General features: G+C 39.8%; 1 protein-coding gene across 3 annotated transcripts; it reads left to right on the top strand.

The window, feature by feature from the left end:
* Positions 1-50,835: 50,835 nt before the first annotated feature.
* Positions 50,836-114,365, top strand: Far1 (fatty acyl-CoA reductase 1). 3 transcript variants are annotated; one of them, XM_085841390.1, is made up of 13 exons: positions 50,836-50,936; positions 63,676-63,726; positions 75,932-76,125; positions 77,195-77,370; positions 84,092-84,271; positions 86,661-86,838; positions 87,917-87,961; positions 88,079-88,197; positions 88,780-88,847; positions 90,493-90,664; positions 98,334-98,463; positions 109,290-109,417; positions 110,960-114,365. In XM_085841390.1, exons 3-13 carry the CDS (start codon positions 75,937-75,939, stop codon positions 111,120-111,122), a joined length of 1,548 nt encoding a protein of 515 aa, XP_085697516.1. In that variant the 5' UTR covers positions 50,836-50,936; positions 63,676-63,726; positions 75,932-75,936; the 3' UTR covers positions 111,123-114,365. The 3 variants fall into 3 exon arrangements, with proteins under 3 accessions (XP_085697516.1, XP_085697517.1, XP_085697515.1); XM_085841391.1 differs by lacking the exon at positions 50,836-50,936 and adding an exon at positions 51,354-51,372; XM_085841389.1 differs by lacking the exons at positions 50,836-50,936; positions 90,493-90,664 and adding an exon at positions 90,970-91,141.
* The last annotated feature ends 29,814 nt before the right edge of the window (positions 114,366-144,179 follow it).

Here is a 144,179-nt window from a genome sequence, read left to right as displayed (position 1 = left end):
TCTTCACTTAGGATGTTTGTCACCAGTATTTCACACACTGTCTAGAAGCTAACTAATACAATGGCAGAGAAAAAAAAGCATAGTTTAACAGGAACCGAAGCATTGCTCAGAGGCTGAGGAACCTGGAAGGTACATTATAACATCAGTCAATTGCCACATGCTTTTTGAGCTCACTGAGAAGCTAGGGGTCAGGACTGAAGGCCTTCCCAAGGCCCACCAGCACTGATCCTGTTCCTTTATCAGTCCCCCTACCCCATTCCACCCCCATCAGGGACTCTGGCTTGATGTAAATCTACCCATATTTGCCTCCAGGTGATATTGTGCAGCCCCCCTTATTTGGCTTTTTTTCTTTGTATCTGTATTTACTTGTTTTAACACCTTACACATTGTTCTAAATAATTTCAGTCTGCCAAAGGCTCTTGTACTTTACAAAGGACATGGCCCAACATGGAACTCACTAAAGCCACTAAGGCTCCAGCCCTGTCTGAAGGTCCCTGATAAATGTACCTCTTTATTTCCCCTTATACCTTGCTAATTTTAAGAAACAGCAAGAGAGAATTTCTGTCTCATTTTCTCTTATGTAAGGAAATACCCACTGAACGACCATCTTGGCTTTATATGCATTGCCTACTATACTTAGCAATGGCCATGTAACTCTGTATCCGTCTGCTGACACTCTCTTGTACTACGTAGGGACAGGTAGCCATAATAGCCTTTCCCTCATGGACTTCCCACCCAGACTTTCCCTCTCAGTAGAGGATTCAACCTTGGATGCATGTCTCATGCACCTATTGCAGTGTCTGTGGAACTGCTGACATAACCAAAAAACAAATAAACAAACAAACAGACAACTCCCAGAAACCAAACCAAATAAAGCAAAAAAAAAAAAAAAAAAAAAGCAAAAAACCAAACAAACAAAAAAACCAAAACCAACCACTCTCTTAGAGAATATAGAGAAAGATAGCTACATCAGGACCATCAACCCCCAGCCTCTCAGATGCTCCACCTGCAGGCTGCTTGGCCTCAGTTTCTTGCCTTATTACCCATAATCAGAATCACTCTCCCCAGCTCCTCTTTAGTTCTCTCTCTGTCCAGGTTTCTGGCTCTAGTTATGTTGTATGACATCATTCCTGGGGAGACATGAATAAATGTCTACTCATCCCAGGCAGGAGAGTAACAACAGACCAAAGTATGGATACCACAAAAACCTAACATGGAGAACCAATATGTTTTATTGGGATTACTTAAGGAATATGGGCAAGAGGTTACTGACCAGAACAGAAAAAACTCTCAGCTTGTATGAGAGTGTCTGTCAGCAGTCCTTGCTGCTTCGGGAGAAAGGGACCTAGTGAGTGTGGTCAGTTTGGGGGACTTCATGAAACCTTTGTGCTGTTAACTTCCTACACTTAGGGAGCTTCCCTGCAGGATGGCGCGTGTCCTCTCTCCTTAGAGTACCCTGTTGTTTTACATCCCTTCAGAACACCCTATGTCCTAAGGCACTTCCCTCCAAGAAGGTGGTTTTATCTTAGAGGAAACTGACAGGCACCAACCTCTCCCTTTGAATATCACAATGTTGAAACAATGAGTGCTCAGGAAATTGGAATTTCTCCAGGAATCTTACACAGTGGGAATGAAAAGGTCTAGTGTCAACCAGCAGGGCAAACCCCTCTGCAAAAAGAGGTCACACACAGTTCTGACAATTGCCAGATCAACTTTCAAGGGAGAGTGGAACCAAAAAAATGATGATGGGCGGGAGCTCACTTTGACAGGAGCTACTTAGTAATCCCCACCTTTCCCCTTCTATGTTAAACCTCATGCCAGGATCCTAAGGATGATGGCTTGTTTCTCCTCCCAACGTTTTCACCTTGTAGAAATCTTCATTTGTTGATTTCCACTATTAACTTGTTTGTTTAATTGGCCTATTGAGGATGGGTAACCGAGAGTACCTTATTGGGATGCCGGAATTCACTTTCTGGACATGGTTATCTGGTTCCACCATGGGTTTAAAAGTAGTGGGTCCAGAATTGTACTCAAGAACCCAAACCCATGAGGTAACATATGTCCCCCTTAAAGCTTAATTACCTTTAATACTTCATTATAGTGATGGAAACCTTACAAAGTTACTATGCCACAGGAAAATGAATTAGACTCAACTTTAATAGATAATGCTGGGTCCTTTTCCAAAATACTTATACAACGTATGTTCTGCCCCCCAAGCCATGGCATATTGTAGCTGGAGAACTTTTAACTTGATGTTTTTGATATTCATGATTGTTATTTGATTTCTAAACGATGTAGCAGTCCTATAAAAGAGGATTAAGTTCTTTGAAGACAATGAAAGATTAGGAATGAAGATGTTATTATTGAATAGCGGTGTGTGAGTCTTGCTGGAATTATTCAACTTCTCTCAGCTCAGTTTCCTTACAGAACTACTTTTATGATTATGTGAGCTCATATAAAAAGCACTATAATTACCCCTAGTATATGGTTAATGCTTTGCCTAATCATATCTACTAAAGTATGGCTGTGGTCAAGGTCATTATCATCATTTTATGAGCCCCTGTAATGGTAGGTGAGTATGCTAAGACTAGCTTGGGATTGTTGCTGACATGGATATTACACTCAGGCTTCAACTTACCTTGGAGGAGTCCAGGAATACCTGAGCTTACAGATTCTGAGGAGTCTGACTGCCTCTAGGTGGAGTGAGGAGGCTGGATGTTTTCTTTTCTTTGGTGTGTGTGTGTGTGTGTCTGTGTGTCAGTCAGTCAGTCTGTCAGTCTGTCTGTCTGTGTCTGGCTCTGTGCGTGTGTGTGTGTATGTTTGTGTGTCATCTGTATCTCTGTTTGCATGTGTGTCTATGTGTGTCTGTCTGGCTCTGTGTGTGTGCCAGTCTGTCAGCCTGTCTGTCTGTCTGTGTTTCATTGTCTCTGTGTGTCTGTATCTGTTTGTCTCTCTGTGTGTCTCTGTGAGTGTGTCTGTCAGTCTGTCTCTCTGTGTCTGGCTCTATGTGTGTGTTTGTGTGTCTCTCTGTGTGTCTGTGTGTCTGCGTGTCTGTCTCTTTCTCTGCATGTGTGTGTGTGTTTGGGTACACATATGTGTCGTGCACATGTATTCAGAGGCTATAGGTCAACCTCAGATGTCATTCTTCAAGAAGCTGCTCACCTTGTGTTTTGAGACAGGGTCTCTCACTGGACTGGAACCCCCTGACTTGGTGAGGTCACCTGGTCAACAAGCTTCAGGGATCCTTATGTTCTGTGTCTGGGTATTGCAACCATGAGACAACACGTGACATTTTTTTACCTGGGTTTGGGAATTAAACTCAGGTCCTCATGCTTGTGCAGCTGTCACTATTTGACTAAGATAGCGTCCCGTACTCTTTAAATGAAGTGAAACTCTACATGGTGTGTTCATCCATAAGACCTGAGAAACAAATGTCTTTAATGAAGATGTAGAAGGGATTCACTTGGCCTCTCCTTGACCCAAGAAGATAAAGAGACTAGCAGATTAGTAAGGAGCTAACAGTTTTTCATTGGTTCATATATGCTAAATGGTATCTTTAAAATTTAACATTTGTTTGTTTTTTTTTTCAGTTCTGCGTATGAAGGGCATACTCAGTCCATTTTACTGAAACACAGAGAAGTAATTTTCCCAAGGTTACTTATCCATTTTGGTATGAAGTTCCACCTTAAATCAAGTCCAACTCATCCAGAATCTTTATCTTAATTATTCGTTGATAGTATTTCTCTTGCTCTCTTCCTCTACAAACAACCACCGATTACTCAGACACACACTTGCTTGCAGTGCCCATGGAGAAAGGGGATTTGGATCCCCGGAAGCCAGAATTCAGGTGGTTGGGAGCTTCCTAATATGGGTGCTGCGAACTTTACCCAGGTCCTCTGGAAGAGTAGTGCATGCTCTTAACCACTGAGTAGCCCCTCCTGTCCCCATTCTTGGTATTTTAAAGCTCTTTCACATCTGCACATCTAAGTTAAGTTGTCATTTCACTAATGTGACTTATCAAATATATCAAACATTGATAAAAATTGATATATATACACATATATCAATTGATATATGATACATATATACATATGTGTATATATATATATATATATATATATATATATATATATATATATATATATATATGTTCCGGAGATAGAGTTACAGGATTTGTGGACCACCTCATGTGGCTACTGGGAATGATATGTATATATATATGCATATATATATATGCATATATACATATATAAAATCAAACAGCAGAAACTTAAGAATCATTTTCACGTATCTGCTGCTTTGTGTCTCTTTTTCTATTATCAGTTTACTTCCTCAATTTTGTTCCTTTTTTAGTTCACAGTTTCTGAGTATCAGACTTACAGTGACTTTAACACACTTGCAGAGAGAAAACACTTCTGAATCTTCTTAAGTGCTAAGAATTAGACATAAAAATAAACTGATAGGCGGAAAGTATGCACATTTTATTAATACTTTCAAATATACATAAGTGAGCTTTTCTAATCAGTTCGGAGGCTTGGTCTCCTTTCCTATCTTGGCAGGCTATTTATAGGATTTGTATGAGTTATTTGTTTACATCACACTTGTAAATGATCTTTTTGGCTGTAAATAAGTTTTATACACTGATTAAATTAGTTTAAATGATTAAATTGTCATGCATGTGTTTAAATGATCTCACAGTGTGGCTTAGACTGGCCTTCCTTGTGCTTTCCATCTTCCTGCTTTTTATATATAAAATCAATTGTGTGTCTGAGCATATGCATGCACACGTGAGTGCCTCTAGGTGTGGCTATGTGAATCTATGAGTACAAAAGGGGATCAGACGTTCCGGAGATAGAGTTACAGGATTTGTGGACCACCTCATGTGGCTACTGGGAATGATATTTAACTCTTCTACAAGAGCAATATGTACTCCTTAAAAAATCCCAATGGATTTTATGTGTACATGTGCTGTGGCTGCATGTCTATGCATGTCTGTACCCAAGAAGACCAGAAGAGTTCATCAGATCCCCTGAGATTGGCGTTATGGCCAGTTGTGAGCTGGGAATTGAACCTATGTCCATTGGAAAAACAGCCAACTCTCCTAACTACTGAGCCATCTTTCCTGGCCCTCAGTACTCACTCTTAAGCACTGAGATATCTCTCTAGCCTCTAGAGCTGCTTCTGACTCTGCATAAACTGAGTACTACATTGTGGCTTTGGATCCTTTTCTGAGTTTTCATAGGCATTCCCATACGAATGAGTCTTGTGTTTTGGTTTCTGTAAGTGTCCATACTCCAGTTATTCCCTGTAACTTGGATGATTTTGGTTTTTGCACCATCCCCAACCACCCCCCACACACACAAAAAGGAAAAAGCTGATGAAAATTTCCAAGGATCAAAGCACTTTTTGTTGGCTTACTTACTTTGGTGTGTTTTAAAAGTAATTATTAACAAGTCCCTCCCTCATATAGGTTTCTTGAGTGGTATTTGGTTTTACTGAATGCTTTTTTTTTTTTTTTTTTTTTTAAATTTTGAAATCAAGACAGCAGTGCTACATAATCTTGTCTAGTCTGGTCTTGAATACACCAGAAGAACCTTGAACTCCTACTGCCTCAGACTTCCAATGCTGTGCTACAATCATTTGCCACCACACTTGCCACCACACTTGGATTTATTGTATATTCTTGTATTTTCTGTCCGCTTTCTCCTAGGGCACTTTCTGTGTGGGAAGGGAGGGCTCACAATACACCTATTTACTTTCTCAGTTAATGTTTTAGCTTGGTGTGGCTCAGAGGAACAGTTCAAACAGGGGCAATATATGGGCCCTCAGATATAATTTACATATCATAAAGTTTACCTTTTAAGGAGGTGACCATGACTATATTCATAAGTCTGTACAACCACCGATATTGTTGTAGAACATTGTGTTCTCTGAGCAGAGACTTCTCACCTTTATCTGAGAGGCTGTTACTTGCAAGAGACTCCCAAGGTCAGAAAGAATGCTGACATTCTCTCATAGAAGGAGAAAGTGGAGAGGGTCACTGGACCCTCATCTCAGATTCCAGCCACTCCTTTCTGCAGATCCCAGTCATTTGTATGTAATTCTGCTCTAATTTCCCATGGTGTAGCCTCACAGTGTGTAGTCTGGTGGTCTTGGGAGGTGCCTGGGTGTACAGACTGTGAAAGGTTAAACTCCATCTGCCAAGCTATGGGGAAGTCATCCATGGTAGGGTGACACTTTGCAGCTGTGCAGGCTGCTTTCGGGTCACCCATGCTCCTGTAAGTCACCTCTCATCTGTGCCGTGTAAGTAGATTCCATATTTTCATTGTTTCTCCAAGTTGGAGTTTGGTGGAATTATACCGACACCGTCATGGTGGCTATAATGTCAGTTTTAGGGCATCTAAAGCTTTCTTCTGGCTTACCTGGGCACCAGGCTTGTACATTATGCACAGATGTGTATGCAGGTAGAACACTCATACATATAAAATAAAATAATTTTAAAATGTGTTATCTTCAGCAGAATTTTATTCTTTTCAGAATTGTTTTTGGCATCCTTCACCTCATGTTACTTTGTGTGCATTTGAGTGTCACTTGCCAGTTTCTGCCAAAGGAGAGCAGCTGGCGTTCTGATGGTGGCGTTCTGATGGTGACGTTCTGATGGGAGTCCACTCAACATGTTGAAGATGCAGACCAATCTGAGGAGTAACGCCATCTTAGTACTGTTACATCTCCGATCTATAGACAGAAGATCTTATTTGGCTCCATCTTTACTTTCCATTGAGATTTTGTTGTTTTTCAAGACAGGGTTTTTACTACGTAGCTCTGGCTGTCCTGGAACTCACTAGGTGAGTGGGCTGACCTCAAACTCACAGAGACCCCTTGTCTCTGCCTCCCCAAGTGCTAGGAGTAAAGGTGTGTGCCACTGTAGATGGATCCATTAAACTTGTTCTTTTCAGTTATATGTATTTCCTAGAGCATAAATTACACACTGGTAACACATTACACCACACTACCTCTGCTATAATCCATCATACTGAAAGGAGGCCTTAGATCCATGTTCAGCTAATGTTTTGGCAGGGGATTAATAGCATATGGCATCGTCACTGTGCTTGCTTCTTTTTTTTAATTTTTAATATTTTTATTACATATTTTCCTCAATTACATTTCCAATGCTATCCCAAAAGTCCCCCATAGCACCCCCCACTTCCCTACCCACCCATTCCCATTCTTTTGGCCCTGGCATTGCCCTATATTGGGGCATATAAAGTTTGCAAGTCCAATGGGCCTCTCTTTCCAGTGATGGCCAACTAGGCCATCTTTCCATACATATGCAGCTAGAGACAAGAGCTCCGGGGTTCTGGTTAGTACATCATGTGTTCCAACAATAGGGTTGCAGATCCCTTTGGCTCCTTGGGTACTTTCTCTAGCTTCTCCATTGGGAGCCCTGTGATACATCCAATAGCTGACTGTGAGCATCCACTCCTGTGTTTGCTAGGCCCCGGCATCGTCTCACAAGAGACAGCTATATTTGGGTCCTTTCAGCAAAATCTTGCTAGTGTATGCAATGGTGTCAGCGTTTAGAAGCTGCTTATGGGATGGATCCCTGGATACGGCAGTCTCTAAATGGTCCATTCTTTCATCACAGCTACGAACTTTGTCTCTGTAACTCCTTCCCTGGGTGTTTTGTTCCCAAATCTAAGAAGGGGCACAGTGTCCACACTTTGGTCTTCATTCTTCTTGAGTTTAGCAAATTGTATCTTATATCTTGGGTATCCTAAGGTTTGGGCTAATATCCACTTATCAGTGAATACATATTGTGTGAGTTCTTTTGTGATTGTGTTACCTCACTCAAGATGATGCCCTCCAGGTCCATCCATTTGGCTAGGAATTTCATAAATTCATTCTTTTTTAATAGCTGAGTAGTACTCCATTGTGTAAATGTACCATAATTTCTGCATCCATTCCTCTGTTGAGGGACATCTGGGTTCTTTCCAGCTTCTGGCTATTATAAATAGGGCTGCTCTGAACATAGTGGAGCATGTGTCATTTTTACCGGTTGGGACATCTTCTGGATATATGCCCAGGAGAGGTATTGCTGGATCCTCCAGTAGTACTATGTCCAATTTTCTGAGGAAACGCCAGACTGATTTCCAGAGTGGTTGTACAAGCTTGCAATCCCACCAACAATGGAGGAGTGTTCCTCTTTCTCCACATCCTCACCAGCATCTGCTGTCACCTGAATTTTTGATCTTAGCCATTCTGACTGGTGTGAGGTGGAATCTCAGGGTTGTTTTGAGTTGCATTTCCCTGATGATTAAGGATGTTGAACATTTTTTCAGGTGCTTCTCTGCCATTCGGTATTCCTCAGGTGAGAATTCTTTGTTCAGTTCTGAGCCCCATTTTTTAATGGGGTTATTTGACTTTCTGGAGTCCACCTTCTTGAGTTCTTTATATATATTGGATATTAGTCCCTTATCTGATTTAGGATAGGTGAAGATCCTTTCCCAATCTGTTGGTGGCTTTTTTTGTCTTATTGATGGTGTCTTTTGCCTTGCAGAAGCTTTGCAGTTTCATGAGGTCCAACTTGTCAATTCTCGATCTTACAGAGCAAGCCATTGCTGTTCTATTCAAGAATTTTTCCCCGCGCAGGGTCAGCTGACACTCGCCAGCTACCCACAACACCCGCCACAGGATCTTAAGACTTCTGGAGAGTGGAACACAGCTTCTGCTCCAATCCAATTGCTCGCGGGACCTGAGACTGCATTAGTTAGGGAAGCAGAAACCAGCCTGAGTAGGGCCACAGGCCTCATCCGGCCGGATCAGCGCCGGGGTAGCTGGAGCGCAGGGTTGCCTGACACCCGCCAGCTACCTACGACCCCCGCCGCAGGATTTTGGGACTGCTGGTGAGTGGAACACAGCTTCTGCTCCAGTCCAATCACGTGGGACCTGAGACTGCTCTGGTTGGGGAGAGAGAAATCCGGCCTGAGTAGGGCCACAAGCCTCTTCCGGTCAGAAAAGCACCGGGGCAACTGGGGTGCAGGGTCAGCTGACACTCGCCAGCTACCCACAACACCCGCCACAGGATCTTAAGACTTCTGGTGAGTGGAGCACAGCTTCTGCTCCAATCCAATTGCACGCGGGACCAGAGACTGCATTAGTTAGAGAAGCAGAAAACCGGCCTGAGTAGGACCACAGGCCTCTTCCGGCTGAACCAGCACCGGGGTACCGTCAGCTACCCACGACCCCCGCCGCAGGATTTTGAGACTGCTGGTGAGTGGAACACAGCTTCTGCTCCAATCTTTAAACAGTGACAACGACAACAACTAACCCCAGAGATTACCAGATGGCGAAAGGTAAACTTAATAATCTTACTAACAGAAACCAAGACCACTCACCATCATCAGAACCCAGCACCCCCACTTCGCCCAGCCCAGGGTACCCCAACACACCGGAAAAGCTAGACACGGATCTAAAAGCATATCTCCTGATGATGGTAGACGACTTCAAGAAGGACTTTAATAACACACTTAAAGAAATACAGGAGAACAATGCTAAACAGGCAGAAGACACTAAAGAGGAAGCACAAAAATCCCTTAAAGAATTGCAGGAGAACACTGCTAAAGAGTTACAAATCCTTAAAGAAAAACAGGATAACATAATCAAACAGGTAGAAGTCCTTACAGAAAAACAGGAAAACACATCCAAACAGATGATGGAAATGAACAAAACCATACTAGACCTAAAAAGGGAAGTAGACACAATAAAGAAAACCCAAAATGAGGCAACACTGGAGATAGAAACCCTAGGAAAGAAATCTGGAACCATAGATACGAGCATCAGCAACAGAATACAAGAGATGGAAGAGAGAATCTCAGGTGCAGAAGATTCCATAGAGAACATCGGCACAACAATCAAGGAAAATGTAAAATGCAAAAAGATCCTAACTCAAAACATTCAAGAAATACAGGACACAATGAGAAGACCAAACCTACGGATAATAGGAGTGGATGAGAATGAAGATTTTCAACTCAAAGGACCAGCAAACATCTTCAACAAAATTATAGAAGAAAACTTCCCAAATCTAAAGAAAGAGATGCCCATGAACATACAAGAAGCCTACAGAACTCCAAATAGACTGGACCAGAAAAGAAATACCTCCCGACACATAATAATCAGAACAACAAATGCTCTAAATAAAGATAGAATACTAAAAGCAGTAAGAGAAAAAGGCCAAGTAATATATAAAGGCAAGCCTATCAGAATTACACCAGATTTTTCACCAGAGACTATGAAAGCCAGAATATCCTGGACGGATGTTATACAGACACTAAAAGAACACAAATTCCAGCCCAGGCTACTATACCCAGCCAAACTCTCAATTAACATAGATGGAGAAACCAAAGTATTCCACGACAAAACCAAATTCACACATTATCTCTCCACGAATCCAGCCCTTCAAAGGATAATAACAGAAAAAAACCAATACAAGGACAGGAACCACGCCCTAGAAACAACAAGAAGGTAATCCCTCAACAAACCTAAAAGAAGACAGCCACAAGAACAGAATGCCAACTTTAACAAAAAAAAAAACAGGAAACAACAATTACTTTTCCTTAATATCTCTTAATATCAATGGACTCAACTCCCCGATAAAAAGACATAGACTAACAAACTGGCTACACAAACAAGACCCAACATTTTGCTGCTTACAGAAAACTCATCTCAGAGAAAAGGATAGACACTACCTCAGAATGAAAGGCTGGAAAACAATTTTCCAAGCAAATGGCATGAAGAAACAAGCTGGAGTAGCCATTCTAATATCTGATAAGATTGACTTCCAACCCAAAGTCATTAAAAAAGACAGGGAGGGACACTTCATACTCATCAAAGGTAAAATCCTCCAAGAGGAACTATCAATCCTGAATATCTATGCTCCAAATACAAAGGCAGCCACATTCATTAAAGAAACTTTAGTAAATCTCAAAGCACACATTGCACCTCATACAATAATAGTGGGAGACTTCAACACACCACTTTCACCAATGGACAGATCATGGAAACAGAAACTAAACAGGGAAACAGAGAAACTAAGAGAAATTATGAATCAAATGGATCTGGCAGATATCTACAGAACATTCTATCCTAAAACAAAAGGATATACCTTCTTCTCAGAACCTCATGGTACCTTCTCCAAAATTGACCACATAATTGGTCACAAAACAGGCCTCAACAGATACAAAAATATTGAAATTGTCCCATGCATCCTATCAGATCACCATGGACAAAGGCTGATCTTCAATAACAAAATAAATAACAGAAATCCAACCTTCACGTGGAAACTGAACAACACACTTCTCAATGATACCTTGGTCAAGGAAGGAATAAAGAAAGAAATTAAGGACTTTTTAGAGTTCAATGAAAATGAAGCCACAACATACCCAAACTTATGGGACGCAATGAAAGCATTTCTAAGAGGAAAACTCATAGCTCTGAGTGCCTCCAAAAGGAAACTAGAGAGAGCACACATTAGCAGCTTGACAACATACCTAAAAGCACTAGAACAAAAGGAAGCAAATTCACCCAAGAGGAGTAGATGGCAGGAAATAATCAAACTCAGGGGTGAAATCAACCAAGTGGAAACAAGAAAAACTATTCAAAGAATCAACCAATCAAGGAGCTGGTTCTTTGAGAAAATCAACAAGATAGATAAACCCTTAGCCAGACTCACTAGAGGGCACAGGGAAAGCATCCTAATTAACAAAATCAGAAATGAAAAAGGAGACATAACAACAGATCCTGAAGACATCCAAAACACCATCAGATCCTTCTACCAAAGGCTATACTCAACAAAACTGGAGAACCTGGATGAAATGGAGAAGTTCCTAGACAGATACCAGGTACCAAAGTTGAATCAAGATCAGGTTAATGATCTAAACAGCCCTATATCCCCCAAAGAAATAGAAGCAGTCATTAATAGTCTCCCAACTAAAAAAAGCCCAGGACCAGATGGGTTTAGTGCAGAGTTCTATCAGACCTTCAAAGAAGATCTAATCCCAGTTCTTCACAAACTATTCCACAAAATAGAAACAGAAGGTACTCTACCCAACTCATTCTATGAAGCCACAATTACTCTGATACCTAAACCACAAAAAGACCCAACAAAGATAGAAAACTTCAGACCAATATCCCTTATGAATATTGATGCAAAAATCCTCAATAAAGTTCTTGCTAACCGAATCCAAGAACACATCAAAACAATCATCCATCCTGACCAAGTAGGTTTCATCCCAGGGATGCAGGGATGGTTCAATATACGGAAATCCATCAACGCAATCCAGTATATAAACAAACTCAAAGACAAAAACCACATGGTCATCTCGTTAGATGCGGAAAAAACATTTGACAAGATCCAACACCCATTCATGATAAAAGTCTTGGAAAGATCAGGAATTCAAGGCCCATACCTAAACATGATAAAAGCAATCTACAGCAAACCAGTAGCCAACATCAAAGTAAATGGTCAGAAGCTTGAAGCAATCCCTCTAAAATCAGGGACTAGACAAGGCTGTCCACTTTCTCCATACCTATTCAACATTGTACTTGAAGTCCTAGCCAGAGCAATTCGACAACAAAAGGAGATCAAAGGGATACAAATCGGAAAAGATGAAGTCAAAATATCACTTTTTGCAGATGATATGATAGTATATATAAGTGACCCTAAAAAGTCCACCAGAGAACTCCTAAGCCTGATAAACAGCTTCGGTGAAGTAGCTGGATATAAAATTAACTCAAACAAATCAATGGCCTTTCTCTACACAAAGAATAAACAGGCTGAGAAAGAAATTAGGGAAACAACACCCTTCTCAATAGTCACAAATAATATAAAATATCTTGGCGTGACTCTAACTAAGGAAGTGAAAGATCTGTATAATAAAAACTTCAAGTCTCTGAAGAAAGAAATGAAAGAAGATCTCAGAAGATGGAAAGATCTCCCATGCTCATGGATTGGCAGGATCAACATTGTAAAAATGGCTATCTTGCCAAAAGCAATCTACAGATTTAATGCAATCCCCATCAAAATTCCAAATCAATTCTTCAACGAATTAGAAAGTGCAATCTGCAAATTCATCTGGAATAACAAAAAACCTAGGAGTGGGAGTGCTGGGTTCTGATGATGGTGAGTGGTCTTGGTTTCTGTTAGTAAGATTATTACGTTTACCTTTCGCCATCTGGTAATCTCTGGGGTTAGTTGTTGTCGTTGTCACTGTTTAAAGATTGGAGGAGAAGCTGTGTTCCACTCACCAGAAGTCTCAAAATCCTGTGGCGGGGGTCGTGGGTAGCTGGCGGGTGTCAGCTGACCCTGCGCTCTAGCTACCCAGGTGCTGTTCAGGCTTGAAGACGCCTGTGGCCCTACTCAGGCCGGTTTTCTGCTTCCCTAACTAATGCAGTCTCAGGTCCCGCGTGGAATTGGATTGGAGCAGAAGCTGTGTTCCACTCACCAGAAGTCTTAAGATCCTGTGGAGTGTGTTGTGGGTAGCTGGTGAGTGTCAGCCGACCCTGCGCCCTAGCTACCCCAGTGCTTTTCTGACCGGAAGAGGCTTGTGGCCCTACTCAGGCCGGATTTCTGCCTCCCCAACCAAAGCAGTCTCAGGTCCCGCGTGATTGGACTGGAGCAGAAGTTGTGTTCCACTCACCAGCAGTCTCAAAATCCTGTGGCGAGGGTCGTGGGTAGCTGGCGGGTGTCAGCCAACCCTGCGCTCTAGCTACCCTGGTGCTGGTCTGGCCGGAAGAGGCCTGTGGCCCTACTCAGGCAGGTTTTCTGCTTCCCTAACTAATGCAGTCTCAGGTCCCGCGAGCAATTGGATTGGAGCAGAAGCTGTGTTCCACTCACCAGAAGTCTTAAGATCCAGTGGCGGGTGTTGTGGGTAGCTGGCGAGTGTCAGCCGACCCTGCGCCCTAGCTACCCCGGTGCTTTTCTGACCGGAAGAGCCTGTGCTTGCTTCTTGATGAGTCTGGGGGAGACTATTTGAAATAAATTGATAATTGAAATAAGGTTCATGGAGTCAAAAAAGGAACAAGATTAAAATACTCACATGCACATAATGGATAGAACTGGAGTATATAATGCTGCCTAAATAAGCCACGTGGGTAAATGCACATGTGGTATGGCACCCCTTGTATGTGAGATACAAAGAATCTGTATCATGAAACATGCAAGTAGAATAGTAGTTCTCAGATGCTGAGGGAGAAATAACAATCTGCAAGGGAAGGCTTTATAACTGGGTACAGAATGAATGTCTGAGATGATAAACAAGCCAGTCACTTCGTTATGATCATTATGCAAGACACTCATGTATACAAAGTTCATACCAAACCCCATAGATATGTATAATCATATAAGGATGAAGAACATTTACATTTCCTCTTTTATTCAATTCTCTCTTTCAAAGAGAGGTCATTCAATCAAAAGAAAATGGAATTAAGATAATTTTGGGGGGAAAACCTGTTACAAATCTTTGTCTATAAAATTTCACTCAGAGATGACATAGAGGCTTGTGTGTGTGCATGTGTGATGTAATGAACATATGCTGTATTTCAACATTGGTAATGGATATAAAATTCTTTACCAAAAATGTCCTGGGAAGTATGCATTTAAATGCTGAATTTGACATGAATTATACCTCAATAAGAATGTCAAAAAAATGAAAGAACAAGTATATGAAAGAATTCTTAGGAAAGTCATTGCCAATAAATCTTCCTTGAAATATGTTTTGACAGTTTATGTTTATGCAGTGGAAAAATGATGTAGACAAGAAATTTGGTACCAGCTAAAGAAAGAAGATATGTAAGAATGGACAAATACGGTTGATTTTTCATAGTTTATGTAAAAAATGCTTGCATGGGGCAGCAGTGATAACAGTCTAATGTTTGTAGCTTGTTGATACGTGAAATAAGCGTCAAGAGCATCCAATAGGATGGAGCAATTAGAAATGTTGCCTTCATTAAATGAAGGATGGTGCCACTTGGTGGATATAGAATTTCTGAAAATATTTCACAAAGATCTCAAAGAAAACAATAGATGATTATAAGGTACAAAATATAAGCAACTTATAAAAATAGATTATAGGTTGAGAAGTCAGGTCACAGGGGTGTGTTTGCTTGGCAAGTAGATGTCTTTTTTTTAGTTCTTCCTCTTCTTCTCTTATATACAAAACTTACAGTTTATTCTTAAGAAAGGGGGAGGGGAAACCTGCTCATTCTTTTTCTTTTGTTTTTTTTTTCCAATGTAATATTTTTATTGATTCTTCAGAGATTTCACATCATCTTCCACCCTTGTGACCTCCCCTTTAATAGAAAAAAAAAAGCCCAATTTATGTTATCTATATGCTCATTGGAGAATGAACAAACCCTCAGTGGCCTGCTCCTTAAATAGAGCTGAGTCCTTTCCCTCTCTCACTCCTGCTGGAAGCCATCTATTTGGAGAGCAACACTTCAGCACCCTATCACAGTATTTTAAAAAAATTATTATTATTATTGTATATTTTCTTTATATACATTTCAAATGTTATCCCCTCTCCAGGTCTCCCCTCTGGAAACCACCTATACCATTCTCCTCCCCCCCTGCCTCTATGAGGGTGCTCCCCCACCCACCTGCCCACTCTTGCTTTCTTGCCCTGGCATTCCCCTACACTGGGGCATCAAACCCCCATAAGACCAAAGGCCGCTCCTCTACCTGATGTTCAACAAGATCATCCTCTGCAACACACTTAGCCAGAGCCGTGGGTCCCTCCATGTGTACTCTTTGGTTGATGGTCCAGTCCCCGGGAGCTCCAGGGGGTCTGGCTGGTTGACACAGTTGCTCCCCCCACACATACCCCCCCATGGAGCTGCAAGCTCTCTCAGCTCCTTCAGTCCTTTCTCTGACTCCTCCATTGGGGATCCTGCGCTCAGTCCAATGATTGGCTGAGAGCATCTGCCTCTGAATTTGCCAGACTCTGGCAGAGCCTCTCAGGAGACAGTCATATCAGGCTTTCATCAGCAAGCACTTCCCAAGAGCGGCTGCGTTTGGTGACTGTATATGGGATGGATCCCCAGATGGGACAGTGTCTGTATGGCCTTTCCTTAGGTCTCTTCTCCACAATTTGTCACCATACTTCCTCCTGTGAGTATTTTGTTCCCCCTTATAAGAAGCACTGAAGCATTCACACTTTGGTCTTCCTTTTTATTGAGCTTCATATGGTCTGTGAATTTTATCTTGGATATTCCGAGCTTTTAGGCTAATATCCACTTATCAGTGAGTACATACCATGTATGTTCTTTTTGACTGAGTTACCTCACTCAGGATGATATTTTCAAGTTCCATCCATTTGCTTGCGAATTTCATGAAGTAATTATTTTTAATAGCTGAGTAGTAGTCCATTGTGTAAATGTACCACATTTTCTGTATCTATTCCTTTTCTATCAGTTTTTAAGAGTACTTTTCCATGGCTTCCCATTTAGGCTGTCACTATTTTGGCAAGGGGGGTTGGGGTGGAGGTAAGGATTGTCAAAAAGCCTTCCATGTCTCTCTTCATCAACTGTGTATTTGTAGTCATCAATATCACTGCCAAGTCGAGACTGGGCTCACGGTCCTCAGCACAGCACCTGGCAGTCTAGGTGCTAGATTAGTGTTGTGGAGGTTTGAGGTGTGAGTTGTAATGACAGATCATTTCAGTTTTGTTTGTTTGTTTTATTTTGTTTTTATTTTATCAACTGAGAAGGTTACAAGGATTTCTGTCCTTTGTTTCTTTTGTTTTTAATGGGACTAATGGTTTTTCAAAGAATTTATTTTGTAGTTACTACAAGTGTACTAAGAAAGACAGCATTTGTGTGTTTTGTGTTGTTTGGTTTTTGTTTTCCTTTTTAACTTTACAAAAATGTATAGGCCATAGGTCAGTAGAACATCTAAACTCTGAACTACATAACCACAGTCGGTCTGGACAGCATTGTTTAAAGGGTCATGTGTCTTTTTGTTTTCTCGTTAGACTGTTAATTAACATATTAGGGAAGAAAATGGAATTCCATGTGGATGTTTTCTGAAATTTAGTATTTGTTGTCCAGATTTTAGATTCTTAGAATAAATGTTTTTTTTTCTCTCTCTTGTGCTTCCTATCATGATACTCTTAGTTTTGTCCAGAGTTCCTTGACATCATCGGATGCTTCTGCAGACTTAGGACTTCCACACTGCTTTTGAGATGCTCATCTTGCTTACCAGGCTCTACTCTTCTATTTTGTTGATGTTTCCTGGCTTTTCTTGTTACTTCACAGAGGTGTCCTGTTGTCTTTAGATTGTTGAAATACAGCTTAGGGACCTCCCTGAACAGCTTCTGGAGCCCAAGGAAGGGAGTGGATGTCCTCTGGGCCAGAAAGGCTCCACCAATCACTGGTACTCTCCTTTCAGGGCATTCCTGCCTTTGTCAGGTAGCTGCACCCATGATGGGAATGGCCTGAGTCTCCTGAACTAAGGGAAGGGTAGAGGACCACAGCACCACCAGGCCAGGGAATCCTCTCCATTGAAGTTTTAATAATAAAGTCTTTCTAAGTGTTTTAGTCTGGGTGTTATTACAAACACACTGTTCTCATTGTTCCATTTTCAGACCATCTGTTACTGATATATAGAAATATAATTGGTACTTGTGTACTTACCTAATATCTAGCATCCTTGGCAAATTAATTAATTATTTTTAGTGGTTTTAAAAAGCATTGCTTGGGATTTTCCACAGAGAAGATTGTTATTAACAGAGTTAGTTTTATTTGTTCTTGTTAATCTGTATGTCACTTATATATGTTTCTTGCTTATTTGTCCTGACTATACTTTCAGGATAATGTAAGTTGCAGAAGACAGCTATTTATCCTTGTTTGGCATTTAAAGGGACATCTTAAAGTCTTTCAGTAAGTATGATAGTCACTGTAGTTTTTCTTATAGGTGCTCTTTATTAAATTCGGAGAATTTCCTTAAATTCCTAATTCATTGAGTGCTTTTATCAGAAACACTGAGATGAACATAATTTCTTAACTTTCCTACATCAATACTTTATTGAATTGCTTCATTTTAGTATATTGAACCAACCTTGTGTTCATGTAACAAATCCACAAGTATAAGTATATAAGTATACAAGTCCACAGAGTATAATTCGTGTATGAACTGCTGTATTAGATATTCCATGACATTCAGTTAAGCCTCAGGTGAGAATTTCTGTGACTTTATTATGAAGAGTGTTGGTCTGGAGCTTTCACTCTTGTGATGCCCTCATCTAGTTTTGATATCAGGTTAGTACCAGCTTCCTAGAACAAATTAAAAAGTCTTTCCTCGCCTTGCATTTTTTTCAAATATTTGAAAAAAAACTTTAGAATTATTACTAAAGCTGTGAAAATTAGATATTCAACTTTTTGTTGAGTAATTTCAGTTGTCTAGAAATCGCTGTGTGTATATGAAAGTGTTGTGAGGTATGGTGTCCAAGGCCAATCCTAGTACTCAGGAGGCTGATGCATGGCACTTTAAGTTCAAAGCTTGCTTAGCCTGCATAGTGAGGCTCTGTCTCAAAAAAATTATATAGAAAGGTAAAAATTATTCTATACAAAGTTCTTATGGGAAAAGACACTACATATTTAAGAGACACAAATCAAGCAAAGAGGCTGAGGAGATAGGGTTTTTTTTTTTTTTTTTTTTTTTTTTTTTTTGTGGAGAAAAGTGCCCACTATGTAAGTATAAGAACATGAGTTCCAATACCAAGCACCCAAAGAAGTGGAGTGTACATGTGCATATCTGTGACCCCAGAACGACAAGTGTGAGGGTGGAGACAGGAATTCTGTAGCTTGCTAACTGTCTTAGTTAGGGTTTTAATTCTGTGAACGGACATCATGACCAAGGCAACTCTTATAAGAACAACATTTAATTGGGGTTGGCTTCCAGATTCAGAGATTCAGTCCATTATCTTTAAAGTGGGAGTATGGCAGTATCCAGGAAGGCATGGTATAGGAGGAGCTGAGAGTTCTACATCTTCTTTCGAAGACAACCAGAAGACTGGCTTCCAGGGAGCTAGGATGAGGGTCTTAAAGCCCATGCTCACAATGACACACTTCCTCCAACAAGGCCACACCTACTCCAATGAGGCCACACCTTCCAAATAGTGCCACTCCCTGGGCCAAGCATATTCAAACTATTACACTAACCTAGCTGAAAACAGTGAGCTTCATATTCAGTGAGAGACCCTGCCTCAAAGGGATAGTAAGAGCAGTAGAAGAAGTTACCTAACATTCTCTGGCTATTCTTTCACACACATGCATGCATGCATTCATGCACATACTTACATGTAAATGTAACTTTTATTCACCTGATGTAATTGTCATCTTAGAGATTTACTGTTGAATAAGGTCCCCCTTTCTAGTTCTTTCTAAGCTCTGGCTGGCTGGTTCAACGCAGTTATTCTGGCTCAAACTTCTCTCCTATCTGACTGATTTGATCTGGCTTCTCTCAGCTTCTCACTGAATTTTTCTGCTTGGTCTTAAACTCTGCTCGAGTCTTCTGGCTCCTTATTCTCTAGCTTCAACTGCCTCAACTCTACTGCATGCTACTTATTGCCCTGACTCCCAACTGACTCACTCTCTCTCCCTGTGGTGATTTTTTAAAAAAAAGATCTATCTATCTATCTATCTATCTATCTATCTATCTATCTATCTATCTATTTTATGTATTTGCGTACATTGTAGCTGTACAGATGGTTGTGAACCTTCATGTGGTTGTTGGGAATTTAATTTTTAGGATCTCTGTGGAGTGAGGGCTATTATGGTTGGAAAGGCTAAATGGAAGGAAGCCTTTAGAGTTGCCCCTGCCAAAGAAAATAGTGAATCAAAACCAGTATCTTATTCCTGGAGGAATTGCAGAAATTACTGCCACTATCAAGGACTTGAAAGATGCAGGGGTGGTGGTTCCCACCACATCTCCCTTTAACTCTCCTATCTGGCCAGTGCAGAAGACAGATGGATCATGGAGAATGACAGTTGACTATCGAAAACTAAATCAGGTAGTAGCTCAAATTAAAGCTGCTGTACCAGATGTAGTTTTGTTACTTGAACAAATTAACACATCTCCTGCCACCTGGTATGCAGCTATTGATCTGGCAAATGCCTTCCTTTCAGTATCTGTTCATAAGGACCGCCAGAAGCAATTTGCTTTCAGTTGGCAAGGCCAGCAGTATACCTTCACAGTTTTGCCTCAAATATATATCCTGCCCTGTGTCATAACTAGGTTAGAATGGATCTTGATTATTTGTCTCTTCCACAAACTACCACATTGGTACACTATATTCTCACATCACTCAGATCGGCCCTGCTCACTCAGTCCCTGCTTGCTCTGGCCCAAAGATTTATTTATTATTATACATAACTACACTGTAGCTGACTTCAGACATACCAGAAGAGGGCATCAGATCTCATTACGGGTGGTTGTGAGCCACCATGTGGTTGCTGGGATTTGAACTCAGGATTGTCCGGAGGGCAGTCAGTGCTCTTATCTGCTGACTTATCTCACCAGCCCCCCTGTGGTGCTCTTAAATAGCTTCTCTTTTCTGTGCTGTTCATGTGAGAGTTAGGCATATCCTATCGCTGACTCATTCTGTCAAATCTTTCTCTGATTCATCCCTTTGTCTGCCCCTCAATTAGACTTTACTTTCAAACATGGTTGCTTCCTTCTACAAACTCACCTTACATTGTTTGAGATTAAAGGTATGTACTAAGGGCATGTCTGTATTCCAAGCAGAAGGGTTGTGCTGTGTCTATATTCTAGCTGGATCCCACAGAGCTAGAAGGTGATGTGATTACTTTCCAGAACAGCCATGAAGAATATTTTTTATCCTCAAAATTTACCATAATTTGGTCTCATCTCTATACAATCCACTTTTTTCTGGAATAAGACTGAGCCTTTACACATTGCACCTCACACAATAATAGTGGGAGACTTCAACACACCACTTTCATCAATGGACAGATCGTGGAAACAGAAACTAAACAGGGACACAGTGAAACTAACAGAAGTTATGAAACAAATAGACTTAACAGATATCTACAGAACATTTTATCCTAAAACAAAAGGATATACCTTCTTCTCAGCACCTCACGGGACATTCTCCAAAATTGACCATATAATTGGTCACAAAACAGGCCTCAACAGATACAAAAATATTGAAATTGTCCCATGCATCCTATCAGACCACCATGGACTAAGGCTGATCTTCAATAACAACATAAATAATGGAAAGCCAACATTCACGTGGAAACTGAACAACACTCTTCTCAATGATACCTTGGTCAAGGAAGGGATAAAGAAAGAAATTAAAGACTTTTTAAGAGTTTAATGAAACCGGTAAGAAGGACACATGCTCCACTATGTTCATAGCAGCCTTATTTATAATAGCCAGAAGCTGGAAAGAACCCAGATGCCCCTCAACAGAGGAATGGATACAGAAAATGTGGTACATTTACACAATGGAGTACTACTCAGCTATTAAAAGGAATGAATTTATGAAATTCCTAGGCAAATGGATGGATCTGGAGGGCATCATCCTGAGTGAGGTAACATATTCACAAAGGAACTCACACAATATGTACTCACTGATAAGTGGATATTAGCCCAAAAACTTAGGATACCCAAGATATAAGATACAAATTGTTAAACGCATGAAACTCAAGAAGAACGAAGACCAAAGTGTGGACACTGTGCCCCTTCTTGGAATTGGGAACAAAACACCCATGGAAAGAGTTACAGAGATAAAGTTTGGAGCTGTGAAGAAAGGATGGACCATCTAAAGACTGCCATATCCAGGGATCCATCACATAATCAGCTTCCAAATGCTGACACCATTGCATACACTAGCAAGATTTTGCTGAAAGGACCCAGATATAGCTGTCTCTTGTGAGACAATGCCGGGGCCTAGCAAACACAGAAGTGGATGCTCACAGTCAGCTATTGGATGGATCACAGGGCCCCCAATGGAGGAGCTAGAGAAAGTACCCAAGGAGCTAAAGGGAACTGCAACCCCATAGGTGGATCATTATTATGAACTAACCAGTACCCCAGAGCTCTTGACTCTAGCTGCATTTGTATCAAAAGATGGCCTAGTCGGCCTTTACTGGAAAGAGAGGCCCATTGGACTTGCCAACTTTATATGCCCCAGTACAGGCGAATGCCAGGGCCAAGGGGTGGGGGTGGGTGGGTGGGGGACTGGGGGGGGAGTGTATTGGGGACTTTTTGGATAGCATTGGAAATGTAATTGAGGAAAATACCTAATTAAAAAAAATGATTTTGCTGGGTGAAATTTGCTTCAAATTAAAAAGAAAAAAAAATCTTCAGGATTCTGCAATTCCTCCAGGAATAAGATACTGGTTTTGATTCACTATTTTCTTTGGCAGGGGCAACTCTAAAGGCTTATGAGAAAAAAAAAAGAGTTTAATGAAAATAAAGCCACAACATACCCAAACCTATGGGACACAATGAAAGCATTTCTAAGAGGGAAACTCATAGCTCTGAGTGACTCCAAAAAGAAACTGGAGAGAGCACACACTAGCAGCTTGACAACACACCTAAAAGCTCTAGAAAAAAAGGAAGAAAATTCACCCAAGAGGAGTAGACAGCAGGAAATAATCAAACTCAGGGGTGAAATCAACCAAGTGAAAACAAGAAGAACTATTCAAAGAATTAACCAAACGAGGAGTTGGTTCTTTGAGAAAATCAACAAGATAGATAAACCCTTAGCTAGACAAACTAGAGGGCACAGGGACAACATCCTAATTAACAAAATCAGAAATGAAAAGGGAGACATAACAACAGATCCTGAAGAAATCCAAAACACCATCAGATCCTTCTACAAAAGGCTCTACTCAACAAAACTGGAAAACCTGGATGAAATGGACAAATTTCTAGACAGATACCAGGTACCAACGTTAAATCAGGATCAAGTTAACGATCTAAACAGTCCCATATCCCCTAAAGAAATAGAAGCAGTCATTAATAGTCTCCCAGCCAAAAAAAGCTCAGGACCAGATGGGTTTAGTGCAGAGTTCTACCAGACCTTCAAAGAAGATCTAATTCCAGTTCTGCACAAACTATTCCACAAAATAGAAGTAGAAGGAACTCTACCCAACTCATTCTATGAAGCCACAATTACTCTGATACCTAAACCACAGAAAGATCCAACAAAGATAGAGAACTTCAAACCAATTTCCCTTATGAATATACATGCAAAAATCCTCAATAAAATTCTTGCTAACCGAATCCAAGTACACATTAAAGCAATCATCCATCCTGACCATGTAGGTTTTATTCCAGGGATGCAGGGATGGTTTAATATACGGAAATCCATCAACGTAATCCAATATATAAACAAACTCAAAGACAAAAACCACATGATCATCTCGTTAGATGCGGAAAAAGCATTTGACAAGATCCAACCCCATTCATGATAAAATTCTTGGAAAGATCAGGAATTCAAGGCCCATACCTAACCATGATAAAAGCAATCTACAGCAAACCAGTAGCCAACATCAAAGTAAATGGTGAGAAGCTTGAAGCAATCCCACTAAAATGAGGGACTAGACAAGGCTGTCCACTCTCTCCCTACCTATTCAACATAGTACTTGAAGTCCTAGCCAGAGCAATTCGACAACAAAAGGAGATCAAGGGGATACAAATTGGAAAAGATGAAGTCAAAATATCACTTTTTGCAGATGATATGGTAGTATATATAAGTGACCCTAAAAATTCCACCAGAGAACTCCTAAACCTGATAAACAGCTTTAGTGAAGTGGCTGGATATAAAATTAACTCAAACAAGTCAATGGCCTTTCTCTACACAAAGAATAAACAGGCTGAGAAAGAAATTAGGGAAACAACACCCTTCTCAATAGTCACAAATAATATAAAATATCTTGGCGTGACTCTAACTAAGGAAGTGAAAGATCTGTATGATAAAAACTTCAAGTCTCTGAAGAAAGAAATTATAGAAGATCTCAGAAGATGGAAAGATCTCCCATGCTCATGGATTGGCAGGATCAACATTGTAAAAATGGCTATCTTGCCAAAAGCAATCTACAGATTCAATGCAATTCCTATCAAAATTCCAACTCAATTCTTCAACGAATTAGAAAGAGCAATCTGCAAATTCATCTGGAATAACAAAAAACCTAGGCTAGCAAAAACTCTTCTCAAAGATAAAAGAACCTCTGGTGGAATCACCATGCCTGACCTAAAGCTTTACTACAGAGCAATTGTGATAAAAACTGCATGGTACTGGTATAGTGACAGTCAAGTAGACCAATGGAATAGAATTGAAGACCCAGAAATGAACCCATACACCTATGGATTCTTGATCTTCGACAAGGGAGCTAAAACCATCCAGTGGAAGAAAGACAGCATTTTCAACAAATGGTGCTGGCACAACTGGTTGTTATCATGTAGAAGAATGTGAATCGATCCATTCCTATCTCCTTGTACTAAGGTCAAATCTAAGTGGATCAGAGACACTGAAACTTATAGAGGAGAAAGTGGGGAAAAGCCTTGAAGATATGGGCACAGTGGAAAAATTCCTGAATAGAACAGCAATGGCTTGCTCTGTAAGATCGAGAATTGACAAGTGGGACCTCATGAAACTGCAAAGCTTCTGCAAGGCTAAAGACACCATCAATAAGACAAAAAGACCACCAACAGATTGGGAAAGAATCTTTACCTATCCTAAATCAGATAGGGGACTAATATCCAATATATATAAAGAACTCAAGAAGGTGGACTCCAGAAAGTCAAATAACCCCATTAAAAAATGGGGCTCAGAACTGAACAAAGAATTCTCACCTGAGGAATACCGAATGGCAGAGAAACACCTGAAAAAATGTTCAACATCCTTAATCATCAGGGAAATGCAACTCAAAACAACCCTGAGATTCCACCTCACACCAGTCAGAATGGCTAAGATCAAAAATTCAGGTGACAGCAGATGCTGGTGAGGATGTGGAGAAAGAGGAACACTCCTCCATTGTTGGTGGGATTTCAAGCTTGTACAACCACTCTGGAAATCAGTCTGGCGTTTCCTTAGAAAATTGGACATAGTACTACCGGAGGATCCAGCAATACCTCTCCTGGGCATATATCCAGAATATGTCCCAACTGTTAAGGACACATGCTCCACTATGTTCATAGCAGCCTTATTTATAATAGCCAGAAGCTGGAAAGAACCTAAATGCCCCTCAATAGAGGTATGGATAGAGAAAATGTGGTACATTTACACAATGGAGTACTACTCAGCTATTAAAAAGAATGAATTTATGAAATTCCTAGCCAAATGGATGGACCTGGAGGGTCCTCTATTTTTTAAAGTTTGTTCTTTCAAGGAAATAGCTAATCTTATGTTCCATGCTTGTCCTAATTCTAATTGTTTTAACTCTGTGTTATTTTTTGGTCACTATAATTTTACAAATCTCATTTCATGACTAGGATTATACTCAAATGATAGAGTGCTTACCTAGAATGCACGATACCCTGTGTATTAGTAACTTTTATATTGCTGTAATGATTCACCCTGACGAAGGCAACTTAGAGAAGGAAGAGTTTATTTGAGCCTATGATTCCAGAAGTGTAAGAGTCAATCATGGCAGGAAGTGGCAAACATGGCAGCAGGCATGATGGCTAGAGTAGCAAGATGAGAGCTGACAGCCTGATCTTCAAGCAAGAAGCAGAGATACAACTAGGAGTGCCAGTCTTTAAACTCTCAAAGGCCATCTTCCTTCACTAAGGTCACTCTTTTAAAGACATTGCATTGTCGTCCCCCTCCTCCCCAGAGTATAATTCTTGTATGAGCATTACCACCTGGGGACCGAGTATTCAAATGCCCCACACTATGGGGTGTTGAAATCACCACACCCTGGGTTCTGTTCCCTCATGGACCATGCCTGTAAGTAACCTCCTGCATTTAGAAGGCTGAGATGAGCAAAGGATAACCACGAGTATACGGTCAGTCTGGGCTATGTAGGGAGTTCTAGGCTAGCCTATGCTACATCACGAGACCCTTTCTTAAATAATCAACACCCCTTCCAAAAAAAAGAAGGAAAAAAGAAGGAAGGAAGGTAGGAAGGGAGGGAGGGAGGGAGGGAGGCAGGGAGGGAGGCAGGGAGGGAAGAAGGAAGGAAGGAAGGAAGGAAGGAAGGAAGGAAGGAAGGAAGGAAGGAAGGAAGGAAGGAAGGAAGGAGCAAGGAAAGAAGAAGGGAGGGAGGGAGGGAGGACTCTCTTACTTCAGTTGTGCTATCCTGTTCTTGTCTCCGAGTATGCTAGAAGATAGTTGACAGTTGGTCCTCTGATTGTTTTCTTAACTCTATGTTCTCTTTTCTCCCCATCTACTGATGTTGTTTTACTTGGTATCTAAGAACTTGTATTGATAAATTACTATAACTTAATTTTCCTTATGCAAAAAGCATCTGTGTGCATTTTCTTCAGTTCTTCAATACTGACTATGCATAGTATTTTGCAGAGGTAACTGGGTTTATTTTAAATGCTCTAAAATTCTCTAAACTTGTACCACTTGGGCATGGCATGGGAAGAAGAAAACATTTAAAAATACACATAAATAAGATAAAACCTTTGTTTTGTTTTGTTTTTTTAAACAGCGAAGACAGTCTTAGAAGACATACTTAGTTAGCAGGTATAGTTAGTTTCAAGGCTGACTGAGCAATTTGCCTACATCATCAAGAACCCGGGCTCTTCTCATCGTTCTCCTCTCTTATACTTTAGATTGAAGAATCAGGAACCATAGCAGCTGAGCCGAGTTGCTGCAGTGTCTGCTGGTTCTTCATCAGTCTGCCTTGAGGACCATATGCCCTTGCCTCATGCAGGTACTTCAAGAAGATTCCAAAGAAACACGGCTTTAAGGGTAGTGGGGTTCCAGTATATCTAAAGAGCTGGCTACACCGTCTGCATCCCAGCTCCAGAGCAATTCCTTTGGTGGTCCAGCCCAGTCCACGTAGCAGCTGCCAGCTCGAGCTTTATTGTCCTGAGAAGCAGCATGGACTTCATTCAACTCGGCGATTACTTCCTCCCATTTCGCTGGGCTCTCAATGAACCGGTAATCTGATAAATAACTGAGCTCTTCCTTGGGGATCAATAGCATTGACTTGTCCTAGCTGCTGCCAATAAACCAGATTCACCATTGAAAAAGGGCGTCAAGTCCATCCTGAAGCAGCTCTGGCAGCAAGGCAGTGACCAGGACGACCTTGTCCCTTTCAGCCTTCAGTTTTGAAGAAGGACGTATCTTCAGAGTATTTCTTTTTACAGCTGCATAGTCCAGTGTTTATATAACAACCTCAGTGTTTCTAGAGCTGGATTCTAGGTCACTGATAAAGAAAAACTGGGCTGTTCTGACTCTTTCATGATGGGAATTTTACTTGGGAATAGCAACTTGGCCTAACAAGGGGGAATTTTACAGCATCTGGCAATGCCTTTGGTCATTAAACTTGTGAGCAGCTGAAGCATTTACTGACATCTATTGGGATCATTTCCTAGAGCTCCAAAGGCAATGTGGACCTACTGATGCCCTTGTAGACTTGACCTCTAGAACCATTAAAACATGTGTACTGTTTTAGGTCATTAAGCTACTGTTTATCTGTGACAGGAAAAACAGAGCATCAAGGCACAGACTAACACCGAGTCAGAAGAGAACGAGTCACAGAAGGATGCTTACCCAACTTGAATAATGCAAGGGCACAAGGGATGGGAACCAGATCCAAACAGAGGTCAGACCTAGCCAGGGATCACTATGAGACCTAGTCAGGGATCACTATGACCTGAACTCCTGCTTGGTTTCCGGACTCTCTGGTGCACCAGCATTAAATCGTGACACTGTCAGGAAGTGTTGGAGCCATGAGGACTGCACCAACAATGTGCACATGGGGACCAGAGCTTCAGAAAGGGCCTGCTGGGTAGGTAAGTCCTTTTTTGTCCTCCTTCCAGTGTGTGCCATGTGGGGACATAGTAACAAAGTGTCAAATGTGTCAACCAAATACAGTGCCATCTCCATCTCTCACTTCCTATTCAGAGAGCAGGGAGAAATAAAGCCACATTATTATAAGTCTTCCCATCTCAGGCACTTTGTTGTATAAGCATGAGTAGGCTAAGATAAGCTGGAAAAAGAGGAGATAGTACCATTTCCCACACTAAGATAGGAACCAGACTTTAAAAATAGGTGTATTTATTTTATGAATCTTTTTTTTTTTGTCTGCATGTATTGTCTGTGCATGACTGGAGGTAAGTCTGTGCCCATGGAGGCCGGAAGATGGTACTAGATCTCCTGAAACCAGAGTTATAAACAGTTGTGAGCTTCCATATGGGTGCCAAGAATGGAACCCCCATCCTCTGCAAGCGTAGCCAGTACTCTTAACTGCTGAGCCATCTCTCCAGTCCCAGGAACCTGGCATTTTTAGGGAATTTGCTATGCATGCGTTACACTTGGACGTGTACATTAGTCAGAGTTCATTGAGGGAAAGAAAATGAGCAGACTTTCTCTCTCTCTCTCTCTCTCTCTCTCTCTCTCTCTCTCTCTGTGTGTGTGTGTGTGTGTGTGTGTGTGTGTGTGTGTGTGAGAGAGAGAGAGAGAGAGAGAGAGAGAGAGAGAGAGAGAGAGAGAGAGAGCTATTCAGTTGATACATGGCAGTGACCAGCCATGTATCAAGATGCTTTCTGGCTTCCTGGAAATTAGCAAACAAGCCACACAGAATCCTGAGCACATGAGTACACATTTAATGTTTTATGTGTGTATGTTTTTATCGTGCTATTGCCTACGTGTAGGTGTAGGTCAGAGGGCAATTTGTGGGAGTCACTTCTCCCTTTCCCCTCTGTGACTCCTGGTGACCAGGTTCATGTCATCAGTCTAACAGCAAGTGTCTTTACCCTCTGAGTCATCGCACACTTCCAACAGCTGTGATGTCTTAGTGACTGAATTAACTAAAGGGACATAGGAAACTGGATTTTAAGAACAATTTCAGACTCTAAGGGAAATTCATAAGGGAATTTCTAGGACAATGGGACTATTCTGCATGATAGAACTGTCCTACTAAAGACATGTGACTTAGACATTTGTCAAAATTCAGACGTGTACAGTATCACAAATGGTGAATGTTTCTGCACACAGTTTTTAGGAAAACACGCTGGAATGCCTAGGGATCCCAAGATGCACCACAGACAGCAACACATGAATCCATTAATCCATTTATCACAGATCTATGAAATACCCTCCGAAGAGAAGGTGGGGTGGAAGGAGACATCTGAGTAACTTTGGAGAAACTTTTTTTTTTTATTTTTTCTTTTATTGGATATTTTCTTTATTTACATTTCAAATGTTAACCCCTTTCCAGGTCTCCCCTCTGGAAACCCCCTATCCTGTCCCCTCTCCCCCTGCCTCTATGAGGGTGCTCTTCCACCCACTCACCCACTTCTGCCTTCCCTCCCTGGCATTCCCCTACACTGGGGCATAGAATCCCCTCACGCCCAAGGGCTGCTCCTCCCACTGATGTCCAACAAGGTCATCCTCTACCACATATGCAGCCAGAGCCCTGAGTCCCTTGGAGAACCGTTTTAATTGAATGTTTTGAAGACACTAAAAAAACAGTATTTATGGACACCATCCTTCACATGGGGTAGCAAATCTGAACTTGGAGCCAAGTTTCTGTCAGAGTAAGAAGTTTTAAATATATTGCTGGGGAATGATAGAATAATTCTTTGGGCAACATTGGAGCCATGCATGCACATGCAAACATGCATTTGCTAGCTCTTTGCACTGACTAAACAGGTCCATCAAAGTGAATATTCAGCACTCAAACCTAACTTACTGAACACATTGCTGCAAGGAGAAGCCACAGGAACTGACTCAGAAGCACTCTCAATGGTCAACTCTAGAATAAGTCTAGTGCCAAAATATTTAAGGATACTATTGTTTCAAATAAAATAATAAATATGCATTGTATAAAATGCAATTTTATACAATTGATTACAAAGAATAGAACAAATAAACAGATATTGCTAAGGCCCAGGTAACTGTTACCTGTGTAGCCTGCCATTTTGTGCTGTTACCTATGTTATAAGAAAACTTTCTCATAAGTTATTACTGCTGAGACTAAGAAACTTTCTCGTGCCCAAGGTGATTGCATATTGTGTTAGGTTCTGTGCCCTTGGAAACCAATCACTACAGAAGTCAGTTAGAACTGCTTTGTATAGTTAGCCACAATAAGCTTGGACCCAAATCAAGCACCCAGAAGCACTTCCTGCACCTGTGTGTGAGCTTTTATGGCATTTGGCTTTATAAGATGCTCCTGGGATGGAACCCAACAGGTATGTAAGGAAATGGAGCAGAAATTCCTTACAGAACATTTAAAATCATATAAGTAGAGCTTACATTTTTTCTCCTCTGAGCTTAGGCTGGCCTAGCGACTTGCTTTAAAGTACAGAATATGGGGAGGAAAAAATGATGTCACAGTGGAAAAGCCAGGCAAGCACCACCGTAACCAGGAGGTAAGGTCACCACCATCGTGGCCAAGCCATATGGACAATGTATGTGCTCTAACAGCAGCTACAGACAAAACTGCACTCAGCCTTGGTGACTGTCCTCAAAGCTCATATTGATTGTAGAACTATGGGCAAAATACCAGAAAGAAACAAACTGAAGAGTAGCCTACCCATTACCGACTAATACTCCCCAGACTACCAAAATCATAAAAGCAAGACTTAGAAACTGTCAAAGACATGAAAACATAGTGACTTAAACACACATGGGATCATAGAATGGCTTCTAGATCAGAAAAAGACTGTTAGTGGAAAAACGGACTAAATCTAGATCATGCCCTCAATTAGTTGCATTAAACTATGTAATTTTCTTATGATTTGTGTGTGCACAGTGAGTGTATAGGCCAGAGTATGGCCTCAGGTGTCATCCCCCAAGTGTCATCTGCCTGTTTTTTTAAGACAGTGTATTGCAGTGACCTGACCTGGAGCTTGCTAAGTAGGCGAGGCTGGCTAGGTTGTGACCCCAGAGATAAGCTGTTTCCACCCCAGCGGCCCTGGGATTACACACATGTGACATCTGGCACTTTTTGTGTGGGTTCCTGGGATCAAATCGAAGTCCTCAGCTGAGTTCCTTTCCTACCCCTAACTTCTTTGTTTCTACAACGACTGTCAGTTGTCACAATGTTGATTGATTGTGTGGGGTGTAAATTTATAGGATATTGGGTAAAAAGTATAGAGCAACTTACTACATTTGCAACTTTACAGTTGATCTAAACTTACTCTAAAAATAATTTAAACATTTTAAGCGTGTTCAGAAAAGCAATTTGGCCAGTGTTGTGTAAGGAAATATTTTTCTATGGGTCATGGGCACCTCCCTGAACCTTACTATCAGTAACTGGAAATACCTGGAGTCTAATTTTTCCCCCCTCAGAAGTAATTCCCAGCTTACCCAGCAACCTTTGGCATTCAACTTTTAAAGTATGGTTTTGGTATTAGGAGATCCTTGAAGGGGGCCCCTGAGCATCCTCTTTCTGCGAAGAAATATTCTCTAACTGTAAATCAAATCAGCCGGCATTGGGCCAGTTGCAGCAACCTCAAGTTTTGAGATAGTGCATTTTTCACCAAGAACTGGATTATCCTAGGGCCCAAAGTCAACCCTCTAGGCCAAGGCTCAAAATGAGATCTGTGTCTCCTAGCCCCATTCTGTCACCCTTTCCCTCCCCACTGTTGCTTTAGTCCATTGGTCTTCTAGGCCACCAGCTCTTCCACAAGGACCTCCAGCCACACCAGGCCTGCTGGAGACAACATAGCCGACTTATGATATGTTGGTACCACTATTACTTTTTAAAAAATAATTTTATCTATTTTCACCATTTTGAAAGGACACCCCTTTGATGTTTTCATTAAATAAAAGTCATGGCGTATTCTCAAAATCATAAATATATAAAGCACGACGCTGACTCCGGAATCTCAGCCTGACCAGTCCTTTAACACAGTAACAGAAGTCTCCATCCTATATGACTAATTGTTCTTCAAGCTCCGTTTGTTTTCCTGACCTTTCCCTTATCAGTTGGTAGCTTAAAGCCTGGTAGAACCCGAATTGCTACTTTCCATAGGCAAAACAAGAAGTATGTATTGTGTTTGTATTTCAACTCTTGGATCCTTCTGATATCTAACTTTATTTTTATTTTGACTTTCTGCTGAGCTTCAAGTTCCTTTGGCCAACATGACTCTAAACTGGTAATCAATTTCTTTCAGTAACTAACTGTCACTGGGAAGTTTACCACACAAAAGTACAAGTCCTCTGCTGACAGCTATAGTATATAGCCAGAATAAGAGTTAAGACTGATAAATGCATACTCTGTCTCCTTCAAAGCCTTTTGGTGGTTACTATAGTAACCATATAAAGTAACTATAGCAACTTTCATTTTAAAGAGATTGACTGTCAAAGTAACAGGATGTTTATTAGTAAAGACATGCTTACACTAATAAATATCTGACTTTTTTTTCTATTTCTCTTCCTGGACTGGGTAGAGAGTGGAGAATTCCTTCCTTTTACATTGTACATGGCCACTTAACCCCTCCTCAAAATGCTCTCTGGAAGCTGTTGTCTCTACCAGGGCCTTAGCTCAGTTTCCCTAACCATTTTGGTCCTTTTCTGGGTTTGCTCAAGATAGGAAAGGCGAGGGAGAAACTAAGCCAGAGGGGCTGGAGATGTGACTCAGCCATTAAGAACATTTATGCTCTTGCAGAAGAGTTGGGTGTGTTTCCCAATATCCCCATGGCAGCCCCCACACATCTATAATTCTTGTTCCAGGTCATCTGATCCGTTGTCTGGCTTCTGCAAACACAAGGCATGCCCATGGTGTATGTGTGTGTAAATATATGTAGGTAAACATTCAAACACATTCAAGAAAAAAAAATTTAAAACGAATAAAGAAAGCCCAATGGAAAAGCAAAGGACCATACTGCAGATGCCGCAGTATTATTCCACAGTGCTCTTCACCTAACCCACTTCATGCCTCCTAACTTCTGCATTACCACTATGGTCCAAAAGGATGGCTAAAGCTAGGGATGTAGTTCAGTTAGCACAGTGCTTTCCCATCTTGCTTGAGACCCTAGTTGTGTCCTCAACAACCCCGGAAATGTGGCGTCATATTGTATACCTGTAATCCTAGTACTTGGGAGAAATTATGGAAAGACAGAAAAGTCAAGCGTTCACAGTCATCCACACCTACATAGTGAGTTTGAGGTCAAACTATGACAGTAATAAAAGAGAAAAAGAAAGAAAGAATGAATGAAAGGATGGAAGGAAGGGGAGAGAAGAAAAGGGTGGAAACTAGACTACAGGCATTTTTCATTTACCTGGTAGTGAGGCTTGGGGATATACCCATGATGCACCTTTTCTTTTAGTTGAGATAATATGAAAAGAAAGGTGAGGGAGGAAAACTCACTCCAAGATTTCTGACCCAAATCCAGCAATTTCAGGTTATCGTCCTTTCTTTGCAGCCCTTTCTCTTCTGCAAGAGCATCAATGTTCTTTGTCTCACCCACTTTATGCCTTGTGGTTCTGCCTCTGGCCACACTCAACCACTCCACACCCATCCTGTTCTCTCTTGTACTAGTTCTAGTGGCTTGACTTTGGGTGAGTCACACTGTCATCATTAGTGAAGGAACAAAATTCTATTTGCAAGAGAATGGCATTAAGGAAAGGCACGTTTTAACCCCGCAAGCTATAATTCTGTCATTTATCTTGATGGTACTAAAATAGGCATGCACTTGATGTATCTTTTTGGTTTTTGTTTTCTTAGGCAGAGTCTTACTGTATAGACTAGGCTGGCCTTAAATTCATAAAGATCTGCCTGCCTCTGCCTCCCCGAGTGCTGGGATTGAAGGCAGGAGATACCACGCCTGGACTTGATCCGTGTTTTATTTGTAAATTATTCACATGCTTCTTATTCACGCTACCTCTTCAATATATTCCAGAGTGAAGATATTTAGGCAAAGTTCAAGGAGAAGATAATCCTGAATATTTAAATTTTGGAGTTGGCAGAATTTATTTGAGATATATATTGAATGGCACTGCCAGTGCTATGATTTAACTCTCTCTTCTCTCTTCTTTATGGATACCTCCCACTGTTGCACTGGGACTTCTGTTTGCTAGGCAAACATCCTATAACTGAACTACAGCCCTGTCATTCCTATATTTTGAATATTAAACACCCGTCAAAGGTCTATGTGTTAAAAGACTTGATCCAGGGCAAGCAGAATATTATAAAATTATATGCCTGTGAAAACCTGACAACCTTAACTTGACCTTTGGAACCCACAGTAAAATAGATCCAACTCCTAAAAGTTGTCCTTTCACTTACACATGTGTCTATGGTATGCATGTGCTCAAACACACACACACACACACGTCTGGATTTCCAGCCTGTAGTGATTCTGGGAGGTGGGACACCTTACACAAACTGAGGCTTAGTAGAAAGATGGTCACTGGGGACATGACCTTGAAAGGGGACACTGGGACCATGGATCTGCCGTGCCTTTTGCTTTTCTGTCATCATGATACACAAGGCCTCCTCTGCCGTCTATTCAAACCCTTATGCACTGCCTCACCACCAAAGTAATCATGAACTGCAACTTCCACAGCCATGAGCTAAAATAAGCCCTTTCTCTCTTAAATAACTTTTATGTGTGAAACTCAGGGCTTCACCAATGCTGGGCTAGTGCTATACCACCGAGCTATAACCTAGGCTACCCTTTTAAAAGTTAACTTTTTAGGTGTTTTGTATAACTGGTGTCACTTAAAGCTCAATTTCATTTCTACTTAATGATAAAACATTTTTTTTAAAAAAAATAAAAACTGAGAAATCAGAAACTCTCACAGCTTTCTTCCCATGCATGACCTGTAGTGATAGACTCTTTACATAGCAGAGTCTGGAGATACAGAAGATCAACGGCTGAGTCTGTCGATGCACGTCTTCAGCTTTGCAGCAGACTGCCATGTTGCTCTGCAGAGTGCAATTAGAGCCTTTGCAAAGAGCAGTTTATGAAAGAGTTCCTGTTTCGTCACCCTTCCGGAACCTTGTCTACACTGGAGACTTCTCCCCTCAGCAGTCAGGTCTTTACTTTAACTGTTAGATGAGAAACCCTAACACACCTCACAGTACAGAGCTTTGATTCCTTTCACCAATTGACCAATAATTAGGTATGATTTAACTGCAATAATTAGGTATGCATTTAATTGCAATAATTAGTATGTATTTAACTGCTTTTTCCCCTGATCCCTAGTCAGTGGTTTAACCAAATAAAGTCAAAACACTGTCACTGAGACCCCATTTAGCTCTAATATACAAGTACAGTACCTTAGATATAATAGAAGTGAGCCCACAGTAAGTATTTGCTTGGTGATCAGAAGGAAGTTGGCACTGTGTGGTCATATCACCTAGCAGAAATACAACCTAGTGTGCCTCTTAGTCTCCCACCCCTCTGTGTGTCTCTCTGTCTCTATGTGTGTCTGTCTCTGTGTCTCTGTGTCTCTGTCTCTCTCTCTCTCTCTCTGTGTCTCTCTCTGTCTCTCTCTCTCCTCTTCCATCAGTTCTCACTGTCTTAGCTTTACTATCCTTGGCCTCCTGGCATTGCCATTACCACTGTTACCAAATCATTTATGGCCATCTAAATCTCTGCCCTGGTTTCCCACCTCCTACTCCACATCTTATGATTCAGCTCAACATCTATGTGGAGTGTAAGTCCTTTTTATTTAAAAAACACCAACAGTGTGTGACCCACATGGTTTTCCACAGTCCTGTTTCAACTCACTTTTCCAAATCTAACTCTTAATCTCACCAACATTCCTGTCCTCTGTCTCACCTCAAGAAAACCAGCTATTCATCATCTTTAATTTTCTGGCTACTCCTTCCATTTTATGCTACATTCTACTGGCCAGAAAACACAGCTCTGAGAGCAGTATCCTTACTCAGCCTTGACAGTCAGGTCAAATGCTAATCCCTCCGGAAACCCCCCCCCCCCCCCCCCCCCCCCGCTCACACTGCCCCTCCTCCACACTCCCCCTGGGTTTCTAAGGACTCTTCTTACAGTTATGGTTTACTGGATTTGTCTCCTGCCACTGACCAAGCTGTTCAGAAATACAAAGCAAGCCATTTATAATTTCAATTTTTCTAATAGACACATTAAAAAAAGATGAAGACAATTTAACGTTTAATTGACTCAATATTATGAATTGAATGTAAAACTAATATAACTTTTTTTTTGATTTTTAATATTTTTATTACATATTTTCCTCAATTACATTTCCAATGCTATCCCAAAAGTCCCCCATAGCGCCCCCCACTTCCCTACCCACCCATTCCCATTCTTTTGGCCCTGGCATTGCCCTATATTGGGGCATATAAAGTTTGCAAGTCCAATGGGCCTCTCTTTCCAGTGATGGCCGACTAGGCCATCTTTCGATACATATGCAGCTAGAGACAAGAGCTCCGGGGTTCTGGTTAGTACATCATGTTGTTCCAACAATAGGGTTGCAGATCCCTTTAGCTCCTTGGGTACTTTCTCTAGCTTCTCCATTGGGAGCCCTGTGATACATCCAATACCTGACTGTGAACATCCACTCCTGTGTTTGCTAGGCCCCGGCATCGTCTCACAAGAGACAGCTATATTTGGGTCCTTTCAGCAAAATCTTGCTAGTGTATGCAATGGTGTCAGCGTTTAGAAGCTGATTATGGGATGGATCCCTGGATACGGCAGTCTCTAAATGGTCCATCCTTTCATCACAGCTACGAACTTTGTCTCTGTAACTCCTTCCCTGGGTGTTTTGTTCCCAATTCTAAGAAGGGGCACAGTGTCCACACTTTGGTCCTCATTCTTCTTGAGTTTCATGCGTTTATCAAATTGTATCTTATATCTTGGGTATCCTAAGTTTTGGGCTAATATCCACTTATCAATGAATACATATTGTGTGAGTTCTTTTGTGATTGTGTTACTTCACTCAAGATGATGCCCTCCAGGTCCATCCATTTGGCTAGGAATTTCATAAATTCATTCTTTTTAATAGCTGAGTAGTACTCCATTGTGTAAATGTACCATAATTTCTGTATCCATTCCTCTGTTGAGGGACATCTGGGTTCTTTCCAGCTTCTGGCTATTATAAATAGGGCTGCTATGAACATAGTGGAGCATGTGTCCTTTTTACCGGTTGGGACATCTTCTGGATATATGCCCAGGAGAGGTATTGCTGGATCCTCCGGTAGTACTATGTCCAATTTTCTGAGGAACCGCCAGACTGATTTCCAGAGTGGTTGTACAAGCTTGCAATCCCACCAACAATGGAGGAGTGTTCCTCTTTCTCCACATCCTCACCAGCATCTGCTGTCACCTGAATTTTTGATCTTAGCCATTCTGACTGGTGTGAGGTGGAATCTCAGGGTTGTTTTGATTTGCATTTCTCTGATGATTAAGGATGTTGAACATTTTTTCAGGTGTTTCTCTGCCATTCGGTATTCCTCAGGTGAGAATTCTTTGTTCAGTTCTGAGCCCCATTTTTTAATGGGGTTATTTGACTTTCTGGAGTCCACCTTCTTGAGTTCTTTATATATATTGGATATTAGTCCCTTATCTGATTTAGGATAGGTGAAGATCCTTTCCCAATCTGTTGGTGGTTTTTTTGTCTTATTGATGGTGTCTTTAGCCTTGCAGAAGCTTTGTAGTTTCATGAGGTCCCACTTGTCAATTCTCGATCTTACAGCACAAGCCATTACTGTTCTATTCAGGAATTTTTCCCCTGTGCCCATATCTTCAAGGCTTTTCCCCACTTTCTCCTCTATAAGTTTCAGTGTCTCTGGTTTTATGTGAAGTTCCTTGATCCACTTAGACTTGACCTTAGTACAAGGAGATAGGAATGGATCGATTCGCATTCTTCTACATGTTAACAACCAGTTGTGCCAGCACCATTTGTTGAAAATGCTGTCTTTCTTCCACTGGATGTTTTTAGCTCCGTTGTCGAAGATCAAGTGACCATAGGTGTGTGGGTTCATTTCTGGGTCTTCAATTCTATTCCATTGGTCTATTTGTCTGTCACTATACCAGTACCATGCAGTTTTTATCACAATTGCTCTGTAGTAGAGCTTTAGGTCCGGCATGGTGATTCCACCAGAGGTTCTTTTATCCTTGAGAAGAGTTTTTGCTATCCTAGGTTTTTTGTTATTCCAGATGAATTTGCAGATTGCACTTTCTAATTCGTTGAAGAATTCATTTGGAATTTTGATGGGGATTGCATTGAATCTGTAGATTGCTTTTGGCAAGATAGCCATTTTTACAATGTTGATCCTGCCAATCCATGAGCATGGGAGATCTTTCCACTAATATAACTTTTAATGAGATATTTCACTTTAAATTTTTTTGTAAGACTCCTCCCCCCCCCCCATATTTAAAGAAATACAGAATAAGCCGGACGTGGTGGTGCACGCCTTTAATTTCAGCACTTAGGAGGCAGGCAGATTTCTGAGTTCGAGGCCAGCCTGGTCTACAAAGTGAGTTCCAGGACAGCCAGGGCTACACAGAGAAACCCTGTCTCAAAAAACAAAACAAAACAAAAAAACCCCAACAATAAAAAAGAAATACAGAAGATTCTGGACCAGCCTTGGGGGAAGCACTTAGTAGCTCTCATTGTGCAGAGCTAGTGTGAGCTTCAGGAGGAATCAGATCTCGATTACTTTTGTATTTCCCAGGCGCTGGCATTGCGACACATCTGAGTGCTGGTTAAATACTGTCTGAGCAGTGATAAAAACAGCTAGCTAGCATTGATTGATGACTACTACAGGAAACGCTCTGTGAGGAGGAATAGAGGTGTTTATTCCTTTCCTTCTCATCACTTGATTGGCTGGTATTCAATGGTTACTAAGTAGCTTGTTAGGTAACTATGTAGTTTAAAGCAAGTCATTTAGATTCTCATATTACCAATTTGTTTATTTGTGAAATGAGGCAGAGGGTGGGCAAAGTAACTTTAAGACCAGTTCTGAGACAGTATGGCCGTACTGTAAGTAAATGTAGATCCCTTAAAGCAGCTGTCAGGACACTGGGTGAAGAAGAAACCCCAGGAGCCAGCGCCACGTGGTCTTGGGGAATCCCTCTATATTCTGTGCCCTCATCAGTAAATGGAATTAGTAATACTTACATCATTGTGAGGCTTAAAAGAATAGCACCTACTAATTACCCAAAATACAGAAAATAGACAATAGATATTATTCTTGGTGTTTAGGAGGTATTTTAACTCCATTATTTCTTCTATAAGAATGCACAGACACCTTAGTCTGCCAGGTGCCAGAAATTACTTGTCAGTGATACAAGAGTATACATTCTATAGTACTCCTATGAGGAGGAATCATTAATACCTTCTCTGTTTTAGCTTCAAGAAACCGAGGCAGTGGGTAAACAACTTGCTTGCTCCAGATCACACAGGCAGAAGCAGAGCCACGGTTTTATACCAGGAGTCAAATATTCAAACCAGAACCCATATTCAGTATGCCTCGTTTTCTTAGCCAGCCACTGCCAGTTCCATTACACCATGTTCCAGAGAGACTGGTCCGCACACAGTACTCAGGATAATAAGAGATTACAAGTGAGTCAATTGTGTTTTATTTCCTCAAACAGCAGCCATACCTTTGTAGACACCTTTTTTTTTTCCCACATAGGTGTGGTTGACGTCTTGAAGTTTTTCCAGCTTGGGGCCTTTATTTGCAAATGTGTCCAAGAGAGAGCCTTTCCTCCCAAGCTCAAAGGTGTGTCTGTGAAGTCTCAGCCACTCAGGTTCTGTTCTCACAAGGAACCCCTGCCCAAAGACCAGGAAACAGGCAGGTCAGAACTTGTGGTTTATCCCTTGGAAACACTGTGGTTTTAGAGTAAAAAATGACAAATTGGTGACTCTCATCTTTGGGCATCTCAGGCAGCTCCATTCTGATGCAGACACAAAGGGAGCAAGTCCCTAAGAAAGAAGGAAAGGAAAAGAAAAGGAGAGAGAGAGAGATTGATTCCCAGGGTCAGGATTTCTCAGGATTTTACTGTTCCATTGCTGCTGGGCCAATAAGAGAGCCAAACCATGACAGACAGACAGACCGACAGACAGACAGACACACACGGGGGGGGGGGGCGGCTTGGGTGACCAGATGTGCAAAGAAACTGGCCAACAGGATGACTTCTTCATTTCATAACAATGATTGGAAAATGAGAGCAGATAGCATCTAAAGAAATATTTTAAGTACTTGCTTAGCCAGGTGCGGCAACAGATGCCTATTCATCTCAGCACTTGGGAGGCTGAAACAGGGGGATTGAAAGTCTAACTTGGGCTACACTATACAGTGAGACCCAGTCCAAAAAACTAGCCCTCAAACAGTCAAACAAACAACAACAACAACAAACCCCAGTGATTTGTGCTTTGTTTTTTGTTTTTCTTTCCAAGGCCTGTGAATTGGGTAACACCAGCACACCTTAGCAACAAGCGAGGTTTCATACAGGATTTCTCAAACATGTGGCCGTTTTTTACCCAAGGACATCTTTACACAGCCTTAGGAATATAAGTATATAAAACAGGTATATAAATCAAATATATGTTGATAATAAATTATACATTTATTTTGAAACAGTTCTTTGGTGTTGAGATAAAATTATACCATTTGTTACAGAGAAAAGCAAACTTACATTCTAACAACACCAATGAGATGGATACACTGGTTTATTTTTACATAAAGAATTAAAGCTTCAGCCAGACAGTGGTGGCGCATGCCTTTAATCCCAGCACTCGGGAGGCAGAAGCGGGTGGCTCTCTGAGTTTGAGCCAGCTTGGTTTACAGAGCAAGTTCCAGGAGACCCCTGGCTACCCAGAGAAACCCTGCCTCCAAAAACCAAAATGAATGAATGAATGAATGAATGAATGAGAGCTTGAATATTTGATACTGCAGCATGCAGAGCATCTTAACACTGGTTAGCACTGACTGTTATCTCTAAAACTGTCAATGCTGAGAATACCACTACACATAAATATGTTGTACAAAATGGCAGTTATTTGCTTAGGGTTATCCCTGGAATTTTTGGAAATCCTTTCTTAATCCCAAGCCAAAATTCATTTAATGATTCTTTATGAAATCTTTATGAAATTCTTTATGAAAGTCAAACAACCTTAACAAACATTTTAAAATCAAATATTTTAATAAAAACATCCCAAAGATATAATAATTTAATACATGGTAAAGAACCATGGTATGAAAATATCAATTCTTAATCTTCTACAGAACAATGGTATGAAAACATCAAACCTTTAATGTCCACAGTTAAACTAGTAGGTTGCTATAAGAGCAGAAGTTCTGTGTATTTAGTAAAAAGGGCAATTTCTAACACACAACGGTCTTGAATGTGAACTGCTATTTCAGGCAGGGTTCACTGTTCTTGTGGGTTGTGATGGGATGTGCAGTGCAAAGTTCTTGTGTGTGTGTGTTCAGACTAGGGCTTCAGTGAAGTTGTGAGACATAACACAGGTGAGCACTACCAGAAACCTTGATTTCATGTCAGGTTTGATTCTGAAGCATTTTCTGATTGTTTCATGTTCAGAAATGTTTTTACTTTTGTCCAACTTTCAGCCTCCCACCCACGCACCAAAGCCAACCTCTGGGGTCAGAACTAACATCCTGTGGCTAATAGATACATAGATTTAAAAAAAGAATTGGAACTTATGAACATAGCAGACCACTTGTTTATACCACCTCACAGCTAAGAATGTCACCAGATGGCACCTTGGACCTACTGAGATGCTTTCTCCCATCTTGCTGTACCTACCTCTCTGATGGACTCACCACTGTGTTTTAAACTTGCTTCGACTGATGATTTTTTTTTAATAGTAAAACTATAAAATTTCACGAACCCTCTTCCGTGTTGGTACATGAAATCTGGGGTAATGTAAATCTGAGTTTCTGGTCCATGGCCACTTGAAATGCCTCCAGGATAAACGATCTCGTCTTCCCTCTAAAATGACAGCTGCATTATTTGGGCGTACTATCCCGACTCTCAGTTTAAGGACCTGGGAGTAGAGGAGACAGCTGAGAACCAGAGTCAATGGTCAGAACACGAGAGGGTTGTCAAGAGCCACGCTCCCTCCACCTAGGTTAAGCCTGCAGATGCAAAGCAAAGTTCTTTTACAAGTTGCAGAAACTCCCAAGGCAGATAACAGGAAATGAGGAAATGAGACCAAGGAGACCTGTGTATACTTGCTCGAACTGGTGATTGGTAAATCAGTGGAAAGCTTAGAAAACTGTCAGCATGTCTTTGTTGTTTAGTGCTTTAACTAACTGCCGTTAAAATAGTTTTCAAAGAAAAGGACAGCGATGTAGTTGAGTGGTAGAGTATTTGCCTAGCATGCTGAAAGGCCCTGGGTTTGATCATCAGCAACACACACACACACACACACACAAGCAGTCCAATTCTGAGTGCCATGATTGGATACTGGACAAGTAAGGGCTTATTAAATGAATTTCAGTGGATAATTGCTATAAATAGAATTTAGTTCACTTTAGTAAAGTTGTCTGAAACTGCAAGCGAAGAGCTTTGGTGTATTTTAGGTAGCTGTAATGGCACATTACGGTAACATCAGTTTTGTTAAAGGAACTATTCTATTTTTTTTTCCCTAATGAATAACAGCTGGTTTCGAGTTGGCATGGCAACTGCCATTAACGCATGATGGAAATAATTATGAATCTTAAGACTTTTCTGAGGGATATGCATAAGAATGTAATAAACACACACACACACACACACAGGTTTAATCTTACCTTGGTAAAGGTACATGAAGCATAGTAGTACAATTATGCTAGTTACCATAAATAAATTTGAATGTCAATCTCACTTCTGTCACCTAACAGCTGTGCAACTTTGGGCATGTTTTTTGTTTCATGGAGTCTCAATTTCTTCTAAGAAATTCAAATGATGGTCTTCATAGGGCTACTTGGAAGAACAGAGTAAAAATCTCATTAGAACCATGTGTAACAAGACATTTAAAAAACTATCAAGAGCTAGAAGATGATACATGCCTTAAGAAACCTGTTTCCTTGGATTGGGGATAGTATCTGTATAAAATTGTTTGCTTTGATCTCTCTCTCTCTCTCTCTCTCTCTCTCTCTCTCTCTCTCTCTCTCGTCCTCCTCCTCTTCTCTTTCTTCTGTATGTGTGTTTGTAATAGATGGTCTCTTCTCTGTGAGCACACATTGGTGTCTCTGTGTATGTCAGGGTGGTGGTGCTTAAATGGGCATCAGGTGTCTTCTTTGATTGCATTCCATTTTATTTAGTGAGGGAAGTTGTCTTTGCTGACTCTGAAGTTCTCAGATACCGGCTAGTGCATCTACCTAGCTTGCTCTAGGAATTCCTTGTTTCTCCCTCACCAGTGCCTCCAGAACCAGTTCCACTGTGCTGCCGTCAAGGTGCTGGGCCCACTCTCCCAAGTGCTGCAGCCTATGAGCCTATGGGAATGAATGGGCCAGCTCTTCCACTCTCACACCCTGGGGCTGGCTCACCTGTGCCTTTGCCTCCACTGTGTTGCTCAGGCAAGGTGCATGGCCCAGCTCCTCAGAGGCAGGGGTCATCTCTCTTGACTATGGAAGGGAGGGGGATGGCATCATCCCCACACCCATGCAACCTCACTGCAGATGAGTGGTAAGGCCAGTTCTTCCACACTCTTGCCCTTGGGGCTGGCTCACCTGCACAGCCTCTAATAGGGCCAGCTCGACTGTGACCCATTCTCCAGCAGCCCACTAGGGACAGGGCCAGCTCACCAGCTGTCATTACCTCAGGGCCAGATCTCCCAACGGCCACAGGTGGTAAGGGGTGAGGGTGGAGGAGGACACCACCCCCACACCCATGCCATGTCATAGCAGATGAGTGTTATTGTCATTGTTCTTGTGGGTTTGTTTTTTAAACAAACAAACAAACAAACAAAAACAAAACAAGGGTTCTGGGGAATCAAACTGCAGATTTCACACTTTAGCCAGATTTCACTTTATTCGCTGAGCCATCTCTCTAGCGCCCCCCTTTTTTCTAAAGAAGTTATCGAACTCTCAAGGATTCATAAGCACCAGTAACTACATTTATTTATATGTAGAGTGTTTTTTCCTCTGTGTATTTTCTTAGTAAACATATCGAACCTGTTATGTAAGATATAAAACATAATATTATGTTTTTGGCTTGGTGTAATTTACCTTCATTCATAGAATGCTGGTTCTGTGTACAGCTGCTTCACATTTGAATGCTGCTATGCAGCTGAGCCCCAAATAACACCATTATCTTCAGGGATATTATTTAGTATAGATGAACGTGTAGGGGTGCACATTGGGGTGTAGGTAAGCATATTCATATTGATATGCATATGTGTGTGGAGGCCCAAGGTGGACGTTGGCAATTTTCCTGATTGTTCTTCCACATTAGTCTTTGATGTGGGATATTTCAGCCAAATCCAGAGCTTGCTGATAGGGCTAGTCAAGCTAGCTAGCTTGCTCTGTGGATTCCCTTTCCCACTGTCTGAGGTCACAATTACAAGTCAGCTGACAAAAGTACCCAGTATCTATGTGGGTTCCCAAACTCAAGTCACCTTACTTGATTTGTAAGTGCTTTAACCACTAAGACATGTCTCCAGCACTGAATGTTGTTGTTTTTGTTTGTTTGCTTGTTTTTGGTATGTGTGTCTTGGTGCATGGATGTGAAGGGACACAAGTGTGCCTGCAGTATGGAGGCCAGAGGTCAATGTCATTGTCTTCCTCAGTTGCTCCTCTACTTGAGGTTTTGACCTAGAGCTCATTGCTTAGGCTAGGCTTTGCTAGTCAATGAGGTCTCTGGATCCACCTGTGTCCACACCCCTTCCTCAAGGGCTGCAGATGCTCCCTGCTGTCTCTGGCTTCTTATGTGAGTGCTGGGGCCCTGAGAGCAGGTCCTCATAATTGTATAATTGTGCAGTGGGCACTTTGCCAACTCAGTCATCTCCCAGCCCAATTAGATTTTTTTTTTTTTTTTTTTTTAGTGTTTGTTGTTAACTAGATTTCCATTACAGCAACAAACTCCTGAGATAACCAGCTTAAAGGGAAGGAACATTTGTTTTAGTACAATGTTTCAGAGGTTTCAGGCCACTGACACATTTCTTCTGAATACATTCTTTCTGCCTGTATTCTGACAGCATACCATGACAGGGAGCATGTGGTGAAGCAAGGTTCTGATCTCGTGATGGATAGGGAGTAGAAAGGAGAGTAAAGACAGCAGTGCCACAATCCCTTCTGAAAGCACCCTACCTCCCCCGCCCTCCGACACACACACCAGGTCCCACCTCTTAAAAGTTGTACCATTTTCTAAAGTACCAAACTAAGGGCCAAATCGTTCAAACACAAACCCTTTCAGGGACAACTCAGGTTCAAATTATCCCAGTTTTCTTTCCTTTTCTAGGGCAGACTTTTCCATTGTCTTTGGTGAAAGCTATTAATCTTGTTTTTTGTTTGTTTTGTTTTATTATCTATCTATCTATCTATCTATCTATCTATCTATCTATCTATTTTTGAGACAGGGTTTTCCTGTGTAGCTCTGACTGTCCTGGAACTCACTCTGTAGATCATGCTGGCTCAAACTCAGAGATCCCCCCTGCTTCTGCCTCTCAAGGGCTGGGATTAAAGGGGTGTGCCACCACCACCTCCTGGGGCTTGATCACTTTTATAATGAACAGATTTCATTCAAGTTCAGAGTGAGGGTGCATTACAGGGGGTTCTAAGCACACAACACATTCCAGCCATAGCACCACACTATCCTTGGATCTAAATCTTTTAAATCTTACTCCAGAAAACTCTGCTCATCGGTGTGCAAGTTTCTGCTGTATCATACATGCGTTTGAACCAGACAGGATGCCTTTGTATTCTCAACCCTAAAGCTATTGTTAAGATTTATTTTTATTTCTTATATCTATGAAAGTTTTCTTGGTAGTATGTATGTGCAGCACACATGTGCCTGGTGTCTGAGGAGCACATGAGAGTATGTAAGGATCCCTGGATATGGAGTTACAGATGTCTGTGTGCTACTATTGGTTACTGCCAATGGAATCCAGGTCCTCTGTAAGGACTAGCTGGTGCCCCTAACTATCCTTTTTTTTTAATCCCTAAAAGGTAGTGTTAAACCATAATGTAATCATAAAGCAAATTACTTAAAGAATTCCATTGCTTTTCTCAGAACTAGGTATGGACTTTTGAAATTATGTACCAATATTCCTTAAAGATATTTTTTGTCTTAAATTTATTTGTGATCGATGTATTTTCTGGAAACAGTGCCTGGTGTATACATATACTAAGCTGCCAAGCCTGAGGAGTGATTAACTTAGTTCCATGTCTTTTGAGAAGATACTTTCAAATGGCCTGTGCTGGGTTAAACTCTGTGTAGCCCTTCAGTCTGTGTAATACTAGAATGATCTCATTACTTCCATGTTCTGTGTGAAAGACTTTATGTGTCCTGTTTAGTGATAAGCACTTTAAACAAAGGCAATTAAACACATTACTAAGTGAATAAACATGAATATTATCTTATTCTGGTGTCCTTTCAGAGTTTATTCAGAGAGTGGGCTTGTCCACTAGCTGGGACTGCTGTCGATGTGGCTGAGTGGCACAGCACTTGCCTATCATGTCTCCAGCCCTGCTTCTAACCCTACTATGCATCAAACCTGAAGGTAAGCTGCCCTTAGCCTAATGACCTGTGACCTTCAGAAATGACTGTGCTTGGGACTGGACTGTGGATTCCTCCAGGGCAGATGCCATGGGATTTAAGTTCATTGTCTGGACTAGGGACTTAGGTCTGCCATAAAGCAGGCGACTCGGTAAGTGTTTGGAGTTTCTGACTGGGTACTGCACAGTGAGTGCTTTTATGCTATCAACCAGGCTGGGCACTAAAACAAGCCCCAAAGCCCTCAAGAAAAAAAAAATCTCCCGGCCCCATGCAGCTTGATCTTGAGAGCTGTGGCTAGTGAGTGCTTTCTGAGCTTGGGGCTTTTCTCAAGTTCACTACTCAGAAATCCCTTTTCTTAGATATCATTTTCTTCAGTGGTGTAGCCACAGATGTTGTCATTAAGTTTGGGGTCACAGCCCATGTCCCAAACCAGGTTGGGCCACCTTCATTACTTAGCCAATTAAAAGAGTCAAATAAATAGTAGAAAGCAGGATAAGGTGATGTATTCAATATGGTCACATTGGTAAGAGGGACAAAGGGATCCAGTGAGCCCTGATGTCTGTCTTTGGTGTCTTGAATTGAGATTAAAGCTTAAACACAGGGCCAAGGACATGCATGTTTAAGGAAACCACTGCACCTGGACCTAACTTCCATTTTTTTTTTTTAAAGGAACAACAAATACAAATAATTGAATCTTTCGATGCTGTTTGGGACCTGGGACCTTGCTAGCGTTTTTTTCTCTAGTCCCCTAGCTACTGACTCCTCAAACCAAATGACGTCTGTTTGAACTAAATAATGATGGGTCTTTGGAATCCTCCCACTCTCTGTTAAAAGGTCTCATTACAAGTATGGTCTAATGCTGACCTCTTAGTGTCTTACAGACTGAAAATCACATTTGAAAAATTGCTTTCTAGACAATATGGCTAATTGAAACCTGAATATATGTCTGTTTGCTCTGATAAAATAAGTATATTTTGCTATTGTATATATGAGATATAATTGTATATTATCTGTTTGTAATAACTAGCACTGTTTCCTGATTTTGTAAGAGATTTAAACATTTGATTGTCAAGGCCTATAGACTTACTCTACTAAACTAGAGATTTTAAATTTTGCTTTAGAAGTAAGATTCTATATTATTCTGTGCTGTGATATTAATTGTTCCTGGCTCTACGTGATTCTTTTTAAGTTATGCAAGCCTTTTAAAGATTGACAGGTATTAGATGTTTGTAACTCTATATGCAATTACCTCATTTTCCAAACAGATGTACGGTTGTGGTTTTAAATAATCTTTTTTTGTTTTGTCTTGTTTTTTCGAGACAGGGTTTCTCTGTGTAGTCCTAGCTGTCCTGGAACTCACTCTGTAGACCAGGCTGGCCTCAAACTCAGAAATCCGCTTGCCTCTGCCTCCCAAGTGCTGGAATTAAAGGCGTGCACCACCACCACCCAGCAGTTTTATATAATCTTATAGCTAACTATTTTCTGTTGTGGTAATTTTGTTTTTGTAAAGCCTTATAACTAAGCAGTCTGTTAGAGTTCTACAGAGGTACAGCTTCTGATAGAGGAATGTGAACAAGATTTGTGAGGTGAAGTAGAATATTGTGAGTGCTTTTAAACTACCAACAGGGGTGGACAACAACACAAGCCCCTAAACCCCCAAGGGAAATCACCTGGCACCACGTAGTCTACCCTGAAGCTATTCTAAAGAGATACTTGTGCTTCTCAGTCAGACTACAGAAACAAAGGACCTTAGAGAAATGGGAATTTCCCTAGAAATCTCAAGCTGGGGGCAAAAAGAGGCCAGCCAGAGAGGGAACTAGCTTTCTAGAAAGAGATTTCACAGAGTTTTAACAATGCACCAGGCCAAGTTATGAGATGAGACTGAAGCCCAGACAATGATGGGCAATGGCGAGTGAGATAACACATTGACTGTGATTGCATAGACGTGGATCTCCTCGGCCCTTAAACTTTAATCTTATGTCAGGATACTGAAGATAGACTGTGTGTGTTGTGTGTGTGGGTGCAGCTAACTGGATCTCCCTGTCCCTTCCTCCCTATGTGGCCATGTTGAATAAATCTCCTTATTCTGCTCTCCATTATTAATGACTTTTAATTGCCTTGAGGACAAGTGACCCAACCTGGCTTGGAGTTCCCAACTAAGTTTCAATAATACGTTGCCTGTGTTCTGGTAAATACCCCCCACTCCCCATCTTCAAACACACTTATGCAAGCAACTGTAATTAAACTCGGGGATTAAAAAAAGACATTGAAGTAGCAGGAGGCTCTAGAGTGAGATGATTAATGGGGGTGTATCTGTTAGAATGCATCCAACATACACATGAGATTGTCAAATAAAAAAAGCATACAGTTTGCAAAAAGGGCAATCCCTTATACCCGTAGTAGTTTGTAGTTCTTAAGTATTATTTCTATTATTTTAAATAACGTGTATGGCGTGTGTCTGTATGTGGGTGATATGCACGTGAGTGCAGGTGCCCATGGAGCCCAGAAGGGGGGCATTACTAGCAGGTGGTTGTGAACTGCCAATTGTAGATTACTGGGAACTGAACTCGAATTTTCTGAAAGAGCAGTACCTGCTTTTAGCCACTGAGTCTTCTCTCTAGCCTCGGTTTTTAGTTTTTGAATGACAGCTAAAGCCTGGTGTTGATTATGACCAGGATGCAATAGTTTTTTTCCAAAATGATTGCACCATACATGAAGCACACAGCCCAGGAATCTTCTTCATACACCCGGGTAACCACCACCACATCAAGAAAAAACAGGTTCCCAGCTCATACATTGTAATGAGCATAGTTTATTTTATTTTTCAAATGCTTTTTAGGCATGTAAAAATAGCGTAGTCAGGATCCCCACTACACCCAAGGCTGCACCTGATAACCAGAACTCTGTGACACCACTCACTCAAAGATAACAAGAGATCGTCCTAGAACTAACTCCACGATGCCCAGTGGACAGTATGTAAGCAGAGACTAAGAGCAATGTTCTGCTCTGCACATCTGGAGAGATGCCACTTTGATCTGCCCTGTGGCTGGAGAATCTCTTCTAGGATCCTGCCCCTGGAATCAGAAATTTCTGTTTGAGACTGGACCTGACCTTCAGCCAAGATACATCGCATAGGTAAGCAGCCTCGGGGGGATAGGCTTAGGACCGTAGTTAGGAATTTAGAGTGTTTATATTGTGTGATGACCCAAAGCATAACTAAATAAAACTTGTTATACTAACTACGCGCGTATCTACCTTCTAGCTCGCGACACTCAGCAAGTTCCCGTGCACCCTAGCCTCAGCACACGCCCCACCTCCCAACGCTGAAACTTCTCTCACTGTCCCTACATCTTGCACGGGATTGTCTTGGAGGAGGAAGGACTGACTAGGTGGACAGTCTCGCGGGGAGGATGGACGCGGCCTCCAGTCCTCCCGATGGGCCCTTCAGAAGGTCCATCCAGTGCTGGCTCCACATTCCGAAGGAACCAAGCTGGCAGTTGTCAGGGAGGATCCTCACCCTCAGCTAAGATCAAAGGTAGTCGGCCCCATCTGGGGAGCGCCAGGGTGCACGTTGGCAGTACTCAAGCACACTGCGATGGCTGCGGGGCGGGCTCTCACGTCTGCCACTTTTCCCCGCACCTTTTGCGTGGGCTGGGCTCCCGCACCAGGGTAGTCGGGCGTGGCCCAGGGCGCGACCCTCCGAGAAGCGGGCGGCCGGGGGCGGCGCTGCTGAGCGGGGATGTGCGGCGCGCGTCCATTGGCTGCGCTTTCCCCGACCACGCCGCCCAGCCGCCCACTTCCCGGCCTCTCTCCGCTCCCCCATTGGCCGTCCGGCCTGGGGGGTTTGGGGTGGGAGGCTGAAGAAGAGTGGAGGGTGAGCGGTTCTCCGGGGAAGAGTGTGAGCGAGAGCCAATCAGGAGCAGACGTGGAAAAGAGGCGCCACGCCAACCAGTCAGACCCCGAGGCGCGGTCGGGACCCGTGACGCCATAGCGCTCTCAGCCAATGGGCGCACCGCTGTCGGTCCGCTCTTCAGCAGCCGGTCGGGGGCGGTGAAAAGCGAGTGAGGAGAGCGCGACGGCGGCGTAGCCATCGCTGAAGGGAGAGCGAGGCCCGAGCTTCCGCGTCGAGGTGAGCGGCACGGGCTCTGTCGCAGGCTGGGCCGCGGCCCCTCCGCACTTGGCCGCCGTTTTGCGGGAGTCCTAGGCCGGGCTGCGCTGAGGTGGGGCCTGCGAACCGCCCCGCCCCCGCCCCGCCGCGGCCGCCTGGAGGCGGGGGCGCCTCCTCTGCTGGGACTGTCCCTGCGCGGCGTGGCCGGGCCGCCGCCCTCCCGACTGCCGGGGCTGCGGCGAGGGAGCGTAGAGGCCCCTGGCCTGCAACCCGGGGAGGCAGGGGTTCCGTCTGCGGGGGGAGGCCGCGCAGAGGCGGCCACGGTGGGGGCCCGAGTTAACGGAGGAGGGTGGCGGCCTGGGAGTGAGAGGAAGAAAGTGATGGGAAAGGGGTGATGCTCTGGAGAGGGCGTCCAGTGAGGAGGCCCCTGCTCCGGAGTGGGATTGGCCTCTGGGAAGTAGGTATCAATGGCGTTGCGGAGAAATCAGCTGAGAGATGGAGAACTGGTTTGGGGTTTGAAGGTTAAGGTCTCTGGACCAATGGGGACAGGGCATGTGGAGTGTGAGAAGGTACACACAGAAACCGGAAGGTGTCCGAAGAGTGGATTTTAGATTAGGGGTGGATGGAGGCTGTCTGACTAAAAGGCGTTATTTGGTTTCTTGGAAAGTACACAAGGAACAGTCAAGGTGGATTTCTGTGTGCTTGCTCAAGGGTGGGGATCTTTTGTGAACAGTGGAGTGAGTTGAGAGTACAGAGTTGAGAGAGAGTATCTCAGGATGACAGCTCGGAACACTCAACTTAGCTACTGAGGCTGATCATTATCTCACCTTTATGCTGTCCCCTGGATGATCCATCTGATTGTTTAGCCACAGCTCTCACACACTTAGCTCTTAGAAGTAATGGGTATTAAGTATTCTTTGATTTTTTTTTTTTTTTTTGGACTGGGAAATTGCTTAATTCTTAAAGAAAAGTGCTAAGGGCAACATTTAAAGAGTCTGGTTGAGTATGGGTAATGGATGGGTAATATGGCATGAGGATGGTGCAAGGTGTCTTACAGAAACAGAAGTGATAGTGTGTGAGTGTAGTTGTGCAGTTCTGAATGAGCAATCTTTTTAATGTAGTGGAATTTGTTTTATGCTTGTTGGGCAGTTGCTTTCAATTTTGAGACTAGTTTTGTAGTTAAATAAACAAAAAATATTTCCACTTAAGAAAGATATTAGTATATGTGTGTTGCTGTTAACTGCTTTCCTCTTTGAAACTTTTATTTGTAGGGTACAGGTAGAATTAGAAGAAGGGACCACATTTTCAGTGGATTTAAATGGGAGAGATAATTTCTGCTTAAAGATAGGACAAAAGGCCTGTGAAGAGTAGAATTCAAGAGAGCAGTTGTATAAATGTTTCCTTATTCACCAGCTCAGCATAGAATTTTAGCTAATGGATCATTCTTTAGGACAGAGAAGGTATTTGTGGGTAACACATTACTGTAATTACATTTTGCTTTTAGTATAATCTAGTTCCCAAGGGCTGAGTTACCTGTAAGCAGAGAGACAGTTCAAGAGAAGGGCAAGTTTTTTGGAAAAGGTGAATTTTGGGTCATTTGCACCAGGAGTTGGTGTGTGGGTTATTACTAGACACAAGAATGATTACAGTAGTTTGGATGAAGTATAAGCAGACTGTGGATTTAAAAACCTCACAAGTGTAAATAGTTTCTAAGTCCAATTACAGATCTGTCTGAAGGAATGGTTAGATATGTAGTCATCAGTTAAGCTTCTTCCTGCAGCTTGGTTGGTTGGTAAATAGTGGCTCCCTGTGATGGCTTGAAGGAATAGAACAGTTGGACTGAAGATGGGGCATATATGCACCCCCCCAATTTTTTTTTTTGATAGTTAGAAATTTATTGGTTGCTACTTTGTGCCAGAAGCTGTTTTGAGCTTTCCAAGTATCATTATTTGATTGTATTTCATAGGTGAGGGAGAGGTTCAGACAGATTTGACTTGCCTCAGGTCACACCAGCTATTATTACATGGCAAGTCGGATTTGGCAGAATCAGACAGTAAACATGAATTGAACATTTGCTTGATGACAGACACTGGTAAATGCTGGAGATTCATGATTTACCAGAAAATTCAAAGGTCAGACCTGAGCCTGTTAGAGAAAAGACTGAAGTAAAGGAGGGATAGGGGCGAGAGGATGGTGATGTTGGGATTGTCAGCACACACCTTTAATCCCAGCACGCAGGAGGCAGAAGGAGGTGGGCTTTGAGTTCGAGGCCAGCGTGATCTACAAAGCAAGCCCAGGACAATTAGGGCTGTTACAGAGAAACAGTTGTCTTGAAAAACAAAACAAAGTCAGTAAAGGATAAAGATTGCTTGTAAAGATTTTGTAGATACTGAAGAGTATGCTGTTTAGAGAAGCCTAGAGCTGACTTTTTTGAAAGAAAGACCTAGAGACTGAGAAGAAAGATGGTTAAAAGAAGCCACTGAGTTAAATAAGGAAAAAAGAAATGTTAATGTAGTGTCAAGATCATTGAGGTCAATCATGATATGGGTCAGCAATCATGCTTGGTGTGGTCATAGTTAGGGTCACATGGGGGGGGGAATCATAGCAGGGCCCCTTGTAATGTTTTAGTCTTTGACTAAAGAAGATCTGAGTAATTAATATGCTTGTACTGAAAAAAAATTCCAGATAAAAATGATCATTGTTTTTATCATTAAGGGATAACATCTATTCAACAGAAATGGGAGAGTTGGGGCTACGTAGATCTACGTAGCTTGGGGTGAGAGCAGAGATGGACTTACTTGACATCTGTTCCATGTGAGCTATTTTGGAAAGCATGTTCTGTTATTGGAAATGACTGAGTTGTTGTGAATTGAAATGGTACATCCTAAAAGATGACATTTGCTTAATCTGAAGTATTAGGTTATTAAAGCACCTTGAATCATAGAGATAGGGTCCTGACTTTTCTGAACATTTATTTTTTTAGAGATTAAGAAAAGAACTTAAGGTTAAAAGAAAGCTGTGAACCACTCATAGAACTGGGCCATTTTTAACTGTTTCTTTTGGTCTTACATCCTTCCTTCTTCCCATACATAGTTTCTTTAATTCCTCCCTTTGTTGGGTTTGATATGGACTAAGAGTTTCAGTTCAGTAAACAGTATAAAAGTGCTACATTTATTTTTATTGATTAAACAGTTAAAAGCTCACCACTAGGACTGGTTAGATGGTTCATTCAGTAAAGTGTTTGCTGTGCAAGCATGAAAACATTTTGGATTTCCGGCACCCTATGGGGCATTACAAGGCTGAAATCTCAGTATTGAGGAGGTAGAGACATCGGGATCCATGAGGCTCGCAGGCTTGCTAGTCTAATCAGAGCCTTTGTCTTAAAAATAAAGCAGAGAAGCGATTGGGGGAAATAGCCTATGTCAACCGCTAGCTTTCATATATAGAAGACACACTTGTATAATGCACACACATGGCACACACAAATGCCACACATACTTCACTCTTGTATTCCCAATTCAAATAGAGACATATCAATAAAATAGTTCTTTGTTTAGCAAGTAATTATTCCCAAGCAAACTAGGAGGAATTTTTCCAAGGGTCAGTGCAGAATGAGTTCAATCTCATACATGAAGAGGGAGAAATATTATAAATCCATTTAGTTTTAACCTTCATTTGGCATATAAAGCTTGTGGAATAAGTATACGTGGGTGGGAATTCTGTTTCATCTGGACACTGTTATGTTCCTTAAATAGATAATCACAATTACCTTTTGTTTTCTTATGTGCAAGCTGCATTTTACAAATGAGAACGAGGCTCAGAAAACATAGGTTAGAGAGCTAAGTGTTAGAACTAGGATATAGTCCTTACTTTGGCAGGGCAAGGTGTCATGTGCTTGTAATCTAGCATTGGGGAGGCAGAGGCAGGAGGATTCTGAGTTTGAAGCTGCCTGGGTTACATAGCAAGAGTCTGTATGAGAGAGAGAGAAAACAAAAACCCAAAAAACCCAAACCCATGTTTTGTTTCTTAAACTCACAAAGATAAGGACTTACTTATTAATATCTGTAATTGGAAAACGTGTCATATAGCCTCTAGTATTTAATAGCTATTTAATACCTTAAAGGATAGGTAGGTCTTAGCCCCCGCTCCCCAACTTTGAAACATAATCTGTGTTGCTGCTGGCTGGCTTAGAATTCTCTAGGTAGACCAGGCTGATATTGAACTCACAATTAGTCTGCTTTTGCTTTCTGAGTGCTGAGACCAAAGGTATATGCCACCATGCTAAACTCCTGCTTCAGGTGTTTGTGCCTGTGATCCTACCTCTAAATATGTAGCAGTTTGTACAGGGTTGATTATGTTACATTTTCCTGATTTAGAGATATGTGTCTACATTTCAGTATTTTTAAAATGTTAGAAATGGATCCTGTATCTTAAAGTCAAATATAACTGAGAATTGAGGAAGTATGGGAGTTGCATGTAGTTTTTATGTATAATGCTTTTAAAATTTTTTTGTCTTCATTTTCTTCCTAGCCTCCCCCTTTTTATTTAACATTCATTTACTTTTCTTTAAATTATTGCTCATTCTCTTGAGTTAATACGGTATAGAAAATGTGTCATAATGTAACAATTCACATCAAACTTTGAATCAGTAGGTTTGAGGTTTAATTTTGGCCTTGTCAGCAATTTCATGTTTAACTGTAAGCAAGTAACTTCCCCTTTCTGGGCTTTAGCTTCTTCTTCTGTCACGGTGGCAGGGAGAACTTTAAAAATGATTATTGCTTTTTTTTTTTAACCTCATTTTCCCTTTTTATCTCCCTTTCTTTTCTCCTGTCATTTTTGACATGGATTCCTAAGGATATGGTTATGTTCTTAATTATTATAAAGAGTGAATTCCTTGTGTTACTGAGACAGGCTATCTTAGCAGATACTCATTAAATTGTTAGTAAAGAAATAGATAAATGTCATCTCTTATCCGAGCTAATAAAAACATGTTGGTAAAGTACATATAATTTTTAAAAAGCTGTTGAAAATCTAGCATCAGAGCTTAATGGCAGAAAAAGTACTTAGCTTATGTAAGGCTTAAGAGTTCAGTCCCCAGGACTACAAATAACAACAACAATAAAATGCCAGATCTCAGCCCTTGGGAGGCAGAGGCATTGGATCTCTGTAAGTTCAAGGTCAGTCTAGGCTACATAGTGAGTTTCCAGGCAGCCTCTTGTCTGGGGGCAGTGTGTGTCCGTGTGTGTGTGTGTGTGTCCGTGTGTGTGTGTGTGTGTGTGTGTGTGTGTGTGTGAGTGACAGAAAGAGAGACAGAGGAGTTTCATTGAAAGGCACCTTCGTCTAAATAAATGCGTTTAGCAAAACTAAATCAGCTCTATTTTTAACAAATGTACAAAGGAGAAAACTCGTGGACCTGATTTTAAGAATCCTTCTATTTTCCACCAGCTTTAAAAGTTATGAATTTTTTTGTTTATATTACTTCATAGCTTGTACCTCCATTCACTTTCCCCATAATTTCGAAGCAAATTAAAGAAATAAAAAATTAATGCCATACAGCCTGATTGACATGTTAATTGAAGTGGAATGGATTTTTTTTTTTCATATAAGTGTATTTTGAAACTCTGCTTTCTATTGTATTGTGCAAGAGAAATCAGATATAGTAAGGTGCCCTGGGGCAGGTAGAGTGTTAGGAGGGAGCCTAAATATGTGTACTAGAAACAGTGTAGTTAAGCTGGATTGTGCACTACAAATGGGTAGTTAATTGAATTATTTTGAAATTAAGAATTTAGATAGGTTGAGAGAGGAGTAATAGTAGGTGGTAAAGGAACTTAAACGTATTTATGCATACAGATAAAAAAATCTAACTTTGGCTTTACAGAATAAAATGTATCTTAATCTGTGTCTTTTTATCTTTTAGACCCAAATAAGGTATTATGTACATAGTAAAGATCTTGTCTCAGTTCTTGGAAAAAGCCATTTGTTGTACTGAAAATCAAGGCACAATGTTTTGTGAATGTATCATTGTCCCTGGTGGATTATTTGGCACATTCCATTAAAAAGTGCCAGTATCGTATAAATATTGTATGCCAACATGTAATAATCGATGCACTTTGGCTAAAGTACTGGTGGATGTGTACCACCAGCTTTTAGGTATAAATCACTTGGCACTGCACTTTGGCTAAAGTACTGGTGGATGTGTACCACCAGCTTTTAGGTATAAATCACTTGGTGCTTTTAAATTATTTCACATTTGTGTACATACACATGTGTTGCACTTTGGCTAAAGTACTGGTGGATGTGTACCACCAGCTTTTAGGTATAAATCACTTGGTGCTTTTAAATTATTTCACTTTTGTGTACATACACATGTGTTAACTACTTCAGAAACTTAGAATTTTGAAATATATAGTTTATTGCATTTGATGGAATTCTTAGAGATGTGGATGTAAACATTCATGAGATATCTTTGACTTGAAGGAATTTATACCATGGCTTTTTATGAAATATTCTAAGAATAACATTTCCTAGAATTCAGGTGTTCTGAAGGTTTGTGAACCTCTCCGAGCATCTTCATAAAGATTTGTCTCTTTAGAAGAAAACAATACATTTAATTTTTGGTATAACTTTAGTGGCTTCTTAAAATGTTCAGAACCTCAGCTGTAGTTCAGTGGTTCCCCAACTTTCCTTTGAAAGCTTAATAAAAAAAATTCTTTGAGGTCTGTGGATCCTGGCTTGCTATCCCTTACCCCTTTGTGCAGTGCTAGAGATTGAAACCAGGGCTTTGCTTATGTTAGGTAAGTGCTCTGTCCATCCATGAACTATATAGTCTTAGCTAATAATTTATTCTTTAATGTTAGGCAGAAAACTCAACTCTGCTCTATTTTATATATTATGATTACCTTTAAGTAAGTGATTTAATAGGAATTATAAAATTATGAAACATATCATGCAAATACTAGCTTAAAAAGTAGACCAATTAGATTCTCAATTGGATTCTTGGGGAAAAGTAAGCCATAGCTAGGTTTTTGTTTAACTGTTGTTTTGAGGTGGGTCTTTCTCCGTGGGTTGTACTGACTTGACTAACCAACTTTCTGCCTTAGTTTCCAGAGTGCTGGGAGTACATGTACATGCCATCATATTTAGCCATAAGCCATTCAATAGTATAGAAGTAGCAACAAAAAATTTTGGAATAGGTGTATGTATAGTGTTTTTGTATACAGGATGTAGGGCAGTGTATGCTTGAATGGACAGAAAGTGGAATGTAGTAGAATGCATAAATACCTTTTATTTTCCTTGCAGCAGAAGAAAATTCTTTAACTTATTCTTAAACAACTAAGTTTGTGGAGGAAAAAATAACCTTGGTTTTTTTTTGAAGCTCACATGTGGGTTGAAAGTAATTCAGGGTTTGTGGCCAATGGGATTGATTGATCATGAAACTCTGAGGCCTATAAGCACTTATGCTCCCCTTAGAATGAAGAACGGTTTTAATATGTTTCTTAGAAACATGTGAATTTTAAAACCTTGCAGATTGTATTTAAAGTCTAGGTCATATCAATATTAGGTCGTTTCCATAAGCAGAATCTTCAGGAGAGAGGAAGCAGGTAAATTGGCAAATAATGGGACATTTGATAAATTGATTGATAGATTGTAAATAGTAGGTGAATTGCTTTAAAGTGATAACCTTGGTGACCTTTTGGAGTTAATAATTCCCTAAGTATCAAGTGCAAGACTAGGAAACAGGATGATAAGTGATCTGGCCTCTCAGTGAATTGAGCAAGAAACCAGAGATGTTAATTGGCTTTCCCAAACATGGTCATGGTGGTCCCAGTAGTGTAGTAACTGAGTACACTGAATCTTTTTAAGTCTTTTATACTTTTTTATAACTTTGACTAGAGCCACGAAGATGACTTAAGGAAAAAAACCTGTTGTGTAAGATGTGACCCGAGTAGTGTGATCTCTGGAACTCATGTAAAAAACTAGGTGGGCTGATTCTCATCTGTCATCCCAGTAAGTCTAAAGCAACAGGAGGCAGATAGAAGCAGGTCTTTCAGGGGCAGCACATCTAGGTGAGAACCAACTCTAGAAAGTTCTCCCCTGACCTCATGGGCCATGGCATTCATATACCCACATTCATGCACAGAAACTTTTTTTTTTAATTTGCCTATCTTTTCATTATGGGTCTTAGTTATATAGAGACCAATAGGTTTTAGTACTAGAGATTTTAGCACTATGACTGATAATTTGACCATGAAAGCCCTGAGTTTATATAGTCTCAAATGTTTATTTCTGCTGCATTCTTAATATTGTTAATGGTTACAAGGCTTATTTTAGGGTGCCAGGTACTCAATTCAGTTTTACAACTGAAAACCTACTGCAAATCCAGAAAATCACTAGACATTGCTATCCTTGTGACTTTTACATAGCTTGTCCTTCATGCTATGTCTTAAAAGATACTGATTTTTGAGAAGACGTTATAGAATTTAATCCTTTAAAGACCTCCTTGAAAATATTTCTTCTCACTCAAAACTAGAGACCAGAAGAATCATTGGCATCCAAATACAGATGGCCCTGATTCTGAGTTCTTTATCACTTTTGCTTGCTGTGGCCAGAGAGAAGGTTCCTCCCTCACATTTAGATCCCTAAATCAGCAAGGATTTGTAAGAGTGACTCTGAAGCTCTTTAAACTTTAAACTTTCTTTTTTTTTTAATTTTTAATATTTTTATTACATATTTTCCTCAATTACATTTCCAATGATATCCCAAAAGTCCCCCATAGCGCCCCCCAATTCCCTACCCACCCATTCCCATTCTTTTGGCCCTGGCATTCCCCTATATTGGGGCATATAAAGTTTGCAAGTCCAATGGGCCTCTCTTTCCAGTGATGGCCGACTAGGCCATCTTTCCATACATATGCAGCTAGAGACAAGAGCTTCGGGGTACTGGTTAGAACATCATGTTGTTCCAACAATAGGGTTGCAGATCCCTTTAGCTCCTTGGGTACTTTCTCTAGCTTCTCCATTGGGAGCCCTGTGGTACATCCAATAGCTGACTGTGAGCATCCACTCCTGTGTTTGCTAGGCCCCGGCATCGTCTCACAAGAGACAGCTATATTTGGGTCCTTTCAGCAAAATCTTGCTAGTGTATGCAATGGTGTCAGCGTTTAGAAGCTGATTATGGGATGGATCCCTGGATACGGCAGTCTCTAAATGGTCCATCCTTTCATCACAGCTACGAACTTTGTCTCTGTAACTCCTAGTGGAATAATTGTTACTCCGATCCAAGTGTGCTTTGGGTGAATTTTCATTAGGAATATGATAGTTCCTAATTGAATTACAAAAACGGAATCTTGGTTAGAAAATCAATGATGAAATTGTAGAAGTTTAATAATAACTACAACTAAATTGGCAGTGAATCTAAACTAATGGTGATTTTTTTTTTTTCAGTTAAAAATCAAGACAATAATTGAAAACCAAAACTAGGTAAAGACAGCAGAATTTAACTGGCACCGGTTTCTCTTGAAAATTACTATCATCGTTTCTGAGTATCAGATGAGGTAGCATTACTAGCTGAAGTACCCAGACTTGAATACAGAAAGAAGTCTTTCTTTCATGTATTTTGATAATCTTTTTCTTGGTAACTACTTGAACATTGTTATTCATATATAGCCTTATGCATCAAAGGACAATTGTCCTTTCTTAAGTGATTTATATTCAGAGGTTTGTCCCAGTTTTAGAGCAGTATTACTTAGATGGCTGAGCTGATGACCACAAATGGGCATTGTTTTCCTAGGTGTGTTGAGAAATTTGTAAAGGGCTTGACTTGAAGTTCACTTAGTTTCTTTACTTCTAGATATCTTGTAGTCTTTGATATGTTAATCTACTTTCTGTAATCTGATTGGATATAGTTTACAGTTTCCCAACCTCATTTCACAACAAAACTTCCCTGTTTTAAGGTTTAGCCTTAAAAACCTTATGAAGAAGTAATACAAGAGTAGAGATAAAGTACAGTGTACCTCTGACGCAGGGAGTCCGAACAATTTCCTGCTTTAAGGATTACATACAAGTCAGTCAATGTGATAATCATATTGAGTCAGAACTATGCTTGCAGTTATGGGTGTGTTTATAGAATACCCAATTTTGTCACCCTGTTTTGAAAGTTTAACTTTGTAAATAGAGTTTAATAAACTTTAGACTGTGCAAGATACATAATTATTAATTTAATACCATTTTGGGTCATATAATCTATATGTAATGTTTAAGGGTTAAAGTGTACATTTAACATCAATTTAAGCTCAGTATTTTAATATTAATCATGAAATACATTATGTACAGTATCAATCTTCATAACTTTATAAGCCAAAGAGAGTATTTTAGTTTCTTTTGCAGGCTTGACAAGGTTTGAAATTACATCTTTGGTAACATGAAATAATAATAGTACACTTTTGTGTTAAACACCTTTTTATTTCTCTGAGACTAAAAATATTAAGATAAAAATTTCTTAATATGGAAATATTTTTATTAAGGAGTAAATACAGCCTAGTCATTTGTCTATAAAGTAGTTTGTCTAAAATAAAATCACGTATGACTGACTTAATGGGCAAGTTTCTTTGAAGAATTCTTTCCCTGCAATGGAATTGAATTTGTTTTTCCAAGTGGTAAAAATGATTCTCATTCCCCCACCCTACTAAACTCACTGTTAGGATTGTTTGTATTATTTTTTTGTTATTTCTTTCTACTTAGTACTCTTTTTTTTTTAACATGCTATGTATGAACATGAACATAGCTCATTTTCTATAGGTTTTATAGTAATTAGCAGTTTAAAAACTGAAAAAAGAAAATGTATAATACTGAAAATTTTACAATACTTTTAAGTGTATAATTTTAGTGTCATAGAATTGGTACTTCCTCTTTGATGTAGTATAAGTTGCTTATTCTTGAGATTGAGTCTCCACATCTAAAAGTTTCAGGATCATAAGATCCTAGAAGCATTCTTGTTCTTGTGCAAGTGTTGCGCGTATAGAAGGACATCAATGTACAAAATGGATGTGTAATAGCCCAAGAACTAATCTAGTGCACCATTGAGACTCCTCAATGCCAACTGCCTTAGACATTAGAGACATAGAATACAGATACTGCTATGTCAGTGTCTGTGTAGACAAACAGAGTGGCTATTATGTCTACTTCAATGGATGCTTACAACAGAGCTGGACACTAGCATCTTTTATTGAAAAAAGAAATGTTATCCAAGATGCTAAAGCTATTCTTTTGTCTGTGGAAAACTGCCTGATAAGCCTTAATTTTTGAGAAGAGGAAAAAGAACTCATTGTTCTATGCTATGTGACCATAGTTTGTACATTTTGAGTTTGCATTTTGGTTGTTTATTTGTTGTCTGTATTATACTTTCTTAATGAAAAGACTACATATAGATTGCATTTACAATGTACATGTGTTCAAAACATGTTGTGTGTGTGTGTATATATATATGTATATATATATATATGTACAATTTTCTTGTTAATAAGTGTATTAGTTTACCTTTTGTAGTTACCAAAATAGAGTGCAAAAGACACTAACTAGATCTTTGTCTTCCAATGTGCCTTCAGAACTTTGTGTGTGTGTGTGTGTGTATGTGTGTATAAACATTTGAAAGTATGAGACCCATGGGAACATATTTTTAAAAGTTTTGCTAGCTTAAAGAATAAAAATAATTAAATTAAAAAAATAATTAAAAAATAATATGGGAGAAAGTCGATGGCTCAGTAGGTGAAGTGCATGTCTCTCAAGCATGAGGACCTGAGTTTGATTTCCAGAACCCATAAAGAGCCAGCTGTGGTGTATGTGTTTTCCCAGTACTGGGGAGGTGGAGGTGGGCTTATCCTTGGGGTTCACTGGGTTATACAGCCTAGCCTATTCCGTGTGCTCTAGGCTAATGTGAGACTTTCAAAAAACAAAGTGGGTGGTTCCTTAGGAATGGGACCTGAGGTTGAACTCTGGCCTCCACATATGTGGGCTCATATACATGCACACACACCAATTATTTGCTGTACTCATTTGGTAAATAAAAATTACAAGAAGTCATTGTAGTAAGATTCCTGTACTAGTCTGTCCCTACCATACCCTGTATAAATAAAAATGGAGTCATTCATGTAAAAGTTGTGTATTACCAAGCTGAAGCTCTCAGCTGTTTTTTGACTTCCTAGAATATTATTAGATTATAGCTATAACAGTGAAACATCCCATTTTTTTCATTTGGTATGATAATAAAGTTCACTCTTCCTAAATCTAAAAAAGATAACCTTTAAAAAAAAATCTAATATTAATCCATCAGTTATTTTGCTGTTCTACTGTCTCTAACTTTACAAGGAAACTGAGTATAATTGTGGTCTACCTTTTGTTTTATTTCTTCTTTTTTAGCCTTTTTTTTTTTTTTTGGTCTGTGTTTGTATTGAAAACCAACCTTTTTATAATACATGGTGTATGCTTATAATCCTAGCATTTAGGAGATAGAGGCTCTTGAATGTAAGGCCTGTCTGGCTTACATAGCAAGACTCTGTTTTAATGCAGTAAATCAACAAACAAACAAAAGATCCTTGGATTTTTTATTTGTCCTATGCAGTGAAGTATAATTTGATTATAGAATAGAAAATGAAGTCAGTTAGGGTTTATTAAAATGCATGTTGCAAGGCACTGGGGCCAGTCTCCATCACTGAAAACAAAAACAGATTGTTAAACTAAATTGTTCTTATTTTTTCCTTTGGCAGATTTGGTGACTGAGGAAAGGACCCAGAGACTCCTTGAACAACTAAGGCAAGGTACTGTTAGCCCTGTTGAGAGTCCCTATCTATCTTATGGAGCATCTTAGGGTTTCTAATAAATTCCTCTGTTCTTTTTGCATTAAGCCTAGGTTGTTTTTAGTTTGCTTAGTTTGCTTTGTGGGTACTCATCTTAGACATGTCCCTCAAAAGAGGAGTTTGTGACCATGCTGTGCTTGTATGTAACTGCATACTGCACATGTGCTTGCTTGCTCACTCACCTGCTGTCCTAGCTGTAGTTAAAGGTAGTGTTCAGTGATGACAGTACTAAAAGGGATGAGACACTTGTCCTCAGAATTTAATTTATCTTCATCTTTTTCTTCTTGGACATTGGACTGCAAAAAACATGAGCCAAGTTGGGTGAGGGGATCCTATAGCCACAGCCACAGCTTGAGGCACCATTCGAGCCTCATTCAAAAACCATTAGAATTCTTGAGATTGTGAGGTAGTGTTTATCTCTTGAGGTTGGGCTGTCTTTAGATCACTTGTCAATAAAAAGTTATACTGTAGTGACTTCTGCCTGTCAGAAAAGGCGAGCTCTTCTGCCTGGACATTCACATTCTGGTTGTGAGCACATTGGCAGCTCAGTAAGCAGTCTAAGTAGCCTGAGGTGACTGTGGAGCCCAGGCTGCCTTGTTGCAAGAGGCAAGGACACTTAAGATCAAGAACCAGGGCTGTTCACTTGGAATTGTTTTGTGGAGCCTTTTCTAAATTCCTGACTTGAAGAAATTGTGAAAGAATTAAGTGGTTGTTATAAATTACTTCGTTAGACCAAAGTGTGGACACTTTGCCCCTTCTTAGAATTGGGAACAAAACACCCATGGAAGGAGTTACAGAGACAAAGTTTGGAGCTGAGATGAAAGGATGGACCATCTAGCCGGGCGTGGTGGCGCATGCCTTTAATCCCAGCATTTGGGAGGCAGAGGCAAGCGGATTTCTGAGTTCAAGGCCAGCCTGGTCTACAGAGTGAGTTCCAGGACAGCCAGGGCTACACAGAGAAACCCTGTCTCGAAAAACCAAAAAAAAAAAAAAAAAAAAGGATAGACCATCTAGAGACTGCCACACTCGGGGATCCATCCCATAATCAGCCTCCAAACGCTGACACCATTGCATATGCCAGCAAGATTTTGCTGAAAGGACCCTGATATAGCTGTCTCTTGTAAGGCTATGCCAGTGCCTGGCAAACATAGAAGTAGATGCTCACAGTCAGTTGTTGGATGGAACACAGGGCCCCCAATGGAGGCGCTAGAGAAAGCACCCTATAGGTGGGACAACAATATGAACTAACCAGTACCCCGGAGCTCGTGTCTCTAGCTGCATATGTAGCAGAAGATGGCCTAGTCGGCCATCACTGGGAAGAGAGGCCCCTTGGTATTGCAAACTTTATATGCCTCAGTACAGGGGAACGCCAGGGCCAAGAAGTGGGAGTGGGTGGGTAGGGGAGTGGGGATGGGGAGGGGATGGGGGACTTTTGGGATAGCATTTGAAGTGTAAATGAAGAAAATACCTAATTAAAAAAATAAATTCCTTCGTTAAATAGTGATATAGAACCAGAATACTACTTCTTCTGCATCTGCTGCTATTCACTGAGATTTGATGACACACAGATATATGATCCATAAGCACATGTACCCAGATGATGTATTCTGTGTTCCCAACCTTCTTGTGATCTTTCATCTTTGGGATGTAAAACATTGTTTCTCCTATTCTTTCTTGTGCTTGTTTGAAAAGCTGTTCCAGCCTTAAGTATTTAGAATGTATTTTTGTAGCTGCAGCTGTCTTCCTGTGTGTTGGGAAGAATGCATATTTATCTTGACATGAAGCTTAGGCATCATCTTTAGAAGGCCATTTGCCTAGGGCCTTAATTATAGTCACTATGACATTTGGCCTTCTATCAGTTTTTTAGGGTGATGGTTACAAGTCTTCATACAGTTTGGCTCCTTATTTCATGGAAATTTATTGTCTCATGGTTCTAGAGGCTGGAAGTGTGAAATAAGTGTGGGGAGAGCCATGCCTGGCTTGATTTGATGCTCTATGACTCCTTGGCCGTGTTAGATAGTGTTCTTCCTGTGTTAGTAGTAGTGCATTTCTAGACTGTATTTTTGAACTGTGATGTTTTTCTCATTCATGCTTCATTTTCCTGAATGCTCGTGAAATACTAGAAATTATTGTTTAGAACTTGTCTTGGCATCCATGGTCTACAAATGGTGGCTCTCTGATTTTTTTTTTTTTTTAAGTTTTACTGAAACATAGTCCTACCATTTTGTTTATTTTCTATTGCTGCCTAATCCATGTTATATTACTGTAATGAAATATCTGAAACGGAATAATTTATAAAGAAGGGTTTATTTAGCTTAGAGTTGAAGGCTCAAGGTGCTGCATATGGTGATGTCTTCCTTGTTCACAAAGTCCCAAGACAGACAAGGTATGACAAGAGACGGAATGTATGTGTATGTCTAAACATAATAGCTGAATTAGATTTCTATTCCCTTAATAATTCACAGTGGAGATTAAACTGCAGCATGAGTTTTGATGGGATGACAAACAATTCCAAACACAATCCACTTTATGCTATAATAGAAGTTGCAAAGTTGTTTCTGAGCTATGGGTCACACAACTGAAAATGCTTACTTTTTAGTCCTTTATGGAAATCTTTGCTGACCCATGGTTTAGAATATTTTGGATTTCTTCCTCTTAGGGAATATTTGAAACTACTTTTTGTTTAGTTTTTTTTATAAGATTTATTTTATTTTTAGTTGGGGTGGGGGTATGTGCAGCTGAGTGCTAGTGTCTGCAAAGGCCAAAAGCATATGATCCCCTTGAGCTGAGTTAAAGGGAGTGCTGAGAACCCATCTCAGGTTCTCTGCAAAAACAGTATGTTCTCTTCTAAGCCATCTCTCTAGCTTAAATTTTACTTTTTAAGTCATACAACTTAAGGAATGTTAAAAGATCATTTAGCTTAACTATCTTGCCTGTCTGCTGCTGACAAGAGACTTTCCAGTTGAGGTATAGAAAAACAAAATAAACAAAATTAAGGAATTAATTTTATATTGTATATGCTATGCTATACACAAGAATTACACCAAATTGGGAGCTTAAAAATGAATAAAGACAGACTTGGTGGTGTTGACCTGTAATCCCAGCTGCTAGGGTGGTTGAGGCACAAGAGTAACAAATTTAAGCCTGTTTGGACAATTCAATGAGAACACTGCCTTGACTTTAAATAAATAAATAAATAAATAAATAAATAAATAAATAAATAAAGGGGTGAGGATATAGGTCCCTTTCCTATATATGCAGGGGTTTTGTTTATGCACAGACACACTGTGTGTCTATGTATTATGTATGTATGTATGTATGTATGTATGTATGTGTGTGGGAGAGAGACAGACAGACAGACAGACAGAGTGAATGAGAACTGAAATACTCTCTTCTTTGTCCATCTGTTTACCCAGCTGTCTCCACTAGTGGACCTTGACTAATGTGTTTGTATATTAAATGCATAGAGAGACAGTTTTAAAAGAAAAGTAAATAGAGCCAACCTTGAGTTATAGCTTTAGGAGATGGAAATTGATAGAAAGCAGGATTGAGTAGTTAGGCATCCATTTTGAAACTTTCACATTCAGTCCTTAGTATCTCTAAATTTGTAGAAGGGAAAAATACAGAAAAGCTAATTTCCTGCATCCCCACTTTAAGTTACAGATACCTTTCTTCAGAAGCCGCCAGTATTAACAAGTTTTTGGTTCTCCTTGAGAAATAATCCATAAAAACATGAATACATTTAAGAAATTCCTTTTCCAGAAAAGTGATATCCATGTATTGCATTTTTAATGTTTTAAAGTAATATTTGGAGAGAGGCAGGAGATATGGCTCAGCAGTTAAGAGTACTGGGTTGCTTTTCAGTGGACTTGGGTTTGATTCTCAGCATCCACATGGCATCTCAAGATCATCTGTAACTTTAGTTCCTGGAGATCCAGCACTCTGTTCTGACCTCCATGGCATTGCATGTAAGCAGTCCGCTGATACACATGTAGTAAAAATACACACATTTAAAAAAAAACTTTTAAAAGATTATTAAGTGTTTTAATTTCTTATTTTAATATTTTTTAAAATATTAAATATTTTTATAAATTTTGTTAGAATTTCATACATGAACACAGTCATTTTGATCATATTCACTCAAGCTGCTTCTCCTCTAACTGTTCCTAGATCTACTTCCAGGCAACCCCCTTCCAAATTCATGTCTTTTTTTTTTTTTTTCCTTAACTCACTAATGCAGTTTGTGGTGTTCATATACTCAGTGGGTGTGACGCCATCCACTGCAGTATGGTCCATCTACTAGGATCCACATCATTAAAGAAAGCTGGCTTTTTCTCCCCCAGAAGCCAACAGCTGTCAGTAGCTCCTCAGCTACGGGTAGAGGCTTTTCTATGCTTTAATGTTGAGTGGCTTGATCTTTGCAGGTAACCACAGCTGTGAGTTCATACATGCAGCAGTCCTGTCATGACACTGTTTTGGTCTGGTCCTCCTGGAACTCTGGCTTTTCAAGACTTGTTATCCCTTTTCTGACACCCTCACAATATGCCTAGCTTTATACTTCTCTCTCCCCAGAACCTAACCCTAAAGTAATGGTCTCTATTGAAAATGCTAGTTAGTCCCTAATATTCCAGACAACAACAAAACAAAACAAAACAAACCCTGAACTTTGTGGGGAAGGGATATGATATTGATGTCATCTTGGGTTATTTAATCATGAATTGCTACTTTATACCAATATATTCAATGCCACGCCACTTTATTCTTTGTTTAAATACAGAATATACCACTAGAGGAACATTTTAAGTTTTACCTGCTCCTCTGTAAAAGTGGACATTAGGGTTTTGCATTTTACTGCAGTGGGTACAGCCTTTTCACACATGTGGAAAGAAGAACTGGGGGATACTTTTTAGAAATATTTTCAAGATCAAGAGGTAATGGGCATTTGCATTTTTATAGATACACATTGCCAAATTCCATTCCCTCATTAAGATTCTGTTCCTTTTGTATACTTGATTAAAAAAAAAGAACAAACTTTTATTAGTGATTGGAAATCTGGTAGATAAAAGTGCATCTTGCTCTACCAGTTAGGACAATTTGAAACACTGCTTCATGTCATTGTGGATATATGATGTTAGTGTATAAGAGGAGTGGATGAAAGAGGGAATATTCTGATACTTCAGTGTCTTTTCATTAAAACTAATATCTGTGGAGCAGGTGAGATGGCTCAGAGGTGAAGACTACTGGCAGCTTTTCCAGAGATCCTGAGTTCAATTCCCAGAACCCAGGTGGTGGCTTACAAACATCTGTAAAGGAGCCTGATGGCCTCTTTTGTCATGAAGGTATACATGCAGAGAGAATACTCATACATTAAAAAAATACATAGATAAGAAAAAAATATTAAAAAGCAAAATAACAACAAAACAAACATAAAAACAACAGCAAAAATAACCAAATCATTATAAATTATTAAATAGCCTTGCTACTCAGGGGCACAGGAACTCAATCAGCTGGTAGTAGACATGGGTCAGTTCAGAGAGAGGCCCCATGATCACTTAGTAGCTTTCAGGAACAAGGGCCAATTGAATTAGAATCAGCATTTTAACAGGCCCCCAGGTGATTTCTGAGTACTTTAATGTTTGGGAAGTTCTAGTGAAGTGTTCATTTGTGGCTCCCAAGGAGCACATGTGAAAGATATATTTAAAGAAGGGTAGACATGGAAGGGTATCCTGAACTTGGTTGTTAATTGGATTGGTAAAGACATTTGAGGTGTTGGAGTGTGTAGAGGAATTACAGCAAAAGTCTATGTGGCTTTACCACTTAAATCTTTCATATAGGGGGTTTTGTTTTGTTTTTTGTTTTGTCTGCAATATTAGGGACTAGCATTTTCAGTAGAGACCATTACTTTAGTGTTAGGTTCTGGGGAGAGAGTAGTATAATAGTTAGGCATATTGTGAGTGTGTCAGCGTTTGAGTCAAGAGTTTTAGGGACAGTGATAAATCAGAATGCATTCCTAGAACAGGAACACAAACTTAGTATCTTTGTCTAAGCTTTTTCTATAAAAGGCCAGATGGAATATTTTAGGCTTTGGGACTATATAACTCTTTGGGACTATGTAACTGTTAGTTATAGTGAAAGGTAGACAGGTTGAAATTCTAGATTATTTATGGTTATTACAATAAAATGTCATATGCAAAACCAGGGAATAGGAGAGATTTGGCCTTAGGGTGGTGGTTTGTTGCTCTGTCTAGTGTCTTTGGAGAATTGGGAATGAACTAGAGTGTTGTGGGTAGGTGAACACCTTAACAGTTGATGCACTAAGTAACAGAATTTAGGTTTAAGGTTTTGGGCTCCTTATGAGTTGAGGCTTTGTAAAGCTGCGCTTGTCTTTCTTGTAAGCATAATGCCTAAGTGGCACCCAGCTTCAGACTGAAGTTTTTGAGTTCTTGGGCCAGACTCAGGTATATACTTGCAGTTAGTATGCTTTAAATACTGTTACTTCTAAAGAGGCGTATACCAATGGTTCTCAGCCTCATGTTGTAGTGACCCCAACCATAAAGTTATTTTTGTTGCTACTTTATAACTAATTTTGCTACTGTTCTGAATTGTAATGTAAGTATCTGACATACAGGATATTTGATGTAGGACACTTTTGAAAGAGTTGTTTGACTCCCCCCCCCCCCCCCCCAGGCAATGCTGCTTATATTAGAATCCAGTTAGATGTGGAGGACTACTTAGGAGGGATGATGCAGCGTAGGAATGACATAGGAGTTGCTATATAAAAAAACTTCCTCAAGTCTAATCAAATGTTTACAAGTACAGCTTTATTAGTGAATAATCATAAGGTAAGCTCACTCATGTAGTCAGCTTGTGCCAAGGGAGTGGAGAATTAGATCCCCATAAAGCCTACTTTGTGCCCCTTCCTTCTCCCTGAGATATCTTGACTTTGTGTGTGTGTGTGTGTGTGTGTGTGTGTAAATAAAGAGAATCTCACAGACTATATTATTTTTATCTGTATTCTTTGGCTAATATTTAAGAGCTCTTTTCAACTGCATTGCTATATAAAATGTTGTTGTAATTACATTTTACTACCAATGGGCATTTGAGAGTTTTTAAAGATAATACTGTTGTTTGAAAATGTTCCTAAAATACTGCTGGGAAGCTTTCCAAACTTATCATACCCATTTTTACTCTATTAGTACTATTTTGGTTCATCTCCATTTCTATGTTTAAAAATTTCAGACTAGCCTAAGTAAAGGGGCAACATGAATGGCTGGGCAATGGTGGTGCATGCTTTTAATCCCAGAATTCAATTCGAGAGGCTGAAGCAAGTTGATCTCTGAGTTTGAGGCCAGCCTGCTCTACAGAGAAAGTTCCAGGACAGCCAAGACTAGACAGAGAAACCCTGTCTCGAAAAACAAAGTGGGGGGTGGGGGGAGTGACTATATGTTTGTGTTGTATCTACTGGAGTAGTCTGAGAGTAGCACCAGAGCCCTTAAGAGTGTTTGGGGGCTTGTTAATTATTGTCAGCCAGTAAGTGAGTAGTTCTGGTTTATTTCTATGAATCTTCATATACTTGATATAAGCCTGGTTTTGCTAAAATCATTAATTTAAATAATTAATTGTTATTGTTTGTATTATTTGTATATCATTAACTGTATTTGACCAATAAATAGATAATGCTGTTTTTTAAATAATCTTATTACCGAGCTTAACAATTACACTATAAAATTAATGATTCTTTGAAAAATTACTTGTTTATTAGTTCAAACGTATCTGGTATGGGTGCTGAATTTTGCCTGTATCACCAGAAGGCTTAATTTTCTTGAAAATTTTTCATACATTTTTTCAGTTATTTTGTCAGTAATTTCTATTCATTGCATTCTGTCTTTGGTGAACAGAATCCTACTGACCATGCCTGTTGCCATGAATGAGCTATGACAGCTATGACAAACTGTGGCTTGTGTCTTTCCACAGTGTCAGAAAGATATTGAATGAAGTTTGCGAGCCTTTTAAATGTTACCAGCTCATCTTTTAAATGTTACCAGCTCATCTTCACCAATATTCCTGGTTTCACTTGAAATTGTGTTTCTTATAGTTCTTAAATCATTTGTTAACAATGCAACACTAAAATTACATAATACACTTCAAATAATATTTAGATTATAGAATGTTGTAAAAAAGAATATAAAGGAGCTAAACAATAGATTAAATACAGGTAGCCAGTATTAGGCTTACAAACCAATTGTTAGAAAGGTGAAAGGTCTGGGTAGTGTTAAAGTGGACAGTTGAATTATATATAGGATTGTGCTGAGATGAGTACAGAAACAGGAGTTTGGCCTGGTGATTTTGGCAGAGGCTGGAGGGAGACAGGATTAGTCCTTGGGAAAGTGATGGTTTACTGCTCTGTGCTGCAGTCTATATGTCTTGCTTTTGCTTTGATCCATTTCTGTCCTAGGTTTGCGGGCCATTTACATGTATTGTTTTTCAGTGCCTTGCTTTAGTGTGTCTTGGTAAATTTAATGTACCAAGTTACTCCTAATATATGGTGGTAGTTGTTTATTTGTATAAATAAGGTTATTCACCTTTACGTTGGTACCTAAGTGGGGAAGCTTGGGACAAGGTACAGTCAAGAAACTGGAGCTGAACAGTTTCTTCATAGCCATAGCTTGCTCGTTTTCAGAAACATTTAAATCAAATTCAGAGAGCTTTAAATGAGGAAATATCCTACAGTCACACTTAGAACAGTGTCTCATTAATGCCTTGGTTTTTTAATCTTATCTGGTTGAAAATTGAAATTAACCATCACAGCATTGTATTGGAAGCTCTAATTACATTTTTTGTTTCATTTTATTTTGTTTCATTACAGGGTAAGGGGATGTCTGTTTCTTGGAAATAAAAATATACTTCTTTTAAAGTGGTAAATTTTCTTAGAGTTAAAAATGAAGAGGACCTTAATTTTAATTACTTAAGTTTCCAAAACTATTAACCTGATTACCCTTCCATTAGAACTAGGATATTTGTTAGGCAAATGCACTTAAAAGTAGTTTATTTTGTATCTAAGTTGCTGTCCTAGTCATTTTCTAATTCTTCATGTGGTCACTTTAGGATTTGTTTGCCTATAAGACCTGCATGCTGTCTATTTTACAAATAAAACAGGTTCTGATTAGTAGTAGCTTTAGCTTAAGTGGCAGAATCTGGATTTGAATTTTTAGTTAAGAATATATCTTAAGTCGCTCTATGGTATGTTTCTCTTAATGAGATTTTAGGTGAAAATATTCTTTTTTAAAACAGCTGTTGGAAAACACTTTTGGCAAGTAAACCTTAGTGAATTCCTGGAAGGCAGTGGTAATATTTGGTAAACAGCACTTTGTGAGACTTTTAACTTCTTTTTGCCAAACTTTTGAATCAGAGAATATAGTGTCACTTAGAGAAACATCTACTTGCTAAGAGTTTTCCCCTCTTCTGAATGATAATTTTTTGTTGTTCTTAGGAGTGCCAATAGCTAACTCTTTGCCCATCCATGATAGGAGCTTGCTAAACTCATTCACTAATTCTTTGTAAGTTATTCCTTGGATTTTCTACCTTTATCTGGCTTGCTGATTTCCAAACATGGTATATCTTTGTTCCTTTTTTGTAGTACTTATTTTGCAGATGTAATACTTTAAAACTTTTAATGAATTTGTTTTGATAACTTTATACATGTGTAGTCCCTTAATGTCCTTTCTGTTGTCCCGTATCTCCTTTCTAACCCCATTAGTCTCCATTCTAATTCTCCCTTTCTATCTGTCCCTCCCTGTCTGTCTCTCTCTCTCTCTTTGTTTCTCTCTGTGTGTCTCTGTCTGTCTCTCTCTTTCTCTAAGATCCAAAGAATTTAACTAGGATTATCTGGGTATAAATGTAGATATTTGGAAAACAGCTGTTGCCGTGGTAATTTACCTGGCAACAATAGTAAGCTTCCCCTTTAGTGTCTAAGTTGTTTGTAGCCATGGGGTTTTAGATCAAGTTACAGTACCAGATATGAAGTCTCTGTTGTGGAGTAGGCCTCAAATACAGTAAAGTAAAAAGCAGTTGGTTATTTCCATAACAGTTATACACCACTGCATGGGTGAGCACATCTTGCCTGGCCAGTTGGTATTGCAGATTTTAGGGTTCATGGCTGAGTAAGACAGTTGCTACCTTCACTCCAGCAAACTGCATAGTACTTTCAGGTACAATGAACGCTAACTAACAGGAAGAAGCTTCCAACTTGGTTCCAGCAATGCCTTATAACCAGTGTATGTGGTGTCTTCAGCAACAGGGTCTTATTAAAGTAGTTCTGGTGGGCAGTCTATAAGAGTGGTAAGAGCCTAATATTGTTTGTGAAGCCTCCTTGATCCGAAGGCTTAGCCTATATCAGTTTTGTCTCAAACACCCATCTGGATACCCTTCTCAAGCATATACAAATATTAAGGGTAGAGCAATGTTCATACAGAAAATCAGACTGATAGGAGTGGTCTGGCTGTTCTGTGCGTGCTTTTTGAGTACCTTGACTTTATACTCTGATCCTGAGTTTGGTGTTTTCTCCTGGGTTTCAGTTGAGATGATAAATACAGCTCTGACCTCCTTACATTACTTTTCTTCTACCATGGCCTCTCTGTCAGTTCATTCTCATCTGTTTTCTAGAAGTCATTCTGTTTTATTCTAAACTCCTTTTGCTTATCTATAGATTTTTGTTCCTATATTTAAAAAAATAATAATTGAAATAAAATGGCATCCCTTCCTCCTCTATTTCCTCCCTCCAACCATTCCTAACTACCCTCTCTCTAACTCCTCCTATATTCCCCACAACTCTAAAATTGATAGCCTTTTTTCCTTTGGTTGTATTTGTTACATCCATATATGTATATATGTGTATGCAAAAATAGGTGGAGCCTGTTGAGTCCACTTTTACTGCTTTTATGTATATGGTTTCAAGGCTGACCAGTCTGCATTGGACAACCAGTAAGGGAGAGGATGATGATTCTCCTTCTTACAGCATTTAAGTTCCCTGTAGTTCTTTGTCTAGGGGTGAAATGTTGCTAGATTTCCCTGTCCCACGTTAACTTGCCCATTGTGTTTCGATCTTGTTTATGTAGCCATTTCCAGGAGAGACTGTTTTATGGCTGACTTCCTGATATTCTGGCTTTTTAAATCTTTCCATTCCCCTTAAGTGATATTCCCTGATGGAGGAGCTGTGATAAAGATGTAGATATATATGTTGGGGCTGGGCTCCCCACGATCGATCTCTGCCTTATGTACAGTTGTTTTCTGTGATGCTCTCCATTTGCTGTAAAGAGAAGCCTTTTTGAGGAGTGGTTGCCATGTTTGTCTAGGGAAGATGGGCCACACCTTCAGAACACATGTAAGTTAGAAGATTCTAGGACATAAAACATATGCATCTGTTACACTTTTCAGCTTAAATGAGACTAAAGTACTATTGAAGCTTTTTCTCCTCTCTGATTGTACTGCATGCCCTTGGGCATGTGTTACTATTTCATTCTATGGGTATGGATTTCTAAATAGCATAGAGTTTAGATTTCAATATAGTGTAATAGTCTCGTATAGTAACATACTTCATAGACCTTCTTGTACTCACCCCATTCACACACACACCAATTTCTTGTGTATTTTTCACAACTTTTTTTTCTTACTATCAAGTATGTGTAGAAGAAAGGATTTGATGTTACCTCTTCCTGTTTCAGTGGTTGATGACCGGTGATGTGACACCTGGTGTGTTATTCAAGCCCAGTGAGTCTGCTGACATCCATTCAGTGTTATAAATTTCTTTGGGAACAGAATCATAGTTCAGTTGTAATCAGGGTTTAACAGAGGTTGAATCAATATTTGAGTTCTTATTGTAAGGAAGTTTTAGAGATATTTTTAATACAACTGAACTAAAGTAAGGAAACTTGGGACCGGAAAATGTGAGTGACTTGTCTGATATAATCCAGGAAAGAAGTAGCTCTTGAGGGAGCTGCAATCCATTCTTGCTTCCACTGTAGTATAATGAACAAAAGTTGGATTCTTCTGTTGTCAAAATTCAATTTTGATTTTTGCCAACCTTTTAAAATATTTATGTGGAAACTGGGAGATCCTAGTAAGATTGAACATACATTTGTAAACTAATGTTGTCATGTTTCTCTCACAGTCACGATGGTTTCAATCCCAGAATACTACGAAGGGAAGAATATCCTTCTCACCGGAGCCACTGGTTTCTTAGGCAAGGTGCTTCTGGAAAAGTTGCTGAGGTCTTGTCCCAGGGTGAATTCAGTCTATGTTTTGGTGAGGCAAAAAGCTGGTCAGACACCCCAAGAGCGAGTGGAGGAAATCCTCAGTGGCAAGGTAAGTTTGGGAGCTGAGCATATGGAAGGGGTGAAAAGAACATGCTTGTGTGAATTTTGTGAAGCATGATTAGCTTAGGATTTTGCTTCAGTATTCAAAAGTAAATCTGGGGGAAAATTAGTAAGTTTGCAATATGGCAGTGAACTAGAATCAGGAAAAGAAAAAAGCTTTCTTTTATGATAGACCAAATTTTCTAATAAGGTTTAAATTACTCTTTGTTTTGTTTTGTTTTTTATTTTTATTTTGAGATAGGATTTCACTGTGTAGCCTTGACTGTACTGGAACTCTGTAGCCCACCATGATTTTGAAACAGAAATAAAGAACATAGATAGAATATATATATTATTAATATATTAACAGTATTGGAGTGGGGAAGGTATTACTTATTTAACTGTGCTGAAGACATTTTCACCCTGGATAGTATTTTCTTATAAAGTACTGGTATGTTATTGGGTGATCAACAGGATCCCTGGCCTATATACATTAGGATCCAGTTCTGACAAGTATTTCACATATCACCAAATGTTTACTGGGGACCAAAATTACCTCAGGTTGAGAACCATTGATTTATAGGAATGCCTCAAGGAAAAGAAACTTGATTGGATGGTGGAAATTCAACTAAAATAGTTGATCACGGGCTGGGGATGTAAATAAATAACTTAGATGGAGAGTGCTTAACAAGAATATGTGAAGAGGCTCAGAGTTCCGCCCTCAGTATCCTCTCAGCAAGTAAAATAGCTGATCATGAAGTATGTTTTAGAACGTTGAAAAGGTATCAGTAAACTTAAAGTAGGAAGTAATGGGAGTACTGGTGGGCAGAAAGCAGCTCTACTTATCCAGAGCACGGACAGTTAGTGTTTGTGTTGCTGACTACCATCTGTTTTCTTGGAGCACTTCTTGAACTCGCTGAGTCTTAAGTCTGTGTCTGTAAGATGAGCAGTCTTCTGTGCCCCAAGAAATCTAAAATGTTAAAATAACTGTCTTTGGTGGGGAAAGAGTTTACAGTAGGCTTTGAAAGTAGATTAGAATAAATATCTACCCATAGAATAAATATCTTCCCATTTGATAGCTTTTCGACAGGTTGAGAGATGAAAATCCAGATTTTAGAGAGAAAATTATAGCGATCAACAGTGAACTCACGCAACCTAAACTGGCTCTCAGTGAAGAAGATAAGGAGATCATTATAGACTCTACAAATGTCATATTCCACTGTGCAGCTACTGTAAGATTTAATGAAAATTTAAGGTAAGAACAGATACTTACTAACATTTGAATTTCATACTTTATAGACATAATGTTAACTCCTCTTCTTATTGAAGTTGTTTTGAGAGTGATACAAAATTGTCATAAGTTAATAGTGACTTTCGATAACAGAATTCTCTTTTGTTATCATTTTTAAATGAAACATAGAAAATAGCTATTATATGGAAGATAGCTAGTATATGCCAATTAGAAAACCTTGCCATGACTTCATGAAATAGGATATAAGCAAACAGTGAACTAGAAGAAAATAGGATGTACTTGGGTAGGAAGGTAGGAATAGTTCACTCAGTAGCTGTTTTGGTCACCTTTTCATGTAGTGTCAGAATCCCCTATGCTTCCATTCTACCTATACAATATATAGAACAGTGATCAAAATTAGGCTCAAGTTTTGCATATTAAGAAATGGCTTGTATGTTATAGTCACTCTGTTTATATTTGAAAAACTCTGCTTTGGTGGCATTGTTAAGGGACAAGGTAATGTCAAAAATAAAGTTAAATTTAAAATATTTGAACTTCAGGCTACATCCTTCTGAAAACAAAAACAAAAAACATTCCGGTATTAAGTATTTTAAAAATAATAGGGTTATTTGGTTTTAGAAGGGGAAACAAAATACCCATGGAAGGAGTTACAAAGTTTGGAGCAAAGACTGAAGGAATGACCATCCTGAGACTGCCCCTTCTGGGGATCCATCCCATATACAACCACCAAACCCAGACACTATTGTGAATGCCAACAAGAGCTTGCTGGCAGGAGCCTGATATTGCTGTCTCCTGCCAGTGTCTGACAAATACATTAGTGGATGCTCACAACCATCCACTGGCAAAGCTCAGTGTCCCCAATGAAGGAGCTAGAGAAAGGACCCAAGGAGCTGAAGGGGTTTGCAGCCCCATAGGAGGAACAACAATATGAACTAGCCAGTACCCCCAGAGCTCCTTGGGACTAAACTGCCAACCAAAGAAAATTCATGGTATGACTCGTGTCTCTAGCTGCATAATATAGTAGAGGATGGTCTAGTCGGTCATCAATGGGAGGAGAGGCCCTTGGTCCTGTGAAGGCTCTATGCCCCAGTATAGGGGAATGCCAGGGCCAGGAAGCAGGAGTGGGTGGGTTGATGAAGCAGGGGTGGAGCGAGGATGGGGTTGGAGGGGAAACCAGGAAAGGAGATAACATTTGAAATGTGAATAAAGAAAATATCTAATAAAGATAAATAAATAAAAATAAAGTGAAGGGATGGAGAGATGGCTCAGCAGCAAAGAGCACTGGCTACTCTTCCAGAGGTCCTCAGTTGATTGCCAGCACCCTTATGATGGCTTGCACTCATTCCAGGAGATTGGCCGCTCTCTTCTGGCCCCTGTAGACACTAGCAAATACATGGTTCACAGACATATATGCAGGTAAAACAACCATACACATAAACTAAAAATAAATCTTTTTAGAAAGTAAATGAATATATATTTCAAATAATGGCATTTAATTTATAGGACTGTTATTTTTGATGGTGTATCTAAATATACAAGTTAATCTCATTATATAATCTTATACTAGTTTAAATGAGAATGCATTTGTTTTTAGGTTTAAGAATATTTGTGATGCCCTTCTCTTCAAAAATGCTTAAAAGGCTAAGCTCTGATTGTAAATGGCTTTGGCAGTACTCCCCATATTTTTTTTTTAACATAAAAATATAACTCTTAATAGAAATCACTTTGTGTGAGAACACAATACCAAGCATTTTGGTGTATGAAGTTGCTACCACTCTCTTACAGTTTCAGGGTTGTGCTTTACAGCCCTCAAAGCATTGCTCACTTGTTTCTTCCTAACTTTACCAAGCTTATTGTAGGCGAATCCATTTTACTCCTGAGGTGGCTGAGGTAACACTATGGAGAAAAGGGAAGAAGCCTTGGAGTTACATACATAAGTGTTTACATAGCCACCTTAAACTTAGTAGTTTTCAGGGGCTGGTGCACAGTAGATACTATAGTTCTTGTCCACTTAAAGGGGGAAATTAGGTGCTTTTAAAGGGAAGTTTTATTAACAGAAAACATTAATTAGGGTAAAACACATCAAAATAACCTTAACATTTTTTGATGACTCCTTTTTCTTTTTTTATGTACATTGGTGTTTTGCTTGAATGTGTCTACATAAGTGTGTTGGAAGCCCTGGAACTGGAGTTAGAGTTATGAACTGCCAAACTGGTGCTGGGAATTGAACCAGGGTCCTCTGGAAGAGCAGCCAATGTTCTTAACCTCTAAGCCATTTCTCCAGCCCCCAAAATAACCCTTACAGGAAGGACCACAGTATATTACTTTTGTGTTCCCTTTGGATTGTTATTATTTCTTATACCAGAGAGACCATGGTAGAAAGCCTAGATAATTTATCATTTTTCTCTTCTATGTCAAGATATGAATGTTCACTATTCTATCCCTAGTCACATCATAATTATTTCTGTGAATCAAATTTAATGGATGTTTACATTTAAATATTGATAGAACATTAGACTTGGGCCAGATATTCAGAAATACTGGAAATAGCCTATAATAGCCATTTAGGGAAAAACCAGTTATAACAGTCACCATCTGCTAAGTCACAGATATCACATGGTATAAAACTGTTGCTACGAGGGGACGTAGGAGGAGGGGATTCACCATATCTGGATCCTTGGAGAGGAACCAAGATAAGTTTGTGTATGGACTCTTTCACAAAGCCCTGGGGTATGTGCTAACTTTGTTGATATAGAACTAAATGCAGGCAGCACTGGACAGCATATGTTGAGAGTTGAGGAGGCAAAGCTCATTAATTTTAGATATTTTTCAAATATTAAATGGGGAGAAATTGACAGGACTAAAAGGTGAGGAAGAGGGGAATAAGTAGTTGCTTAAGTAGTTAGTCATGAGGTCTTGTATTCACTAGATGGGACAGTATCAGTTGCATGGAAAGGAATTTTAAGAAGTGAGAAGCCATCATGAGGTCAAAAACAGTCAGAAGAGAGAGAATAATCTAGTGGCTTGGGGAAAATATATGAGATATTAGGAATGGAACAGTTCTAGGAGATGAGGCTTAAGGGGGATGAGTATGGAGGTAGGTTTCTAAAAGGAGTGAAAGCACCGATTAAGATATAGGAATGGTGGAATCTTAAGTGTATTATTCAGACTGTAAGAATGTAATATGACTAGAGAAATGCTGGGAAGGGCTTGTGGTGGATCCTGGTGCTTGTTTGGGCATTTTGTGATGACTATTTTTCTAGTTCTGTCCCTGGCTCAGTCTCAGGTTGTGAGCTTTTTTAGAAGTGCTCCTGTAGGGAAATCCTCCCTTTTCTACCTCTAAAAAGAAAACTATAATAACTGGAAAACATGTTTTAAAAAGTAGGTTTCTTGAGTATACTTGACCCAGCAGTTTTGGAGACTCCTCCTTCCATTTAGCAGAAACATTGGCTATCCTGAAGAGCAGCTGCACTTACGCTTCTCTTTCAGAGCCATTGCTTTAGACACAGCTTAACAATTATAGATGCCTACTTCTAAGTTTGATGTCACTGACCCTAAACATCTGTCTCTATCAAGTTTATTTTTTAAAAGTGACTCTTACAATAGTAATAAGAGATCATTGAGACAGTAGTTTGTGGGGAATGAGAAGAGTGGAAAAGAAAATTGTCAAAATGGCCTTACTTAGAATGTAGTTTCTTGGTCCTTATTTCAATCATTAAAAAGGTACCTTCATTTTTATATACTCCCAAGTGTATCTTAAGCTTAATATAAGCTCTGGAGTAAAGTTTATAAAAACATCAAATAGATTTTTGAATAATTTGGGATATCTGTAGGAGACAAATAGGAAAGCTTATTAGCCATTGAAATGGAATAATTTTTTTCCTTACTAATTTTTTCTTTCTGAAGTGATTTTTATGCTTGCATTAGGGAAGTGCTACACTAGCTTATTTGCTTTCTAGCAAGCCTGTCTTAAGATGCTTTTCCAACAAAATATAATTTTATTTCTGTTTACTTTCTGGTCTAGTATGTAAAGAACTCAGCCTGAAGTCAAACAAAATAGAAACTAGGGTTTCCATTGAGTGAGGTTAACTAGTCTTGCAGATACTAAAGTAACTTATGTTATTTTATTATGGCTTTAGGCTTGGACTCTCGGATGCAGACAGAGTGGAGAGACTCAAGGCACAGGAGTGTGTCTTTTGAGTTATTCTCATTTTCTGTGACCTAGAAACTCTGTCACCATTCTCAGGACAATGCAACAGAATATCCCTTGTGTCCTTTCTCCAAAACATTACCCTTCTGATCCCCATTGTTTTGTAAATGAGAAAGAAAATAGTGCGTTCTCTAATGCTCTGGTGGATAGTATCCTCTCTGTGAAAGGTCTCTTGCTAGATTTCCATTTGAACAGATTTTTTTTTTCACTCCTTATTTGAGATTTGAAGTGATTTTAAGACCCCACCCTAGTTTCATTAAAAAATTTTTTTCCCTTCTAATTTTTCTCAATAAAATATCAGGTGCAATTAAAAGAAAAAAAATAGTCTAAAGTCATTTGTTTATTTATTTTCCTTTTATGAGATAGTCCTTGTTTCTGGTGACCCAGAACTTCTTGTCCTGTCCTCAGGAGCTTGTAATAAAATATTCTCAGTTTCTCAGTATACCTCTTCCTAAACAATAACCTCCTTGTCCTCGTTATTTTCAGACAGATCAATATCAAAGTATTGCTGTACAGTCAGGTAGATGGAATTGTCTGTGACATATTTTTAAAATACTGACAATATGAACATTTTGCAAAGTGCTCGAAGCCATTCTCATTTTTATAAATGTATTTCACACTTGGAGTGATGCTGCATGTGTATAATCCCAGGATTCAAGAGGTGGAGGTAGGAAGATCATAAAATTGAGGTCATCCTAGGCAACATAGGTAGTTCCAGGCCAGCCCTGGGCCACATGACCCCGTCTTAAAAACACATCCCTCAAAGTTCTTTGAATCTATGTTTAAACATAACTGTTTTACTGCTGTGAAGGACACCATGACCAAGGCAACTCTTATAAGGATGACATTAAATTAGGGCTGGCTTACAGGTTCAGTCCATTATCGTCAAGGCCGGAGCATGGCAGCATCCAGGCAGGCATGGTGAAGGAGGAGCAGAGTTCTACATTATGTCCTGAAGGCAAACAGAAGACTGACTTCCAGGAAGCTAGGAGGAAGGTCTCAAAGGCCACATCAAGGCCACATCTCCTAATAGTGTTACTCCCCGATCAAGCATATACAAACCACAGTAACATTTTTACATAGTCCTGAAAATTAATTTAATAATTTCACCTTTTAAATTTAGCATAGAAATAATTTACATTTTTCTCTCTCCCTCCCTCACTTCCTCTTTTTTCCAAGACAGGGTTTCTCCCTGTAACCTTGGCTGTCCTGGAACTCACTCTGTAGCTGAGGCTGGCCTTGAACTCAAAGAAATCTGCCTACCTCTGCTTCTCCAGTGCTGGGACTTAAGGTGTCATCACCACTGCCTGGCAGTTTATAGGTTTCTAATATTTTACATGGTTATATTTTAGTGACTATATGATATTCTATCATGTTGATACATAATGTGTAATTTTCACTTGGTATAAAAACTTTATTTCTTGTTTGAAAAATTAGGCTTAGGGTGAGGTTTTGCTTTAAAAATTAGATTATTAGATTAATAAATGCATAATTTCAATAATTGCTGGTACTTTATTCTAGTTTCTTTTAGATTAGTTGTATTAATTTGTGGTTATAACAAAACTACTCTGCCAGTTTTACCACTCAGTAGTGTTGAGTATTCCAACCTGTCACTCCCTCTACCTTTATATATGTGCAGGTGTGTGTTTGAAAGCCATAGGACAACTTGCGGATTCCTTAGGTGCTATTCAGCTTTCGTTTTCTCACTCTAACGTAGGATATCTTGGGCTCAGCCATTAAAGGTTACTGAAACAATAAGAGACAGGATGATGTCTCTCTGGCCTGGGACCCCTCTATATGTTTGCATGTATAGTCCATGTGCAGTGGCTGAACTGAACTAATCAATAGGTGTGTGACCCCACATAACTTTTCCTGTATTGAATCACTTTAAAAACGAGTGATTTCTAGTGTTCTGGTATATTGTTATTAAGTCTAATAATTACTATGTTGTACAATACATGTCTTCATGGACCATTAAGGAACAGTTGTATAGAAAAACATTTTTCTGCTATCTCTTCATCTTAATATTTACTAGCTGCCTGTTTTGAGATGTTGACAAGAATAACATACAAAATGCATACAAGTTATTCTTTTCATTTAGTCTTTCCTAATTTTGGTAGGAGATTTTGTTTCTTGTTCCCATTTACCGATGAGGAAGCTGAGGGTTGAGTACTTGTGCAACTTAGCATTTTAAGTGAATATTTAAGTGAGACCACACCGATCTGAGCCCAATCTGATTCCATAGCTTTGTACATAATCTTGTTATACATCACAATGTATGCTTTGTTTTTCAAACCCTTATTGGAGTTTATATTCAGAAAATTTACACATACTTGGTATAGTGAATAGTCTTTATATTAAAATAAAATATAACAACTCAGAGCTAAAGGAGGAATTGCAAATTAACTATGCTTTTTTTCTCTGTACTTCTTTAATACAATTCAGATTTGGTTTGTAAATAGATTAAAGAAAAAAGATAAGGTTTCTAAGTTTCGTTGTCTCTTTCTCTTGCAGAGATGCTGTCCAGTTAAATGTGATAGCTACACGACAGCTTATTCTCCTTGCACAGCAAATGAAGAATCTGGAAGTGTTCATGCATGTCTCAACAGCGTATGCCTACTGCAATCGAAAGCATATTGATGAAGTAGTTTATCCACCCCCTGTAGATCCCAAGAAGCTGATTGATTCTTTAGAGTATGTTTGAATTTATACACATTGCTTTTAATTCTAAGACTCTGAGTCCAAATATATATACCCTTCACTCCCTCTAACCCCTGTGCTACAAATAAACATATGCATGTATGTATTTACTCTGCATATCCTCTGCCATATTGTACAGGGTTATGTCTGTTGATGAGGTCAATGTAGAGTTTTCCCTTTCGATTAGCTAATGATTAGAGAAAGGCCTCTGAATAATTTATCCATGTGTTAGAGGCTTGGTTTTTTTTAGGTAGTCAATTCTAGCGTCTGTGGATCAGAGACCAATGGCTGCTTAATCACAAGGTTCTAATTTACTAAAGGACCTCCTCTCCTGCAGTGGACAATACCTATAAAGAAGCTGTTTGGGTTAAGAGAATCATAGGAACTATAATCCTTTAGTTACCGTCTTCTCTAAGGACCGGGCTCTCATCAGCAGTTGTTACTAAGGACTACATGTGTATTTGGTAGAGCATTATGTGAAGTGTATGCACACAACTGCCACTTGCTTTTTAGTCTGTGCTTTCTTAGCATGGGCTCTTGGGTTTGTTTTTTTGTTTTTGTTTTTTTGGACTACAATTATAGAGGCATTCCAACAGCTATTACATCCTTACATAATTTGTTTGTTTTCAAACAGTATATATCTCTGAGTTGTTTTGGGTTTTTTTTTTTTTTTTTTTTTTTTGGTTACAGGTTTTGTTTTTCCTTGGTTCCATCTTTCCTCACAGATATTCTACTTACTTTTGATTCTTACCATGCCTTGATTTCTTCAGAATTAAACACACATGATCTTTAAGAAAGGCTTTTCATGTTGAGGAAATGAATTGTAAGAAAAGAAATACCAGAGATGACTGAGACATTTCTTGTGAGAATTATCTACTTTATTTTATGACTCAGTTTCAAAGATGTTCCTAAATATATACCTCATTTTCCTTACAGATCAATAGATGTATTTGGATTCTGGAGAAAACTGAAGTTAATGAAACAATACTACTTTTTGACTTCTTAGTCTTGGCTTATGCAGGCATGTAAAGAAATGAGAAGAGCTTATGACCTGAATCTTTTTTCTCCTTTCCTTGTTTACAAAGAAGTCTATCTAGTAAATGATTCACGAGTTTGCTCTGTAAACTCAGGAGAAATAAGGATTACTGGCCCAAGTCTTTCTTCAGCAAGATTTTTTTGAGGGGTGTGGGTGGGTGGTAGTCTCCTACCTACCAACTACCTATCCTGTTCACTTTTCAGAACTCATCCTTTATAGTCTTTCTCACATTGGATATGTATTTGCCTGCAGTTTAACGTTCTGAGTCTTCCACATACACAAAGTACTTCCACATGTGAAGCATTTTAAGCTTCCCTAGTTGTAGTATGCTTAGTTGTTAGCGAGTATGCAGAATCTAATTGTATACTTAGTAGGCAAGAAAGACAAGTATCTGGAAACAAGGACACAGCGCCTTAGAGTAAAAAGAGGAAAGACTGGGACATCACCTGATTGTGGTTGTTTAACAGGTGATCTTCAGAGCTGTTGAGATCATTAAAGCATTAAACCTGCATTGTAGGTTGTTAATTGAATTTCATAACATGCTTCAATACTTTTACTAATCCTAGTATTTGTTAATGTCACTTGTGAAGATGTACAATTCCAGTGGTTCATCTTAAATATTTAGATTATTAGACCTTTTATATTAAATGTAAACATGTGAATAACAAATGTGTTTATTTGTTGGTTACTCTATTAGAAAGTAATAAACATCTTTAGTTTCTAATGAAATATATGAGGTTTGATACATTTTGGAATTTATTTGGACTTTGGAAAGGAACTCTTAACTATTTGATAGTAAATTACTTCATTTTGATTTACCTTATCATTCCTGATCACCCTGATCAAAGACACATGAAATGCTAAATGTTTAAACTAAATGATACCTTCTAAAGGCCTATGGTTGGTTTAGGTCAGTTAAATTTGCTATCTAACATACGATTTATAAAAGGACTATTGGTTCTTATTTGATCCAGGAGTTGTAGATTGTGGATCTGTGATTGATATTTAAAGAGACAACTTTTTTTCTTCAGTTATTTTGAAAGCTGGGTGTGGTGGCACAGGCCTTTAATCCCAGCACTCAGGAGACAGATGCAGGTGAATCTGAGTTAAAAATCAGCCTGGTTTACAAGCAAGGTCCAGAACAGCCAGGGAGGGGTACACAGAGAAATCCTGTCTTAAAAAAACAACAATGACAACAACACACTCACAGAGAGAAAAGAAAATGGTTATTGTGAAAATGTTTAAATCAGAGCAATACATAGGTTCATACAAAGTTCAATTAAGTAGGTTTTTATCTATGATAAAATATTTGGAATTTTTGTACATGTAATTTTTTTTGTTTGCCAGATGGATGGATGATGGCCTAGTAAATGATATCACACCAAAATTGATAGGCGACAGACCTAACACGTACATATACACCAAGGCATTGGCAGAGTATGTTGTGCAGCAAGAAGGAGCAAAGCTAAATGTTGCCATTGTAAGGCCATCGATCGTTGGTGCCAGTTGGAAAGAACCTTTTCCAGTAAGCTCTTCAAAACTGTTAAGCACTTGGGACTTAGAGTTTTAAGTTAGAACTGTGTAAAGAGTTGGGATGTAATTTAAGAGCAGGTGCTAACATGATGAATGTGTTTTACCATGGCAGAGCTAACGAGCATAGAAAGGGGTAATAGTACTCATATTTCTTAGGTGCTTCTTGAGTGTATGGAATGTAGATTAACAGTTTCAGGTTTTAATTGAAAAATCAGAAGTATTCAGTAAAGAAGACCATGGTTTCATCTGTTTTCATTGCCAAAAGCAAGACTTGCAAGAAGTGTATTTTTCCATGTGTACATTACAAAGCTAAGAAAGGTATAAGAGATTTCTTTTGTAACTGGCTACTAAAAAGAAAAAAAGGATGTTGGGATACTTTTAAATCCTCCAGATAAGAGAAGGCAGAAACAGCCGGGCGTGGTGGCGCACGCCTTTAATCCCAGCACTTGGGAGGCAGAGGCAGGCGGATTTCTGAGTTCGAGGCCAGCCTGGTCTACAAAGTGAGTTCCAGGACAGCCAGGGCTACACAGAGAAACCCTGTCTCGAAAAACCGAAAAACCATTAAAAAAAAAAAAAAAAAAAAAAAAGAGAGAAGGCAGAAACAAAAGCCAGTAAGTAAGCTGATACAGGAAAAAACACAAAAGCAAAAAACCCCAAGATCTGTATACTTAGCAGTAAGTGATAGCCTCTCCTTTGCTGTTTTGATAATTATCCTGTTTTCTTCTGATTTACTCACTAAATTTGAGGAACATGTATCATTTTCCCGTAAAATGCTGCATTAATAAATAGTATAAAGTCAGTGCTGAACAGGGTTAATTTAGGAAAAGTGATGCAAAGTATAGACTTTTTGTTCCTTTACAGAGGCTTAGCAGAACTAGGTAATCCTTTAAAATACTTTCATTTAGTCATTTATGACTCCAGAGGGAACAATATTCTACATGGAATGTAGAGCTTTCTTAGGTGGGAGAAAACTACAAAGTATACATTTGGAGTTAGAACTTTCAAATAATAAATCTACTTGGATGTTAATTTAATCTCTTCTCTTTTTTTCCTTTAATTTCTGGTATTAGGGATGGATTGATAACTTTAATGGACCAAGTGGTCTCTTCATTGCGGTAAATAAACTTTTTATGATTTACTATTTTATATATTTTCCTATATCTTTATACATATGTGCACGTATACATGTTTTGGCTATGTATTTTAAGGTGTTGTTTTTAATTTCAACAAAGGCAGGGAAAGGAATTCTTCGAACAATGCGTGCCTCCAACAATGCCCTTGCAGATCTCGTTCCTGTAGATGTAGTGGTCAACACGAGCCTTGCTGCAGCCTGGTATTCTGGAGTTAATAGGTATATGAGGCAACAATGTTGTTTACTAACTGTAGAAACTGAGGGGAAAGGCACTTCTGCTCTTAATCCCCTGGTCCTGGTTGGTTAAGTCAGTGGTAAAATGCCTTTCGGATATAGGAAATACCAGTGCTCATTCTAAGAGCTTGTACAGTGGACACAATACCACGTGGACCTATCTGTGGTGAAGAAGAAATAATGTTTAATCTCATGTATTTACAGAATGTATAGGTTTGTTAGGAACTAAAAATGGAGTCTGGGAGGGATCCTTATGAAGGATGATTTAAGACAAAGTCAAACTTAGTATAAACTCAAGTTGAAATTCACAAGAAATGCTCCATCTGTGTCAACCATGGCACACTATAGCAGTCATAATTAACCTGTGAGCATCATTTTAGATGGTAATAGTAGCATTTATAGTTAAAGCCTAAACTCTTAAGAAATAATCCCTTAAGGGTACCTTTTACATAATAAAAAAAGGTACTCATTATTATCCTGTCTTCCTACTTAGATAGTACATAAGATTTAGCTTAGACACTTTTGACTTCCTCTTATGTTTCCTTGCTTTCATCTTTGTCTTTGCAGACCAAGAAACATCATGGTGTATAATTGCACAACAGGCAGCACTAATCCTTTCCACTGGGGGGAAGTTGGTATGATTTTATCTATGTTTTTGAATGTTAGAACATAAAGTGTTCACTGACTTTTTAATGTTAGAATACCCATAAGGTATTAGGGCCTCTGAGTTACAAAGGTATCCCTATTTCAGTTGCTATTTGAAAATAACTACCAGTCCTGCCTTGTGATCCATCTTTAATGTTTCCCAATATGAGAATAGCCTGATGAATGTGTTCAGTGACCTTGTCAGGCCCTAGTTGTTCTCTTGTTATCTGCAGCACCCTCGTAGACTTATCTGTAGCTTGGGGGCAGTTTTTTCCCTAATTAATGAGCACACTCAGGCCTGACATTACCAGTCTATAGTTAATATTATTTGCACCTGTAAGAGTAGGTGTACCAGTTGGTCCCTAGAAGTAACAGTGAAGGAGTTAGGAAGTAAGAGACATTTGGCCGGTATGTTCTTCTAAAGTCAAAGATCCATAGCAGATAGTACATTTGTTAGCTAGCTCTAAAATAGGGCTAGTATAACTTGAAGCATGCTCATTTTAAATTATTAAGTGAGTCAAATATGAATGTACTTATGGCATTGCTTTTTACAATAGATCATTTTATTTGTAGTTGAAATTTTGCTATCTTTACAGAGTAATTTGTTTTTAAAGTAGATTGGTGCTGGGAATCAGCCTGCCCCTTTCCTCACTCACCCACTAGGTCTTGTGCATGCTAGCTAGGCACACACTGTACTGCTACATTTCTAGCCCTTGTTCTGCCTTGTCAGTTTTTTGAGATAAAGTCTCACTAAGTAGCTCAGATTGGCCTGGAACTTGCAGTATAGCCCAGGCTGGCTTCAAACTATCTATCCTGCCTTAGCCTCCCAAGTGCTGGAATTACAGGCATACACCACCACACCTAGCTACCTTAACATAATCTTATGTGACATTATCCTAGGGTTTTTCTGTGGCATTTGTATTTAAATTTAAAGATTGACTGTTGAAGTAAGTAAGAAAAAAAACTGTAGAGTGATTTTCACAGTATTTTAAGTCACGGTCCTTCAGGGATATTGAAGTGTCGTAAGTGAGTGAGGTTTTTATAACTTTTGTGCTGTACAGTTTTGTGAAAAATCAAATTCAACATTCTTCATTGGTGAATGCCTAAGTATACATTTCCATTAAAGTATTAAAATAGAAGATACCAAGTTTGTGTTGATGTTGAGTAATGTAAATAAGCTACAGCAGAAGTTAATTTTGGGTTGTTTCAAGCTTGTCTGATGTATGTTGACTTGAGTAACTAAATCATTCATAAACAGAGAATGATGATTTTCCTTTTCTTTTTAAGTAAGTACAGTATAAGAATCTGGAAAGAGGAACAGAAAGAAAGAAGCTATCGTGAGAGGTGAAATATAGAGAGTGACATTATAAACTGACCTAGGTAAAACATTAAGATTTTCAGAGTGAATTTTAGTAAAAATTCATTCATTTAATTAAAATACTGGAAGTATTTTAGCTCCTTGGACCCAGCAGTTTAATACAATCTTCTCTTAGCTGTGGAGAGTAGAAAAGCTTGTTTTTTTAAATGAATGAACTCTGCCTCTGGTAAAATATTTTGCATTGTACAAACATTTTTTTTTTCAAAACTTCATTACATGGTTATTATCAAAGCTGTTACACAACTTCTCTTCCTCAGAGTACCATGTAATTTCCACTTTCAAGAGGAATCCTCTCGAACAGGCCTTCAGACGGCCCAATGTAAATCTAACCTCCAATCACCTTTTATATCATTACTGGATTGCTGTAAGCCATAAGGCCCCAGCATTCCTGTATGATATCTACCTCAGGATGACTGGAAGAAGCCCAAGGTAATGGTGACTAGCTCTGTCTTTTCTGTTCCTCTGACTGTTAAACAACCCATGCTTAACACTGAAATGCGCATTAACTCTGTATCTGTCCGTGCTTATGATAAGGCTTAAGGGCCTTTTGTGAATGAGAAGACTGTTGAAAAAGACAATGTCAGAAAAGCAAAGGTAGTGTTGTAAGTCATATTATTTATTCTAAAGTTTGGATAATAAACTACTGTCATATATGGAATTCTAGGTCTAACTTTACGTGCTTTTCTGAATAACAAATAATATTTAAAATGCTTTAACACTTATTTTTCCTGCAGGAGATTATCTAAATCATTCCTTCAAGATGAATCCTTTAAACCAAGTATTCAGGCACCCCTATGTTAAATTCTATTCCAACAACCTAATGCTTCATTATTGGAAGGGTGTCAAACATACAGTACCTGCATTATTGCTCGATCTTGCTCTCAGGTTGACAGGTCAGAAACCGTGGTAAGAAGAATAGCAGTATTACACTGTGTATTGGTAAGGTGGTGGAAGCTTGCTGGAGAGACACCATGTCGCTAGCATGAGCTTACTTTTAGAATTACTAACCCGATGAAGTGCAATCACAATCAAGATACCAGGACATTTCCTAGAAATTGGAGATGTTTGGAGGCCAAGAATGGACCTCATCGTATTGGGTCATTGATTCTCCAAAATCTCTTTATAATAGCAAATGTCCTACTTCAGGATTGTCATTGTTATTATAAGCTGAAATAGAATCTCTTTCCTCTCTTCCTTAATAATCTAGGGGTGAGTTTTTATGGGGGAGTCAGAGTAAAATATTTTGCTTTAAAGTAGATGGTTTAGTTTTATATGGAAAATATAGGATGCTTCTAGAAAATTACTTGAAATATTTTAGCTACTTATTCAGCTTATAATATGGTAATTACAGTTTTTGACTAATGTTCTAGTTTTTAAAAGTTTAAACACAGAAAACTTGCTATTTTCATATAGTTGTAATATCCTTTCTTTCTTTTCTTTTTTCCATTGAAACCCTACAAAGTTTTCCTGTCTTAATCACATAGTTAGTGAAATGTACTACAAAATGTTTATTTTAAAACTATATTAGTATCTTTGATTGGCAAGTTCAGGATTTGAGTATGTATTTTCAAAGAAGATGATTCCAGGACCTCCATCACTGCTGAAAAAATAAAAGTTAGGTAACCATAGAGGCTTTCAGTATATTGAGTAGTTTAGGATGTTTCTAACTATACATTCACTATTGAAATAAGGGGGAGTATTGAATAGAACAACTTACAGAACAAACATTTCAGATTTTCTAGAATGATTTGCAAAAGTAGTTTTGCTATGTTGGTGCTTTTTCATGGCTAAAAATCAGATGAAATTAATGATTTGCTAATGCATATTTATATTAGTATAGTTGCTATAATTAGGGCAGAAAAGGCAAAACTGGTTCCAAAACATAAAATAGATTATACACCTTATAGTACCTTACAAAGAGAATGGGTTAATTCCTATTAATTAAAAATTAATTCATTTTATTCTTTGAGATTTTTGTACAGTAATTGATATATTTTGATCATATTTTGATCACCCCAACTCTTTCTATACCACCTTCATATTTTTGAGGGGGAGGAGTATTGGTTTTTATGAGACAGTGTTTCTCTGTGTAACAATCCTGGCTGTTCTGAAATTCACTTTATAGACCAGGTTGGCATTGAACTCAGAGATTTGCCTGCCTCTGCTTCCCAAGTTCTGGGATTAAAGGCGTGTGTCACGGCCACCTGGCTTATATTATGTTAAGTAACCCGTTGAGTACCCATTTATGTTGTGTCCTTATAGCATTGGTGTAGGGCATTCCACTGAAATACGTTGGACCATGCCTGTGGAAAACTGACTCTCCCTTCACTGACAACTGTCAACTGTCAATTGAACTTTTTAGCTAGGGTTGGAGACACATGAGACCCTACCCCTCCATTTTGGATGTTAACTGTCTTTATCTTGTTCAGATCTAGTGAAGGCAACCACAGCTGACAGTTCAGTAAACTTAAAAATATTTATAATAAAAAGAAAAAAAAACCATAGTTACTAAGAGTATAGAAATGATACTGCTGGAGCTAAAAGAACTGAAGTCTGATGGGAGGATGGAGTATTCCATCAGCCAGGACCAGGTATTATTGTCTGTCTCATCAGGATTGCTTTTTTGTAGGATCTTTTTAAGGGCAACCTAGGGGTTGCCTCTAAGAATTAACTTTTGCATAGCAGCTAAAGTGGTTGAACAAGTAAAGTGGAAGCTAGAAAATCCTGCATTATCATTTTTGCCTTGTTTGTTCTTTGAGATAGGCTCTCATGTAGCCCAGGCTGGTCTCAGATTGAGAGCCAGAATCATAAGCAAATGCCATCATGTCTGGCTTACCTCTTTTTTATTTTATTTTATTTTTTTTAGTTGCAAGCAAATCACAAATCCTCTTAGATGTAAGGAAAGTGGGTGTTCTGGAGAGGACTCAGATCCTGAAAATGAGGAAGTGAGAAGAATGGCTTTCAGCCATTTTTGGAAAGTACAGTCTGCAACAGTTAACCTTCTGGCCCAGAGAATTCACATTCTTCTGCCTGAACAATGCAGTTAATTTTTTTCTTCTACAAACCCCTATGGTATCAGCTGGATGTCAGGGTTTTACCACTTAAACCTGATCCAGTCACAGAAATGGTTGTTTATTGCAGATGATACTCCTCATATGAAAGAAAACTTATGAAACAAAACAAGTTAGCAGCTGCCCATATGTTCTACATATACTGAGAGAAGCATAAGACAGTGTATTAAACATGAGAAAAATGGAAGGCACCCAGCAGACACTGTTCTATACAGTTTCAATTGAAGTCCAGGTATATGTTGACAGATGGGTCACTCCTACTCCTGAGTATTCTCCAACCTCCCCCCCCCCTCCCAACGTTAAAAAAGGGTCCATGTAAGACTGAACAGATTACTAATTCTACTTCCTGCCCATAAACAGTTAGACTCCAGGAAAGGGGTCAGAAAACCTTTCTTTTTTTTTTTTTTTAAAAAGACTTATTTATTTATTATATGTAAGTACACTGTAGCTGTCTTCAGACACTCCAGGAGAGGGCACCAGATCTCGTTACAGATGGTTGTGAGCCACCATGTGGTTGCTGGGATTTGAACTCTGGACCTTCGGAAGAGCAGTCGGGTGCTCTTACCCACTGAGCCATCTTACCAGCCCCCCAGAAAACCTTTCTTATAAAGGGCCATGTTGTAAACATTTAGACCTTGTAAGCACATAGTTCTGTTGTTACCTCTTTGCCTTGGTGTTAAAGAAAGAAAGCAGTCAGACAGTTTATAAATAATGAACATGATTGCTTCAATAAAACTTTATTCACAAGATAGTAATAGAGTGTACTGGCTGTGTGGGCTTTTGTTTGCTGACTTATGTTACAGAGACATTTTTATTGGTATACTTTCCCTTTTTATTTAAATTTGTGTGACTTTTAAAAAGTTTCCACTGTGTATTCTAAAGATAATCCGAAGAGATGGACTCAGATCAGATAGATCAGAGCCTATTCACAAATCTCTTTGAGACAAGCCTTTAGGTCTCATCAGGATGCTGTGGAGCAGTACCTATAGATATTAAATATTTTCTCCTTAAAGCCTGTCATCCAACAGTAGAAAATGTGATATGTCTCTTTACACTCTGAAGACGTTTTTCTCATTTGTTTTATTTGTTTCTGTCTTTCTGTCTGAAAGGTACCACAATGTAGTCTTAAAGAATTTTATATCTTTATCTTTTATCTCTACCCTGAATTTGATTTATGCTCAGAAACTATCTTTTCCCCTTTTGTTTTTAGTTATTAAATAATTGATGTGATACAACCTAAAATTTCTGAATTCCAGATATAAAAATTACACTTTTTGAACATTTGATCTGTTACTTACAATTCACAGACTTGTTAATAGCCTGACAGTAGATTAGCATCTGTCTTCTCCTGTCTTGTCAAGTCTCTTGCTACTTTTTACTTTCCTAAGGGATTACCTCCTGTCTTAAGTTCTTAGCAAACTAGTTAACTGTTACTTGCAAGGGTGCCATCACTGGAGTGGTCCAGTCAGCTTTCAGTGTAAAAATCTAGGGAATTTCTAGCTTTCCTATACGTATGTTTCTCCCAGCTTACTGTGTGCAGCAGTTCCTTTGCAGTAAAATATGTTGCATGCTTTTCAGCTCCCAAGGCAATATGTGTTCCCTCTGCCTAGCACTGTTCTGCCATTATAAGCCTATAGTTTGGTACTTGCATATTAGCCATACTAGCTTATGTATGTGAGTGAGAGAGATACACTACAGTAAGAAATTACTTTTTAAATAATTCCTGAGTAGCCTTCTATATTTTGTCCAAATTTCATTCAGATAGTTCACTTTCTAAGATCAGCTTTGTCTTCATTCAAGAAATCTTGACTAGATTAAATTTTAGGAAAACAGGTCTAGTTTTGATTATCTTCCGTGTTGCATAGCTTCAAGTTCCGTCAAGCTTCCTGTGACTTTCTTTTCATGGCCCTTTCAGATTTCAGTAAATGAACTCAAAGGCCATAATAGAGTCTTCTACTTAATTCTAAAATGCCACAAACTTTAGAATCTTTATTATTGCCAGTTCTTCCCAGTACTAAGATATATTATTCTGTTGCACGACAAGTCATCACATCCATAATTCCTTAAAGAAAGTTATTTTTTTTAATGTGTCACAGTGTCTGTAAGTAAGGAATTCTAGAAAGATTGGTGTGAATGACTTTGGCTAAAGGTCTTTAAGCTTAGTCAAATGGACCTGAACACTAGAGAGAGTTGTTAAGGGAGAGTAAGGGTGCGTAGTAGCTAGGCAGCTTTCTCTCTTCATGTAGAGTTAGACTCTCCATGTGTTGTCTGCACATGGTCTGGTTTGAGCTTCCTTGCAGCATGAAAACCTCAGGGGTCATTGAGCAGCATGCAGAGTGACTGAAGTCTTCAAGGGTGAGTATGATAATGAGCAAGGCAGAGGACTCTTAGTACCTTTCTTTTCCAGCCTGTGAAGTCACCACCTCATTCTAATGCTTAACAGATATTTCCCCTTGTGGTGGGACGTTAGTCTAGGTAACAGTGTACCTTACAGGATGGGTGATAATAGTCTTACCTGTATCAGAGCAGGAATAACCTGAGACCTCTATAAGTGTATAAAATAAAAGCAACAAGGAGTAGGGTATGGTGCTGCAGACTGTACTTTGCACACTCAGGAAGCTGAAGCAGAAGGATTTCCACACATTTGAGGCCAGCCTGGGCAACATAGTTCCAGGTCAGCATAGAATAATTAAAACCCTTGTCTCACAAAAACAGAAGTAAATAAAAGCATCAAGAGATACAAAAGTTTACTTAGGCAATGTATACATGTTAACTTATATCTCAGTTTATTCTTTGGATGTTTACTTAGTCAAGAGTAAGTAAATATTACAACTTATATAACCCTGATAAAATACTTCATTCTACATTAAACTAATGTAATTCATGGTATCCAGTTTACTCATTTACATGATTTTGAGTGTAAGCTAGATAAAAATCTGACTTGCTGTATATTTTGAAATAATTATAAGTTCTATTATGAATTTTTGCTTTTTATAAAGAGACCAGAGTACATATCTAGAATCATCATTAAATTTTCACTTAACATTACATCATTGCTACTTAACATTACATCATTGCTACAAACGGCATCTTTTGAAAAGTTGCTTCATGTTTTTTTTGTTGTTGTTGTTTAGTTTAGCATCTCTGAACCTGACATTTTTCATCCATACAATTCTCAGCTTGAGGACATTTGACAATATTTGGAGTTCATCATTACAAAGGGGAAGGGTGTGCTAAGGTCATGGATGCTGCCAAGTATCTTAGTACATAGATTATTTGTGATAGCTAAGGTTGAGAAACCCTAGATTAGATAATTATTACCATCTGGCCTTGCTGTTAACTGTGAGTATACTTTAGAAGTTATTGTAGTAAAGGATAAATACATCCTCAGCAGGTAGATGACAGTGTAGTCACAAGCATTCACTCTGGCCTGTTGAGCCGGAGTGATGGTGCAGTTTTAAGTGTACTTTGGTTTCCTGGTAATATTGTCTTAATTTCTCATGTATATGAATTTTCAAATCTTCCACCCCCTTCCCTCTCCTTTTTTGGAGACAGGATTGAATTGTAAACCATGCTTACTCCACATTCATGGCAGTTCTTTGGCTCACCCTCCCAAGTGTATGATTATAAGCATGTGTGAGCTATCATGCCGGGGCCCTCTCTCTTTTTTTTTTTTAATAAATTTTTTTGATGAATCAAGGGTTGATTTTTAGGGCACCTGTATCACTTGAATGAATTTACACATGAAAATAGGCAAAACCTGACATTTAAGGAATCAGGGAGAAAAATGTTTCAGGAGACTACCAATTGGAAAAACAATGTGAACTATGTATATTTGGGATGAAATTAATGTATATTATTCTACCTGTGATACTGTATTGATTGTTACAGATTTGTTACATCTGTAAAGATATTTTTATAGAAAAGTCTTGTTTATTAAAGCAACTTTCCCCAATCTATATGGTTTATTTCTAGATAATAGCTTTGGGTATTGGATAATTCTTTTCATGTTTAATGGAGGATTTATTTTGGAATTCTTTAGTGAATGAAAGTTTTTCTTTACATTGTCTGTACTGCCTCATTTTCTTTAAGTATTTGGGTTTGGAGGTTTCTTTATAAATGTATTGAATGTGTTACCATTGTTTCTTGGCTAATGATGCTGCTTTTATGCTTCATTATTTTTCATATTCTGCTTTTCTCCCATGTCCCCATTTGTAAAGCTCTTAGTTTGGGGTATTTCTAAATTTCATATACTTTAAGCTAATTCTTGTGGGAATGTAAATGGAATTCTTATATTTCTTGATTGCTTTTCTAGTGCTTGGGTTAGTGCTTTGATATCAATGACTTGTAGCAAGTGATAATAAATAAAATTTCAGATAAGATTAAGGTTCCTTGCCCTTAAAAAGAAACAAAGAAGTATTATACTGTTTTGTTTCTCTAAGGAAGAACATAGGTGGTAAGGCCTGAGGAGAAGAATATTTTTCTGAAAATCCTCAGTATTAGTCATTGATTTCACAGCACATCCAGATAATCAGGAGTGGTGCCAATCACTGTTGAAGAGAAAGTTCTTGTATTTTCTTAATAGCGTTGACTAAATGGCAAAAGAATATTTCTGTATATCTGCCTCAGTGATGCTGGAGCACTGGGATTAGAACATAGTTGTAGGATCCTTGTTATGGATTCTCATAAGTTCAGGGAAGCTAAAGGAAGGCTAAACTGAATCCTTTTGTGTAGTGTGATATATAGAAAATTTGAATTTAAACTTTAGTGTTGCATATCATTTGAGAATTCTGTATCAGCAGAACTTTATGCAGGCAATATTAAATTTTAAATTCCCTTTGCTGCTGCTTTTAATTTGTTTTTCCATTTTAGAATTATAAATTATTCTCCCAAGATGCAGAAATATTCTGATTCTTTGCTGAACTTACTGAATTATAGTTGGGAGTACGTGGTTGGGACCTGTGTGGTAATGGGATTTTACACATTCTATATACTATATGAATTTCTTGATTTTTCTTGAAACACAGGATGATGAAAACAATCACTCGTCTTCACAAAGCCATGGTATTCCTTGAGTATTTTACAAGTAACTCTTGGGTTTGGAATACTGATAATGTCAATATGTTAATGAACCAACTAAACCCTGAAGATAAAAAGGCAAGTATTTTCTATTTTGGGGTTAGAAAATGACCAGTAGGCATCCTGAAACCTAGCCGTTTCTAATAACTATCACATAGGGAAGGCATTGATCTCATACTTCCTCAGTGTGTAATGTTAATATTTACAAGGAGGTAAAATTTGCTTTGTCTTAAAACTGATAAAGAGTATTTGAGAGTAACAAAGGCTTTCAGATTAAGTCGTTAGTCCTTCCTGTAAGATTGAGTTGAAAGAGAACTTTAACATCTTTGTGAGTTTTATGTAAAGAATACCTTGTTTTCTCTAAATGGAGGGTGGGGGTCTCACTAAGAGGAAGTGGACTCCAATTGCTTTTTTATATTGTATGCGCTTTGTCATTTCATTTTGCTTATTTGAAAGTTAAACTGTGTTCCTTCTGAAGTTAACTCAGATTTTGTTTTGTTTTGTTTTGTTTTTGTTTTGTGAGACACTGTCTCTCTATAGCTATTGTGATACTCACTTTGTAGTCCTGGCTGGCCTCAAGCTCCCAAAGATCCACCTGCCTCTGCCTCCTGACTGTTGGATTACAGGCCTGTGCTACTATGACCCAGCTACCGCATATATTTTAGCATATTTATCTATCTTAAGTTAAACGTATTTAATTATTTTCCTTTAGGGGATAGAAGTACTATGGGTTGAACCTAGAGCCTTATTCTCTGTAGTTTCCTCCTTAAGGTAGTTACGGTTTTGCTATGCTAATGTCTTGAGTCCTCCTGGCATGTGGGAGTTTACCTCTAACTGGTTCTCCAGGTCAAGCCCCACAATTAAAAGATATTTGCTCCATCTACTTTCATTCTTGGAGCTTCTCTTTATTATCATTTTTTTTTCTGTCTGACATGTATTTAGAATACCAGAGTATGGCTAAATTAGGAGATTGATCGTAGTGAGCTTTCAGCTTTTGATTGTTAGTCTTTAGTTCACCCTAGGGTTTTCGTTTTGTTTTGTTTTTAACACTAGTGCAGCATAATAATTAAGGATTATTTTATGTTCTGTCAGTTTTGTTGCAGTTGAAAAGTCAGTTATTTGTTTTTCTGGCTCTTTTCTAGGTTTTCCACATTTGGTTTTCTGAAACTTTAGGCTTTCTATACCTTTAGATGGGTGTTTTTCAGCAATTTGGGAATTTCTTAAGCATTTGTTTCTTCAAATGTTGCTACTTCTCTACCTTCTCACAGAATTGTTGTACAGTAGACCATTGTGTCCTTAGGTCAATAACTGCAATTAAATACTTTGCTTTTGGACTAAAGTGTAAATAATTTAAATTTTTCAACAGAAAGTCAGCTGGGTAGATAAGAGGTTTCAATCTAAATGTTTTATTTTACTTAGTGTGTGAGTGTGTATGTGTATTTGTGTCTTGATATCAGTATCTATTTTCTACTACAATGCTTATATAGAAACAGTGGTGTCAGTATTCATTGCATCATAGGCTAAGAAGATGAACAATTTACAGAAAATGGTTTGTGACTATTTGTAAGAATGAAAGTCAAAAGTAGACTGAATTGTATTTGTTATTTACCAGATTTTTAAACGTGCAGGCTTTGACAGCATACTCTAGTAGGCCTTGGCCAAATTCATTTATTACTAGTAGTAGTATGTTGTTTGCCTGTCTTCAACTTTGTGTTCAGCTAGCTTGCATTCTTATCTTTTAGTCATGTTTCTTATAAACAGCAGAGTTGTTATAGTTGTTGTTACAGTCTGTTAGTTATTGACCCATTTTGGAGAATGTAATCTGTACTATAACCTGTAATTTTGTTGGAGTTACATGTTGTTGTACTAAAACAGACACTTGCAAGGGGGTGAGCTACATCCCAACCTCGATTTTAGGTTTAAGTTTTAGTGCTTCACTTTGTTGCACCTAGCTTAATTTTAATTATCTTTTCTGTTCTCTTTTTTTCCCTGGTTTTTAGTTTCTTAGACACAGTCAAAGTAAGACACAAGCTGGCCTTAAACTTTAACTTAAACTTCCTACCTTCTTAAATGCCGAGATTGTAGGCATGCTTTATACACCTGACCCTTTAGGTTGTTTGTTGTTTTTCACAATTTTATTTTCTCACTTCCTTTAGTTTTATCAAAATGCATTCTTTAACAATTGTTTTATTTTAGTACCTTACTTTAGAAAATACAGGTATTGGGTATAATATTCAAGACAGGATTTCCCTGGAACTCTCTGTAAACCAGGTTGACCTTGAACTCTCAGAGATCCACTTGCCTCTGTCTCTTGGGTGTTGGGGTGAAAGGCATAAGCCGCCACCACAGTATCTTTTCTTAAGCTTAACATAAATGGATACTGTGACCTTTTTTTGGATAGAGAATAAACAATGCCTCTATTTTGCTGTAACAGGTCATTTGTTATTAGTTTTTATTATTATTTATTTATTTGTTATTTATTAGTCATTATTAGTTTGTTATTAGACCATTTTATGCTGGTGTAGGAGAATAACAAATAGGTAATTTTTAATTAATAGAAGTTAGTTCACAGTTCTGGCTGCTAAGCAGGGACTGACATCTGATAAATGCCTCCTCCTCCTTCATTTCATGGTAAAAGAGCAAGAGAGAATAGGAGATTGAACTTACAACCTTATCTCCTTTAATTGTCATTGATTCATTCGTGAGGGTTGTCTACCCTTACGATGTAGCCACCTCCTGTTAGTCCTCCCCTTTCAAAACTTCTGTTAAAGATTAAACTCCACCATGTATTTTGAAAGGAACACAAGTAAATTTAGTGCAGTCTATGCAATACATACTCATATAATTAGTCAGGATCATCACCTTTCTGCTGCCTTGATTTTCTTCCACCTGCAGGTGGACAGTCTAGAATCTGGAGTCATTCTACTTCCATCCTAAAGAATACTGTTTAGTGTGATTCTTCATTGTGGATGATACATAATCACTCCAGTTTTTATTCTTCTGGAAATATCTTTATTTCATCTTAATTTTTCAAATATCTTTACATTGGTGTGGATTGTTACATTAGTTAAATCTGTTACATTAGTTAAATCTGTTGTACACTTGGAAAACATGGTCTTTTGGGTTCTACTGTATCTGTTGAAAGTAGTTAATGGTCTGGTAGTTATTTTGTAGGTAATCTATCTGGACTTCTTTCTGACTTATTCTTAGATGCCTGAATGTGTATGTATATATGGTAGGAATGGTATTTAAATTTGTGTTTGGTGTTTCATCATTTTTGCAGGCAACATGCTCTTAGGTACTGTTTGGGCTCTTTTTTTCCTCTTGTGGAACTCTAGTCAGTTGGGTATGGCTCCTTTTTGAAATCAAGTCTGCATCTGTGTTGGTGCCATGACACTATCTTTTCATTTCAGTACTTATTTATAATATTTTCCTCCTCTAGAACTTATTTTTGGATGATGGTTTATAGTGAATAATTTACTTGTCATTTCACAAAAATATCTGACTGCCTGTTTGCTCAAGAGTACTGAACAGTTATAACCCTCTTACTTCTCCTCTTACTTTATAGAGTAGCATTTCTATAAAGTCTGCTTTTCTAGATTTATCTACACTTTTCATCAAATTACATAAGAGCTGTTACTAAAATCCTAAGCCAGAATTTATGCTAGGTTTTGCTTTTTATTATTTGTTTATGGAGTGTGGGGTGGGACAGGTTGAGACAGGGCCTCATTGTGTAGCATGTTGTCTTAGTCACTGTGAAGAGACCATTTAATCAGGTTCTTGCTTATACTCTCAAAGTCCATTGTCATCATGGCAAAGGCATGGTGTCGTGCAGGCAGGCTCTGAAATAGTTGCTGATTCTTAGGCAGAGAGGTAGAGAGCCTAGGCCTGGTATGAGCTTTTGAAACCTCAAAGGCCACCCCAGTGACTCTTTATCCAACAAAGCCACACTTACTAATCCTTTCAAAGAGTTACACTCCCTAGTGACTATTCAAATATATGAGACTCTGTGGGCGATTCATATTCTTTTTTTTTTTTCTTTTTTTTTAATTTTTAATATTTTTATTACATATTTTCCTCAGTTACATTTCCAATGCTATCCCAAAAGTCCCCCATAGCGCCCCCCACTTCCCTACCCACCCATTCCCATTCTTTTGGCCCTGGCATTCCCCTATATTGGGGCATATAAAGTTTGCAAGTCCAATGGGCCTCTCTTTCCAATGATGGCCGACTAGGCCATCTTTCGATACATATGCAGCTAGAGACAAGAGCTCCAGGGTTCTGGTTAGTACATCATGTTGTTCCGACAATAGGGTTGCAGATCCCTTTAGCTCCTTGGGTACTTTCTCTAGCGTCTCCATTGGGAGCCCTGTGATACATCCAATAGCTGACTGTGAACATCCACTCCTGTGTTTGCTAGGCCCCGGCATCGTCTCACAAGAGACAGCTATATTTGGGTCCTTTCAGCAAAATCTTGCTAGTGTATGCAATGGTGTCAGCGTTTAGAAGCTGCTTATGGGATGGATCCCTGGATACGGCAGTCTCTAAATGGTCCATCCTTTCATCACAGCTACGAACTTTGTCTCTGTAACTCCTTCCCTGGGTGTTTTGTTCCCAATTCTAAGAAGGGGCACAGTGTCCTCACTTTGGTCTTCATTCTTCTTGAGTTTCATGCATTTAGTAAATTGTATCTTATATCTTGGGTATCCTAAGTTTTGGGCTAATATCCACTTATCAGTGAATACATATTGTGTGAGTTCTTTTGTGATTGTGTTACCTCACTCAAGATGATGCCCTCCAGGTCCATCCATTTGGCTAGGAATTTCATAAATTCATTCTTTTTAATAGCTGAGTAGTACTCCATTGTGTAAATGTACCATAATTTCTGTATCCATTCCTCTGTTGAGAGACATCTGGGTTCTTTCCAGCTTCTGGCTATTATAAATAGGGCTGCTATGAACATAGTGGAGCATGTGTCCTTTTTACCGGTTGGGACATCTTCTGGATATATGCTCAGGAGAGGTATTGCTGGATCCTCCGGTAGTACTATGTCCAATTTTCTGAGGAACCGCCAGACTGATTTCCAGAGTGGTTGTACAAGCTTGCAATCCCACCAACAATGGAGGAGTGTTCCTCTTTCTCCACATCCTCGCCAGCATCTGCTGTCACCTGAATTTTTGAACTTAGCCATTCTGACTGGTGTGAGGTGGAATCTCAGGGTTGTTTTGAGTTGCATTTCCCTGATGATTAAGGATGTTGAACATTTTTTCAGGTGCTTCTCTGCCATTCGGTATTCCTCAGGTGAGAATTCTTTGTTCAGTTCTGAGCCCCATTTTTTAATGGGGTTATTTGACTTTCTGGAGTCCACCTTCTTGAGTTCTTTATATATATTGGATATTAGTCCCTTATCTGATTTAGGATAGGTGAAGATTCTTTCCCAATCTGTTGGTGGCTTTTTTGTCTTATTGATGGTGTCTTTTGCCTTGCAGAAGCTTTGCAGTTTCATGAGGTCCCACTTGTCAATTCTCGATCTTACAGCACAAGCCATTACTGTTCTATTCAAGAATTTTTCCCCTGTGCCCATATCTTCAAGGCTTTTCCCCACTTTCTCCTCTATAAGTTTCAGTGTCTCTGGTTTTATGTGAAGTTCCTTGATCCACTTAGACTTGACCTTAGTACAAGGAGATAGGAATGGATCGATTCGCATTCTTCTACATGTTAACAACCAGTTGTGCCAGCACCATTTGTTGAAAATGCTGTCTTTCTTCCACTGGATGTTTTTAGCTCCCTTGTCGAAGATCAAGTGACCGTAGGTGTGTGGGTTCATTTCTGGGTCTTCAGTTCTATTCCATTGGTCTATTTGTCTGTCACTATACCAGTACCATGCAGTTTTTATCACAATTTCTCTGTAGTAAAGCTTTAGGTCCGGCATGGTGATTCTACCAGAGGTTCTTTTATCCTTGAGAAGAGTTTTTGCTGTCCTAGGTTTTTTGTTATTCCAGATGAATTTGCAGATTGCACTTTCTAATTCGTTGAAGAATTGATTTGGAATTTTGATGGGGATGCATTGAATCTGTAGATTGCTTTTGGCAAGATAGCCATTTTTACAATGTTGATCCTGCCAATCCATGAGCATGGGAGATCTTTCCATCTTCTGAGATCTTCTATAATTTCTTTCTTCAGAGACTTGAAGTTTTTATTATACAGATCTTTCACTTCCTTAGTTAGAGTCACGCCAAGATATTTTATATTATTTGTGACTATTGAGAAGGGTGTTGTTTCCCTAATTTCTTTCTCAGCCTGTTTATTCTTTGTGTAGAGAAAGGCCATTGATTTGTTTGAGTTAATTTTATATCCAGCTACTTCACCGAAGCTGTTTATCAGGCTTAGGAGTTCTCTGGTGGAATTTTTAGGGTCACTTATATATACTATCATATCATCTGCAAAAAGTGATATTTTGACTTCATCTTTTCCAATTTGTATCCCTTTGATCTCCTTTTGTTGTCGAATTGCTCTGGCTAGGACTTCAAGTACAATGTTGAATAGGTATGGAGAAAGTGGACAGCCTTGTCTAGTCCTGGATTTTAGAGGGATTGCTTCAAGCTTCTGACCATTTACTTTGATGTTGGCTACTGGTTTGCTGTAGATTGCTTTTATCATGTTTAGGTATGGGCCTTGAATTCCTGATCTTTCCAAGACTTTTATCATGAATGGGTGTTGGATCTTGTCAAATGCTTTTTCCGTATCTAACGAGATGACCATGTGGTTTTTGTCTTTGAGTTTGTTTATATACTGGATTGCGTTGATGGATTTCCGTATATTGAACCATCCCTGCATCCCTGGGATGAAACCTACTTGGTCAGGATGGATGATTGTTTTGATGTGTTCTTGGATTTGGTTAGCAAGAACTTTATTGAGGATTTTTGCATCAATATTCATAAGGGATATTTGTCTGAAGTTTTCTATCTTTGTTGGGTCTTTTTGTGGTTTAGGTATCAGAGTAATTGTGGCTTCATAGAATGAGTTGGGTAGAGTACCTTCTGTTTCTATTTTGTGGAATAGTTTGTGAAGAACTGGGATTAGATCTTCTTTGAAGGTCTGATAGAACTCTGCACTAAACCCATCTGGTTCTGGGCTTTTTTTAGTTGGGAGACTATTAATGACTGCTTCTATTTCTTTGGGGGATATAGGGCTGTTTAGATCATTAACCTGATCTTGATTCAACTTTGGTACCTGGTATCTGTCTAGGAACTTCTCCATTTCATCCAGGTTCTCCAGTTTTGTTGAGTATAGCCTTTGGTAGAAGGATCTGATGGTGTTTTGGATGTCTTCAGGATCTGTTGTTATGTCTCCTTTTTCATTTCTGATTTTGTTAATTTGGATGCTTTCCCTGTGTCCTCTAGTGAGTCTGGCTAAGGGTTTATCTATCTTGTTGATTTTCTCAAAGAACCAGCTCCTTGATTGGTTGATTCTTTGAATAGTTCTTCTTGTTTCCACTTGGTTGATTTCGCCCCTGAGTTTGATTATTTCCTGCCGTCTACTCCTCTTGGGTGAATTTGCTTCCTTTTGTTCTAGTGCTTTTAGGTATGTTGTCAAGCTGCTAATGTGTGCTCTCTCTAGTTTCCTTTTGGAGGCACTCAGAGCTATGAGTTTTCCTCTTAGAAATGCTTTCATTGGGTCCCATAAGTTTGGGTATGTTGTGGCTTCATTTTCATTGAACTCTAAAAAGTCCTTAATTTCTTTCTTTATTCCTTCCTTGACCAAGGTATCATTGAGAAGAGTGTTGTTCAGTTTCCACGTGAAGGTTGGCTTTCTATTATTTATTTTGTTATTGAAGATCAGCCTTAGTCCATGGTGATCTGATAGGATGCATGGGACAATTTCAATATTTTTGTATCTGTTGAGGCCTGTTTTGTGACCAATTATGTGGTCAATTTTGGAGAAGGTACCATGAGATGCTGAGAAGAAGGTATATCCTTTTGTTTTAGGATAGAATGTTCTGTAGATATCTGCCAGATACATTTGATTCATAATTTCTGTTAGTTTCACTGTGTCCCTGTTTAGTTTCTGTTTCCATGATCTGTCCATTGGTGAAAGTGGTGTGTTGAAGTCTCCCAGTATTATTGTATGAGGTGCAATGTGTGCTTTGAGATTTACTAAAGTTTCTTTAATGAATGTGGCTGCCTTTGTATTTGGAGCATAGATATTCAGGATTGATAGTTCCTCTTGGAGGATTTTACCTTTGATGAGTATGAAGTGTCCCTCCCTGTCTTTTTTAATGACTTTGGGTTGGAAGTCAATCTTATCAGATATTAGAATGGCTACTCCAGCTTGTTTCTTCATACCATTTGCTTGGAAAATTGTTTTCCAGCCTTTCATTCTGAGGTAGTGTCTATCTTTTTCTCTGAGATGAGTTTCCTGTAAGCAGCAAAATGTTGGGTCTTGTTTGTGTAGCCAGTTTGTTAGTCTATGTCTTTTTATCGGGGAGTTGAGTCCATTGATATTAAGAGATATTAAGGAAAAGTAATTGTTGTTTCCTGTTATTTTTGTTGTTAAAGTTGGCATTCTGTTCTTGTGGCTGTCTTCTTTTAGGTTTGTTGAGGGATTACCTTCTTGTTGTTTCTAGGGCGTGGTTCCTGTCCTTGTATTGTTTTTTTTTCTGTTATTATCCTTTGAAGGGCTGGATTCGTGGAGAGATAATGTGTGAATTTAGTTTTGTTGTGGAATACTTTGGTTTCTCCATCTATGTTAATTGAGAGTTTGGCTGGGTATAGTAGCCTGGGCTGGAGTTTGTGTTCTTTTAGTGTCTGTATAACATCCGTCCAGGATCTTCTGGCTTTCATAGTCTCTGGTGTGAAATCTGGTGTAATTCTGATAGGCCTGCCTTTATATGTTACTTGACCTTTCTCCCTTACTGCTTTTAATGTTCTATCTTTATTTAGTGCATTTGTTGTTCTGATTATTATGTGTCAGGAGGAATTTCTTTTCTGGTCCAGTCTATTTGGAGTTCTGTAGGCTTCTTGTATGTTCATGGGCATCTCTTTCTTTAGATTTGGGAAGTTTTCTTCTATAATTTTGTTGAAGATGTTTGCTGGTCCTTTGAGTTGAAAATCTTCATTCTCATCCACTCCTATTATCCGTAGGTTTGGTCTTCTCATTGTGTCCTGTATTTCTTGGATGTTTTGAGTTAGGATCTTTTTGCATTTTACATTTTCCTTGATTGTTGTGCCGATGTTCTCTATGGAATCTTCTGCACCTGAGATTCTCTCTTCCATCTCTTGTATTCTGTTGCTGATGCTGGTATCTATGGTTCCAGATTTCTTTCCTAGGGTTTCTATCTCCAGTGTTGCCTCATTTTGGGTTTTCTTTATTGTGTCTACTTCCCTTTTTAGGTCTAGTATGGTTTTGTTCAATTCCATCATGTGTTTGGATGTGTTTTCCTGTTTTTCTGTAAGGACTTCTACCCGTTTGATTATGTTATCCTGTTTTTCTTTAAGGATTTGTAACTCTTTAGCAGTGTTCTCCTGCAATTCTTTAAGGGATTTTGTGCTTCCTCTTTAATGTCTTCTACCTGTTTACCAGTGTTCCTTTGTATTTCTTTAAGTGTGTTATTAAAGTCCTTCTTGAAGTCGTCTACCATCATCATGAGATATGCTTTTAGATCCGTGTCTAGCTTTTCCGGTGTGTTGGGGTGCCCTGGACTGGGCGAAGTGGGAGTGCTGGGTTCTGATGATGGTGAGTGGTCTTGGTTTCTGTTAGTAAGATTATTATGTTTACCTTTCGCCATCTGGTAATCTCTGGGGTTAGTTGTTGTCGTTGTTACTGTTTAAAGATTGGAGCAGAAGCTGTTTTCCACTCACCAGAAGTCTTAGGATCCTGTGGCGGGTGTTGTGGGTAGCTGGCGAGTGTCAGCTGACCCTGCGCCCTAGCTACCCTGGCGCTTTTCTGACCGGAAGAGGCTTGTGGCCCTACTCAGGCCGGATTTCTGCCTCCCCAACCAAAGCAGTCTCAGGTCCCGCGTGATTGGACTGGAGCAGAAGCTGTGTTCCACTCACCAGCAGTCTCAAAATCCTGTGGCGGGGGTCCTGGGTAGCTGGTGGGTGTCAGCTGACCCTGGGCTCTAGCTACTCCGGTGCTGGTCCGGCCGGAAGAGGCCTGTGGTCCTACTCAGGCCGGTTTTCTGCTTCCCTAACTAATGCAGTCTCAGGTCCCGCGCGCAATTGGATTGGAGCAGAAGCTGTGTTCCACTCACCAGAAGTCTTAAGATCTTTTGGCGGGTGTTGTGGGTAGCTGGCGAGTGTCAGCCGTCCCTGTGCCCTAGCTACCCTGGCGCTTTTCTGACCGGAGAGGCTTGTGGCCCTACTGAGGCCGGATTTCTGCCTCCCCAACCAAAGCAGTCTCAGGTCCCGCGTGATTGGACTGGAGCAGAAGCTGTGTTCCACTCACCAGCAGTCTCAAAATCCTGTGGCGGGGGGTCGTGGGTAGCTGGCGGGTGTCAGCCGACCCTGTGCTCTAGCTACCCCGATGCTGGTCTGGCCGGAAGAGCGCGATTAGTATTCAAACCACCACATAGAGACTGCTTCAAACTGATGAGCCTCCTGCCTACTGTGTGCTCATATAATAGTGTGTGCCACCATGTTCTGCTTGATTTCTCTTGATGTAAATATTTTTCTCTAGGAGAATTAACCTTTATCCTACAGAAACTATATAAGAAGGGGAGGCTGCAGATGGAAAAAATTTGAAATGAATATCAGTTCATATGTAAGTAGTTAGGAGGAACATAGATAAGTTGACAGTAGAAAAGGTAATACTATATTGAAGTGTTTGTAATCTTTTCATTTGGGATTATAGTTCAGAAGAATAATTTTTGGCAAATTATAATAACTTTTTCTTTCTTACTATAGACCTTTAATATTGATGTACGGCAGTTACATTGGGCAGAATATATAGAAAACTACTGCATGGGGACTAAGAAGTACGTGTTGAATGAAGAGATGTCTGGCCTCCCTGCCGCTCGGAAGCATCTCAACAAGTAAGCACGCCAAGGCTTGATGAGCCTTTTCCTGATTTTTGAACTGTTACACGGTCGTCTTGGTAAAGGAGTGTTCTGAGTACAAATAATGTAGCATAATAAAAAATGCTTACCCTTGGGTTTGTAACAATGTGATATTTATCTAACTTAAGATTATTAAAAGACTGGAGAGATGGCTCAGTGGTTGAGAACACCGGCTGCTGTTCCAAAGTAAAGATTATTAAAACTTAATATCTTTATTAATGTATGTGTATTCCTGACTATGAACTTTGGGTAGAACTTAGTTTCAAAAATCACTATTTGCTTCTAATAAATTTCTATTGAAATAGTAAAAATGTTAGCAGAGAATGAAAATATCTTTTGAACCAGAAGTTACTTACATATTTTTTTAACATATAGCACAGAATAATGGTTCCCTAGTCTCTTAGTAGAAGTAGTTGTTGCTGATTTAAAACATAATAAACTCAGAAAATAGAGGAGTCAAGATTAGCTGTAGTCAGTCATTCAGAGATTTAGTTCTACTAAGGATTATCGATTTCTAAGATTCACACTTTTCACTTACCAAGGCCACAGCACTATGGAGCTGGCAAAATGCCAGATTTGATGATAAGGAAGCTGAGGTTTACAAGACTGTATCTTACTAATTGGAAAGGAAACTGAACATCAATGTTTTGACTGCTTATTTAAAGCCATAGTCTCTACTTCTACACTTTCATTGCTACGGTCCTGTCTTGAACTGCAATATTAAGTTCCTGGAATTTATAATATACCTATCTGAAGGGTTAAATTTCTTCAGGCAACCATCAAAAGCCATACAAAATGTTTAGAGATATGCACATTGTAGCATGCTTGCTGATCTCTGAGAGCAGACAGGTATTCTGTGAAGCTAATGCTGCATGATTCTTAGACGAGGACTTGTTAGTTGGCTCTTGAGTTTGGGGACTATTAGCTATTTGAGGCTCTTTTAGATTAGATAGACGCTCCAGAAAGTCAGCACATACAAGAGACTGTTTTACTTCATTTGTTTGCTTGCTTGCTTGCTCACTCTCTTCCTTCTTGCCTCCTTTTCTTCCTTTCCAGATTTCTCCCCACCCCTTTTTATTTCTGACAGAATCTCATTCTGTGGCCTAGTCTGACCTCAAACTCAGATCTTCCTGCCTAGATTCAGCCTCCAAAATGCTAGGATCACAGGAATGAGGCCAGGCTTGGCTTAACCTATAGTTTGATGATGTCTACCATAGGAATTTGTACACAGGATGCTCAGTTTAATTGATGCTTACTAAGTCTGTAGTCCAGGTACACTGACAAGACGTTGTTGTACTCCTTGTTGCTAGAGTAATGCATTGATGTGCTACTGTCCAGTTGTAGGCAGGTATGTTTGAAATGTGCTAACTTGAATTTAATAACTTTAGTTTAGTTTTTAAATATTGAAAGTTAAAAGATGGTGTAGAATTTTGATTAAATTTATAACTTAATTAGCTCCTATCCAAAAATAATTTTAATGTAGAAAGTACTTAGTGTGTCTTTTGGTTTGCTTTTCAGGTTGCGGAATATCCGTTATGGTTTTAATACAATCCTTGTGATACTTATCTGGCGCATTTTTATTGCAAGATCACAAATGGCAAGAAACATCTGGTATTTTGTGGTTAGTCTGTGTTACAAATTTCTGTCATACTTCCGAGCATCCAGCACTATGAGATACTGAAGACCAAGAATTTAGCATTAGAACATCTATGCATATGGTGATCTAAATGCACAAAATGTAAAATGTACTTAAGTCATCTCACCTTTTGTTAAGACATTAAACCATCTTAAATTGGAGCGTGGAGTAAATTATGGTCCATTTTATGTAACATTTTAATGTTTATGCTCAAAACCTAGTGAACACACTGTGGTATGCCAGCTCAGAACTGCAGTAGTCACTCAAATTATGATTCAACATTTTAATCCTTGGAATGCAAAGGGTAGGAAGGGGGCAGAAGTGGGGCTATGGGAGCATTGACCAGTATAACTGTGCAGTTCTGGAACATACTAATTAAAACATGCCTTAACATGCAGTCCTAATATTCAGTGCAATGGAAAATGTGCAGACAGAAGGCCTAGATAAATTAGTTAAGTATTTGATTTGATTTGATTCTTCAATATTGATTTCTTTTTTCTTTTTAATCCTTTGAGAGGTGGGGTTTAATTTTGCTAAGACCACAGCCATGTGTTTTTTTTCTTCCTGTAAGTTACAGGTCGTGTCAAACGCAAAGACTTGTTCTGATTTTCTTTCTGAATAAATGTGTGTTGCATATCATTTTTTATAAGTAATTAGTTGCTCTTATGATCAGAAGGCCAAATATTATTCTAAAGACACTAATAGATCTGAATGAATTTAAGATTCTGTATCAGTGTATACTCTGTGCATTTGAAGCAAAGTGAAAACATGCACGGTAAAGGAAACCACTTTTCTAGTCTGCATTTTGATCAAATGGAACTCTGGTGAGATGTGTTTTCATTTTGAAGAGGATTTCTTGAGACGTGATGAGAGGTGGGATTGGGGAAGGATTCACTATATTTATCCTCTCCTCCCTTATCAATTTTCCCACAGGACTTGCCCCATGTGAACATGCATTATTATGAAGGAATGTAGTTGCAGCTTTTAACATTAAGAAAATGTCCTCATGTGTTTGCCAACACATACTAATTTGACCTTGAAAGCTGAATTCCTTTAAAAATGAATAATGCATAAGTATGTGTATAAAATTAAATAAAGGATTTTACCATGTAAAGTAGCAAACTGTTGAATGAGTTTCAAGTCATCATTTCTTTGCATGTTGTTTTAGCTTTAGAAAGACATGCGCTATAGAAACAAGTAATAGCAAAAAATTGATGTATATTTATTGATTCAATTCCCTTTAAATCTTACTAGTTTGTTACTATTTTATCCATATTTTTTAATGGCTTGTTCAGCATAACACAGTTATAATTAAGCTGATCAAGTTGTACTACATTTAAATCATCAGCAGTGTATCTTGAAAGTGCTTAAAGGGTTAGTTCATAGTACAAGAAATTAAATGCAACTTTACATTTTAATTTTTTGTCAATTAAAATACAATGTAGAAGTTTATTTTACTATTGTGGAAACAAAATGTAAAGGAAACCAACTTTTTCCATACTGATGTATAATCTTGAGAAGGAAAAAAAAAGCTTCTCTGTTGAAGCCAGACTTTGTGTAGTAAAACTTTTAAACATTATTTTAAAAGGAATATGTATATAAATATCTGTGTATTCTTTGGAATGATTCTGAAGTCTCTGGTCTAGGACCATGCCTGTATAAGGTGTGAGAGACCATGATGGTGTGTGAGAATGGAATAAATGATGCCTTTGATATAAGGTGGCCCATATAATATACATTGAGTACTCCATGTCTCCAAATGGCTTTCCATGATGTAATGAAAACACACTAACCTTTTTATGATTTTTATACATCTGCCAAAATATACTGAGAATCTGATAAATTGTCTTTGGGTCTCTGAAAAGAATCAGGTGCGTTGTGGGCAGGTCTGTAAACTGAACCAGATATGTGTCTTCTGTTTTATTGCTCTTGTAATCTAATTTAAAGAACTGCTAACTAAGGCTGTGCTGAGGAGGTCAAATTAATTTTTGTTTAGAATTCTGTTGTCAAAAGAAAGGTAATGAATAAATGATGCTCATCCTGGAATTTATAATTTTGAAATTAGTATGGAGTAAAATGTGAGATCGTTGAGCTTTATCAACTATACTTTGGATTCAAGTCATATTTTAAGAGTTTGGAGATGTATACTGTTTGTAATTTGCTACAGTGTTTTTATTTCTGATTATATTTTTCATATAGATTATTCAATAGGGCAACTCTGTAAAATAAATTAATTTCATTCACCTCATTTGGCAAAACTGTATTCTGAACCATTTAGGGTTTTTCCCTTATCTTTCCTTCTCTGAACTCTGGCATACATATTTGTACACTGTAATGTCATTGTAACTGTTTAATTGCCTTGGCAATGCTAATGTATCGTAACACTTAGTTCAGAAAAGCATGACCGGGTCATATGTTGTTTGACTTAAGGGTAACATAGAATAAGTGTTTCTCCAGTCTGCCAGATAAAGCTTGGTAGTGGGAGGGGACTCTGACCTCTCCCTTTTGTTTGTCTATAGGAACTGATTGGGAAACTTTTGTTTTGTGTTTTTTTGTTTGTTTGTTTTAAGTGTAAACTGATACTCTTTTATAAGAAGTAAATAGAAACATTATTGGGTGCCTTTGTTTGTAAACCAAAAAGTAATAAATGAATCCCTATATTTCTATTATAGCATCTATTGTATTTTTACATTGTGGAAACCATCCATGAGTTAAAATGGCTACGATGGCAAAAGTAGTCCTTGAATCTTTTTTCTTTCTTAGGTGTCCTCATCTATTCTCATCATCTTTTTATTTATGTCTTGAGTTGTTCACACAGCACTTTAGGGGAAGCATATAGGCAGAATGAACATTTATTTAAAAGTATTTTTATATAGTGATTAATAATGAGACAGATTTTTTTTAATGTAAATAAAACCAGGAGACCACCAGCGTGTTCCAAGGGTGAATGACATTATGTTAGTTTATAGGTTCTTCACCAGAAATTGATCTGACTTCATTTAAAGGATTATTCATTTTCATAGAGACTGAGTGAAGCACTTGGAGGGGTTGCTGAGAGTGTCAGGATGGGGTTGGAGTGTAAATGGCTTTGTAAGCAGTCCTTTCTAGGCTGACTTCCAGCTCTGACGTGAAACCGTTTGCACTGACTTGCTCTGCTTTAAGAAAAACATTCTAACTGCATGAGAAGCTTAGAGAAAAGGGTATGTGCTGCGTAACTTACTACAAAAATGAGTTTATCAGTCTGTTTATATATGGAATATTTTCTTAATAAAGAAAATTTGAGCAACATTAAGTTTGATGTACTCCTTTGCAAATTGATGAGTCTAAAATGTATTTACTTAAAAAAGCTCCAAGTGGTCTAACAAGTTTAATACCTTTCCATTGGCTTGGACTCTGAGGAAGAAAGCTCTATTCATTCTGTGTGTATTTGCGCTGGGCTGAAAATCATGGACTGTTAGTCAAATTCATTAAAGTATATAAACATTCCTTTGAAATAGTCCTAATATCTTATGATAAATATGCTAATGACTTTGACATAGTAAAGTTGTATATGAATAAACCTTTTAGAAAAGGAGACATGCATGTTAACAGAAAAATAGTTTTATTTGAAGTAATTGTCCAGGGAGATGATGTATTTGGTTTGTCAGGATTTAGTTTGATATTAGTCTCCTGCTTCATGTCACATCTTTCTCCGGTTCTTTTGTTTCCAACTTGGTTCTTTGCATCATGAGAGCAAATCCAGCCTGAACCTTGGATGTTGTGAAAGCTAACGCTTTTTGAGTGCTTACTGTTTGTTAGGCACAGCTCTAAGTATTTCCATGTGTTCTATTTTTGCTTTCCTATTGTTCCTGTTTTAGAAGTGTGATAACCAAGGCATGACACATAGTCCTACCAGTTGCAGAGCCAGGACTTGAACTCATTTTCCTCAGTCTTTTCCAATATAATTATAGCTCATCCTCCATATCCACATCTGTGAATTTAAGCAACCATGTCTTGAAAATAACTTTTTAATTACTTGTAAACTTCAGTTCCATGAACAATATAGTATAGCTTTAGTCTTGTGCACTTAATTACCTGGGTGTGTTTCTCAGGTGATTTTGTTGTGTCAGCCAGTATGTAGTTAAACCTAGATGGTGTATCTATTCTACACTTAGGGCATGTAGTATATACTGTTACACGTGTGGCCTCTCATTTGAAATGGTCTGTGCTGCATGACTGTTTACTAGTGTTTATATCATATTAGGTTTAAGTATTTCAGAAATTCTTTTTTTGTATACCAGTCAGTGTGCACACACCAGACAACTTCTGTAAAAGCCTCAGGCACCCAAAGATTTTTAGATTTGAAACTAATGTACTGTTTAGAAAAGTTTCTTGTCAGGGTTCATTTTTCATGCTTAAAACTCAACATTCATTCCTTCAACGAATATTGAATTCCTGTTTGCTTAGGAACCATTTTATATCACAAATGTATAAACAATAAGCTTCAAAGTAATCCATTCCTGAATGTGACACACAATCTTTCCTTGAAAACTTTTTTATTTGATAAAAACAAGTTAGTATGTACCCCAAATAGGGACAAAATACAGCTGAGAGGAAGGAGCACTTACTGGTTTAAGAACATCTCATACAAGCATAAGATACTTGGGTTGTGATTTGAATACCTAACAGGAAGAGGGTGGTGAAGAGATTTCTAAGCTTTAGGAAGTATATCTTCAAAGACAAGAATGTGGTGAACCACAAGATTTGGGGGATAAAAGACAAGGTAGTCTGGGAAAGTTGAAGCTGGGAAGGGAGGGCAAATGTAGGACCTTTGAACTCACTGTTGTAAACTCAAACACTTAAAGATTTTCCTGGACTACATACATCTATTAAATATGAATAGACTTAAATAAAACTGTCCAAGAGAGAAAACCGTTGATTTAGTGCCACTATGTTTTTGCGAGTATAAACCACATCTGTGTTTAAATAAACCTTTGCTTTCAGTTTTCTCTGGTTTGTATTCTCCAGGTAGCATGATTATCTCATAGGAACCCAGAAATGTACATTTGAGTCAGAGCCCTGGGTTCAGCAATCTGTTTTTAAGACTCGCCATGTAATGCTGAGGTCCACCAAAGCTGTAGAGAGTTGCTGGTTGAGTCAGTTCTGGTGAGGTACAGTATTCTAGGTTAGCCCATGGGGATTTTGAAGGGTCAAGAAAAATAAAGATGTTGGGATATGGGCATATGTAAAGGTCTGAAATGGCTTGAACTGAGGAGACCAAATACTAGATGCTACTGCCTGTGGGGAGATGGGGTAAGCTAGGGTTTTTTTCCACCCTTTCTTATATTCTTTGTTCTGCCATGAGCATGAGTTGTCTTTGAACCAAAACAAAATTTATGTTTTAAGTTCCAGATAAATGCATAATATAATGGGGAGAAATAAAAAAATGGCAGAGGTTAAAATGTGGATTTGCTCCATTAAAGGACCAGGGTGTATTCATTTTGGAGTGTTGGCTTGAGGAAGAATGTCTAGCTCACAGATGGGAATGATTTACAGCAGCTTCTCTGGGTCTTGTGTTTTAATTTTTCCTAAGTATTCTCATACTTAACCAAGTTGTGACTCAGTCTATCTATGGTCATCTTGTCAGCTAGGAGTAGTGCCTGTCTGGAGCTAATCACAGACCTCAGCCAGTTTTGTTTTCTAATGATAATGCCGTGTTGGCATTCTCATTTATAAATAGTGGACATTGAGTTTATAGAATGGACTAGCCTAGAGGTGGTTCCTCTATTAGTGAGGGCTGAGAAGAGATTTCTGGTCTTTAAAGCTGAGTTCTAGAGTCCTGTGTCATGGTAGCATCTCACCACCAGAACGTGATATAGCCAGTTGAAAGTAGTGAAAATTTTAGTCCTAGTTGAGGAAATTGATTCTTTTTGTTACCCTCTAAGAAAAACAGGACATTTTCTTACAAACCCCTTTAATAGAAAATTCCTATTCATGTTTCCTCTATTCCATCTGTGAGCTCTCTCAGCAGGTAGACTTCACTTTGTAAGATAATCGTCATAGAAGTTTCTTACTACTAAACTCAACTTAAATGATGAAATAAGGTTATGTACAAGATTTTGCAAAGAGGATAATACAACTTCATGTCAGTAGCCTTGGTTATTTAATCTAGACATGTTAATACAAGTGGCCAAATTCGAAACTTTACAGTTGTTCTAGTTTCATTCTTTGCTGTAATAAAACACTCTGATCAAAGCAGTTTAGGGGAGAAAAGGATATATCTGACTTGTACTTTCCAGTCATAATCCATCACTGAGGGAAGTCAAGGCAGAAACCATGGAGGAACACTATACTCATAGGCTCATTCTTAGCCAGCTTTGTTATATAGCGTGTTTAGGGAATGGTGCTGCCCATAGTGGGCTGGGCTCACCTACATCAATGAACAATCGAGGGACATTCCTACAGACCAACTTGATATAAGCAATTCCTCAACCCAAGCTTTACACTTAGATGATTCCAGGTTGTGTCAAGTGACAAACTTGACAACAATTGACAAGCTCCATTGAATAAACACTGATAGACTATTTGTTATTCACTAAAAGCCATCTTCTAAGTTCTTAGATCATAAAAGTATTAGGTGGACTTTTTGTTTTGCCCTCTTTGGTGGAGGTGGTCTTGTGACATTTAGCCAAAGAAATTTAGTTGTATAGATTAAGGACCCATTTGATTCTTACTTGTCTCAGTAATGCCAAGCTGGTTGGGAAGGCACACTGACAGCACAGTAGGGTAATCTGCCCTCATGCTGACCTTCCCTCACATATGTCTTCTCATTACCAGAATGCATCACTAGGCCTGGGCCAGTGTACTATAAAACACTACTCATCCACTTAGATGTCACCCAACATCACGCCTCAGTTTTCTCTTTTCATACTTGTAGGGTGATTTGAACATGTTAGGGGTTACCTCTTACCTTGGATGTTAGAGACATTCCCTACAAGCACATTGTCTATATCCATATTCTTGTTATTTTAACAGACTGTCAAGAGTCTAGGTCACCACAGGACATATAAGATGGTTTCATGAGGAAGCACCACTAGTTGTTTACAGGGTACCTGCTTGGCACTGAGATGAGCTAGCACAGTTTCATAAAGGCATTTTCAAAACCACTCCTTAAAAAGAAAAATGGAGGAGTTTCTTGGGTCAGAGAAGAAATCAATCCTCTTTTTCTCAACAAGTGCAGGGGGAGGGGGAGGCTTCTTAAAGCTCCACTGAGGACCACTTCTTTTTCCTCAAGGCCAGGCATATGGGTTTACCTACCTACATCTCTGAGGGCTGTGCATTGTCTCTCTGCCAGCCCTGGTCCCCTTGCTGCTCTGCCCCTTGCTTCATATCTCTTGGTTAACCCTCTATCTGGTTTGGGTTCCCACCTCTCACTTGACTTTCAGAAGCATCTGGCATCCATTTCCCAATTCATTGGGTAACAGGCGGAATAAATACACATAAAGAACAGATTTAAGGTTTGGGACATAGTCACAAGGTTAGGTCGGGATTGATCATTTCTATTGATGACTTGATTCTACTTGTCAGCCTGTGGGTTCTTTCCCTTTTAGGTAACTCAGCAAATAAGAGTTGTTATCAGAGAAAAGATTTTTCACACATGCTTATTGAATTCCTTTTAAGTTGGTTTCTCTGACCTTATATACATCATCACATTTCTAGGGTTCTTGAACCACTGGGTCACAGAAACTCCCAACTTAAAATGCCTTCCTTCCCTGAGTGAGGCAGCCTGTAAACCACACACCACACCATTCTTCCCTGCTAATCCCTTAAACCAAAGCTCCAGAGCTGACCAGTGACCAAAATAACCAGGATAACATTTCAAACCTGAATGTTCTTCAGACATACCCTGGAGCTTCTAGCCTAGTGCTAAAGAGAAGCTTAAGAGCCCGAATAAACGTTTTAAACTCTTCTGGTGATTCTGATGGTGAGGCAGTTTGCCTTCCCATTCCCTAATCAATAGAATCATGCTTTAAGGAAGTGCCTGAGCCCAACCTAGGGAGCTGGCATGAGTAATTCTAAGAAGGCTTGTGCCTAGGGAGACCAAGAACCACACCAGGCTTTCTGAAGAGTTGCCCTTGCTACTCCCGCAGCGGGGAAGGTCCACTATTTCTTTTCCAAATGCAGACCGCAGCAATGTGCAGATTACCATTGTTTAGCATTTTCCAGGAAACCCCAGTGACCCTTTTCAGTAAAGAATGTGCAGTTGTTTGGAAGTGAACGTGCTGCATTGTGTCTGTTGGTGACGGCAGAGTGGAAGTTCGTAGTCAACTTCTAAAGAAAGAAACAAAACCTGCTCTATAAGAACAGAAGCCTACAGACATCTGTACAGAATATAGTGTTTAGTAACTCGTCCCTCAGAATCACCAATTTTTCTTGAACTTGTAACCTAATTTATATTCTCTACTGTATACCATGGTCTTTCCATTTTTAGTGTTTTCTTTTACACTTCTCACCTTTAAGAAATGACACATTTTTATATTTTGAGAAAAATATTAAAAATCAGTTTTCTTCTAGTGTCCATAGCAGTTCCATTGAGCACCCTTACCTGTTGGCTTTTCTGCAACCAACAGCCCTTGCCTGGGATAGTTCTTTCAAAACAACCCCACCCAAGACAGTGTTTCCACCGTCCTCACCCAATGACAGAGGGATTAACCCATTTTAAAACCAGCCGTCCCCATGGGTTCTGTTAGCCACACCTTAAGACAACACACCCTGTGTTCCAGTTCCCATTTGTAGCCCAGCAATTGTTTGACAAACAAGTTGGTCTTTCTTTTCTTAAGGGGCCAAGAGATTTGTAGCTGGTGACCTGGGTTCCATTTGTGTGTCAAGAATGTTTTGGAGTTTCCCTCTTGCTTTCCTTTAAAAGACAGAAAGCTAAAATGTAACACCACACACACACACACACACCAATTGTGCAGCTTGACTCTTCTAACAGAACTTCACATGCCATTAGCCTGATCATCTCGATGCTGAAGGCATGGTGCAAACTGTGCCCTGTAATTAGTAAGAACTTCAAACTCCAGAAGCTAACTCAGAGGCAGCCAAAAGGGAGGGGAAGTCACCCCTCCCACACAAATAAGGATAGAAAATGAATCTATTTGGAAGAAGAAGGAAGAGGGAGAAGAGAAAAACATTTCCAATTTGAACTAGATTCCTTTCTCAGAACCCAAGATGTTCCATTTATAACTGCGAGTTGTAAGGTGCATTCATTTCAAAGCTGTTAGATCATGACCTTGGTCTGCATTTGGATCTGGCTACTCTGTGCTCTCCACACAGTGTTTCACTTATTTTTAAAATGGGCAGTTTTCCACAATAAGTTACCCGCTTTTAAAATTTTTTATTATTTTATGCGTGTGTATTGCCTGCATGAATGTGTGTTTGTGCACCACAATGCATGCTTGGTACCTTGAGGTGGCCAGAAGAGGGCATTGGTTTCCCTGAAACTGGAGTTACAGATGGTCGTGAGCTACCATGTAGATGCTAGGGATTAAATCTAGGTCCCCTGGAAGAGCAACCAGTGCTCCCAACTGCCGAGCCATCATTACAACCCATCAGTTGTTTTTAAGGCTTAAATTACACTTTCCATTGTAGTTCAAGTCAATAGTTAATCTCTCTCTCTCTCTCTCTCTCTCTCTCTCTCTCTGTGTGTGTGTGTGTGTGTGTGTGTGTGTGTGTGCGTGCGTGCGCGCGCGCGCGCGCGCGCGCGCGTGTCTGTAAGCCAGAGGAAACCATCAGCTGTTACTTCTCAAGTGTGGTCTACCTTGTTTTCTCTCACTGGTCTGCAACTAGCTATGTAAATTAGGCTCATTGAGCCCCAGGGATTCTCCTGTTTCCATCTCCAAGATCAAACTCAAGGTTTGCAAAGAAAGCACTTTACTGACTGAGCAAGCCTTTTCCCTCCACAGCCCTTAATTATTTTTTCTTGGCCAGATCTTTATAATTTTAGTAGTTTCTAACTGGGATTTTGTACATCCTTAGAAGTTCCCCAGCCATCTTCCTTTCTTCTCTCTGCACTGTCCTCTTCTTCACACTGCACTTGCCACAGCAAAGTGACCTTCGTGAGACCCATTTGGACTTTTTGCCTTTAGCTTCCAGTTGAGTTCAGTCCATGAGAGCCATCTGCTAGAGTAGAGGACCCGAGGAGAAAGTTCATTTTCTGAGTTCTGGCTTGACAGTGTTACCTGCCTGACTGCAAAATACCAGGGCTGTTAGACCTCTCTGCCCACTGTTCTGTGCAGCGTGTTTCTTGGAGTTAGAGTCCTTGCCTCATGGTTCTCCCATCAGTCAGTCAACAGTGCTTCACCATTCCTTTTTGGCTGTCATAATGAAGCTTACACTTTTGTAGACTGTTTGCTCTCTTTGTATCAAGTCTGAAAGTCCTAGGCTTTTCATCTATATATATAAAAAAAAAAAAAAAGTCCTTCATCCTTTCTGTAGGAGCAGTTCAGCTCTGGAAGAGATTGCCGAAGGTTACCCAAAGTGGGTGTCCTCTCTTGCACCTACACACCTTGTCCCCCAAGAATTCTGTTGTGTCCCATCCATAGAGATCATCCACGTGAGCTAGAAATGAGAATCATCCTTGAATGATCCACCTCCTTATCCTAAATATAGTGTCTCTGGCCACGGGAATAGGCAAGCACCCATCTTCACTACCACTCTGTGATACAGAAGGCCTATACTTTGACCCAGTTTATAATGTTTCTAACTGGTCTCCATGGCTCTAGTCTGATTCCTCCACAGTATATGCTATCCAGCTGCCAGAGTAAATTTTCTGATTATTTTAGCTCCTATGTTTAAACTTTCCGAACAGCCCTTACTGTCTGCACATGCCCCCTACGACCAAACCTGCAGCTTCTGAAGCTCATATGATATGAACAGAGGCTCTCATTCCACATCTACTTCTCTTGCCTTAAGCACTTTTTGTCCTTTCAGAGTTGTACTTCATTTTTGGTCATGGTGTCCTTATGCCTGAGACTTCTGTTCTTACCTGTCATGCAGGTTTGAATGTAGACTTCAAGTCCTTATCAGGAACACTTTCAACTGCAAATACAGGAAAGGCCAGGTTATAGATCATTTTCCTTCAGCAAGGAGCCTGGACATAGGCAGATTCAAACAGTGATTCACTGTTGTCATACATTCATAGCAGTAACTTACAGACCACGCTTGTAGTCTTTAGTTATGATGCTTTCATGCATCATTTTGTCTTAATTTTAAAACTTAACTCTCTGTGTGTGCACATGAGTGTATGAGGTGGGGGGAGGGGGAGGGGGAAGGGAAGGAAGGGAGAGAAAGAACTGTGTTGAATGCAGCACTTGTGTGCTATGGCACATGCACAGCACTGGGGACACCCTTGAGTGTCAGACCTTGCCTTCTGCCTTGTTTAAGACAGAGTCTCTGTTTTCTGTCCACTGGACACACCAGGTTTCTGAAAGGCTTGCTTCTCAGCACTGGGGGCAAACTTGAGTGTCAGACCTTGCCTTCTGTCTCATTTGAGACAGGGTCTCTATTGTCTGTCCACTGGACACACCAGGCTTCTGAAAGGCTTGCTTCTTGCCCCTGAACTTGGAGGAGGTTGTATTAAGGAGTTGGCTGGAGTTCATTTTTATGGCCAAGATAGCAAACCAATGTCAATGAGTGAGAAAGATGAAGGCTACTGCCTATGGAGCTGTCACTCGACTTACTGAAACCTTCAGGGGAGGGCCACTAGAGGGGAACAAAGACAAATGGTGACAAATGCTCTGGATGTGCCTCAGTCTACCCACAGCGTTTCTCTGCTTCCAACTTTACTGTCTGCTCTTTACCCTGGAAATACTTTCTCTGTCTGCTGTAGAGACAAAGCTCCCGTGTCCATGACAGACGCAGCTACAATGCCTGCAGAGCCAGGCAGACTGTCAGGAAAGATGGACTTTGTCAATTTGAGGCTCTCACTGATCTATAACTGTTGCCTGACAGTGGCCCTCAGGGACCTTTGGAAGTCCCAGTGTTAGCAATGTGTATGCTGACTGTGGATTTTCTGTTGGAGCACTGGCAACTGCTGCATGAGTGGTGTAGAAAGTAGAGCTGAAGGTCTCAGAAGACTGCTGTCCCTCTGAGAAAAGAATTCTGGGTGCTGTTTCTGCTAGGGGCACATTCTCACCAAGAGTAAGGAAAGCCGGAAGGAAGTTAAACCAAACAGTTCTGAGTGGCCTTGGGGGCACTGCCTAACCAATTGTCCTGTAATGGTTATTTTGTGCCTGCTCCATTTTCAGTGACTTGATTTTGAGACAAGTTCTCCTCACTGGCCTGGAACTCATCATGTAGTCAAACTGTCCTACAACATGATCTTACTGTCTAGACCTCTGGAGTGTTGGAATTACTGTGGTGGTTTGAATAGGTATGCCTTACCCCATAGACTCATTTGTTTGAATGCTTGGCCCATAGGGAGTGGCACTATTAGTAGGTGTAGCCTTGTTGGAGTAGATGTGGCCTTGTTGGAGGAAGTGTGTCACTATGGGCGAAAGGGGCTTTGAGGTCTCCTATGCTCAAGGTCCAGCCAGTGTGGAACATAGTATCCTTCTGCTACCTCCAATTCAAGATGTAGAATTCTCTTCTCCAGCATCATGATTTCCTGCACTCTACCATGTTTCCCACCATGATGACAATGGACTAAACTGAAACTGTAAGCTGGCCCCAAAGAAATGTTTTTCTTTATAAGAGCTGCCTTGGTCATGGTATCCATTCCTGCCTCCACAAGTTTTTAATCAGTTCAAATTCTCTCCACATAGCAGAGACTGCATCCCAAGGCATGAAGCCACCTCCATATAAGCCTTCCCCCAAGTCTCAGAAGTTGCATCTGGGCTATGCTCTTCTCCAGTTAATGGCCCCAGGACATCCACCTGTCAACAGTTCCTTCTAAAACGTCTTGTATACAACCCCCTTCTGAACAGGCTGTCTGAATATACCTCACTGAGAAACAGGGACCACTTCCGCCGGGTCTGCCTCATGCCAACACCTTTCTCCGTTCACATCATCTTGAGAGTGCCTTTGCTAACTTAACCTTCCCCCTTAATATTCACATTGTAGTCTGGCTCAGATCCTAGTCATTAAATCCTTAGTTCACTGGACCTCTCCCCTCACCCCCTTGGCACTGTTGGCTGCTCCAACTCTTTAGTTGTAAGCCTCTTGTTTAATGGCTGAGCCCCCAGTCTTTCCAGCTCAACCATTCCATTCTTTTCTGGGGCAGGAGGAGGAGTGTTTAAGTTGACTTACTCCTGATTCCTTTTATTAACTAATTAATTAATTAGATGAGGCAGCCCACTAGAAGGAAAAGGTCCCAAAGGCAGGCAACAGAGTCAGAGACAACCCCTGCTCCCCGTGTTAAGGGTCCACATGGAGACAAAGCCACACAACTGTAACATGTGCAGAAGGCCCAGGCTCTGGTTGCATGTTCTCTGGTTGGTGAGTCAGTCTCTGTGAGCCTCTGTGGGACCAAGTTATATGATTTTGTGGGCTTTCTTGTAGTGTCCTTGACCCCTCTGTCTCCTAAAATCCTTCCTCCCTCTCTTCCACAGGACTTCTCCAAGCTCTCCCTATTTGGCTATGGGTCTCCGCATCTGTTTCCATTAGCTTCTGGTTGAAGTCTCCTTGATTATGCTAGGCTGCTGTCTGCAAGTTTAGCAGAAGGTGACCAGCAGTGTTGGGTGGGCTCCCTGTCATGGTTTGGGTCTCAAGCTGGACTCATTGGTTGGCCACTACTTCATTTTCTCAGTTTCTGCTCCATATTTACCCCAGCACATCTCGTAGGCAGGACAAACTAGGTGAAAGGTTTTGTGGCTGGGTTGGTATCCCAATCTTTCCACTGGGAGTCTTGCTTGGTTATGGGAAATGCCCTGTTCAGGCTCCATATTCCTGAGTCTCACAGATTGCTGAGGGTTTCCATTGCCCTGGGTTTCTAGTTTGTCCCAGAGATGACTCAACCCCATTCCAGTTGTCTCAGTACTGTCTCCCTCCATCCTCCCACCATCTGATCCCTCTCGTTCCCATCCCTGCCTCCACCCCCATGTGTCTCCTTCCCACTTTGGGTCTGTGAATTGTAGCATGGTCATTCTTTACTTTATGGCTAATATCCACTTATAAATGAGTACATACCATGTTTGTCTTTCTGAGTCTAGGTTACCTCACTCAGGATGATCTTTTTTTTAGTTACATGTTTGCCTGCAAATTTCATGATGTCACTGTTTTTAATAGTTTACTAGTATTCTATTGTATAAATGAACCACATTTTCGGTATCCATTCTTCGTTTGAGAGGCATCTGGGTTGTTTCCAGTTTCTGGCTATTACAAATACAGATGCTATGAACATACTTGAACAAAAGTCCCTGCTACCAGTATGATGAAGCACCCTTTGGTTATATACCCAGAAGTGATATAGTTGGGTCTTTAAGTAGGTCAATTCCTGTTTTCTGCGTTACTACCAAATTGATTTCCAGAGTGGCTGTACAAGTTTACACTCTCACCTGCAATGGAGTGTTCCTCTTGCTCCACATCTTCACCAACACCAGCTATCACCTGAATTTTGATCTTAGCTATTTTGATGGGTTTAAGATGTACTCTCAGAATCATTTTGATTTACATTTCCCTGATAGCTAAGAATTTTGAACATTTCTAAGTGACTCTCTGCCATTGGAGATTACTCTGTTGAGAGTTCTGTTTAGATCTGTAACCCATTTTTAATTGGATTATTTGGTTTGTTGACATCTAATTTCTTGAGCTCTTTATATATTTTGAATATCAGCCCTTTTTCAGATGTGGGGTCGGTGAAGATCTTAACCTGTCCTGTGAGCTGCTGTTTTGTTCTTTTGATGGTGTTCTTTGCCTTACAGAAGCTTTCAATATCATAAGGTCCCATTTATTGATTGTTGATCTTAGTGCCTGCGTGATTGGTGTTGTGTTCAGGAAGTTGTTTCCTGTGCCAATGGGTTCAAGGCTATTTTCCACTTTCTTTTCTATCAGGTTCAGTGTATCTAGTTTTATGTTGAGGTCTTTGATCCACTTGGACTTGAGTTTTGTGTGGGGTGATAGATATGGATCTAGCTACATTCTTCTACATGCTAACATTCAGTTAGACCAGCACCATTTGTTGAAGATGCTTTCTTTTTTTCCATTGTATATTTCTTGCTTCTTCAAGTGTCCATAGGTGTATGGATTTATTTCTTCAATCCTATTGATTATCTGTTTTTATGCCAATACCATGTTTTTAATTACTATTTCTCTGTAGTAAATCAGGGAAGATGATACCTCCAGAAGATCTCTTATTGTACAGGATTGTTTTAGCTACCTGTCTCTGTTAGGGTTTTACCGTTGTGAACAGACACCATGACCAAGGCAAGTCTTATAGAAAACAACATTTAATTGGGGCCGGCTTACAGGTTCAGAGGTTCAGTCCATTATCATCAAGGTGGGAGCATGGCAGTAAAAAGGCAAGTATGGCATAGGCAGTGGAAGACTGACTTCCAGGCAACTAGGGTGAGGATCTTATGCCCACACCCACAGTGACACACCCATTCCAACCAGATCACACCTATTCCAATAAGGCCACACCTCCAGATGGTGCCACTCCCTGGTTCAGGGATAAACAAACCATCACACTACCCTAGGGTTTTTGTTTTTCCATACAAAGTTGGATATTGTTCTTTCAAGGTCTGTAAGGAATTGTGTTGGAATTTTGATAGAAATTACATTGAATCTGTAGATTGTTTTTATTAAGATGAACACTGTTACTACATTAATCCTACAGATCCATGAGCATGGGAGATCTTTACATCTTCTGATGTTGTCTTCAATTTCTTTCTACAAAGACTTGAAGTTCTTGTCATGCAGGTGTTTTACTTGCTTAGTTAGAATTACACCAAAATATTTTATATTATCTGTGGCTATTGTTTCCTTATTTCTTTCTTGGCCCTTTTGTTATTTCTTTATAGGAGGGATACTGAGATAATTTTGTTGAGATAATTTTACAACCACACACTTCACTTAAGATGTTTATCAGTTGTAGGAGTTCCCTGGTATAATTTTTTGGGTCGCTTATGATACTATCATATTATCTGGAATAGTGAGACTTCTTCCTTCCCAATTTTTATTTCCTTGATCTCCTTTCATTGTCTTCTTGCTCTAACTAGAACTTCAAGTACTAGATTGATAAGATATGGAGAAAGTGGACAGCCTTGTCTTGTCCCTGATTTTAGGGGAATTGCTTTGAGTTTCTCACCACTTAATTTTATATTGGCTCTCTAGTTCCTGTATATTGCCTTTTTTAAATTTAGTATGTCCCTTGAATCCCTATTCCTCCAAGACTTTTATCATATAGGGATGTTGCATCAATATTCGTAAGGGAAATTGGTCTGAAATTCTCTTTCTTTGTTGAGTCTTTGTGTGGTTTAATTCTCTTTCTTTGTTGGGTCTTTGTGTGGTTTAAATAGCAAGGTGACTGAGACTTTATAAAATGAATTTGGTAATGTTCCTTCTGTTTCCATTTTGTGGAGTAACTTGGGGAGTATTGGTATTAGCTCTTCTTTAAAAGTCTGGTAGAATTCAGTGCTATAACCATCTGGCACTGGGCTTTTTCGGTTGGGAGACTTTCTTTAAATTTTTTATTTGCTTTATATCCTGATCACAGCTCTCCCTCCCTCATCCCAATCCCTCCCTCTCACCTTCCTTTGTCTCCCCTCCCCTCCACTTTCTCCTCAGAGAAGGGGAGACCTTGTTGGGAGACTTTTAATGACTGCTTCTATTTCTTTAGGTGTTGTAGGCCTATTTAAATTGTCCTTAATTTAACTTCAGTAAGTAGTATCTATTGATAAAATTGTTCATTTCTTTTAGATTTTCCAATTTTGTAGAGTACAGGTTTTTTTTTTTAATAAGACCTAATGATTCTTTGAATATCCTCAGTGTCTGTTGTCATGTCCCTCTTTTCATTTTTTGATTTTGTTAATTTGGAAATTTTCTCTCTGCCTTTTAGTTAGTTTGGCTAAGATTTTGTCTATCTTGTTAATTTTCTCAAAGAACCAACTCTTTGTTTCATTGATCCTTTGTATTGTTCTCTTTGATCCTATTTTATTGATTTCAGCCAGGAGTTTGACTATTTCTTGTACTCTACTTCTCTTGAGTGTGTTTGCTTCTTTTTGTTCTAGAGCTTTCATATGTGCTGTTAAGTCACTAGTATGAGATCTCACTAATTTCTTTATGAAGGTTTTTAGTGCTATGCATTTTCTTCTTAGCACTGTTTTCATTATAGAACATGATTTTAATATTTTCAACTGTTAATATTCAATAATTAGATCCATTTGGTTCATAACTTCTGTTAATTTTTCTGTGTCTCTGTTTAGTTTCTGTTTCCATGATCTGTCCATTGCTGAGTGTGGGGTGTTGAAGTCTCCCACTATCATTGTATAGGGTGTGGTGTGTGCTTTGAGCTTTACTAAAGTTTCTTTAATGAATGTGGGTGCCCTTGCATTTGGGGCATAGATGTTCAGAATTGAGAGTTCGTCTTGGTAGATTTTTCCTTTGACCAGTATGAAGTGCCCTCCCTTATCTTTTTTTTTTTTTTTTTTTTGAAAACTTTTGGTTGAAAGTTGATTTTATTTGATATTAGAATGGCTACTCCAGCTTGTTTCTTGGAACCATTTGCTTAGAAAATTATTTTCCAACCTTTTATGCTGAAGTAGTGTCTGTCTTTGTCATTGAGGTGCATTTTCTGTATGCAGCAAAATGCTGGGTCCTGTTTATGTATCCAGTCTGTTACTCTATGTATTTTTATTGGGGAATTGAGTCCATTGATGTCAAGAGATATTAAGGAAAAGGGATTGTTACTTCCTGCTATTTTTGTTGTTAGAGGTGGAATTATGTCTGTGTGGCTATCTTCTTTTGGGTTTGTTTAAAGATTAGTTTCTTGCTTTTTCTAGGGTGTAGTTTCCCTCCTTGTGGTGGTATTTTCCATTTGCTATCCTTTGTAGGGCTAGACTTATGGAAAGATATTATGTAAAATTTTCCATCTATGGTAATTGAGAGTTTTGCTGGGTAGAGTAGCCTGAGCTGACATTTGTATTCTCTTAGGGTCTGTATGACATCTTCCCAGGATCTTCTAGCTTTCATAATAACTAGTGAGAAGCCTGGTGAAATTCTGATAGGTCTGCCTTTATATGTTACTTGACCTTTTTCCCTTACTGATTTTAATATTTTTCTTTGTTTAGTGCATTTGGTGTTTTGATTATTATATGATGGGAGGAATTTCTTTTCTGGTCCAGTCTATTTGAAGTTCTGTAGGCTTCTTGTATGTTCATGGGCATCTCTTTCTTTAGGTTAGGAAAGTTTTCTTCTATAATTTTGTTGAAGATGTTTATTGGCCCTTTAAGATGGGAATCTTCACTCTTCTATACCTATTATCCTTAGGTTTCATCTTCAAATTGTGTCCTGGATTTCCTGGATGTTTAGGGTTAGGAGCTTTTTGTTTTTTGCATTTTCTTTGACTGTTGTGTCAATGTTTTCTATGATATCTTCTGCACCTGCAATTCTCTCCTCTATTCTGTTGGTGATGCTTGCATCTATGACTCCTGATCTCTTTCCTAGGTTTTCTAACTCCAGGGTCTCCCTTTGTGATTCCTTTATTGTTTCTATTTCCATTTTTAGATCTTGAATGGTTTTGTTTCTTCCCTTCCCCTGTTTTATTGTATTTTCCTGTAATTCTTTAAGGGATTTTTGTGTTTCCTCTTTAAGGGCTTCTAGCTGTTTACCTGTGTTCTCCTGTATTTCTTTAAGGGAGTTATTTATGTCCTTCTTAATGACCTCTATTATCATCGTGAGAAGTAAGTTTAGATCCGAATCTTGCTTTTTCAATGTGATTGTGTATCCAGGACTTGCTACGGTGGGAGAATTGGGTTCTGATAATGCCAAGTAACCTTGGTTTCTGTTGCTTCTGTTCTTATGCTTGCCTTCCACTATCTGATTATCTCTAGTGCTACCTGCCCTCACTATATCTGACTGTAGCCTGTCCTTCCTGTGATCCTGGTTGTGTCAGAACTCCTTAGAATTCAGCTGTCTTTTCATGTGATTCTGGGTTCTATGATCCTGAGATTCTGGGTGTGTCAGAGCTCCTGGAAGTCAAGCTGCCTGTGGTCCCCTGAGATCCTGGTGTGACCAAGCTCCTGGGATCCTGGGATCCCAAGCGCCTGGGAGTGGAGCTTCCTCTAGGTATTGAGGGACTGGCTGTGGAGTTCGTGCCCAAGATCTGCTCAGGGCACCGGCCTAGACCGGAAGGAACCCGTGCTCTTGGTTGGGTGGAATTCCTGGCTGCCTGGGTCCCACTGGTCCCAATTACTTCCAGTGCTGGGGCAGATGTTGTATCCTCCTCACCTCTGATCCTATGATCCTGGGAGTGTTAGAGTGCCTGGGAGTGGAGCTTCCTCTGGTTGTTGTGGAACTGGCTCTGATTCTATGATCCTGTTAGAACACATAGGAGTGGAGCTTCCTCAGTTCTGAGCACTGCATATAGGTCTCCACATCCCAGCCAAACCAGGCAGATATCCAGGCTCCAGGTCTCTGATTATCGCTGTTCCTCCTTCTTGTCCCACTTCACTACCATAATCAGCTGTGGTTGTGCCCTCTCATCCAATCACTGAAACCATATCCCTAGTGGATTTGCTTCCTCTTCTCTGCTACTTCCCAAATTCATTCTTACTGGAGACTTTTCCAAAGCACCTAGCTGGTCATCTTCCCAATTAGGTACCATCATTAACAACCCACTCCACACCAATCATCTTAGAATAATGCACTATTTGACTTCAACATACTTTATAAACCACCCTCATCCCTAATCTCCATAGTCTCTCTCCCACTCTGCAAGGAACCAACCAAGGGCACGGGTTCCTTCTGGTCTGGGCCAGTGCCCTGAGCAGATCTTGGGCACGAACTCCACAGCTAGTCCCTCAATACCCAGAGGAAGCTCCACTCCCAGGAGCCATGCTGAGCTGATGTCTCTGCATGTGTTAATGTTGTTCCTTTTGGCTGAAATGTTCTCTTTATGTCTTCCCTTACCTATCCTGTCCCTTTGTAGTAGGTTCAATTTGTCTCTCTCTCCAAACATAGCATCTGATTTACATGCAACCGTGATCGCTTTGGTCATCACTGCACTGTAGTTTCTTATGCAAAAGAATGTTCTAGCTAAGGCCTGACTGCATCAGATGGTGAACTGTGTACCCTCTTGGATTCCATTACAGGAGCTAATATGCATAAAGGTGTTTCTAAGGGAAATGATATGAGTTTAGAAGAGTGAGGAAGAGAGGGTAGGAGAATATGACATCATAGGTGTTTATTCTGGACAGGCAAGTCACAGATGTTTTGAAACTGGGCTTGTACTGTGCTGCTTTGGGGTGTGCAGGTGACCAAGTCCAGAGCAGATGTGAGGGGAAGCCATTATTTTTATCTTTGCATGGACCACAGTGTCACTGTGCCAACCTGAGTCCTAGAGGCTGGGGAAGTGTCCCCAGAACCCATGGAATAGAGTTTCAGATTCTGACTTGCATTCTGACACTGGAGAGGGAGTTGGGAATGGAGCTTGTATCCACCAAACCAGGATGGTTTTGTCTAGAGCATTTTGGAGTCTGTCAGCAGTCTCATTTGTCATTTCTGGCTATGTGTGGATCATCTATGTAGCCATAAGAACAGAGGTCACTGGCCAGGTAAGACCAAAGTGATGCAGAGAGTGAGGACCAAGTATGGGTTAAAAAAATATATGGGTTGGTTCATAATCATGGTTACATATTCCATGGTAACTAAGTATTTGATGGCCATAGTACAGGGAATTAAAAGGCTCTGAGGGATTTGATGAGTAGGCCTCATGTGTATTACAAACTGATGAATCATGGGGAACCTGGGTTTTATTTTGTCTGTCCACAGCTACCCTCCAAGGCTTGAAGATGGAGACTCTTTATACACATGTTTGGCCACATGGCTGTGAACAGCATCTGCATACTGTAGATTAAAAAAAGGAAGGGATGAAAAGATGCCTTGCCTGGAATCAAAGTGATGGAGGGGGTGGACACAGCAACCCTGAACAAAGCAGTCCCCACAGCTTTTGCTCTCTCTCTCTCTCTCTCTCTCTCTCTCTGTGTGTGTGTGTGTGTGTGTGTGTCTGTCTCTGTGTCTCTGTGTGTGTCTCTCTCTCTCAGTTCTTCATGCAGGATAATAGCCCTCTGATACTAAGAGACCCAGTTCTCATCCAGGAAGCTGCTAAGAAAAACAACCACTGTCGAATTTGCCTTGTGCCCAGCTGGCCGTGAGCTGCATCTTTGTGTTATCTCATGTGGGAAGAGTTGCCCTGGGGAAGCACAGTACCTGAGTGTTGCCCCCATGGACAGAGCCACTCTGTTCTTGAAAGAACCTGTTACCCAGTCACTTCTGTGTAGCCAAGGTATAAGCCCTGAGCAGTGAAGCAGCAGAGACCAGTTTGTTCTTCCTGGAAGGGAACATCTATTAACTCTGTTCTCTGACTAATGCCATAGGCTGCAGCCCCAGACACCAGCTTTCAGGGAACCCACCACAGTCTTCTGTCTTTTTCCTCATCTTCAGAAGATTAAGATTCCCCTATGTGCCAGTCAGCTTTCCACCACTGTGACCAAATGCTAGTGATAAAGCACTTACAAGGAGGAATATTTATTTAGCTCATGGCTTCAGAAAACTTAGTTTGTAGTTTGTTGGTTTGTTGACTTGGGACCAATGGCAACATACTACAGCATAGTGAAGGTGTGTGGTAATAAGGGAACGTGTTTGTCTTATGGTGGCTGGAAAGGGCTAGAGTCTCAATATCCCCTTCAAGGGCACACCAACTAATTAAGCTCTACTTCCTAAATGTTCTGTTGTCTTTCAGGAAGACCAGAGGCTGACAGCCAAGCCCTTCCTTTCAACACACTGGGCTTTGGAGCACAGTTAGACAAACCACAGCATGCCATGCCATGCCAAAGACAGGTTAAGAAAGAACAAAAGCCTTTTACAATCAGACAACTCTGCAGTCAAGGGCTGGCTTTGCCACTGAGGCTCCTCAGGCAACTCACTTCTGTAAACCTGTTTTCTTTCAGTAGAAGTCGTCATGAGGATGAAATGTGATCATGTGTGTAAGGAACCCAGGACACCACCTCACTCAAAGTTAATAAATGCCAGCTCTTATAATAATTGACAAGACTAGCCTAGCAGGTTCTCGGGTCCCCCTGGAATGAAGACCCTGGCATAGGCTCAGATCAGATATTCAGACAATCCAGTGGTACCAACTTTACTGATTGTTATTGTTAAGAGATGAGCAATACAACAAACATTTGCTTTCTCTGAAGTAATGGTGTGAATTTGGTAGCTAATCCAACTGAGTCAATACTTACCTGCATCCACATTAGTTTGGAGGCTTAAAAGGGAGAGTGGAGTTGTTCTAGGGCCAGGATCAAGGCTATGGGGAATCTAGGAACCTGTCTGCTAGAGCCCTGGAAGTAAAGCTAGGCACTGGGTTACACCCACAAACCTCCTTCCAGAAGCCCTCAGAGAATGTCTTGGGTTCCTCTGGAGATGAGAAGGAATCCAGTAGCCCTGAGTCACCTGAAAGAACACTCAAGTTCTTCCTTCCCAGCTTGTCTTAGCTTGCCTTCTGTGTTGGTCAGGATTCTCTAAAGGAAGAGAATTGATGGAGTGAACATACATTAAAAAGGGATTTATTAGGTTATATTACATAATATGGGCCTGGCAGTTCAACAATGGCCTTCTCACACTGGAGAGGCTGGGAATCTTGTATTAGTTCTGTGAAGCTGGTTGCCTCAGCATTCCTTTTCTGGTGCTGACGTCCTAGAAGATTCCTGGAGCTACTGGTCTCAGTCCGTGTTGCAAGCCCAAAGCTGTTTCTAATATCAGCAAAGGAATGTGTTAGCAACAAGATAGATGAGCTTGCCAGAAGGAGTGAAGGCAACAAACAAAAAGGGAAGTTTCCTTTTATCCGGCTGCTAGCAGAAGCTGCCGTCCACACATATCTGATGAAGACAAGTCCCTCAGGCCAGGGGGTGCTGGCTTGCATTTTAGTTTACTTCAGATTCAGTCAGGCTGATGACCAAGACTGGCTCTCACCCCTTCCCACGTCTGTCTACTCTTCCCTGTCTAAACATTAGTTTCTCAGCAGACACACTGCTGTTCCAGGCAGGACATGTCTTCACTGTGCAAGCCTGTCTTTCTGTACCCACCCCTTACCATTCCTTCTCAATGACAGCACCTTTTCACTGCTGTCCCCAGGGTCTTTTGCACTAGCTCTTCCTGGAATGTCCCTTGCCTTCTCCACCAAGAGAAGACTTCCTTCATGAAAACCCAGCTCAGTGCCAAAAGCTATCTACAGATTCTATGCAACTCCCATCAAAATTCCAACCCAATTCTTCAACGAATTAAGGGCAATCTGCAAATTCATCTGGAATAACAAAAAACCTAGGATAGCAAAAACTCTTCTCAAGGATAAAAGAACCTCTGGGGGAATCACCATGCCCCACCCCCCAAAGCTGTACTACAGAGCAATTGTGATAAAAAAAAAAAAACAAAAAAAAAAAAACTGCATGGTACTGGTTAGAACAGTGGGCTTTGCACAACGAGACAAAGTAACCTAAGAGGTGAAGTAAGCCGAGGGCCTAAGGTAAAGTTCCGTCTTTGAGGAAAAGGTGGAGCAGAGTGAACTTCCTTTTATTAGCTTATGTAGACTGGAGTCTGTTTCTGGAAAGCTAGTATGTTTTAGGGCTAGTTTCCTTATATTTTGGGTTGTGAGCCTAGCCTTTAACAACTAAGCCATCTCTCCAGCCCTGATTTACACACTTACCTTTTCTGTTTATGTGGTATTAAGCTCTAATGACTCTATTTTGATTTGGTCTGGTCTGTTGGGGTCCCAGGCAAGAGTTCAGCTCCAAATTGTGTTGCTTAACAGCTCCAAATTGTGTCCTCATGTAATTGTTGCTTAACACACCAGTGCTCCTGAAGAGCTATTCTGTGTCGTAGAAGCTTTCTGTGTTCTTCACAGTGCCTGGCATCAAACTTGAGTTGCAGGAGGCTTTTAACTCAAGGAGTCCTCCTGGGGCAAGGGAAGTTCCTCAGGGAGATTGCACATTTTCCAGTGCAAGGCCGGCTGTGCTACTGGGACCAACGCAGAACCAAGTTCAGCTTTTACTGCCATCTAGTGTCAGGCCCAGTATTAGGTTTTGATGTAATTAAATGTAAGGAATGGCTGCTGGGCCCAGGGCCAGGCCACCAGAGTAGTTGTTAACCATTTAAAACATTGCATGACAAAATATGATAGTTGTCGTTATGAATATTAATACCAGGACAACCACTATTTATGCAGCGATTTACAGTTTAAAGAGATTTTACTTCACTCAAACCATGTTGCAACCTGAGGTCAGCAAAATATCAATGGCTTTTATTTACACAGGGCTTAACAGAGATGAGTAATCTCAACGGCATTGCCTACTATTACCACTACTACTACTACTACAAAACAACCCTCTTCTTCCATTTCCTCCTCTCCCTCATACTATCCTGTGTTTAGAATGTGCCAGACAGGGGACTGTGAGATCTACAGATACCATGTAGAAGGCCCTTGAACTGGACTTGTCATACCTTGGAGTTTTAGTTCAGGTAAGTCCCAAAGAAGCCACGTGTTCATATATTTAAAAGCAGTGCTGTCTAGTAGAGGTCTAATACAAGCTGTGTATGTGGTCTAACTTTTTCTAGTAGCCATATTTTTTTAAAGGAAAGAAATGGGATCAATTGTAATGAACTGTATTATTATTAACCCAACATGTTACACAGAGTCCCACACCTATTCATGATGAAGATAATAATGAGATGTTTTACATTCATTTATTTTTACTAAGTTTATAAATGATGGTAATGGTTATACTCACAGGGCTATTGCAGTTTAGGACGGCAACTCTTCAAAGTTTTCATTGGCCATATGTGGCATGTGGCTGCTGTGTCAGATGGTGTAACTCCAGAGGAAAGAGGGTGGCCTTGCATCTAGGCTGGCCTCACTGACTAGAAGTCTGCAGTCAGACTGGGAGCCTCAGCCCCCATTCAGCCATTTGTATGAGGAGGTGGGGCTTGAGGAGAGAATCTGAGAGGAATTTCTTTGAGATAGATCTGAACACCCTGTGGTTTCTTGAGGAAGGTTAGTGGCCTTCATCTCAAGTAAGAGAGCACCAGAAGTTTTCACAGTGCAGACATGGATACCTGACTTCTCCACATCTGAGAGGATGTGGTCAAGACTAGCTGCAGGCAATCATGATGTCAGGAGAAAGGAACCCAGAAGGAACAAGCTTGGTTGTGCTAAGGGCAGAATAAGGGTCGTATTCTTGGAATATTGGCAACCTTGAAGAATCCAACCCAGAATTCATGAACAGGGCTTATGGAGTTGTATGAGCAGCTGGCCAGTGGTTGCTTTGGCAACCAAAGAGGATGGTGTGGTGTGAGAGTCCCAGGGAAGGTGGTTTCTGAGAAGATCCCAATAGAACTCCATGATAGCAAGAACCAGGACTCTGTACCTGCTTCCCAGAGCTGAATTCTCTGATCTGATATCTGTGAAAGCCTTGCCTATTTTCACAAGCCTCCTATTGCTCTCTATGTAGGACTGGGGAGGAGACCCCAAATGGCGTTTTCTGTGAGGAGAAGGCAGTGACCTTCCTTTCCCTTTGATACATCCACAGCAGCTGTCATTTTACCAAGGTCTGGGACAAGAACTGATATTTCTGGAGATGAATGCAGGATTGTATCACCTCCACAGGGCCCCATTGGAGAAGGCATTCATTGCATCTTGAAATAATAATTGTTAGTTTTCATTGCTATGACAGATACGGCAGCAATTGAAAGAAGGGCAGATTTGTTGGGATTCACTGTTGCATAGGGTTTGTGTCAAATGCCAGCTGGATCCATTGCTTTTAGCCCAAAGAAGGGCAGAACATCATGGTGGTAGGAACATTTGGAAGAGGAAGCTGCTCACATCGGAGAAGCCAAGAAGCAGAGAGAGAAATGGAAGGAACCAGGATGAGACACTCCTCAAAGGCTTATTCCATCCTCTACTATGTCCTACCTCCCACTGTCTCCTGATCCATTACCAAATTGTGAATTCAGCAGTGGATTCATCTGTTTATTATGTGTATTCGCTTGTCAAAGATTGGATCCACTGTTTGGAGAGCAAGCCTATAAGCAGTTGAGGAAAATTGCACATTTAATGATAATATTTTACCCCAACAAACATTTACTGGAGACCCAACAGCAGTGGCTGCTATTGTCAGTGTACTAGTTATTTGTACTACAGCGTATGAAAATCATTGGTGTTGGTAGACCCACAATATAGACATGTTAATCCAATATCCCTATTAGAAGCAGAGGAAATCCCACTCAGACTGGGGCAGTAAACATTGAATGGAGTGGCTCATATAAGGATGAAGCCTGGAGGTCACCAGCATGCGTCAGGAACAGGTCAGCCCAGACACCCACAGTGTAATTGAGATCGTTTATGTTTCTTTGTCTTAGATATTTTTTTGATTCTGTTCTCATGAGAATCTCAAACTCTCTTCTTATAAATATCCACTAATGCTGAACTGGGGATGGTGACTGTCATTGGTTCAGACTTGTACCTTCCCAGCACTGTAGTCCAAAGATAAAAAAATAGCATCAATGTCTGGGTCCACTGAGGTTGATCCTGGGTCTTTATTTGACCTAGGGAGTTAAGCAGAATGCACATAATGCTATTGAGCACCCAAGGATCTATGGGGGAATTCTTGGAAATCATGACGGTGTTATTGCTGGAAGAGAGAAGGAGCCTGCATGATAACTGCAGAAGGCTGCGAGAATACAGGCAAGGGCTGGATCTCTGTCTCTGTCTCTGTCTCTGTCTCTGTCTGTCTGTCTCTCTGTCTCTCTCTTGCTCTCTTTGTGTGTGTGTGTGTGTGTGTGTGTGTGTGTGTGTGTGTGTAGCAAGCAAGAAAGCAGTTGGTCACAATGTGACTCAGTAGCTAGTGTTGGTTCAAACTTCAGTCTGTCCCTGAGTTGTTTATTTTAGATATGTTTAAACACCGCACAATTTGGTGAAAATTATTCTTGTGATGATTAACTCAATCCTGTGTGCACAGCTAAGCATGGCTAAGTCTCTCTGAAGAACAAAGTAAGCTACATACTGATTAGATGTGACTGACTACATTTGAATCTCTTTGTGAAGTATATGTGACACCTTCCATAAAGATGGGTTCTATAGAGTGACTGAGAAAAACAAGTTTACAAGAAGGGTCTGGTCCAAGAAAGTCTTCAACCACACACATTTTCCGAAGGTCACCAGGCTAGAAAGCACTGCTGCTCCAGCCTTCTGGGTGGAAAACTGGTTTTATATTCCTTCCCTTGAAGGAACAACCTCCTGTGCTTAACATTCCATTTACCCCAGTACATGTCTGTGAGCACAAAGACCTCAGTGGCCCCCCTACAATTATATAACAACAAAATCAATGATGAGAATCCAAGTCTTTGCTTTCTACAAGTCAACAATTATATGGATCTCATTAATGACATGTGGTTTGTCTAGCCAGCTATGAACCTATATACTGTTTGTTTCTTTGGCTTTTTTTCATAAAATTATTACTCTCTCTAGTCTGTTTGCCCAAAGAATCTCACTACCTATGCCAGGCTGGCCATGACCTTAGAGTCCTTCCTTCCTTCCTCTGACTCCAGAGTGTTGTGATTAAAGGGATGTGCCACCATGCCTGTCCCTCAAGGGATCCCCACAAGCTCTCGTCAGTACCTTACTCATGGGAGCTGGAGAGAAGATTCAACAGTGAAGAGCACTTGTGGCTCTTACAGAGGGTCTGGATCCAGTTCTCAGCAACGACAAGGTGGTTCACAGTTGTTCAAGATGGTTCAAGATGGATTGGTAACTCCAGTTCCAAGGGATCAGATGCCTTCTTCTGGCCTTCATAGGAACTAGGTATACATATTGTGTATTGCCCGAGCTTTTGTCCCCCCTGGTAAGAACACGCTCAGGACAACCGGAATCTTCTGTGGCAAAAGCTTTATTGCTCACTTCTTCAGGAGCCAGTGGAGAAGAGAGAGAAAATGGCGGAGCCCCATCCCTTTTATGGAGGATTGTCCTCTGCCTCGGACGTGTTGCTCCCTGATTGGCTGCAGCCCATCGGCCGGAGTTGTCGTCACGGGGAAGGCAGAGCACATGGAGTGGAAAGCTACCCCGGCATATGCGCAGCTTGCTTGTTTACTACTTAGAATACGGGTGTCAGCGCCATCTTATAATGGCGAATGTGAGGGCGGTTCCTCACAATTGTGCACTTAAATATACATATGTAAGATATCTGTACACATAAAATAAAAATATAATTTTAAAAAATACTGCACTTATGGCCAAAAACATCTTGAGTCTTTTATTTCTCTTAGCGTCCTCAGCTGGGTGTCTTCAATTTGTCACCTAGATCTACCATCCCCACCTGCTATGTGTCCCTGGAAATTGACAGTTCCTACCACAGCAATGGTTCCTTCACCCTGTAATTGAATTTCCAGTTGCCTTTGGTTAAGGAGACAAACAATTGGAAGAAGGCAGACTAGCTGATTGACATGCTTATCCTCTGAGCTCTCCCAGTACAAGGTCATGTGAGTTTTACCCACACAGAGAAAGTGGTATGCTCTGCATATACTCTCCAGGTTGGCTGGTTCAGGGCGATATCCCCCCGCACTCCCCTCAGGCTCAGGCATGGATGCTGCCTCACCATTACTAACCCAGCTTCTGTCCCACTGACCCTCTGTGGTTTCCTTACTCCCCACTCCTCTTTTGCTCAGTTCCTTTGTGAAAGTCTTCTTGGAAGGTAACCTAGTCGAATACACCATCTATCGCCTGCCAAGAGCCCAACATAAAACTTGTCCACAAAGTGAGTGAAAATTAGTTAACCATGACTGCCATTGGGGAGCACATCCAATCTTCCCATGACTCCATTCTTTTTCAGGGGCTCACAGGCCATTCGTTCTTTTAACCTATATTCTTGTAATCTCAAACATTGAGATTGACAGCCCTTAGTTTCTGGAATGTCCTTTGTTATAAATCCCACTGATCTCTTCAGCCTTTGCTGCTCTTGGTTCTTTAGGATTCTCTAAAGTGCCCCAGAGGTTAGACCATTCTACCCTTTAAGGAGTTTCAATCAAAACAGCGCAAATGCAGTGGTAGGAAACATGTGCCAACATGTTTTGCTTTGTTTGGGGTGGGGCACGAGATCTCTCTTTATAGCCTAGACTGGCCTTGACTTCACAATCCTGCCTCTGTCTCTGGAATGGTGTGATTACCGGCATGCACCTCCTGACTTATTACACCTTCTCACCACATATCCATCGTGGCTTGGCAAGAGAGTCAATTCCCAGTGGACACTGAGGGACTTGAGTGGGACTTGAGTGACAGAGCTGCCTCAGCTGAAATGATGCCAACCTGTGTGCTAGCGAGAAAGAGAGAGATCTCAAAGATCCTTCATGGGCAATTAGATACTTGGCCCCCTGGTCATGTGGTTCCTTCACATCTCATGTGGCTAGGAAGGACATTTACAGAGTGCCTAGGAGGAGTCAGTCCCTTTGGAGAAGTGTAGTTATTTCATATGTGTGCTTTACTGTTCTACTAAGGTTATAAGGTTTCTTGGGGCAGAGACCTTTTTTTTCTGTTCCTCTCTGCCTTTAGGGGGTGCCTTGTTCAGCTAGTTTTATTTTTAATTAATTTTAAAAGATTATTATTATTATTTATTATTGAGCTAGAGTTACAAGCAGTTGTGAGCCACCTTATGTGAGTGCTAAGAAGCAAACTCCAGTCCTCTGGAAACAGTATATACTGAACTGTCTCTCAGCTTGAGCTACAGTTTTAAACATGAATAGTAGAGGAAAGCAGGAGAGTATCCTACGTGGTGGTCATTGTAGCCAGAGTTGCTGTGGTACCGTTGAGTATGTGAATTTTAGTGTCCATTGCAAATACTATTTTTTTCCCCACAATAGAATCTCCAGCAAGAGGCAAAATGATTGACACAGAAGGCAATAAACGTCTTCCAGATGTGACGCTATTGTTTATTCTGAAATAACTAAGCAATTTGTGTCGGAATCACCACAATCAGCCTTTTCTTTTGTGGCTAGACAGCAGCGAGCATGTATTTGCTTTATGCATCGTATAATATGGAGGCAGGCAGGGGGTTATATGCAAAGGTAATATGCAGGAGAATCTTATTAACAGAAAAGCAATGGAATCCAGACCAGGGATGGGGTGTGAGGTTCATATAGCCAGCAGCCACTACTTGCAGCTGAATTCCTCCTCTTTTTCCCCTCTTGGTATTTCTGAGACAGTCTCTCTGTATACTCCTGGCTTGCCTTAAGCTCACAGAAATCCTATTGCTTTAGCTTCCTTAGTGTTGGGATTACAGGTGGGTGGCACCACTCTCCTCTTGCCTGGCAACTTTTTGATTCAATTATATACCCTCAAATCTACCCTTTCCCCAACTTTACTAATCCAGGAATGTAAGATCCAATAAGTTGATGCAGAGGCTCCTCTCTGGGAGTGGAGTACCATTTCTTCCCAGGAGCGGCAGGTGCTCTCAAAGCCACCCATCCCTTCTGCACACCTCTTCTCTGATGTGCGCCTGTCCATGCTTTCCATTCCTCCGTGTGGGCTAGTGCCTACCACACCCCACCTCTGCCGATAATGCCATGTGTTGTAGTATGCTTTACCACATACAGCTGTGTGTCCTGTGTGCCCCCAGCCCTGCCCTCAGCTCTCATTGTGGCTCAGTTGGCTATGCAGACTCCTCCTCCAATTCCAGCTTGCCGACTCAGCTCCAGCAACAGCACACAGGGCTGCACTGGCAGAGTCCTCAGCTTCTGAAGGCTTCCCAAACCACCTCCACCCTTACCTCTCTCAAACTCAAACTCTATTCCCTGCTTCCTCTTTGACCATATTCTCCCTTTACTCCCTACCCAGTTGGAATGGCTCAAAGGTAGCACTCAAATGGGGCCAGGACTCCACCAGCATTTTCTTTTCCAGCTTTGGTTTTTGTGGTGTTTTGAATGAGAATATTTCCCACAGGCTCTGGCATTTGAATTCTTGAACCCCAGTTGGTGGTACTGTTGGAAAGGGTGTGGGGGTATGATCTTGCTGGAGAAAATAGGTTACTGAGGGGTGGGCTTTGAGGTTTCAAAGCCTCAGGTCATTCCTAGTTTGCTCTCTCTGTTTTGTGCTTGAGGTTCAAGATGTGAGCTGTCAGTGACCATATCTGTCACTTGTCACCACAGTTCCTGTCATGACCTCTCTGGAGCCATATGCCCCCTAACTCTTTCTTCTATAAGTTGTGTTAGTCTTGGTTTTTATTACAGCCATAGAAAAATAACTAGTACAGCCCTCATCTCCTTTTTGTGCCCTCTCAGGGGCCTAAGCACTTCACAGTACTTCACATCCTCCCAGGATTCTTCACTACAGCAAATGGATATTTGAGAACACTTGCAGATGTTCCTAGCTAAATAGCAGTCACAGGCCCTGCCAAACCAATACCATTTGCTTTCAATGTCCTACTTAAAACTGTAAACGAACTAAGTAGAGTTGATACCCAGAGGGCACTAGCATCAAACAAGCAGCTGATGATAGATCCAGGCTCAAAATCTTTACCTGCCTTTGCTCTTTCTGCTTATAGCATGCACCTCTGTTGCAAAGCAACAACTGGTCCTTTTGAGATAAGTATTAAGATACAGACATTGGCTGTTTCAAATCAAGATCCTTTATTCTCCTCTCTTCTCACACTTGTCCCTCCACGTGTCTTCCTTATCTCTGTAAATGTTTCTATATCCTGCTCAGCTGCCTCCTTCCAGAAATGTAAATCATTCCCTCCCTCAGCCCTCAGGAGGACCTCTCTGTGCTACTTAGCACAGCTAGCTCAGGTCCACCCAGCCGTCTTCAACACCACTCTCCTGACCTACTGTCAGTGCCTCTAACTATCGCCATACTTCTGAGCTTAGGATTTTCCCCTTAATTCTCCGTAGAACAAACCTGCTATTTTGGGGTTACATATACCATGCCATCCTCCCTCATGTAACTTGAACAAATTGCAGAATATTTTTGAGCCTGCCTCTCCCATTCTAGTCTGGGCTTGATGGTGTCCTTTGCTGGACTGTGCAGGCCGGCCCCAGTTAGCTGGATATCCCCACTGAGAACCTGGACTCGAAACTGCAGACATTCAATTGTGAGGAGAAAATGTTTCTGGGCTGTGTAAAGCATAAGATAGCAAGTGAAAGATTTCCAAGTGACTTTTTTTTTCTTCAAAATATTAGTTTAAAAGAGTCCAAGTCTTTCCTTGGAGAAAAGAGGTAGTGACAGTTAGGAAACCTGCCAATCACTGTGGATACCTCCTCTCAGTCTATGCCCCCAACCCATGCTATCATTTTCAGAATGCAGGGGTGGTGGTGGTGGTGGTGGTGGTGTGGGATGCCTTCAGGAATTCAGGGGACAGGGAAGGGAACATCTTCCCTGTCTAAGGAAGGGTTGGGTGGGACTGACTAGTGATTGTTTCTGAAGTGGGACAATAGTGAAACACCCTGACTCTCCTAACAGATTAATGTCTGTTTCTCAACTCAACCATAAGTGAAAGAGACGGGGTCAGTTCTGCTGGCTTGGACTCACTATGGTGTCAGGCATATGGTAGTTAGACATACATTTACTCGATGAGTGAATTGTATGGCCTTTTTTTTTTGTACATTGTATTTTGTGTGTGTGTACATATATATTACATATTTGTACATATATGTAAATATGCTTACATAATGCTTAAGTATGTACATTTCTAAGGTTCCTTTTTAATGAAAAGGAATTATGTGTGTGGTGGAGGCCAGAAGAGGGCATTGGATCACTGGAATCATTTGAACCCAGAGTTATAGATGGCTGTGAGTTACCTCGTGGGTCCTGGGAATCAAACCTTTATTTTCAGCAAGAGCGACCAGAGCCATTTCCACACAACCACACACAGA

The sequence above is a fragment of the Mus caroli genome, unplaced genomic scaffold (genome assembly GCF_978045245.1).
Source record: "Mus caroli unplaced genomic scaffold, Mus_caroli_1 scaffold_8, whole genome shotgun sequence".
NCBI classification, from domain to species: domain Eukaryota; kingdom Metazoa; phylum Chordata; class Mammalia; order Rodentia; family Muridae; genus Mus; species Mus caroli.
The sequence above is the reverse complement of the archived record's forward strand: the minus strand, read 5'-3'. Positions and strand labels throughout refer to the sequence as shown.

Coding starts and splice junctions, on each gene's coding strand:
- Far1 (XM_085841390.1), top strand. CDS start 75,937: ATGGTTTCAATCCCAGAATACTACGAAGGGAAGAATATCCTTCTCACC. Junction 88,198..88,779: donor TGGTATTCTGGAGTTAATAG/GTATATGAGGCA, acceptor TTGTCTTTGCAG/ACCAAGAAACATCATGGTGT. Junction 90,665..98,333: donor ATGACTGGAAGAAGCCCAAG/GTAATGGTGACT, acceptor CTTGAAACACAG/GATGATGAAAACAATCACTC.